Source organism: Chironomus tepperi, unplaced genomic scaffold (assembly GCF_022539635.2).
Source record: "Chironomus tepperi strain 1889 unplaced genomic scaffold, CSIRO-AGI_Ctep_v1 contig_445, whole genome shotgun sequence".
Lineage (NCBI taxonomy): Eukaryota > Metazoa > Arthropoda > Insecta > Diptera > Chironomidae > Chironomus > Chironomus tepperi.
Window position 1 is genome coordinate 6,044,615 of NW_027226567.1, and position 107,037 is coordinate 6,151,651.

Genomic DNA, 107,037 nt, shown 5'->3' on the forward strand with positions numbered 1-107,037 from the left:
GAAGCTGGTGAACTTTAAAATGTGACATCCGTTTTGTTTTTATATAGAGTCGGAAGAGATCGGTTGTGTTGACCACTTCCTTGGGATGTTAATTCATTTATTCCTATATGTGCTTAATTCTAGGCACTACCCTGATAATCTAGTATATTATCATGTCTGGATATGAAATATGTTTAGAATATTCCAAATGAACTTCTCATTACAGCTAAAGACTATAAATAGATATGGCCAGACTTGGGGTCTACATACATATTCACAAAAGCTTTCAGCTCACCTCATTTTATTTCCTCAAAATGTCATAAAAACTCTCTCTGACTCGTCTTGACTTTCTTTTGCCTTTTTTATTTTATTTCGTCCCACACTTTCACATCTCATTCCATAGCGACCAATGCTCATAAACTATCCGCATCATCTTCCTCTTTTTTTTGCACCCCTCAACTTCCGTCATTAAAACATAAAGACACACAAAAAAAATTAAAAAGTTCTCATGATGTTATCAACAATTTTCTGGAAAATAAAATTTTAAAATGTAATAAAATCATGTAAAAGATTACATTTTCGAATGGGGGATAGTAATTGGGGGTCAGGATGCAGGTATGTAACTTGTATGCTGTGCAAAAATTTAAAGGAAGGAATGAGGAAAGTCATTTATGCTTCAAAAAATCATAGCAAATTGTAGGATTTGTTCTAAAGACATAAGGGGGAGGGGTGTGACCTCATGAGCATCGTCTTCGTTTCTTGCTGGATCAGATGTGATGTCTCATCTGGTCAGGGGCAAGGCTAGAGGTTTTTCAATTTTTTAAGATAGAATTTTGAACTTTTTCTTACAAAAAAATAGGCAAAATTCAAAATTTGATTGTTAAGGAAGGTTTGACCCCAAAAAACCCTCTTTCTAGCATCAACCTTATGTCCTACACAATCTTACATTGAAAAAAAGACCAAAAGCTCCAAATACAATTTTTAACACTAATGCCCAGATAGGAATAAATCAACTGCAAACATCACTTACGTACAAACCCATACAAAACTATCATAAAAAGAAGTTTCAGTTTAAACTGATATCATAATTTATCGTTTCTACAACTTGACTGAGGGGAGGGATGGAAATGAAAGAGAGACAAAAACTTTCTGTGGGTATTTTTCATGAAATGACGATGAAAAGTTTAAAATACATTATTTTAAAATTGAAAGGATATAAAAGAGCGGACGAGAAAGGAAGGAAAAAGTTTTGTAACAAGTTAATAGAAAGCTATTGAGGGGAGAAATTATAGTTGGTGCTTGAAAAATGCATTCAAAAAACATTCAGCGAATTAACTTTGAAACAATAAAGTTTGTTATTGGCTTAATTATCGTTACATTGAAGTGTGTATTGGAAGGATGTTGTTGTGAAACATTGGAAAATTCTAATGTTGAGGAGGGTGGATTGTTGGTTTTGTTGGGTGATGTTGCATGTTTTCTAAGGATTATGAGTGCAACATTAAACATTGTTTTTTTGTAGAAATTTGAATGATGTGGATGAATTCAACATTTGAAATGATTTCATATTCCAACGGTTTTTAAGGAAAGAAATTTTAAATTTCATTCAAATATTGACTTGCGAATTTTAACATTTTAACGAACATGACTGCTGTGTAGATATGTTTTCAAAGGGCAAAATGCTCAATAAATTAACCCTTAAATTGTATCAGAAGTATTATAAATTTTAAATGATGCAATATTGTTGTCGATATTACCAATCACTAAAATTTGAATTGTGATTTGCAACACCAACAGAAGTTCTGTCGACCCATCTAAACTGTTATGAATAATTAGATAAGCAACAGAATTAGAGTATATTGAAGACTCGATTTTTACATAATTTTTGAGACGCTGACAAAGACGGGAAAGCCTCAGTCTCCGTATAAAGAAACCTTAAACAAGATGACAGCAATATGGAATTATTAGAAGTTTGAAACAGTGACTCATTTGGTATTGGTAAATGGAGAAGAGCAGTGAGCAGTAGAGCCAGTTTTAAACGTCAATTCAGTGTGGCCATGGATTACAGATGATCTGAATGGCCAGAGTAGTAAAGCAGTTAACTATCAAAAAATGCTTTAAATTGACAAAAATACATAAAACTATAAAATAACTAAGTTAACATTGAATTTTCATTTTAATCCAATTTTTTGGATAGTTAAATTATTATCTTACTTAATTTAGTCTTCAATTCAACATTATTTGTGGATTTTACATTTTTCAAACACTACATAATTTAAAAACATCAAAGTGTGAGTTTATTTCCCAACTTTGCATTAAAAATATTCACAAATTTAAACAAAACTTTTTTCATATTTTTTTCAGAATTTACCAAATAAATTCAAATTTTTCAAGAATAAATTCAATGCTGTGATCAAGGATTCAAATGTTTCACAAAACAATGAAATCACCCCTCAACATTTAGTACCACACATATTTTCAAATTTCCCACCGCTTCTGAAAATGTTTGTTATCCTTGCTACTCAACATTCTACTCACTAGCCTACTCACCACTCGCTACTCAAACTCAAAAACTTCCCCATATTCGCATCTAGATGCCACAGTCCACAGTGAGTATTTTTAAAATTCTTCTTCTTGTTATTTTTCTGTTCTATTTTGCGTAAATTCCCAAGACATCCACAAAAGCCTATTTGAAATATTGATAGCAATTAAAGAATTTCCATAATGAGACAATTTTCCTCATAATCATAAATTATTGTCTCGTAGAACCAAAAAAAAAGGAAAAGAAGTCACAACAAAAATGGACGGGTTTTCTAAATTTATTCCCATAAAATAAGGCATTAAAATGATTTAAAAGCTCTTGAAAGTTTTTTAATTGCAAAATAATTTCATGTTTCTGTGATTTAATTCCATTCTATTCATAGTGCATGAAAGGCATTGTATCCAAAACTTTCTCATTCAACAGTCATGTCATAAAATAACAAGCCATTCCATGACCCAACTCAACGATTCTCTATTAAGTGTTTCCGTTATAATTACATTCATCAAATAGATGACGATGGGTAGCATGTCTTTTCATCATCGCTTCTTCCGTCTTATTCTATGTCCTTCAATATTTTTTTTGTTGGCCCTGAAAATTCTGTGTTATCTTTTACGGACTCTTGAACATTCTTATTTAATGCTCAAGACTCTGAAAATTTACAATCTCCGTTCAATGTGAATGTTTGATGGATGCGTGAATAGAGGATTAAAGCAAGTTGACGGAGAGAACTTTTTGTGTATGGGTCAGTGACGACGCAGTTTATTTGACTTTTGGGTGGCTGTTTTCAATGTGTTGAGCTGGATTAAATTGCTAGATAATAATGAGATTTTAAAATGTGCTTTTTTTTGAGAAGTCGTTGAATTGTTAAGGATGCCTGATAAAGAATGAATCTTTTTTTTATTCAACAGCTTGAAAAGAAAATCTGCTTTTGATGCACAAAATTGTGAATCTCATCATTAGCTTACTGACCATTTAACAATAAATTCTCAATTTTTAGGTGATATTGAGTTGGAAAGTCGTTTTTAAGTTAACTGATTTAGCCAATGGTGGCGGAGAGAAAATTTTAGGGCCTTATACTTAGAACTAAGGGCCTTATACTTAGAACAAACGTAGAACTCAAGTACTAAATTTATAGAACAAGATATTTGAATTTTTAAAAACCGTTTTTAAATGAAATGAAAATATTAAATTATTGCTGTTTTTTCAATTGTAATAATTGCAATCGAAATGGACACTGTTTATTTAGTCGTCACTGTCGTCAAATTCATAAAATAAATGAATTTGCATCACAAAATAACTGAATTTATTTATCTTCAAAATAACGGTCAAAAATATTTTAAAATCAAAAATTTTTGAAGTAAATTTGTAACAAGTTTCTTTTCAAAAAAATATTTGTTGTAACGTTGACTTTTCTATCCGCCACCATTGGTGATTTAGCTACGATCAGTTAATTTGACTGACTGACTGATTAGTCTCGAAGCTCGGTTCATGTGTTGGGAGTCTTAAAGACTTGGTCCATACCGAGTTTCTGAGATACTCAATTCAAATTAAGTATCTGATCTGAGGTACTCAGTTTAACCTGAGTATCTAAGCTACTCAGCTTGGAGTATCTGAGGTACTCGGTTCATGTTAAGTACTCTGAGGTCCCCTGTTCATATTCAGGACTCTGAGGTACTCAGTTCATATTGAATTTCCGAGGTACTCACCTCATTACTAAGTATCTGAGCATTACTGTCAACACAAATCAATCAATATATCGATTCCAAAAAACACAAATCCAAAATCGAAGTAAATCCAAAAAACCTGAATCTGATAAATCCACAACGAAAAACTTGAAAACAAAGCAAATAAAAGCCAGACTAAATCAATAGACTGTTAAACAGATAAGCATGCTTACGGATATATACTGACAAATTAGTAAATAAATTATCAAAAAAAGCAGAATAGGAAATGGATAGAAAGCATGAATTAAACAACAGACAGTTCCTAAAGTAAACGAAAGGAAGGAATTAGACAATCGAGTGTAATAAAAGTTTAAAGACTTTATTTTGAAATAAAATGCACCAAAAAAAGGTAGCAAATGTATTTATAAGATTATACAGTACACAAGATTACATTCAAATGTGTGCCCATCGGTACTTTCGGTAAAGTCCTTTACCCGAGCAGTAGAACGTATTTTCAAAGGAGTCGCTAAGTCGCCGTGTTAGCGGCAAAACTGAAGATGCCCTGACAGCACCTTAATGGCTGATTTCGACCCATATTAAGTAGCTGTTCACTTATTACAAAACCGTAGATCTCCCTCTCCCTCAAAAACGTCCTTAGTAAGTGTAGAGTACACCAAGCAATTCCAATTTACCTCATCGTGCCGCTCGGGTTACACAACGATATCCAAAAAAGAGCCTTATAGACAAAAATATTTCAATCTATTGATTTTTGATTTCTTCTGCAGCAATAACCAAAAAAAAAAAAGCCAAACCTCATCCTTATCATTATAATCATTCCGTAGCTTCCCTTCATCCAAATCCTTTATTTTTTCGGTACGCTCATGTAAGGATGTGCTGATGTGTATGAATAAGAAGAATAAAAGTAAAAAAATCATTGAAGGTGGATATTTAAATGGTATTTTAGGGTTTGCTTGATTCATGGATTGGTGTTAGGATGAGAAGAGATGTAATTAGGATTAAGTGACTGTTTGGAACTGGCGGGAGAGTTCCTGGGGATAATTTGTTATGATTTATATTGAATTTTTATAAAGCACATTAGGTCATTTTTGAAAAAATGGAACTGGAGAGTACAGGTTGGGACTAGACTGTTTTAGACATCATTAGACTGCTATATAACTGGATTCGTTGGAAGTTTGGCACTTAATCAGCATGGTGCTGTCCTTAAGCATTTGCATTTAACGCAATTCATCAGATAAGATAGATTCGTGGTCAGAGACGCATCAAAGGGACGGGGAGAGAATTAGGATTGATTTGAGGGCCCTGTTAGTAGGCCATGGTCAGTCTTACTTCCCAGCATATCTCCTTGAGACCAATCTCTATGCTTAATATGCTATTTTATAATTTCCCAACATTAAAAATTCCTATTTTAATCGAATTTTAATTATTCAAACACAAACTCAACAAAACATTGATATTGTAAATAAAACAAGCATTAATCAAGTCTTACAATCCCGATACTCGAGTAATTCCTTATCATTCTTAAACATTTCATTCATCCACATCCAATTCGATAAGATAATTCAATTTTATTTGATGAAAATCAATTTCACACAAAATAAATCAATAAACTACCCAAATCTACTATAGAACAACATCTTCCTTATAAAAATCAGCTAAAATGTACGAAAAAAGACATACTTCTATGCTTCACTTGATAAATGTTTAACAAAAATTCAATTTTGCTGCACGAGCAATCTCTTTTCTTTTTGCCTTCTTTTTTCCCAATATTTCTTTCTTTTTTAACAAATAAGCCAAACTTATTTTAGTGACTCGAAGATACCATTAGATTGGTATAAGGGATGTGTAAGGCACAAGGCAGCAAAAAAAAATATATATATATATAGAGATGATCAAAAAGGCAGAAGAAATGATACGTGATTACCATAAAAGTTTTGATGAAAAATTTATACATGCAATGATTCAGAATAACTTTAGATAACCGAATGTGTATTGAGAGCTGATATAAGACGAAGAGAGGATTTTTCTGTTCTTGGTGGTTGTTTAAATTATGAAGGACCACGCACATAGACACACGTAGATGAGGTGGAGCTCTTAGAGGAAAATTGGATGAATTTTTTGATCTTTTGGGGAAGTTTTGTGATGTTTTTGGATTAAAATGTTCAATGGAGTGATCAATTTGGTGTTTGAGACTCTTGCGTACTCATGCCACTAACTCAAGCCATTTAAAGTAGAAAGAAGAGTCCATAAGACATGCCGTAACCAGGAAGGGGGGTTAGGGTTCAAAATACCCTTTCTTAGACATGATTCTTCAATTTGTTAAGGTTCTTAGTGACAAAATTCGCCCAAAATGTTAGAATCCTATATAGTCAGGTACGCCACTGCCATTAGACATTAAATGTACCAAACGCAGCCTTGTGACGCATGAGAAATCCCAAAATGCCTCAAAAATTGCCAAACATCTTCATACCCCAATATTAAATCATATCAAACACCCAGAGTAAATAATCCAACAATAAACACCCAGCACATCATCATCTCAAGGGACACAACATCACATACAGGAAGTTTTCATGCTCACCTTCACACATGTGATAAATGAAATCTATACCTGTCCATAAATCTAATTAACAATTTTTTTATTAAAGGAGTACCGCGTGACATGCATCATTTATGACATAAAGTATAAAAATCTGTGGAGAGAGCCATTATCACGTACATTTATGAACAGTTGAAAGATGTCGGATAGAAATAAATAGCCAAAGACGATTTCTATTGCTTCCTATAATATTCTTTTTTATGTGTGTTGAAGCAATTTTTGTTGGAAAAATCAGCTAGTGATTGGGATATATTATTAGATTTGATTTTTCAATGGAATTTTGTGATGGTCAATTGAGACTTATATCAGGGTTATGATGAAAATTCGGAGAATCGATAGAGAGAGGCTGCAGAGTCAGTAGACATGTAAGTGCTGTGTCTATCGAATTTTTCATTAAAAAAAGCTTAAAATTAGTGAAATATTAACAGAAATCCAACAAAAATGCGAGAAAATCTGAATATTAAGGAGAAAATTCAATTTGGAGGGAAAAACACCGGGCATAAAAATTTACAAATTTTATAGCAAAATATCCAATGTGAAAAAATGAAAATTTTCTCAATTACAGAAAAAAATGTTAATTTCCTATAAAATCCTCTCAATTATAGGAATAATTTGTGCTATAAATAGATTTATATGTGAAAAATTATAGCATTGTGTAGATTTTATAGCAAAATATTTCATCGTCCCATAAAAATCACCAATATTCTCAATATTTAAGAATATTCTCTCCAAAATTCTCAATTTTTACACAAAATTCTCTTTTTTGAAAACATTTCTATTCTCTTTATAGCAACCCCATCCCAATTTTATAGCAACCACCCTCTCTCATGCTCTAAAAATTGAGAAAATTTCCACGTGCTTCGCATAAACAATCCCTAAACACAGAGAGCATCAGAGAGTAAGAACAGTCTCACCAACACCATCAAACATCAAATTTTTGTATTACAAGAAAAATAAACTTTTTTTTATATTCCTTTCCTGTCAACGTGCTAAGCTCACAGCAGTAACTTCAGTCTACGGATAGATACACTTTCGAACAGATGAGCGTGAAAATACGTGTTGGGAAATAACAATTGGAAGAAATTATCATCATTATAACAAAACTGTTAACATTGATTTTTTTTTGTGTGTAATTGGAAGTGAAAAGGAACAAACAGCGAGGGTACAATAGCGAAAAGGAAATAAGTCCGCAGTTGTGAACTCATAAAAAACTTGAACATTTTCTTGTTTTTCCTAAAAAAAACTAAAATTGAATTACAAGGAAAATATTATTTTTACAGCATAATTACAGTTAAAAATATGAGCGAAATTCGTATATACCTAAATGATAATTGCAAAGGTTTCCAACAATGTAATGACCGTAAAATAAATTTTTGTACAATAATCAAATTATAGTCATGCGGATGGGGATGTAAAGTGGAAAAATAACATTTACTAACTTTGTGTGTAAATATTTAAAATTATATAAAAAAACTAGAGTGATTTGAGCGTTAAATGTTGAGATTTTTGTGATGGTGAAGTTTCTTGTGCATTAATGAGTGAAAAATATTTTTTACTTGAATAATTTTGAATTAAAAACTTATTTTTATGTCAAAGTTTTAAAATTGTGCAAAGGTTTGGAAAGTTTGAGAATTTTGATGGATTTATGATAGAAGAATGGGTTGCTCACTAATGATGTGCAAATAAAATAAGGACTGTTTTCCTCTTTTAGTGTAGCAAAGTACTGCGACGTACAGTTGAATATATTTTATTGTCCAACATGATTTTTAAAACCCTAAGTCAGTAGTAGGCATCCTTTTTATGAGTGTGCAAAAATAAATTAGAATTAGACATCAACTGGACATAAAGTTGCTATGAACAGGTTATAACGTATTTTTGTCCACTTAGGTTTATATTTCGCAACACACCTTGGTCGTAAGCCTCGACTGAAACACAGTATATGGTTCATGACATTTCCAAAATTTTTGACGGCACACAGCCTATGTACCTGTCCATGATTGTTTTTAGCTCTAACACACAATATCTCTTGTAAAGTTCTAGAATCCGCGTTATTTCAGCAACAATTTCGAAATTGTCACTTAAGTTTTATTAAACCAGTGCCTTAGGAGATGATGGTAATAAGTTTTAGATTTAATCCGATCAATTTTTTTCGAATTTTTTTAATTTTTAAAATTTCCACCATTGAGCCACGGTACACTTCTGTTGTATAAAAAATTCCACGACTCACCTGACCCTGTTCTACGGCACACAAATGTGTCGCGACACACAGTTGTGACAACACTGTTCTAAGTAATTAGTGTCAATTTCTTCATAACCAATCTTGTCATCAAACTATTTCTACGCCATTAGAATCAGCAGAATCAAAGAACCTTCTAAGTTCCAAATTGAATCATAATTTTGATGCAAAAAACATCATTAGTGAGCACCTCTTATTTTCATGAGAAATTTATAAATTTACCTTTAAAAAAAATTAAATCAAATATTTTTATATTCAAATTCTAGAATAACACTTCATTCATTTTAAACCCCCCCAAAAATTTCACACAAAATTCCATTCAAACCCCAAAATATAAAAAAGAATTTCAACGCATTTCCATTCAATTTACTTCCTGTTTACCACAAATACGGCATAGTGAAGCATTACCACTAGATACATACATAAAAATTCTACAAATCCTCAAAATAAAAAAATCCTCTAAACCTCTCAAAACACTTCCGAATATTTCAACAAGCATTTCTGCAAAAAAAAATCCTTAACGTATACAGGAAAATAATCCTCAAGTGTAGCATAAATTCATATTCAGCATCAACATCAATCCTATTGTATATAAATAACGATAAGAGAAACTTGTGTGAAAAGACTAATGAAGTGAATTATATTAATGTAATTACATCTGTACAATCAGAACAAAAATAGATTTAAAGGCATTGGACATAGTGTTAAGGACTACAACGTGAGATTGTGCTGAGTAAAGTAAAAACTAATTTTGAGGGTAAAAGCATAAAATTTGATTAGTTATAATAAACATTATTCGGACTAAGTGAGTGTAGAGGAACAAGAAGAAGGAAAAAGGCCAAAAATTATTAAATTGGATAGAACTTGAGTACGCAAAAAAAAGGAAAGGAATGCACGAGTAGACTTCATTGTACATCCAATTTACACCCAAAGAATATCCAACACAATATTTGGATTATTGCATAATTTTTGGTCATTAGTCATTACGTAAATTCTCATAATAAGGAGGAGTGAGAGATCATAATAATAAAAAAAAGGGTAAGTAAGCCTTCCATATTCATATCCAATTTTAATATTCATTTATCTGTTCGTTAAGCCCACTCATTCCAATCCAATTCCCATCACATTCCACCTCCTTTTTTATATCCTCTTATGTGCTCTCTGATAAGGCTCATTTAATATTTTGAATATTATATTGAAATTTCATGGATCGCGACGCATTTTAATGTTTCTGCTGTAAAACCTAACAGGCAAAGAGCATGATTTTGTGATAAAGAAATATCACTACGGTACCCACAGTGGTTTTTTTCTGTTAGGGAAATTGTGTTGATTTTCTAAAGGTTAGTGTGAATGACTGATGGACTGGAGTTGTATCTTGAAAAGCACAAATTGGTTAGTCGATCGAAAATCCAGTCAAGACTAGTGAAACTCTGGATTTGGTGCTGGACTAGGTTTAAATTCGATACCATGACAGTCACATTACCCTGATAGATTTTGGATTGATTAACCAATTCGTCTTTTTCGGGTAGCTTTTATTTCCATTATCTTAACCATAGCTGACAATGAGTATGCCATCTTGAATGAACGTACTCTTGAGTATACTCAATCACCATAATTAAACATTTTCAATTTTTGAGAAATTGTCCTTAGAGAATGGATCAATTTATCTAAAAAAAAACCTGCTAAATTCATGAGTAAGTTAATGAGTTCAATAAAAGTGATTATGGAACAGAAATGATCAGAAAGATCAGCAAATGAAGTATTTCTTAATTAAATATTGCATAGTCAAAAATTCATAAGGCATACTGCTTTTTAAGTCTTGCACATCCAAACAAATTTTGTTAATCATTCAAATTCAATGTTAGACCAGTGGTGGATAACCTGTGTGTCACGGTCGCTATTTATTGTGATAAACCGTATAGCGTGTGTGGATTTGGTAGAGACTTGACCCTAAGGTTAGCAGCGGAAATAAAAGGTTGTCTACTACTGTATTAAAGAAATGTTGAGGATTTGTGTCTATGCCCAACAGTAGCCAGCAATAGTACTAAATTGTGCTCTTTTCAGATCAAAACAACTTGCAAAATTCTTATTGCATGAGTTCCTTAATTAGTCTTTCTAAAATTAACTCTACCTATTCCAACCATGCCATAGCGACCAAAAAATTTGAAACTCAATAAGTCATACTTTCATACAACCTAAAATGCCCCAGATTAATGTCTACAGTCTTCAATCATAAATACATCTGTTAGCAGCTCAATCATCGAGATCATAACTCAAACAGTCCAATATCTACATCTCATCCAACATCATACTTATACTTGAAAATGCTCTCAAAGCCCTTAACCCAAAACAATAATCATCCATGCCATATATTTGTTTCATGTCCCTATGGTAGATTTGCAAATGTAATGAAAAAGAAAAACTCAATATAAATTTTTTTTTTTTTTTTGAAGAATTTTTCCGAGAAATTTATCATAACAGAAGCAAGATACAGATATACATTGAGGGAAATAAATTTGGAATTACTGCCGGGTATTTGAAATGAAAAGCTCTTTAAAAAGTTGTTGAGCTTAAATTGAATTATGGAAATTCATGGATGAAATTGATATGGTATTTAGTATGGAAAAAAAAAATTATTATTAAACGTTTTGTATTGAAAAATTTGATTGATTTTGAATAATTTTCTTCGTATTAGATATTTCTTGATGAATTTTTAAGGAGCTTGTGGATTTACATTTAAATTAAATCTAATAGCAATTTTTTTGGAATAAAATGTGCAGACATGATGTGGGTTAATTTCATTGAAAAGTATGATTTCAGCCTACATATTCCGAGTAGTATAGGCTTCAACAAAGCTAGAAGTCGACTTCAATTTTATATGAAGACCAACCGATTCAACTCAAGTCGAATTTTCCAAACAAAATCCGAGTCAACTTCTAACTCTGATCTGGAAGTAGTCCACCGTTCTTCTAGTCTGACTTTGCAGATGGGAAGAGATCACGTGATGAATTTGGTATTGGAAATTGGTAAATGGTAGCCAGCGATATAGCCAATTTCAGGCTCCATCTGAGGGAGACCATGAATCGCAATTGATCTGTACAGCCAGCGATGTATACATTTCTAGTATTTCCCATCAGCTTGTCAAGTTTTAGATAAAGATACGGTTCATTATTCTGAGACTGTTCTATTTGAGTTTGATTTAATACAAGCAAGATATTGAGGTTCCCAAAGTCTGACTCTGAAGTTGACCAAATGTCAAATGAATGTCTTCTCCAAGTCCGACTTAATACCGCTGAATATGCTTTCTCGATATCGGGATCGGGATCGGAATTTCCCGGGAAATTTATTGGGACCGAGATTTCGAGAAAGCATACCGCTGAATACACCGCTAACTGCTTAACTATGTGCTGAGATACGTACTATAATTGAAGGATTCAAAGCGAAACCTTATTACCTTGTCTGAAGAGTGACTGTCTTATAATTGAACTAAGGATGATATGGCTTACAACACATCGGTTCCAAAACCAAATTATACACAATAATTCATCACTAAGAGTATGCAGCTTGATAAGGTACAACAGATCATCGATCTCAGTGCCGCTGCAATAAGCAAATCCTACATTGTATTATATTTCATGTTGCTTGATTCTAAATTTACTGTTCCATTGATTTTCTCATAAACTACATTCCAACATATGTCCATCGGTTCCAGATTAAACTTTCCTGTCAAAGATTAAATATACTTTTTCTGACAATTTTTTCATGACTCTAAAACCTCAATTGTGGCATCCAGATGACAAATATAAAGTTTCAAACAACTTCACTTGATGTCATCAAAACCTAATATTTTTATAGCCAATTTTCATTCACACTTAACAGCTATTCAACAGAGATTAAAAAACTTTATCATAATATGTGCCAATTTATGATTCAAATTTGATTTAGAAACTTTAGTCTATAACAATATGACGAGAGTTTAATCGCATGCACGATAAAAGTGTTGTAACTTAATAGTTGTCAATCTTTTATGAGCAACAAGAGGTGAGTAAACTTGAAAGATTTATGTACATGCGTCATGAAGACAAAACCACGATATAATAATTCAGTTTGAATCCTCGCATGTAAAGTTTTAAATTTTATAGCTGTATAAAGGTATTAAAATCTGAGATAATTCAATTAATTTAGTTGAGAGGAACACATTTTAATTGGATATGATGACGACTTTTATTAATGCTTTTAAAGCTTTTTCTTGGAAATCATTTGAAAAATCTGTTTTGTTTTCATTATTATTTAAGATTTGAAGCATAGGATTTTAAAGATATGATAACAGGATATACTACTTTACTGTTACTAACCTGGTTTCTAGTATGGGCATAATTGTATTTAAGGTTAATCATATTAAGAGGAATAGAGGGAATTTATAACAATATTAAAGGCTTATGTCGTATTTGTCTCAAGATTTGTCGGAACCGAGACTTTAGGAAGCTCTAAGGAATGATAGTTAAGTTTCCACAATGCACAGTTTTGAAACAGATGTTAAAACTCCGTTGTAGCTATTTGGAACAAATTTTGCAAGAGTTAGTTAGAAAAACATGCCGGAAATCGACCTTCACTGCACAAAACTGTAGTTGCATTTCTCAAGGTCGAATCCCAGCTTTTAAGAATCGATGGCAAGCTGGAGTTCAAAATTGAATCTGTTTAAAATTTATTGAATTCTAGCAAGGGGTCGCTTACTTATTACGTTACGCAAAAAAATGAATTTCTAGACAACCTCCCCCCCCCCCTGTCCCTTGCATGGATATTTTGTAACAAGAAGGGAGGGAGGGTCTAGAATCAATAATTCAGTCAATCGATCTAAAATTCGGCAATTAGCCAGCGTGACTCTAGCATGGGACCGAATTTAAACCGAACCCTGCACCAAGTCAGAGTCTCACCGACCTGAGATGAGACCGAATTTGTGATGACCTATTAAATTTGAGTATACAAAAGGGCTTAGTCGTTCGAAAATTCAGTGTCAGAAATGTGATGTAATTCGCTTTTTTCTCTTTTCCTGGATATTTATGGTAATATTTAAATAGCTTATCCTGTATGGTTTTTGAAAACGAACATTTTGACGTATAATATGTTTAATAAAACATTATAATTAAGCCAAAATTTCAAAAACAAACTCGATTTCTGACACTGAAAATATGTTACTTAATCCGAATTTTTCGACAAAAATGCTTCTAATTTTATGAATAATGAGTTCTAAGGAACAAAAATTAGTCGTACTATTTCATTTTTTAGTGCTCTACGTTGTGAAATATCAAAAGTTAGCCTAAAACCTGTCTAAAGTAGTTAAATTAATGTTTTTTTGTAGGGTTCGCCCAGATGCGCAGGCCTGCAGCAGGCCTGCAGTTTCTATTGTTCTAGATGCGCATCCAGATGCGCATCCAATTGCATCCAACTGCATCCACCTGAACTTTTTGTATGGAAATTTTTTTCATAAAAAATGATGAAAAATTGCATTTTTGAGAGTTTTTCACCGTCGTAATTGGAAAACTAAATCAAAAATAACATTTTCTATAATATTTTAACTTTATTTTTAAAAAATTAAAAAAATGTAATTTTCCAGTGTTTTTCCAAGTTTTTCATCATTATATATGAAAATTAAGGGAAAACTAGCATTTTCCAAGATGTTTCATCATTATAAAATGTGAATTTATGTGAAAAATTGTCATTTTCAGAGTTTTTAAAGTATTTGGTTAAATTTTCAGATGCATTTGGATGCGCATCCAGATGCGCAGGCCTGCTGCAGGCCTGCAGTTTTCTGCATCTCTGCATCTATCTGCATCTAATTTTGGCGAACCCTATTTTTTTGTAAAAACGTTAAGAAAAATTTGAATTTTTCCATACAAATTTTTCGGAGTTTACAACAACAAAAATATTCACAAAAATTCGAAAAAAATTAAAATTAATAGCTTAATTTGTTAATTAACGAACTGGTATAGAACTAGAGGCTGTATTTATGTTGCCTTTTTGTGTTTTGATACTCAGATTATTTTACAGAAGTCGTTTTTTAAACTTTTGAGTGATTTTAGAAAATGGAACTGTTTTTTCGTCTAAGCCCAAAATATTAAGTCGTCCGATTCTCAAGCAGCCATCCAGAAAAAGTTAATTTTTCAAGGAAAATTGCACTAAAAATATAACATGTACCTTAATTTTCTGCCAGTTCCTACAACATGTTATCACATGTATACAATCTCTTCCTCAACAAAACTGATTAAAATCAAAACTCCAAGGCCTTTTCTAAAAATAAATGTTCATTTCCCTTTAAAATTATGATTTATCTAAATGAGTATTTCATTTATGACATGATTTATTTACGTCTTCCTGCACTCCATAAATGGATATAGGATATGATGTGTTAAGAATAATATGAGATTTTTTGTCAAGCCGATTAAAATGTCGTGTGACATTTTGAGATAAATTTTTAGTGCTGTTATTAAACTTTTATGATTTTATTTTCTCAGTCAGTTTGTTTGTTTGTGGCTGTATATTGATGTGGGAGTTACGCGTATGTTTTAATCCGATTTTATCATGATGGAATGGGAAATTTACAGACATATTTTGAGTTTATTACAAATATTTCATTCAAAACTTGCCAAAAGGTATCCAGATTTTCAGTCCTTAAATTAAGTCAGTTCCGAGAAATTCTGCACATAAAATACCAAAAAAAATATTTCGGTCACATCTGAATGTGCCACAGTTTAAATATTATTTGGGTTAAAATAACAAATTTTTGCCGTGTACTAGAATAATAAAATATCAGAATCAGAATCCCACACAAGACACAAAAATGCTTTTTCTCCCCGCTGGAAATATCTCTCCCAACATTTCATTCACAGCAAAAACTGCATATCAGAAAAGGAACAGAAATGAAAGAAACACAACATATAACAACAGAAAATATAATCTAAAGTGGAAAAATAAATTTTAACGAGCGAACACATTTGTATATTTTCACAGTTTTCTGTTGCTGCAAATGTTGTTATATGCCACCCCATACCCCATCCTAGTTGAGCACCTCCATATAAAAATAAACAAAAACACTCAAGTCTCTCTCCCATGTACGTAAAAAATAATAATACAACAACAAAAATCTGCCACAAAATTTTCACATTGCATAATAATTAAAATAGAAAAGCGTAAATGCTCTGCGAAATTTCACTTGCTTTGCCAGTTGCAATATGCTTAATTTTTATTCTCAACTCTTTTTTATGTGCTTTCAACTTCATAAGTACCTACAACATTTTTTTTTGTAGTGTTGAGAGACAGAATATGAGGCACTAAAAGAGGAGATAATTATTTTTTAATAATTAATGTCATTTATATGCTTTATAGCATATGTACCTACCATTTATAACATACTCAAACATTCCTCTTGTCGCATACATGAAATTTTATGTCTATGTACGTGTAAAGGTATGTGTTGGTTCCATTTGATGTTTCTTTTTTTGCATGGGGTAATTTATGTAAGCTCAAAATTATTGTTGTAACCTTTAAGTCATACAATCTTCTCACATACCAAGCATATGTTCATGTAGACACATATTTTTAACTCATATAAGCAGAGTTGGGAAGTGTCGAATATCTTGTTAAACTTTAGTGTAATTGGATGTTGTCTAGGGTGAATGATTAGTTATTTCAATATTGGCTTTTTTGTAAACAGGAAGCTGTGAATAATTAAATTTTATGTCTTACACTGAATTTTGGCAGCTTTAAAATCATCTTTCTTCCTTCCTTGGAGTAGACTAACGTCGGTCTTTTGCTTTATTTTATTTGCTTTGTGGCAGTTTCTAATGCTTTTTAAACGCTTTTTATTTGATATCTGTTCCTTACCTGAGTTACGAATTCCCCTTTGCCTATAGAGCTTTATTGATCATCAGCCTACCTTTCTCAGTCTCTTGAACCTAACTCTTCTCCTAATCTCTTGGATCAAGCTTAGTCTCTCGACATAGCTCTACTGATTTTTAGTATCCCTAAAAAGTATTGACCTTGAAACCAGAACTCGAAGTCGACAAAGATTTTATATGCAAATCTCTTAATGCCAAAGAGAAGATTGTGTGGTCGAGTGGTTAAGCAGAAGACCGAGTATCTGTAATTCTCTCTTTTGTGATGATGTGGATTCGATTTCTACCAGAGACTGGTCTCTCAGTCATTATATAGAATTTTGTCAATTTAAAACTGATTCACATAACGCTTGTGTATTGACCCTAATACTACAACCTAAGCACCATGACAACAACCCTGTTTCCAGCTTCAACATTTAAAATTCTGTAATAATTTCATCCAAAAACGACTGAATTTGCCGTTAGTTTCAGAAAATAATCTAATAATATCCTTCAAAGAACTTTAAATTTTATCCATTAAAATGAACATTGAATACAGTAGCATCAAAACTATCATTTATGTGCTCTATATTCATGCACAGCACAAATATCTATATATATGCCTTAAAATTTTCATGAGAGACACAATGAATGTAGATGAGGGTTTAGTTTACAATTTTCTTTATCTGATTGGTGATATTTACTATTTGTGTGACATTAACTGGATATCAGCACTTTGTGGTATCCATCCCCGAAACTTTAACGATCTGTTAATTAGTGTCGACTAAAATTTATGCTTTAATACCTTTTTTTTAATGTGTGCGGTTAGAAGATTTATTTTTGTTATTTTTTTTGTTGATGGCAATATGAAGAATGATGATAATTTTTTGGAGCTGCTTTATGAAGAGTTTTGGGTACCATTTTTGAATTTTTGTTGTTGCCATTTGTTTCATGATGTGAATAATATTTGATGATGTTTATTCCGAAAATATTGAAATTTTGGTATTTTTAGGGTTATCAAGTGACTTCCACATGACATTTATTTGTGTGGGATTTGAGGGTTTATTGCTATTATTAATAACAAAACTCTCTTTAATGTTGATAAATTTAATCAATTATTGAGGCCGCCAAGCTATTTATATGCATGATTTAAAACCAACAAACAGTTTACCCAGTTTAATTATTCCTAAAATAGCATCAATAGCATGAAAATGCTAATTAAAAATCCTGACCATCTAGACAAAAATGCGCACGTATAGTGCCTAATTAAATCCTCATTTGTAATTCAAAACTGTCTGTTATGTGATAATCTTATGCTTCATATGCTTTCTAATTTCCTCTTAACAAACTATCCGCCTACGGGTGTTTTGGATGTGAATGGCAGCAACAGCAGTATTTAATGTTTTTAAGAAGCAGTGTTGGATTTTTTGGGAGTTGTGTATAGATGTGGACAGATTCTAGGATTGTGTATAAATGTGGAATTATTGTGTAAAGGTTGTGGATTTGTAAGGTATTCTTGGAATTCCAATAATGCTTTATTATCGATAGTTTGATTGTTTCTAAGATTGTTGGCTATTTAAGGTGCAGGAGCGATGCCAGCTAAAAAAGGGGGATTGTCTGTATGCAAAAATTTGATCAATTTGATCTCAAAGATCCAAAAATTTGCGTCATATTACGTCTCAGGACTAATTATAGTCCAATGAGTGAGGAGCTCACCACAATCCTGCCTACAAACTTAGCCCTACAGTTTGTAGTGGGATCCATACCACTTCTTTAACGACATTACTGCCTGCAGCTTTCTGACATTGCTGCCTAGATCTGAAAGATGCAAAGCTTCACGCTATATGCGTATCTGGGTTTCGAGCGTTTCCAAAGTATATGATTCGAAAAACGACATTTGAAAATTTTCCATGCCAAGTCTCGAACCCATGATCACTGGATATATGCAATGATTATGGCTTAAAGACCGAACCACGACGCTATAGAGTCACTTCGATTCACATTCAACTAGTTGAATAGCATAGTCAAAATAGAGGGTTGAATTTGGATCCAGACATTCATGGATGCGTCTTTGCAAGAAGCTAAGATTGCTAGATTGCTGAAAGCTAAGATTCTTTAGTTCAACTCTGCAATCCACTGGTCAAACTTCACATAAATTCTTAAAAAACTCAACAAAGCTTCATCCATCTTACCCTAAACACATCCCCTCAAGGACAAATCCTCAAAAATCTTTAAGAGATTTCAATTAAATGATCATCATATAAATTTAACTGTAGTATGTCCTCTGGGCGACTCTTATTATTGTTAGCACGAAGTAATTTTGCTATGTGATAACAGAAAATAAAATATAAAGCATGAAATAAAAATCGAAAGCAAACAACAAACGGCAGTAACAGCTATCATGTATGTAGAAAATTGAAAATAAAATACACACAATTTTTATATGTATATCTACAAAGATTTCTATCATGCACCATTGGATGTTTATTTTTCGTCTTTTTTATGTATATCTATATATATTAATGTTTATGGAATTTCTTCCGTTTACGCTGTATATCCTCCATCGCATACGTTTTGACCTCTTTTTTCCGCTTTCCATATCACAATTTTTTTGCCTTGTGTTTGATAAACATTTCGATACAAACAGCAGTAGCTGATATGCTGATATATTAATGTCTATGGAAGAATATACGCCATTTAAAAAATAAACAATTTACATAAAATCTGCGATAAAGGAACTGTGTATATAATTTAATTCATTTACTTTTGTGTCTGTCAGTTTATATGGAAATGATAAGAAATCCCTGATGGAAGATTTCCTTATAACGCGCTACGATGATGCTCAATGTATTATTTTATGCTTCTCAGGGTCGTAGCTAGTTAGTTTATAGCTTCTTATCAGATCTAGTCAGCATTAGATTCTAATCAGCGTTTATCCTTCGATTTCTGAGAATTATTGAGTGCAATTGTTGAGTATCGAGCAGGGAATCGAGTCATAAATTGGCACAGTTCGAGAGTACAGCCTCTGTGGCCGAGTGGATTGGCAACATACCTATCCTGATGAGTTTGGTACCCACCAGATGTTGTTTTCTGAATCATTTCATAGATTGTGACCTCCAAGGCATTACAACCCCTCTGACTACATACCTGTATATCTCATAGTTCTCTTTTGGATTCCGAACGACATAACATTGACGCTAAGTCATCGTGTAGACCGCAAAACATCAATCGATGTAAAAGCGTCCTTACAGCATCATGCAGTACAGTTAGGTTCGGTTAGGTTCGTTTTGATAGCAAAAAATGAGATTTGAGTAGCTCGGGGTTTTTCTTCATGTCATTTCTTGAAGCACATAGCTGTAACATTTCTCTTAAACAAGCATTCTGTAGATGAACATTGAGGGACAGACGTGAAGGTAACAACAGCATGAAGATGCTCTGAGGAATATCTTAGGATATAAAAATATAGAAAAAAGAATATTGCTGCTCAAAAATGTTGGGTTTTTCACAGTGTGTAGGCAGCACTTTTGTTGTGGCTATTTCGGACTTTTGAATTAAAGCAATTAAGAGCTTGTCATCATCAGGAAATTAATGAAAAATGTCAAAATATGCAAAAAAAACCATAGAAAATATGAACGCAAAATAAACAAGTGTAAATGTTCTTGAGTAGGAATCGAACCTACATTTTCTTAAATCTATGCCTCAATTTCTGCATGAACAGCTATCAACTACAATATCAACTGCTGGCAATATTCCATTTTGAATCACAAATAAGCTTCACCTGTTCCAAGCCATTTGATTTTCATTTTCACATCCTTTAATTACCTCATTCATGTCACAACCATACGCTGTGATTTTCACAGCATATTGTTGCTGCCTTTTTACAACGAGAATGAAATCTAGTAAAACACAACAATTGTATCACATTTCACATATTTATTCAACGATCTCATTCCTTAAATGACTTTTATTATTAATAGACAGGCAGCATTTTCAGTCATAATTTCTGTCAAAATGAAATAAAAAGGGAAATTTTGGATAAAATTTCATAATTTTTATGATTTTTTCAAAAGTTAATGAGAAATTTTTTCAAGATGAAATAATAAGAAGGAGGATATGGATGGATGGGAATTAATTTGGAGGACTTTTAGGGATATGTGATTTAAGGCGCATTTTTTGGATTGAACATCAAGGAGCCAAAGAGCTTTTGAGGCTCCGGTAATTCTCTTTTTTAACACCAAATGGAAGCTGCTCCCGTTTGGCGTCCAAAAATACTACGTGGGCCCATTGCCGTGCGTAGGGAATGTCTTAAGTTAGCTCTATTTTTCCAAACCTTCTGCCAGTTCGGGCAGATATTAGGGACTCTAGCGTCCTTCTCAATACATCCAATATAGGAATTCTTCGGTCTTCCTTGCGATCTATTGCTGCCAAAAAAAGGTGGCTTTCATTTATTGTCAATAAATCAGGTTCAGAGGAGCCATTAAAACCCCGTGGTGGGCTGAGCATTCTTCATTTGTATCACTCAGGTATATTGACCATCCATAACAACAAACTCACGAGCGTAAAAGCTACAAAAGTTAAAAAGTAAATCAAACATTTGAGTCATTAAATATGCATAAAAATCCGATCACGTCACAGTAACAAAAGCCATTGTTGCTCAACAATACATTGTCGTTCAAAAATGCATCACAATCTGCATCACAAAAGCCACTATAAATTCCATAAAACCAACAATTAAACATCAATGAAACAACATTGTATGATAAAGCCCATCCAAACAATCCAAATTGAATGCCACGCTCCATAAAAAATTGGCTAAAAAATCCTTTTTAATAAGACATGCCAGAATTTTTTTTTTGTGTACACATACATCCTCAATTCAAATTTCTAAGCCAATCTTGACTACGAAAATAAATTACAAAGAAAAATATTTTTCCTCATTTTTACGACAAAATTGTTATGGAACAGCAACAAGAAGAAAGCTTAAAAAATTTATTTACTAGGTTTCTGTAAACATCCCTTTTATGTTTGTTTCTTGTAATGTTGAAGCATTGGAAGGAAAAATATTTTTATGAATTTACTGCCTTTTTTGAAATACTTGAAGAACAAGGCCTCATTTTATTCAATGAACAAGAGCTTTTTTGGCTTTAAATACTTGAAAATGCTTGAATTCGGGCGTGGAGACTTAGTAACAATATTTGATATCAGGAATGGTATCTGAAGGGTGTGACTCCTTTCAGGTCCGTTCTGATAATATTCCAATCGAAAGATAGTCACAAGCCATCGATCAAAACTTCCTGACCCGTTCCTTTAATATCCAACGCTGCGCAGAAGCCTAATCATGACTTGAACTCGTACATTAAGCAATCCAAGTGTTTAGGTACTTCAGAAAAAAGGACAAATTTGGATAAAGCTGAATTTGAATCCACGACTTTCGGGTTATTATACCAAAGCAATGTTTCAACCACGGTAACTAGTTTTGTATCAACCTAGGTTCAAATTGGGAGCATGGTTTTAGTAAGTAAATAAGTAACCACGGCAACGAGATGACAGTTAGATTAAAAACAATTGAAAGCCACTTATCGGAAAAAAATCAAAATTAGCCAAGAAGCTAACCCGAGTGGCATAAATGAAGAAGGTTTCTTCATGTAACTTTAAATATTCCACCAAATCTCTTTTATTTACACCAAATGGAAGTTGATAATATTTTTCAGCCATATAGAGTCTTCCCAGAGCCTTCTTCATTTGGATTGCTTGGAAAAAGATGACTAAAATTCAAACTTCCTATTTACCAACATCAAGTTATTCAAAAAATCAAAATCTCCATTAAAACTGTGCATTAAATTAAAAATTTTATACCCTTTGATTTTGCTTAGTGCATCAAAAAGTTAAAATATGCAACAGAAGTTTCGAATCAAAGCTTCCTAAAATAACATTCACAAACCTCCTTTGAAGAACAGCTCTCGCATAAATTGGTAGAAAAAAAAAATTATTCAGTCTACATACATATCAATACGTCTGATAAACTTCATAACACATGAACAGAGTTTTTCAATTCACAAAAAATGAAAAAGTTTTTCTTGAAAATCATTCAAGAATTTTTCATTGCAAATCAATTTGGAAAATGAATTCTTTTCTGTGCATTCTTGTGTATCTAGCAGTGATGCATGAATATTAAGCATATAAAAACATTTCTTTTTTTTTGTGTGTAAGATGTGTGATAAATTTATTGATTTTCAATATTTCCAAGTCATATTAATATTGTCCATCTACTGACATTTATATCATAAATAAATTTTTCCTACATCAACGTTTTTTTGGGCTCTATGAAGGAATTTGTGCTTTATTTTTTTGGGGGAATCGATCGATTATTGTGATTTCCGGCAGATAGAAAAGTATTCATAGAATTATTTCATATTAAAATTTCATAAAATACTCAGTTTTTAACGGACAATATTATTAAAACCTGATCGACACAGTATGGCTACCGTATGGCTTCCAAGTTACTACCATATGACTACCAAGGGGATACCAAGGGAGGCGCCTAATGGTATCCAATTTGCTGTCATATGATCGCCAAGTGACTGTTATATGATTTCCCAGTGATTGCCATACAGTTTCCAAGTGACAATTTTCATGTTAACTGCTTAAAAATTGCCAATTGGACGACATCTGGCTGCCATGAAATCACATCTTGATCGGAAAACGCTCCCAAATAATTCCAAAAGTTTAATGCCTTTGTACTTGACTCTAAGCTTCAGAAAGAACTAGAAACAAAAGGTTTCCAAGGTAACACTCCATATTGATATGTAAAAATCAATTTCATATGGTGTTATACTTCAATTTTTTTTCAATTGCTATTCATGATTATTGTGCTGTTAAATGTCCTTTTTGTGTGGCGGCTTTTATTCGTTATTTAGAGTCAATCAAGTTGACATGGATTGCTGTATGAATTGTATATTGTGATAGGCTTGACATACATATTAACAGGAGTCAATCAAATGAAAGTCAGTTTGATTATTGTTCTTATTTACTTACTACCTTGGCTGGAGCGCATGTAGGCCAATTGCCATGGAGAGCATGTCTTAACTCAAGCGGCACAAGTGAAGAAAGCTTCGCTTAAGAGATTTTAAAGCTACACCACGGAGAGTGGAAGTCAAATCCGTTTAACGTCCATGTGGTTCCAAAAAAAAGCAAGTTCCATTTGGTGCTACTGAAGAGAATAAGCGGAGATTAAAAGCTCTGTGTCGAAGCCTTCTTCATTTGTGTTACTCGGGAAAGTTGACTTTAACCTTCAAGCACTTCTTTCAGTTCAGAATGTTAAGAACTTTAACGTCCTTTTCTACTCAACCAATTCAGGAATTCTCAGGACGTCCTTGAGATCACTTACCATACACATAATATGATTCCGATACCCAATACATACCGTTAATTGTTCTTACCTTACTTATTGTACCATTAGGACACTTTCACGTGATTTTGGCATTTTGCCGTCAGCCACACGAGCTGAATACTTAAATTATATTTCAAAATGTATGTAAGCTTGAGTGAGGCACACTTTTCCTTATTGCCGCCAGTTTAAAATACTTAGAACTCATTCATCTTCTTCTAAACATTGAATTTTTGAACTTTAAAGCCATCTCCATGATTTCATGTCGTCCACAAAAATCTGAACAAAATTTATGCAGCTAATCTCTAAAATAAGTCAATTTCCCACCAAAAAAACAAAGGTTTATCCACCCCAAAAAATCCGTTAATCCAATAAAATGCTCGATCCCCAACAAAAAGGAATTTGTGAATGTAAATATAAAATAAATATAAAAAACGCTACACGCAAAGTAGCATGAAGAATAACAAAATAATTTATACAATGCATTATTTATAAAAAATTGTGGAATCCCCTGCTTTGTCTTATACACTCGATGGTGCTGAAAAGTTTGTGAAGGGCAATGGATATAAAAAAAATGTAGAATGAAAATGGAATTTGCATGTGCCATCAACAATATTTTATTTCCTCACATTACCAAATGAAGCTTTGACAACGACTGCTGTTGCCCCAACACTTTGTTATAGTCAAAGATTTATTACTTCTGATTCTTTTTTTTTTTTTTTTGTTTGAAATATTTTTGTAAATCAAAAAAGCAGTAAAAAAGCCGAAAAATGAATTGAGGAAGGTCAAGGAAATGACGTGAAGCATTGCTAAAAAAAAGTGAGCGGAAATCTCTCCATGCTCATTTTTTTACGGTACGAGAAGTTTCTTTTTTTGTAAAATTTTCCGAGAATGTGCTTTAGGAAAATCAGAAATGTTTACATGTGGGCTGGGAAGTGAAGGATCATGCAGAAGTTCTAGGGATGAACACAAGATGAACACTTAATGTGACATGAGAACGTGGATGCGATATCTGTCAGAAAAACAGGAGACCAATTGCATTCGGTACGACCTGTCAGCAGAATTGGATCCAGGGGTTGATTTTGAAGCCAAATCAAGCCAAAACTCCTTTTTTGCACAAAATTCTTCAATTTTTTAAGAATTTTCTAGACAAAAATTTCCAACATCTCTCAAAATTGTGCTCCTGCTTGTCATAAATTAACTAGATGCTTCATTGTGTCAGACAAGTCGAAAATGCAGCATATAATTAAGGTCGTGCCGATTTTATGATAGTTTCACACTGATTCCGGTACAATAACGACCTGAAACCAGCCTTGTGTCAGATTTTTCTCTTTTGTGTTTCTTATATTTCGATTATATCGAATATTACCGAAAGGCAGAAGACGTATATATGGTTGAAAACCCGACCCCAGGGTAACTTGGGTCTGGTTTGAGTCCTAAATATGGCATAACTTGAGTATAGAATCAAGTCGTCTTTACGCTGAATTTTTGACCATTTCTATGCTCTGTGACTTCCGGGAGCCAGCAATTTGCTCATAATTAGTACAATACTTAGCACTCTGTCTATAGTTCGGCTACCATCCTCAAGATTCCGGTTCCTGAATTTTTGAGCCGAAAGACTGCATTTTTGGACTGAATTTTATAGTTTGTTCAAGGGTGCAGGCCTACATTTTTTGCTTAATATTGATCCATTTAAACCTTCAAAACATTTCAAGGTTTCATGTCATTTCCCTTCAATTCCACCTCAAGTCTCCATCCCTTGCCATATAACCACAAAAAAGAGTTCAACCACACACCACAACAAAAGTCAATATATTTATGATGATAACTTTTTCTTCCTCCCTCTTTTTTGAAACTGATTGATTTTGCCATTGGTGATGCCAAGTATGACATTCCTTTTTTTTTGTGTGAGGAGTTGGGTGAAAACTTTCACGACATTATTGATATAAATATTCGCACATTAAAAGCACACATAAATAATAAATTTCATCCTCCGTCTCAATATCCGATGAAAAAAAGAAGAAGAATCACGACCAAAATATAAAATATCGTAGAATAAGAAAAATTGTTCCCAGAGCCGAAAGCTATCGTAAATATATTATGATAATGATAAATTGATTGTATGCCTTCATATACAGTTTTGTGTATAATGGCATTTTTAGAATTTTTTTAAGGAAGCTTCAAGCTTTCTGGACTTGATTTTGGACTTCTAATGTTGAGTCTTGGCTGTCCATTTAAGGAATTAGTTAAAGGATTGACAAATTGACCTCAAATCAACTTGATTCATTTTTAGTTCTTAAAGCTCATCCAGAGTTTGAAATCGCTAGCTTCTGTCTTCGATTTCCCATCGACGGATTATGTCCTGAGTCACAAATGGTCATGTACTGAGTGACAAAGTCCACTGAAAAGTTTCGGTCGTCAACTACACAGGGTGCCTTAGAGCAACGCTAATTTGAAACATAGCTATGCATAGGTCGGTTTTGGAAGTTGTCATTATAATGTAAATGCATTATCCGCATGCTAATCCTGAAGTACCCACTAAAATTTAAGCTATCGTTATATGGCGTTGATGTGGAATGAAATATGGAGTACGGAGAGGGTTCCCCGAATCCTACGTTTTGACGGGAAGTCAGGTTCTCGATGTTGAAAGCTTTTCCAATCGAGTCTTATTTAGGCGAATCGACCAGTGTGAAAGTAAAGCTTCTATAGTCTAATGTTTAAGTCTTCACTTTTGTGAGTATGTGGGTTCGAATCCCAATAGATTCTGATCTCGATCTCAATATTTAGAGTGTTGTCCAAGACAAGAATTGCCAAAATGCTCATGACTTTGCCTCTATCTTGTGTAAATCTTGAATGTGCCTAAAAGTCAGTAAAATATCCTGACAAGCCTCAGAAATCTGCTTTTGATTAGCAAGTCTTTATTTCAAATCAAAGTTCAGCTCAAACCAAACCAAAGCCTAACCCATTAAAAATGCGCAATCTACATCCCTCAACTCCACCAGAACATTCTTCATCTATTTTTTCTTCGTGATTGCTGAAAATGTTGCTCTATTTATTCAGCTAATATAAACAAATAGGGATGACATTTCAAGATAAATGAAGCGCGCCTTTTTCTGTTCTTCTTTCACTTTGCATTGGCTTCGGTTACAGTTGTATGCTAAGTCATGAATATCAATGAAGTTTGTGTGTGTGTGTGTGAATTGTTTGAAATGGGAATGTTTGGTAGGAAGTAGAAAATTCTTTAGAAACATGATTTAAGGCACGACTAGAAAAGTTGAAAAAATTGAAAAATATCAGTTTTATTTCGACACATGTGACGTGCTATGGAGACAGTTTTGCGACACAAAATAAAGTGCAAAATTCTACAAAACATCCAAAAATGAACAAAACATGTCGATAGAGATTTAAAGCTCACTTTAAATTAATCAACGGACATTGTATCCTAGCGATTTATTTAATTCAACAATAAAAGTATGACAAACGAGGAGCATAAAAATTTATACAATATTAAATAACAAATTGCGCTCCAAAAAATATTGAAATTCTTTTTTTTATAGTGTTTGTACAGCATAGAACTATGAGAAATGATAAGCAAATTATTTGATGTAGACGAGAATATTATTTCATTTTTTTGGAATGTCATCATTTTCCATTTTCATAATAGAAAAACTTGTATGCAGCACGCTGATGTTTTGCCAGCACAACAAAATAGACAGCATGTAGAGTTTAGTAAAAATGCAGTGTTTGGTCTCATGGGGAGATGATGTGTGAACGCGCATTTAATTGACTGTGCTGGGAGTTATTAGGTGATGTTTTAAGTCAAGGATGTGGATAGAATTTTGATAATTATTTTCTTGTCGTTTTCTTAGTTAAGTAGTGAGACTCATTGAGTCTTTGTAGACAGCGCATTGAGAACTAAGGCTATTCTTTGAAAGCTTTTAAAATTTTGATGTCATTTAAATTAGGATCAGAGCTCGAAGCCGACTAAAATTTTATATGGAGTCGAGACGATTCAGGTTTCAGGTTTCTCCTAGACTAGAGTCGTCTGTGAGTGATAATCGAAGTAGTTTTCTAGGGGAATGGTTTAGTACTTTGGTACCTAATTATTAATACCGACTCTGTAATTATTGGTTCGAAACTCGGCATGAGAAATGTTTCACTTGTTGTTTGACAGTAATGTTGTCAAAGGAATGCTTTTGGCCGTTCTATATGTAAACTGTAGGTCTTCTGAGTGCAAAAGTCTGGCTCATATTAGCTAGTAACATTTATTAGCCTCGAATCATCCTAGCATAACTCTGGATCTCAATGTAGATGCTCATTGCAAAGTATTTCTCAAACGTTTTCGAGCGCGAGACATTAAGTCACATATCTACCATCGCCATACTATACACGACACACTCGATGGTTTTGGCTATACTCTAGTGCAGTGTTGTCCAAACTGAGTGAAACGCCACTTGAAAATGCCAAGAATCTGTGTACCATGGTTCATACAACTTGAAAATGCCATGAACCTCATGTTGTGTGCAGTTTCTGTCGTGACTTACCACCAAGGTGTGCTGTGACACAAAAACGTTTGGACAACACAGCACTAGTGTATCTCGGATCACTAGTTTGACAAGCACTGGCATAGAGCATGATATTTGAACTTTAAGGTACCAAACCAAACTAGTGGTTTTGACTCCTTCAAGGTCCACTCCAAAAATATTTAAATACCTTTAGTAAAACATTTCCCAACAAAATGCAGTATTACCTTCAAAAACTTAATTAATTATGACCAAAATAAAACAAATGTGAACAAAACTCATCCTCAAACTCGAATCTCATTAAAAAAAATTGCGCCCAACATTCACAAAAATTTACGCTACAGACATGAGATGAACAGATATGATGATCACATAATATAATAAAAAAAATGAGCAAAACTTTCATAATATCATAATGGATTTTGAAAATTGAAAATTTTAAAAATTAATTCAACATATCACATGCTGTATTCATCCACATATAAAGTTCCTATATTGTACACAAGATATATAAAAAAAATTATCATTGAAATTCATTTTGGCTGGGGATGAGCATGAGTGTTAAGTTTGTATAAAAAATTCCCGCCCCTCGTTTAAAATCGATAGAGAAACTTTTTCACCATTATGAATCCTGATAATATCCAAGCTGCTCATGTTCATATTACCAGAAAGCGATATTTTCATTAAAATTCAATGTAAAATCCAATAAAACTTTTCATTACTTGTAATCCTCTCGCTTTTCATGTGAATTTAATCATCAAGTGATGAAAACTTTGTAATTGGAGTTGTAAATTTTAACGGACTTTAATAGCCTTACTGTAGCTCAGTAGTGGGCAAACGTTTATTTTTTAAGGCACACCTTGGTGGTAAGCATTGACCAAAATTGGACACGACATACTGCTCATGACTTTTTCAATCATTTTTCGCACACTAGATACTAGGCAGATGCACACTAGATACTAGGCAGCTGCACACTAGATACTAGGCACCAGGCATAAGGTGGCACAAGAGGCACTAGACTCTAGGCAGGTGCACATTAGATACTAGGTGGCACACTAGACACTAGGTACTAGTGTGACATACTAGGTGTCTCAGCACACAGGTTGTCCACCCACAAGTGGGTTCGCCCGACCTCGTGTTCAAGGTTGAGCCTACAGACTGCTTACGTTTTAAGTTGAATCCAAACCACTCCTTTGATGACATTACTGATTGAAGCCTACAACGAGAGGATGTTAGCCGCGTTTCCAGTACGTTTGACTCAATTTAGAACTTGTATACTTACTTCTTTGACTGATTCTTCCAGTTCGGGGTATTAAGAACATTAGCGTCCTTTTTTATATATCCAATTCAGGAATTCTTTGGTCTTCTTTGAGATCTCTTACCAAATCCAAATAAAGACAAAGTGAAAAACATCCCACGCCGAGTTTCGAACCCATAAGCGCTGAGTCGGTGTACAATTATTAAGTCCCGTAGTATGAAGTCACTACGCCACTACGACTCCTTTTTCTCGGAATTCTGACTGAATATTGATTAAATATCAATTTCATGACATTAACTTCTTCCATATTTCCATACTTCCATCTTATTTTCCATACCAACTTTAACTTTTATCGCATTTGTCAACGATTTTTCAACAATAATCACCAAACTTCCATCTCTAAACTCCCATCACAACAGTGAATATAAACAGACTTAAACATTAAAGAAATATTATCGTTTCCAATCAGGAACAAAAAGAAAATCATCTCCTGAAAGCTTAATTTTATTTTCATCAAGTTTACTGATAAAACTACAGTTTTGTTTTAGTTGAGCAATTTAATTTTATAGTCTTAAAGGAACAAGCAAATAGAAAAGAAAAAAAATTCAATTGCGAAAATCAAATAAATAAATACAAATTTACTCAAAAGAAATATTGGAATTGGCGCTGCCTGAAAGCAAAAGCAAACTGAAAAGGAAAAGTAGGGAAGTCTTGTGCTTTTTGTGGTAAGGATGTTGAGAGCTTTTGTTATAGATTGAAGGATTTTTTGGATGATTTATATTTGAATTTTGAATTCGCTGGACGTGTAGATCAATTGTGATCCATGATCACCGCTAAAAATCCTTACTTAACACCAAATCCAGCAGATAATGAAAGTCGTCTTATTTAAGAATCATTTGGACGTCTCCTAAAACTTGCTCTATCGCTGGCTTCTGCCTATCAATTAACGATACCGAATGCCATACTATCTCTATCAAAAGCTCCTCTCCGTGAATTCTTAGGATTATACCTTAATTTATACCAGGATGATTATTTGAAGAAGTAAATCGAGGCCATGGATCACAATATATAGGTACACTTAAGTCAGGATCAAGACTCATCTCACTTATTGTATATATTGTGTCTCAATTATTCATCGTGGCCACTAGAGTTCCGCTAAGACGAGTTTGTCTTGATGGTAACATGATGACTGGTTTCGAATCATTTTCAGGGCTTCAAGGCAACTAAGTAAACCTTATGAAAAGTTCAAACCAGACAATGGACCCTAAACAATCAAAAATTATTGATATAATCATCAGCATTTGTCATTCTGTCGGTCACTCCGGTCTAAGCCCCACTTGGTGGGTTTTATAAAATTCAAACCCTTCTTGCTTGACGGGATTGTACCCTAGTATGTACATAAAAGTCACCTGACTACCAACATGACATTTTTTGGCTCAATTATGTGCAAAACTTCATCTTTTTGAACAAGAAAAACAACTTATTCTTCAATATTCCTAAACATTCTCATAACTATACACAAACACCGACTTCAGCCAGACCGACAATCATACACAAACAAATCGATCACATTCACCCACAATTCCGCAATACATGAACATGAATAAAAGCAGAAGAAAAATTTTTATAAACAAAAGCATCGAAAATAAATTCTCAAGAAGCTGAAAAGATACAGATTCAAATGGATTAAGAAAAGGAGCATAAGAATCTATGTGTATTATACATACATATGCAGAATAGATGAAAACAATTGAAATATAATGCGATGTCGAAGATTGAATGGAAAGCAAAAAAAAAAAGGGAAGAGAAAAATTTATTAAAGCTATTCAATATTTGTTTATGCAATGTTCTCGTAACATCCAATCTTGTTGTGTTTCTGAATATTGGATACGGTACTCGATGCTCGCATTTTTGTTACTTTATTTGTCCTGAAACATTATCCATTAAAATTCCATTCCATTCTAAGAGATGAACGGAAAGCTTTATTAAATCTTTTTATATTTTTTAGAAAGTTTGTGCTTTGGGGGTTGTTTATAAGTGATGTATAGCTTGTAGGGTGGGGAACTGAATAAGATTCGTGACTCGAATGGCTCAGGCAGCTCCTCGGACCTTTCAAGGCTCCGCCAAAGCTCCTTTGCTTACTTACTTCGCTGGCCGTACAGATCAAGTGTGATCCATGGCCTCCCTCAGTCGGTTCCTGAAGCTGGCTCTATCGCTAGCTACCGCTTGCCAGCGGTATTCAGGTACAATTACCAATTCGAAATGTGACACTATCTGTATCGACAGCTTCTTGCCAAAGCTCCTTTCTTAACACTAAATCTTGCAGGAAACAGATGTCGGCTTTTTTAAGAGAGAGCCATATGGATGCCACACGGAAGCGGACGTTGTGCTGCTGCGGAAAGTAACGAAAAAATTCTTCAAAATCCTGTTAGAGTCTTGAAAAATTAGTGTCGGTCCAAAATTGCATACCAGCAACCTTGGACGAGCAATAAGAGACAGCCGAAAATGGCAGGCATGAGCATCTAAAATGCAGGAACTGCTAACCGAACCCATGAAAAACCCAAACATCCGACTTGTTTCCTTCAAAAATCCAATTAGAATATCTGCAAATGGTTGGCAAATGAATCAATGACTTGACGTCACTTATGAACAATCCCCATCTGATATTTCACAGAGATTAGGAAAATTTAAAAACTAGAGCATACAAAAATGGATAGAATAATGATCAGATATTATTGTTGGATATTCTCAAAGTTCTTCAAATTGTCAGTTCTTTATGTCAATTATCTCATAACAACAGCATTCACATCAATCCAGATGTACTGGAGTGGAAGACAAAAGTTTTTAAAAATGGAACGACAAAAAAGTCTTCTTTATCTCGTGCTTAGCTTCCTTAAGACTTGAAACTTTTCATCCCCAAGTTTTCTTATGGACGGGGCTTATCAGACTGTCTATCTCGCTTTTATGTTTGGTACAGGACTTTATTTTTTGAATATCATATTGGAATGGACTTGTAATTTTTTTGAATGTCCATTTGAGGATGAAATTGTATTGTCAGTAAGTAAAATTATGGAAATTACTTTGGAAAAAAATTCATGAGTATTGGTTTTAGAGCTTATTAAGATGCAAATGATTAGGGGCAAGAAAATTGGATGATTTGAGGGTGGCATTATGAGAGGTCATTTACTTATGATGTTGAGGATTTGTGATGGAATTGGGTTTAGTGGAGGTGGATGTCACTTCATTTGGTGATTGTGAAGGAGGGAATGAATATGATTATGGGGAATCTTACTTGTGAAGTTAGTTGTGGGATGATGACAATTTGGTCTCAATTTCTGTTGGAATCGGGTTTTTGTAATGAACAGTCAACGGTAGATCATTGGAAGTACAGCAGTAAGGGGTTACAGAAGATGTATAATTTATGTATGACACTTTGCCATGCAGTTGAATAACCCTCGATAGCTCAATGGTAGCAGCATTCGGCTGATCTGAGGTCCTACGTTGATATCGTTGAACGTGGGTTCGAGTCTCACTTGGATCCATTATTCAAAATTGTGCTTTTTCTGTAAAATCAACACTTTCATGTGTCTAAGCCAGAATTGAGAGGACTTTTGGAGTTCTGGACTCCACTCTTCTTGGAGGCACTTCCACATTAGAGTCTTACCAACTCTGGTCCAAACTGTAATTTGTAAAATCCGCAATTTATACAAACCTAGTTTAAATAGCTAAGATCAATTGAAAATCACTCGAATCTAACAATTGTTCCTTCACTTTAGACTAAGATGTCGATAGAAAACGATATCATATGCCAAAGAGCACTTGAAAATCCATAAATCCTTAACTCTCATCAATTTCTATACTTAAACTTCAGTTGCCATGCATGAACGATACTTACACATATTTACAGATTAAAATATACATATTGACAACATCTGACCACCACTTACTGATTGACATGCTTCATTAACATCATTTTCAATTGAATTAGCATCTTATCAATTACATATACATTGGGTTTACTTGGCAACAAACTAATTACCTGGTTGAATGATTTTATTTCAATAATACATTTTTATTCCCACAAACCCATAATTTGAAACAAAAACCGCATTGTTTAATTACTCATTACATACATTGTAGATCAAAAAGAGTTTCCATTTCCTTTATACTCATTATTTGAGACTCAGTCACTCAATTACACAACATGAGCATTTTCATTCAACATTAAATCATTTAATCGACTTTGTTCTCGGAAACTTTTGTAATGAAAATTTAAGAACATAAGGGGTTTCTGTTGTTTTTGTAGCTTATTAATACTTGGGTGGCCAGAGGATTTTCGCCAATTATTGGGACACTTTTGGAAATAATCGGGACACTTCTAAGTATGGTCCTATTACGGTTCTTTTGGACTATTTTGAGTCTTAATATTCAAAAAACTAGTTTAATTAGGTTCCTTACTATTTACTGGAACCATGCTCCGACTTGGAGCCTAGGTTATTACAAAAGGCCTTCCATCTGACTCTGTTACTGGCCACATCAAAAAGCTTGTACAGATTCTCTGTTTTGACATCCAATTGACATTCCCGCATTACTGTTGTACGTCAAGTTGCTTTTGGAGCACCAGGGCGTCTCTTTCCTTGTGTAATTAGGTAAGAAACTTTCAAAAAAGTGCAGGAAATGATTGAAATTCCGAAAAAAATATTTTCAGTCCTAGGCTTGAACCTTGTCAAAACGAAAATGTTCAAAATTTGTCGAAAATTCCAAAATTTGTGTGGACTTGTTGAAAAATCGGGAAATTTTAAGGCTTTGTCGGGACACAGCAACAAGGCTGAAAAGTACAGCAGCGTTTCGGCAAAAATACAACTGCGTACGGGCAAAAATACAGCAGCGTCCCGGCAAAAATACAGCAGTTGGCCGCCCTAATTTTAATACATATACAATTGTAGATGTTAAGCAATTGGGTCAACAAAAAAAGGCGTATATAAGATTCTCAAGAGATACCAAACTAAGCATTATTTGTACAAAAATGCGACACATGTGAATGTGAATGTGGTCGGAATTCATTACAAGACTAGTTAATTTAAAACTTGAGAAAGTACTTTTACTAATATTGGCACAATTGTGGCTTGTAATTTAATTATTTTTTTGGAGAGGATATACTCGGAGAACTCTTAATGAAAAAAAGGGGTGCTAGAATTAAGAATGGAGAACTCAACAGCTGGCACTTACTTGAAGATTATTTTTTGTTGTATGTTGAAGTGGATGGAGAAGGCTTAAGGAACTCTTAAGATAATTTAAGACGCACGAATAACTTTTTTTGTGTAAGGTCTTTTTGTAAATTGAAGTGGGAAAACTTTTGTGGAATTCTGAGAATAAAATAAGAAGTTTTTCAGATGGTAAAAATATAGAAAGCAGTGAAGTAAATGTTGGAATAGAAACTTGAACAATAACGGTTAATTTTGACAAAAGAAACACAGCAAGTCTTGGAGTAAATACACGTTCGAGGATAAAAACGGAAGCTAACGTATTATTCGCAATGTATTTAAAGAATATAAGGCACTTACAGCATTAACAGAAGTCTACAATCCGTAATGTATTTAAAAAGTTTTAAGGTCATTCATTTTACTATGCGTTTTAATTCATAAGTCGATATGAGAATTGTATGATTATAAAGTGATAAAGTGTGATAAAGTTCTAAGCATGAGAAACAAACGACAAGCTCTATGTTACACATATGAAAGTCTACATCTTAAAAGTTGACATTTAAAAGTCAGCACTTTTTAAAGTTGTTTCTCACCGTTATTAGCATAAAAAACTTCACTCTATATTTAGCCAGCCTATAAAAATTCACATTTCAGATCATCAGAAATACTAATATGTAGATCTGATGTAAACTACAGTCAGTCATGTTGCCTAGGTAGTGGATCTAATTCCAATTTTTATGGGAGTCAAGGTTGGTATGACCGAAGAATATAGAGATACCTTGACTGAAGTGAAGTAAAGGTGGCTTTTCGGACTTTTGATTCGGACTACCAAAGTCATTCCAACTCTGCAAACATGGGGACTGGCTAGCCATCACTCGATTAACTGTTATAACCTCTAAAACAGTTAAAGTTTATTTTTGGAAAGATACATCAATCACTTTATTTACTAGCGCTGCTTTTGACTACATACATTTAGCACTCTCATATAAAATCATTACACATGCTTAACTATCAGCATAAAATAATGATGATTGCGATTTCATGCATACAAAAAGTAAAATTTGCTTTGATCTGTCTGTATTGACAGGTCGTATACCTTCTTCATTATATCTCAATTCATTCACGGCTTAGAAATTCAATAAACTCAATGACACGTGTAGAGCATCATTTCAAACAAACACAAACGTATCCATGCACAGCACCAAAGTTCATCTGAAAACGCTGAATATTTTTCCATTTCATTTGTATCCAAAAATGAATCGTTTAAATGAGAAAAATAAAGTCATTGACTTTAAAAAGTGATACAATTACATCCGCACGTATTACTTTATGTTCCTTTCTAACGCGCTGTTATTTATTTTTCAACATTCACAAAGTTTCTAGTACTTATGAACAATGCCGAAAGAATTATTAAAAGGAATATGTAGGAAGCCTCTTTTATGATGACAACAACAACAAGAAAACATAACTCTTGATAATGTCGATGCTTGTTCTTTCTAAAAAAAAAAGCTCTTCTGCTGTAAAAAATAAGGAACAATGAAAAAAATGCCGTAGGCTGAATACCTCATGCATAAAATAAATTGAAAAAAAACAAATTAAAGTACAGCATTAAATTTTATACTTTTTTTTTGCTGGAAATCGATGTAATTTACTTCACGTCGGTTTCATCACTTGGTCCATTTGATGGATATTGATTAATTTCCTATAGTTTGATTTGTGGGGTGCTGATGTAGGCAATTATTTGAATTTCAATTTCACAAATGTGTGAATGTCCATTTGGAGTCAAATTATGTGGGCTTAAATGATTTATTCTATGGATATGGATTTAAGCTTTGGAAGTAAGTGATATTCCAAGATGGACAAACCATATTTCGTCTAGATCAGTATACAGTCATACAACATCACCGAATTGCCTCTATGGTTGAGTAGGACTGAATGATCTGATCCACAAGACTCTGCATAGTCCATACTGCATAACCTCACTAAAAAAGCCATCCATCAACTCATAAAAACGACGAAAAATTCAGAATCATCATCTAACTACCAAAAAAAAAGGATATTTCATTTTGGAAGATATAACCTCATCTTAAACTCGTCCTTTTGTCATAAATTCAAAGCGTGCATTTAATTTTTTTCATTCTCTTCCGTTTCTTACGTAATCTAAGGGAAAGAAGGAAGTTTATTAACTGCAAAATATTATGTTGGATTCGCATTCTCTAGCATCTTTTTCTTCCCATTCATGAGCATCCGAGAAAAGAGAGGGAGAGTGAGTCTAAAACTAGTATAGATGTGGTCACACGTGACCGATGGAAGCGCATTTTTCCCGCAAAGAGTCAAAAGCTTAAACTGGAGGAGTTAATAAGCGATATATGGACAGACAGACGGTCCGATAGACGGACGGACTGATAGACGGACGGTCAGACAGACGGACGGACGGACAGATAGACAGACGGATATATAGACAAACGGACAGATAGGCAGAAGAACAGTTAGACAGATGGGCAGTTACATAGACAGGTGGACAGACAGACGGACAGATAGACGGACAGATAGACAGACAGACAAATGGTCAGACAGACGGACAGACAGACGGACAGACTGACGGACAGACTGACGGACGGACGGACAGACAACAAGCGAACAATAGCATATTTTACTTTCAGGAATGGAATGGGAAAAAAGGCAGAAAAAAGGAAGAATAAGAAAATGTGAGGAGGGATAATGGCCATTTTTAAGCAGCGGGTGAATGATGCATGTGAGGGTACTGTATCTGTAAATAAACGGACTCTCTAATTCCCATCATAAATTACTTAATAAGAAATGGAATGGGAACAATTGTGAAAAAAAAAATAAAACAAGAAATGAAGCCGATGGGAGGATCATTGTGCCTCAATGCACGGCGATAAAGTGTAGGGATGGAAACTGTTTTTTTGGACATTTAGTAACAAATCGAGCCCAATAAAGAGTCACAAATTGAAGGTATTGTGTCGAAAAGAATTTAACAAAAATTGAGCATGCGGAATTAAATTGTTCAGCAAAAATCCGTGCCATAAATTATTCGACACATAATTCATCAAGTTCCCATCCCGGCATATAATAAAACATGGAAGTGGGATAGAACGGAAAATTTGTTATATATGATTTTTTATATATATATTTTTTTTCTTTCTTGCTCTCATAAATAACATCCGAACTGAGATTACAATTCTAAAGCCATAAAAATATAATTTTTTCTTCTTTTTTTTCCTTCTGATTCTGATTCTATTACATATTATATTCAGCGAGCATACAGTAAATGGGAAACAATCTAAAAAGGCATGAAACGAGAAACGACAGAAAAAAAAGCTCTTTTCATTTTTTTGTAGCGCCAACTCACATATAATTGCTTACAAAGAGCTTTCTCTTAGGAGCGATTTTCTTTATTCATTTATGGCTGCTGTGTGTGAGCTAGTCCTTGCTGTTAATTTTGTTAGAAAATCTAGAAATAATGACAATTTAACGTGTGAGAGACTCGTCAAACCACCGAACTCAAACCTGGAATCCAGGGTCTGGACCTACTAGTATAATACGGGATTCGAACCACTCCAATACCATCATTAATAATGCCTGAAATCTACTGTTGATCTGACAGGAAAGCATAATTCCGAATAATGGATCTCGAGTGAGATTCGAACCTACTCCTACGGTTTCCGGTCACATGCTCCTATCACTTAAATATCAAGGGCTATTCGGCTATATGGCAATATGCCATATATAAATTACACATTTTCTGTATCCCTCTGACTGCTGCACTCCCAAAGACATAGCGTAGAAAGGTCATTATTGGAATCCAACGTAGTTCCAACATTTACGATTCCGGCCAATAAAATAAATTGGACAAAATTGGGTGAAACTGGATAAAATCGGGCCCATTTGTGTTGTACACTAATGACACGGTATTTTTAATTGCACAATTGCGCGAACTTGGGTATGTTGCACCCAAGTGGGCCCAATTGGACGAATGTAACACACATAATCGGGCCCACTTGTGCGGAATTGTGTCGGGTGAGTGACTCGCACCCTCAAAATACAACATATGAAAATTTCTCATGCCGAGTTTCGAACCCATGACCATTGGCTCGATGTCCAATAATTAAGCTCCAAAGAACTAATTAACGACGCCATCAAGCCACTTCAAGTAACTCCTTAAATATTTGAAAATAGAGAAATTCAGCAAGCATTTCTACAAATCCACCTAAATTCCATCCAATGGACGAAACTTGACATAGCTTCTGTTGCTTTCAAAATGATGGTCGTTTGTTTGCTGTACAGCTTTATAAGCATCACAAGAAAAAATATTCAAAAAGAAAAGAAAAAGCTCAGCATTTAGTCAAGTTGTATGGATGTGCGTTAAGCATAAAGTAATCTGTTTCCCCTCTTCTCTCTCATGCTTGCATCACTTCTTGCTAAAGCTTTCGTTTCATTCACAAAAGGAAAAAGAACAAAATGAAAAAGACGAAGAAGATAATTTCATGGATTTTTATGTGCTTAAAGTAGATTATAGAATTGGCTTTTGTGTGCTGTGCTGAGTGAAAGAAAAATATGCTAGAATAAGTATAAGGAGAGAGAGAAAAAGTCACACAGGACGTGGCATAAACACTTACTAACTTTTGGTATTATATTTTATTTTTTTGAAAAATGTAAAGGCGATTATGTCCTCAATTTTCATGTTTGTCTTGTAGTTTTGTGAAAGAAGTAAAAGGGTTTGATGACTTTGAGTCAAAAGCTTGTTGAAACTTTTAATGCGGGATTTGCAATGTTGGATGGATGACAGTTTTAAAATGTTTTTAGATCCATTAAAAATGATAGAATTCTATTAATAGGTTTTGTCTGAAAAAGCTTAACTTGTTCGTCTATTTTTAAGGAATTGGAACATTATGTAGTGTTAGTGGAGTCGTTTCAGTTGATATAGTGAAAATAATGAAGGTAATCAGGCTTTGCTGGATAGAACATACTTCCTTACTTACTTCGATGGCCATACAGATCAACAGTGATCCATGACGTTCCTAATATCAAACGCAATACTGTCTCTATCGACAGCCTCCTTCTGAGAGGGGAGGAAGGACATGTTTTTAGGAGACCTGTGGAAGCCCCATTAAATAAGGTCTTTAAGACAAATTTTGTTGATTGCAAAAGAACGCGAGGAAGGCTTAAGAACTCATTGGAGAGAAGCTTTAGATAGAGATCCCTAACATACAAAAAGCATGCTTTCATAGTTTGGAATGGTATTTCGGTCCCATGTGAGCATGATCTTTGCCAGCCAGGGGATAGCATGGCATTTGGCATCGGTCTTCAAAAGGTGGAGAACGCGTAATATATGCGGCTGCAGTCACACCTAGCTTAACTCCATCATGCACCAACCTCACCTTCTCGCGGTGGAGATCGTTAATTCAAGCCACATAGAGGGGCTGAGTCAAACGAGGCTCTGGTTAATACGGGGTGCGTTGGCCTAGCAAACTGCCATCCTTAAGAACATGCTAAGAAACCGAAAGGAAGAACCGAGCTGGATCAAATAACGACGACTTGGTAAGGGAAACTGGCAAGTGGAAGCCAGCTTCAGACGGGAGGTCATGGATCACAATTGATGTGTTCGACCAGCAAAATTAGTAAGCAAGTAGGGCGCATTCGTAAGTTACGTACATAACTCAAACGTGAAGGGAGGAACTTGATATTTTGCATAAAAAATTTTGACTTTTCACCAAAAAATCAATTAATATGAATTGTAAATGGACACTTCATGACATCACTCAATATACAGCATTTTCCAATGAATTTGTACAGCACTTACCCCAAATTTTTCCATAGCTGATATTCACATCCACCACTCTTATGTAATCATCTCATTACAACTCAAAAAAACATTTAAAACACTTTAAGTTCCAACCAAAACACATACATGCTCACATAAATAAAAAAAATAATGTAGGCTGAAGTTGATTAAATATTTTTTGATTAATGTTGTGCCACAGCACAAAAAGTGCTACAATTAATCATGCAAAAGTGTAGTCAATATTCTGTAAAAGTGGAATGAACAAAAAAAAAAACATCGAAATTGAATTTAATGCCATTATGTGAAAAAGAAAATGATTTTTTTTTTTAAATGAAGCCTTTTAGTGCTGTTGGAAGAGGATTGAAGTTGATATGATGGATTTTAAGTCATTCATGAACACACTCACATGATTGAAATTAATTTACTTTAATTTATTTTCATGTTTTTCCATTTATTTTCTGAGTGTTTAAATAAATTGAGAATGTAGGGATGTAGGTGGGTGAGTCTACATCAGAGTTGGAAAACAGGTACCTGTGACAGGCAAAAACCGTACAAATTCTTGATAATTTGTATGGTTTTGGAGGAAAAATCATATAAATTATCAATAATTTGTAAGGTTTTTGCCTGTCACAGGCACCTGTTTTGCAACTCTGGTCTAAATTCCTCTCATAGCTCCTGACTACATCACCAGCACTGCGAGGATGTTCAAAAAGAGATATGAAGTCTTTAGAAACTTTTATTATTCAACATCATTCATTCAAGTTTGAATTATTGAGCAATTTTTGAAAAATTAATGTACTTAAAGATGCATGAAGGCTGAACAAACAATTTTCATGCTGTACATCATGTCTTGTCTATTTTGAATAATTTTCATACGAGAAATGTTAATCAAAATATTTCAGACTATTCTATTGATCTTGTGCAAATAATTGGGATGCATTGTTGTGTAATATTGATCTCTTTATTAGTTAGTTCTATTGACTTAGTATTAATTGTTAAATATCTTAGACAACAATCTTTTGAAATTTGACACAACAACTTTGGGATATTAGACATTAATTAATTTCTTTAGACATACAATGCATGCCATTGATGTTTATTTAAGGTTCATATGATAGGATGGAATAAAGACTAGATAAGGGATTAATGATTTTCTTATGCTTAATGCTTAGGGCTGGAGTTAAACAATAGATTTCGAATAGTTAATTAAACACTCAAGTACTGGAAAATCGATCGTATGTCTAGCAGTGCTTGGATTTCACTAAGTCTTGGTTTTGATGAATTATTGAGACTGAGACAAAGACCGAGACTAAGATTGAAACCAAAAGGGGATTCTTCGACCAAGACTTCTTAGTCCCAATCTCTGGAACTCTTAATCAGTGCTCAAATTGACACATGGCAAAAAATGTAAGCCTTATTTAAAGCTATTTTTCTTTCAAATCTACTTCCACGATAAATTTGACTTTAAATTGAATTCGCGTCGGGTGATGAAGGCTTTTGACTATTTACCATGTTTTTCGGAAAAGGATTTACCTTGAAATTCGCAATTTGATTCAGCGATCACAGATGGTGCCTGAAATTTGATCTACATTAGAAAATAAATCCGTTAAAGACCTATCAAGACTTTATCTCATTTAAAAGTAACTTGTGAATACTGGAGCCAAATATTAAGTGCAAAACTGTATCTATGAACGTCGTATCTTTATCAACAGACACTTCGTGCTCTTTTTTTAACAAGTCTAACACAAGATCCGAATTTTCAAATTCTTGTCCGCAATATTACTATATTTTCTGATTTTTTTTTTGTCTTCATGGCTAGACTTAGAACAATCAATCTACTTAGTTTGACTGATCTAAATTTCTACTTAGTTTGAAATTAAAGATCAAAATTTCTTCCACGTTTTTCCCACTTCTAATGGACTTTTTACAGACATTTTTGATTGATACGCTTGTGAAAAGCATAAAAAATGGCACAAAAAAGATCAACGTCCAGAAATCTCACTCAGACATCATTTTTAAGGAAGGGAACAAAAAAACTTTTACAAGACATACCAAAGAAGAACAGAACTTACCTTTTTAAATAAAAAATTCATCCCACTGGTGTACCTGTCTGATAAACATCAAGATAAATTGCATCATAAATATAAAAAATTGACTGTCAACCTTTATACTAAGTATAAAATTTTTGTTTTGGATGTGCTGTAAAAGAAAATGAAGTAATTTAAATTTTTTATGAATTTTTTTTGAGCCTTTTTTTTTGTCTCCTCTAAAATAAAGCCGTGATAAAAAGATTGATTTACTTATTAACAAGATGTTACGCAAATGTGCTCGAAACATCGAGCGCCTGATGAAATTGATACGTTTTTAGAAATGTCATTAAAATTACATTTCTCAGGATTTTCACGTTTTCTTACCTAAAATAAATCAAATAACAAGAATTGAGGGAACGTGAATGTTAAGAGCATGATTGAGCTTGAGTTTAAATTTTGTCATGACGAGTGAAAATGGGGTTTTAAGACGAGGTCTCGTACAGCACATCATATGTGCTAGGGCGTCGCTACGTTGCCCTGATAGTACCATAACAGCCGATATCGACACCACAACAGCAAGAAAATGCGACTCGCCGAATTGTGCAAAAAAGCGGCAATTGTCTAGTTGGTTAGGAAGTTGGACAGTCAATTCAAAGGTATGCTTACTTGAAATCCCGATCCCGATAAATTTTCGGGATCATGATCGGGATTGAAATTTTCGAGATTTCAAGGGATTTTAAGGGAGAAAGCATACTCAAAGGTCTCAGGTTCAATCCCAGGAACGGTAAAGTTAAATTCAGGTACTTTTTCAATGTTCTAGTCACTCCAACTAGGTTTGTGTTGTCAAAAAAAGCATTATACAGCTCGGAGTGCTCATAAGTCACATCGAAAATTGAGAATGGAAACCTGAGTGACAGAAAAGGTCACAAATTTTGAACATGACAAACAGAAAGACAGAAAGACAGAAGGATAGGCAGTGCAAGTCAAATAAAAGCGTATAATAAAAATAAAGGAGGTTCCTCCACAGAGCTTCGATTAGGCTCGTAGGCGGCCACATGGAATTTTCTTCCATTTAGTGCTAGTAAAGTACTTAGTCTTGAATAGAGACTCTTGATAGAGACAGTGAAGTATTTGGTATTGGTGATTGTCAAAGGGCAGCCAACGATAGAGGTAGTTAAGACGTGAACTCAGAGTGGACTATGGATCACAGGTGTTCCTTTACGGCAAGGAAATTGAATAAGGAAAATAGATTTGTGTCTCTCAGAAAGACATGTAGATGTGCGACAAAACGCCCTGCAGAGATTAACAGACTAGATTTCAAGATATGAGGTGACATCACTTACAAACCGACCCATCCTTAAAATCAATAAAATTAATTACCATCTATTAATCGATACAAATTTCAAAACAGAAACATTTAATCATTCAAAAAAATATACATTCAATTCTATTACTGGCACAGATGACAGTCATTAAAAGCATTCAATCAATTTCGGACATAATTCATTATTTGACGATAAGCATCCGCATAAAAGAGTATGATTAATGCTCATCACAAAAACCCATAAACGATAAAATAATCTTCCCATTACCAAAATTTGTTTCCGGTTTTTATCTTCACAGCCATAGCCACTCACGACATTATGTTCTGGACATTTTTGTGAATTGTCCAAAGAAAAGAGAGACAAAAAATGGAAATGTTTACATCAACAGCTTCCGATTTGCTGTCAGTTTTTCTTTTAGTAAATTTCGCGCTCGTGGACACAAAAAATATAAATCCGAGGGAAGCCAACACTTGCCACATTTGTCTTCTAATTCATTTTTAATACACAATTTCCTTTTGAGCTTCATGCTTATCAGACAGCCTGCTTATTTTTTGAAGCTTTAACATACATTTCCCTCAGCCATTGTCGTTTAGATATTTATTTTCCCATCAATAGTATACTAGTCACATACAGATAGAGTAATAAAATAACATCAAATGGAAATAATGACATGAAAAGTGCTTCTTGTCGCAGAAGCTAGAAGATATATTGTCGTGTGTTGGGACTTTTTTTTTTTTTTTGTATAGTTTTCATGCTGAGTGTGCTTTTGTTGAGATGAGTTTTGGAAAAAAAACTTTCAAGGATTTTTTGTTTGAGATGTCCTTTGGGAGAGGAAGTTTATCGGATCTGATGAATGGAATTGTTTGTTGATCAGGAAGTGTGATCAAAAAATGGATTTTTTAAGGAGAAAATTGAGATGAGTTGTGGGAAAAATCTGAAAATTTTGGAATTTAACCCTGAACTTAACTTAGTTGGCACTATTTGAAATGCAATCCAAATTCGGTAAAGCTTTCCCGAATAGCTCAAGTTGGTCAATGAATCCCGAAATTCGGCACCTGGCCGGTGTGACTCTGGCCTAGTTCTGGACTCGGTTTAAATACCAGCGTCACACGAGTCAGACTCAGACATGGTCCTGGACATGGTTTAAATACCAGAATCACACGAGTCAGACTCAGATCTGGTTCTGAACTCGGTATAAATGCGGGGTCACACGAGCCTGACTCAGACCTGGTCCTGGACACGGTTTAAATGCAAGAGTCACACGAGCCTGACACAGACCTGGTCCTGGACTCGGTTTAAATACCAAAGTCATACGAATTTGATTCTGACTTGGACCAATACTCGGTTTAAATCCCAGAGACACACGATAGTGACTCTGAGCTAGTCCAAGACTTTGCTTAAATGCCAGAGTCATAGGAGCTTGATTCTGACCTGGTCGAGGACTCTGACCTGGTCCCGGAATCGTTTTGAATGCCAAGTTCATAAGAGTCACCTCGTACTGTACGTCGCGACTTCGTCCTGACCTTCAGCACCATGACAACGTATTTATACCAATTTCTACAGCAAAAAATGTGGTTGGCCACATTGCGGCACTCAGAACTCTTGACTACAATTGATTCATTTACTCTTTCCAATCTCCAATTCCACCCCCCAATTCCTAGTAACTCCATAATGAAATCAAAATCGCAATGAAAAGTTTTGTCATTTCTCATCTTCTTTTCCCAATCCCCTTTTCTATTGTCGACATTGTCATCATCATCAACTATTTATTTCGACATCCATATGTATGTATGTCTAAGCCATATTATGATAGAAGCTAGATTTCATAGCTGTTTGTGATTTTTTTTTTCTGTTTCTCCATCATTGTTTCTGTCTTTATTCTCACGATACCCATAATGATTGTTATTCTTCTTAGTAACATCCGCTCATGAGAGAGTGAGTCAGTCAAAGTATAAATTTAAGTTACGACAAGAATCACAATACATCAAGCTTTACTGACATTCAACATAATATAAAAATCTCTCTGTTGCCACAGTCCTGCTTATAATACACTAGAATGAATCCCATGGAATAAAGTGTAAGAAGGAGAAGAACAGCAGTTAAAGCACAGAAATCATTTGGCAATTACGTACGACGAATGTTATCGTTGAGTCGACAAACACACATTTATTCATATAAAATATATATGCTGGATATCTTGATGTTTTTAGGACTTTTTGTGTGTGTTTGCAGCCATTCCTTCTTCAGTTTCCGTTGTGTACCTTTTTTTTGGACCAGCATAAACAGATTAGCGTCTAACTTTAAATTGAAAATATTCTCGAAGCTGCATCAAATATTTTCATTGGAAGTAGCAGCCTTAGGCCAATTTTAAACATGTCAGAATTATGATTGATGCTGCTCGGAGGAGACAGTTCTCTCAAAATTTCAACATTATGAACCTAACTGTCAAAAAAAAATCATATCCATCCTACCTGCACAGCTATATTTAAAATAATATGTTTCCAACGCTTAACTGCCTCCATTTTTTACACGGTTTAAGCTCACAATGGAACAATAAAAATAATAACAATAATAAGTTATTGTTATAACAACTTATTGTTATAAAGGAAGTAACACAAAAGTAGAAGAAAATAACATAGAGAAAGAAATTGTTAAAAATCCATTAAGGCATGTGATTAGAGTGTACATACAATATTATTCACAATTATATTTGCGAAGGTTGTTTTAGAAATGACGTCAATCAGGAGGGATGCTTTTAAAGCATCTTATGTTCTTACAACAGACACAATGCTGTTCTGTAAAAAGTATTATTTGCTTTACTTTACTTTACTTCCTCTGCTGAGAAGAAGCTTTGTCGCGTGGAGAAAACGTGTTAAGCCGACTTTATATTTCGTACCTTCTAGCTATTTAGGACATTAAGGACTCAAGCTTCTTTTTTTAAACACCTGCACATTCACATGCTTAAGAGTGATGGAAATTGTTATTCCAGGACGGCGTGATTCTGGGATGTTTTTGGAATTCGCCAAATTAGAGCTATAACAATTGGCTATGTAATTGGATAGCAATAGCCTGTTTCAGTCGCCGACTGAGAGAGGCCATGGACCACACTTGATCTGTACAGCCAGAAAAGTAAGTAAGTAAGAGCTATGACAGTATGCACAAATCGAAGGGGCATATTCGAAGGAAGAAGGGGAATGGTGATTGGAGGTCAAAGAGTTTTTCGTGAAAAAATCCTAAAACTAGCTGAACTAAACTACGTCATCCTTCTTAATAATATTCTGGCATCTTACTAATGACGTGCATCACTTAAATTGGACAGCAACACTGATCTAGTCAAAATTTGACATTATAAATGATGAATACGAATACAATTAGAGTTTGAGAGCGCAGACAAGAACTTTGGGCCTTTAAAATCATCAAATATAAGAACTCCTGGATACTTACTTGCTTACTTGCTTCGCTGGCCGTACATACCAAGTGTGATCCAAAACCTCCCTCAGCCGGCTCCTGGATAATCATAGCACAATTAATGAACATCTCATTAAACATCATTTATAAACAGCCCCTAATTGCAAATAAGTTATATTGTAAAATTTTCAAGAGCTAACTAGGATCTTGAGATATAATGGGAAACATTTAGTCTTACATGAAGCTTCTAAAGACGGTTTTATTGTTTCTCAAGCAGCAATTAAAAGTTTTATGACTTTAATCGTTCGTGCAAATTTCAAAAAATACTTATGGGAAAAAACAGGATGAGATGCACTTGATTTAAACGGTAATGTGATGTTGAAGATGATGTAAATTTAGTAAATTAAGGATTTTTGGTAGGATAATAGTGATTAATTGATTAGTGAGTTGGCTGGGATGAATTTTGGGATATTAGAACGCCTTGGGAATGTCGAAAGTCAGCAATAGCTTTTAAATCAGTGGTTGTCAACATTTTATTCTACTCGGCATCCTTTGTTGGTAAACGTTGACTGAAACCGCACACAGTACACGATCCATGGCATTTCCAAGCACTTTTGACGGGTCACTAATGTATCATGGCACATAGATTGCCCAGAACTGTTTTAGATCCTGCACTTCAGGATATCAAAGAGTTTGAAGAGTTTGGATTTCGTCCATAATTCCTTCTCAGACCCAGCATCAAAAACAAAACAGATCAGTATTATAAAGCTTAAGACAGCTGCATTTGAGACACCGACAGTTCAATACCCTCCGCGCGAAAAAAAAATCTTTAAGCTGAACAAAAAACTCTTTGAATAAATTTGAATTTTTTTTGTAAGGATTTACGGATTTTGCATCTCAAAAAGCAACTCAAAGCTGTCAAAACAAATTTCTTCTACTTATTCCTTTTAATTTGTATAAAAAGTGTTGAAGATGATGCTTGCAATTAACCCACATCCCTACAGCTTCTGCTTAATTCTTATTGTCTTATTAAAGTAATGGCAATTGTTTACAAAATTTTTCATTTTAAGGTAATTTCCACTGAGTGAGCTTTCAAATAAATTAAGTTAATATAATTGAAGATATTAAGAAATTTAAAGCGGATTCTTCCATTTTGGATGTGCTTGAAATGATGGAAAATTTTAATGAGAATGAAAAAAAAGTTTTTGGTGCCAAATAAAGTCATTGTCACATCATAAAGTTCACAATTCATAATCAAAAACTGATCCTGCGGCATCTACACGTGCTGTTGACAACAATAAACTTTAAATTACAGGCACAATACATTGATTCATGATGTAATGAGCGAAAGCCTAAATGAAATTTTTAGAGAGATGTCACTGAATAATTATTTATCCTAATTGCTTTTTAATTACCGTGTTATTGATTTATGAATTATTTTAATGTGTTGAATCCTACGTTGGGGGGATTTCAATAAGCATGGAATTTATTTTTAATCACGTAATGGATACATTATTAAGGGATGGACGCTATTTGAGCAATTTAGTGTTCATCTGTAGAATAATCGGTAAGGCCGCATTGATCATCAGCATGCTCTTATAGGACTCCAATGTGGAGCCCAAAAGAGACTTTTTGCACATTTGGAGTCCGGACTACAAAGTCCTGCCAAGTCTGCTCTTACTCATCTACTTTGCTGGACGTTTCAGATCAATTGCGATTGATGATCTCCCTTAGATGATTCCTATAGCTTGCTCTTTCGGTGCCTTATGTATGCTAATAACCGATAGCAAAGTTAAAATGCATATCTCTATCGACAGCTTCTCTCCATGAGTTCTTGGGTTTTCCTCGAAGGCCTACATCCGCAAGCTATCATCCCAACTAATCTTACCACACTTCATGTTTATGAAACGTTATTCATTCCAACGTTGCAGGGGGGCTTATTCAATTCATTTCGTATTAATCTCATACATTAAGCAATACTTACTTACTTACTGGAACCATGCTCCGATGTGAAGCCTAGGTTTCTACAAAAGGCCTTCCATCTGACTCTGTTGTTGGCTACATTAAGCAGTAAAGGTATCTAAAACTCCTAATAGGACTCAAATTTAGATCTGGTAGGATTCGAACACACAATATTCGGCCAAATTTGAGCGAAATGCCACAAAGACACTATAATCGTGTTGGTTTGACTACTTAGCATAGTTGCATCTCTAAAAAATGCAAATTTGGAAAAATGTTATATTGAAGATCAGGTCAGTAACTTGAAGTTACCATGAAAAATCGGAACAAGAGCTACAAATTGAATAGTATATTGAAAGAATGAACTAGAAAAGTGTTGCCTCATGAGGATCCTGAATTAATTCGCAACCTAAACTCAAAAATTTAGAGTATTCAGCTATGAGGCTGATTATTTAACCATCTACCATTCCCTATATTGCCAAAAATTCATCTCTAATTTTGATTGTTGATGATATTTCCATTATAGACATCACAGTCTAGATGGACTATCTAGAAGGACATAAATTTAAAATTAAATAGCGCCCATGCCTGCTTAATGTTTCAATCTATATTTATATATATATTTTTTTGACGAATGAATAAATTAATGTCCGCAATTAATTTCTTTCATCGGACTATAAATATCCTCTAATTTAAATGCAAATTATGATAATTGTGATAGATTATGGACATTTATAATCTGAATTGTGGATGAGTGGATGAAAAATTAAGACCTAAAAGAGAATTTTGGATAATTATTTTAATAATTGGAGTCATCAAGCTTGAATAGACTGTCCATGTGCTTTATGATTAAAATTCAAGTCTTTAAGTTATGAAATGTGATCCTTGCAGCATTAAAGTTTGAATGCTTAAGTTAATTGAAGCCTCAATAAAATGCTGGCAATAAGAACCAAAACCCAAAGTCAGCATCCAACCTCTTGAAATAATTTAGTCACTAACCTTCATTTTCTTAAATATTTCTGTTCCATTTAATATGCCAAAGGTCAGGAGCCAAAAATATCATCACATAATTCCATCCACATCATATTACATCTTCAGGCATGCAGAAAATTTAATATCAATTTCGTCAAGCATTTTGAGCTATTAGATATCTCATCAACAAATCTCAATTTCAAAACTAACCTTTATCATATTGAAAATGTCAAATACACACCCGTACTTTCGTCTCTATAGAGTCTATAGAGTCTATCAATTTAGATGATGAAAATTTAATGAAAATCTCATCCAAAATCTTACAAATACATATTTGTCTTGTGGATTTTTTAATTGTTATTACCATCTGACGAGGAAGTTTCTGTAAGTCATTGCTATATACTTTTCAAATTTTCCAATAAACTTCGTCTGTCGTTGGAGAGACATCTTAATTTACTTCCTTCTTTACACAAGAATTCAAGATTGTATTGATCGTAGTTGATGGTTTAGTCGGTGATGAAATGAGAATTTTGGGGAACAGCAGTATGCTTGTAGAGTGCTGTGAGAAGCTGCGTGACGAAAGCAATGATGAGTATATTTTGTTAGGTTTTGGAACCTCAACTGGAGCGGCTTAATGTTGCAAACCACATTTTTCGGCGTAAAAATGGTTTAAATGCAGACTGGGATTTGGGAGTCATGGAGCATCAGAGCAACCTTGTGTCTTACCGCTATTCCAATGAAGTATCGGTGCACTACAAAACACAGCCATCACGGTGTCGTCATGTTGCCGTCATGGCAATCTCGTGTCTTATCACTGTTACAACGACGTATCGGTGCCCTATCAAACATAGTGTGTCATTCGTGGATTTGGATACGTAGAACACCGTAAAGCCATCCAATTAATGTTACTTACTTACTTCCTTAGCTAGGGCGCACGGGGACCCATTGCCGCGTTTAAAGAACGTCTATAGACAGCTCTATCTTTCGATAACTTCTGCCAATTTGGGTTATTGAGAACTCTAGTGTCCTTATCAACACAACTAATCCAGGACATTTTCGGTCTATTAACGTTAATACGTGAAGTTGCCCTGGAAACACCATGAATGTGGATTTTGACCTAGTTTAGCAGTCTGCAGCATAATGCCGATCGAGTAATGCTGTGAAAATTTCTGCAAACTTGAATCTTGCCTCTAAATTTCATAAACAAATAAAACAAGAACTCAATTCTGTTATTTCATCGTCCTCCTTCAAATAGCTCCCAATCCATCCATTCTGGACACAAAAAAACATGCAGCAAATTCAGTTGCCATGCTTTTACACGTTATGTCTCACAACAAAAAAATATATATTTTCTTCTACCGAAAAATTTTCATTCACTTTTGAACATTTTGTGAGATTAAGTTGCAAGTACAGATTCTCGCAATTGTAAAATGAAATGAAAATAAATTGAAAAACTTTTTTTTTCTACACAACAGAATCGAGCAGAAGCAATAGCAGCAATTGCAACGAAAAAGACGACGGAATAAAATGAGATGACTGAAACTTAACTTAATGAATCTGACGATTTCATTTTTTTTTTTATATTCCATCTCTTTTCAAATTGAAAATTGACTGACTCAATTCACTGTACACGAAAGTGCTTATCGCATCCAATGAGTAAAACTATGCACCTTTCAAGTGGAATGAAGTGAAAAAAGTTGTTAAAATGTCAAATCTTTTGCTATTTCTTTACTTTCCTTACCGCACGACTAATGATTTCATTCTTTTCTTCTCCGTCGTCATTCACCGCACAAGTCTTGGATTCCTCATAAGTAAGTGAATAAGTTGAATGATGAAAAAGACTAGAAAGTGAGAAGCATGATTGTAAGTATAGGGCGGGTATGACTTCTGTGTAAATCATTATGGCGCATTGAGGCGGGTAAATGTGTTCAATTGTTGGTATGAGACGCAAGTGTGTAGTTCGGGGAAGTGGATTTAATGTTTTTGGTCCGATTTTTACTTACTTACTTACTTCCTTGACCATACAAATAAAGTGTAATCCATGACCTCCCACAGTCGGCGCCTGTAACTGACTCTATCGCTGTCTATCGCTTCCTAATTACCAATTCCGATTCTTAATCATATGTTTATCAGAACTGCCGTCTTCGTCATGATCTCGTACAAATTGGCTTATTTACGTATCCAATAGAAAATAGGATTTGAACCTGTGATCTACGGTTTACTAAACCATATCTGAGCCAAGCTACTTGTCGATTCCTCCACCAATACTCTTCACAGCACATCTTTCAATCAACAGACCCTCTTTCACATCCTTAACACACCACTGACTTTCAATCTCAAAATTTTTTGGCAATAGCATGCGATCAGCACTTCTACTTACAACCAATTTAGGCTCTTGTTGTATAAATGCCAGCAATTTCATAACATTCAACATTCGTCCTGAGGTTAAGAATACAAGATTGAGGTTAGACGGAATAAAGTAATAGATTTTCATCACTGACACAATTTCCATTACAGTAAACAATTATTGTAGACCGACAAAGCACAAGAACTAACACAAAATATATCCCACAAGAAACCCAAAGATAGAGTGTGTTCAACCCTCTCAATAAGAATGAAAAGGGATCTGAACAAAAAAGGATATGAATGTTTGAATGACTGAAGCATTGTGAAAGCCCCAACATGAATTCGTATGGAAAGAAAAAAGGCAAAAGCACATACACAAAAAAGAAAGTTTTCATTCATCAACCGACAGGAAAAAAAAAGCTTTTCAAAAGTCGTAAAAAAACTTTCGTTCCTTATCAGCAGTTTTCTGCTTTTTTTTTTAAAGGAACAGTAAGTTTCCATTGCTTATTCAAAATGAAAAAAATTTCGTGACACCTCAACTTATTCTGTGTAAAATTCATTCCCAATGAATGAATTGATCCTGCATACTGAAAAAAAAACTTTTATAAGCCGAATGAAATTGTTTGGGTATGAAAAAAAAAGTGAGAGCCAGATTGAAAGGATTGAAGGAAATTAAATTTGTAGATTCAGCTTCAAGGCTAAAAAACTTGTCTACTTCTGCACATTTCCATTATCTTCAATTTTAAAATTCGATATGAAAAAAGCAAAAACTTTTTTTTTCCTATCCGGATGTGCCAGAATAAAACATTTTCAACTATGTAATCATTAAACATTTAAAAAGGAGGAAGGCAAAAAAATGTTTTGCTTTAAGTAAGGCACAACACAGTCGACATATAAAGAGTGAAAGACACGACTGAAAAGATTAAGAAATCACTTGAAAATGTGTTTTGCTTCTTCTAACGTACTTGGTTTTAAAAATGGAAAGACAGCTTGATGATACAGTTTAAGGGGAATGTGCTTTTAAGCAGGCAGAATGGATGTGGCTGACAGGTCGACAACCCAACCAGGTGTAATAAGTATAGGATCAGAGCATAAAAATCGTTAAAATCTGATTGTCACAAATATTTGGGGTTTCGGGATGTCCAAGTTTGACTCGGAAGCGGACAAATTGTCAAGTGCATACCGTTTCGTGGTATTCCTTGTAACTGCTAAATGCACCGCAATCAACCAAACCCTGTTCTTAAAAGGATACAATAATTCCTTACATTAACCTCAAAAGACAAGCTTCCTTTATTACGGTCTGACGAATTAAGAGTAAGTTCTAGGATTTGATCTGTAAAAGTGTAAATTAGGACCTTTAATTAGTTATTTCTGTTGACCATTCGAAACCTGGTCACAAGCGTCGAGTAGCAAACAAAGCTAACATTCTAGAGTAAGAAGTACAATTCCCAAGAAGACAGACCGAGTGAGACTCGAACCAACGTCTTCTCGGTTACATGTTAAGTGCTTTAACCTATTGAGCTACCGAAGGGTTGTTAGGGAGAATGGCACAAAGAACACTTAAACCTTCTTCTATGTTCAGAGCTCATTGCACAGCAATTATCGCTAAATTGTACTAAAGAATCTGCCCCAGTTCCCTTGAGTGTTCCATAATAAGTGGGCTTTCTAAGTTGTAGATAAATTTGAATCTTGAAAGTCCTTTTACTGATACAATTTTTAGTGTTTGTCTAAAAGTTGCAGGCCTGCTGACAGAAACGCATGCCAGCACTCTTGCATAAACCATAAGGTACAGGTGAAAATTGTAGACCAACACATCTAAAATTCAAGACTGTAGTTTTTTGGCTAACCCTGTAAATATATCCAAATATAATGTTAATCACATGTTAATTTAATAATAAAACCCTAAATCAAGTTTTGTAAGGAAACTATACAAATTATCAATAATTTGTACGGTTTTTGCCTGTCGTATACACCTGTTTTGCAACTCTGCCCTAAATTCTCTTCCAAAAATGCGCTTATGGCTCACAATCAATAACATTTAGAATCTAATTTTTTCCAAAATAAAATTTCCGTTCTCGAAAGTTTTTTTGAAGTTGAAAAAACTTTTTTTTCCCTCTCATTTCAGTTATTCAGGCACGACGAGAGATGCAAAAAGTCATTAATTATTACCCCATTCTTACTCTTACTTATGATAAATCCTTTTGTTCCGACAACTACTACTGTTCCCACTTATTATTTTTTTTATTTATCTACATTGTTCTACTCAATGTTTAAACTTTTTCAATAACAGATGAAGACATCCAGTGGGAATTCTATTTCTTTTTTTTTGATGTGTGTTTGATGTTAGAGATTGAGATAATTTTTTGAGGAATTGCCATAATCAGAGAAATGAAAATATGTTGTTATACACAAATAAATTAGGACTCGGGAGGATTTCGTGCTTTTTGTATTTTTGTGAATTAATGAGTGCATTTGAGATTATAATTTATATGTTCTGTGTACTGATGTGAGTTGGAATGGATGAACTGAATATTTGATAATGTATATGAGCAATAAATTTTTGAGGGATGATTCATAATTTCAAGTCAGAAGATTGCAATTTAAATTTTTATAGTCCAGTGTTGTTCATACTTCTTTGTGGTTTGGCACATCTTGGTGTTAAGTCACGACAAAATCACACACGTGATGCAGCTCCTCTAATAGACAAAGAGACCGCTTTTAAATACCTTGGTGGTCTTGCTGTCCCATCAAGCTCTTTGCTTGTCAGGGTACATGTTGTTTTTGTTGTTCGCTGACCAAACAGATTAGCTGCAAGATCAGCTGTCATCCATCTTTGTTAGTCCAGTCCTGTTTTCCTAAAGTTGCTTTTTTTGTGCAAATTGATATCAGAAATGGTCGACTTTAAGTCATTTCAAGCCTGATTGTGGGGCTGCCGCCCTTTAAACATGGTGCTTTATATAGGCTTACCTTTAATGTACTTATCCTGTCACATATGTATTTCGGTCGCCAGCGGTGTATTTAGCGATATCAGGGAATACCACGAAAAGGTTTACACTTGACATTTAGTCAGATTTGGAGTCGGACTTCGGCTTTCCAAATTCCTCAAGCTGTGATCCATGGCTTTTCTCAGTTGACGTCTAAAACTGGCTCTATAGTTGAATGGCCTTTGCCTACTGCCAATACTAAGTGCTTCACTATCTCAATCAACAGTCTCTTTCCAAGAATTCCAGCCATGCGGTTCATGCCCGAATGGACAAATAAATATTAGAACTAATCCTTAACTGGACATTAATTTGCCATGAACTAGTTACAACGTTTTTTCGTCCAATCAGGATGACATTTCCAAAAATACACACTAGCGTGCCGCAACACAAAATTTGAACAACACTGGCTTAATCAAACATTATTGACATTGAATCAAATTCTCATTTTCCTGAGGACATCCCACCTTACCTTTTACAATTGAATTATTTAAATTTCTAATTTAGAAAATTGTAAAACTTTCTCGAAATGATGTCAATATTGACTGAGCATTTAACATTCTATGAACGAAACTTAATTATACAGTTTCAAATATTTACTTTAAGAGTTTGAACATTTTGAGGTTAAATAGGAACGTGCTAATAAACAAAAAATTTAATTGCAAAATACTCAAGTTTCAATTCTCAATAGACAAATAATCATTGAGTGGGCTTTTGATGTAAACATCACGAACTCTTCACAGCACTCAAGTGTTCTTCGTGTTTAAAATATTCATTCTACTCAAATTACCAAGGACGTCTCACGTCAAGTACCAAATTAACCTATCAATTAATTAAATTAATTAAGATATCACTTGACAGTGAAATACCCTCAAGACAATATGATGGTACATCCCCTCTGGTGATATGTTAAAGCTCTTACACATCATTGTATCATGCACTTACCGTTATTCCCTGTATATTGTTCTAAATCTGTCCTGCCTTGAAGTTGCTACATACATTTTATCCATCCTCTCTTCTCAACAATGAACAATTTTTTTCTAAGTGTATAGGAAAAAGTTTATAAAACTCGTATCGCATGCTGCATCCTTTTTTGAGTTTTAAGATGTTTCAAAGTTGTTTCTCCTCTTGTCATGAGCTTTCTGGCTCAATTTAAGAGAAAAAGTTGTGAATGTTTTATATCAACGAAAGACTTTATGGTTCAAGAGTCATAGCTTAAGATAAATACCAGCTCATGTTTTGGGACTTGACGATGATCTTCATGATTAGAATGAAAATTTTCATGTTCTTGCTTACACCTAAGGCTATACAGATCCAGGTTCCTCTTAATTGGCATCAAAAACTGATGACTGTCCTTATGCCTGCATAAAATGCGCTTTAAAGCCTGAAAAGCTGAAATTTTTCTAAAAAAAAGCAATTTTATGGATGATTTTTTTTTCCTTTCATTTTGCCTACCTTATCATGCAGTTTGCGATTAACTAGTTGTTGTTCTTGCTGCAGCCCTTTACTTCCTATCATGCGAATTTTCAATTTATTCAACGTTCCTATATATTTATTTTTCATGCATATAATTAAATATCAGAGTTCTATTTATGCTTCAATCAATAAATTATCTAACAATGCACAATGAATAAGCATTAAGCTTACTATTTATGTATTCTGAAGAATACATGAAAAGGAGAAAAAAAAATTGAAAATTATTCATTGAATTGAAAATCTTAATGAAAACTCCTAAGTACCTACTGCATTTTCGTTTCATTTCCGTAAGACCTGTTTATATGTGTATCATTATGCTCATTGAAGAGAAATTGCAGTGGAAAAAAGTCGAGCTTATCGTTTTCAATAAGGAGTTGTGTGGATGTTTTGTAACATAGAATCAAAATGTGTTGATATCGTTTTATACTCTAGAACAGACAAGGAGTGTACTTATGAATATGCTCACAATATTAAGCATCTTCAACTATACTGAATGAGTATACTCATATCCATGCTCATTTAAGTGAGTATACTCATTGTCTATTAGGGACTGTTCAAATTAAAAGTCCACACTATTCTCTTACCTTCATTTTGGACATTCCGTAACCTGAAATAATCCTGTTTTTGCTAGATAGCAATTTAATGCACAGGATGTTAACTTATGACATCCCACATTATATGAACTAGCATCTGAATTTGCATAACGTTGTATTTTTTCAATATTAAACGGCAACTAACCTCTATATAACTTTAAGGTATCATCTATTACTGTAGAAACAGGGATTGTTAAAGCGAGAGCCGACTAAATGCAAGCTTCAGACATTTCAGACACAGCATATAACGATTTTTACAGAAATGTCTGATCCTAGACCAAGCATCTAGTGTTACCTCCTCAAGTTATCAGACCACTATGATTTTCGACATCCCGAGCGACACATAATGATGACAATGTTGTGCAACAATTCTTCAAGACATAATGATATTGTCATGTCATCCTCAAGACGTCTCGTTCGGAATAGGATTCACCCCTGAAGCTAGTAATGGCTTGATTACATTTCCGAATTAAACTTATGGACAGAAAGCATCAATTACAAATTTTTGCATGTTTTCCTATTTCACATTCTTAATTGGCTGTTCTGTTATAAATTGCTGACTGCAAGACATCAAAAACTTACTGACATAAAGTCCATGTACTTTCAATATATATTTAATTAAAATACAAGAACAAGAAGTTGAGTTTGTTAGAGAAATTTAGTAGTTAGTAGTATTAACAATGCCTTTTGCTGTATCGAAAAGCAACTTCCTTAAAAGCAACATCAATTTGATAAAGATCTTAGTACCATCTAGCTGCTAGTTGCAAGTTGTTCGGATCTCACTATAAACTGTAGATCTAAACTAGGGTTTCTGATGCCGTTAACGAAAACGGAAAACGGGCCGTTATTTCGAGAAAATAAAAACGGAAAACGGCCGTTTTTTGCTAGCCGTTTTTCCGTTTTTTAATATGACTTTTTCTCTGAATTTTTGGAAAATTTTCAAAAATTTTATTAATTTTTAGACTCAAAAAAATTTTTAAATAATATTTTAAACTAAGAAAATTAGTATTCGTCAATTTTTTTGGCCTGCGGTATACTTTTAGAAGTAAATTTTTCATGTACATATCTTGGCAAATCAAAAAGGACTTCAATTTGAATGCAACCTATTGATTCCCTTCCATTTAAAAAACGGACCCGTTAACGGCCGTTTTTCAAAAAAAAACGGAAACGGCCGTTTTTTAAAAATGCCGTTTTTCAGAAACCCTAATCTAAAGTATATATATACCATCTAGCTAGCGTTTTGAACATCTAGTCGTGCACCCTCAGACCTTTTTTTTAGGAGCATACTCTGAATATGCTCATTGATGTGAGCATGCTCTTTCTATGTTAGGGGCAGCACCAGAAACTCTGTGAATATAATTATTATTGACATCATTGCCAAACGCCCCTAAAAGAAAAAAGTTTTGTGAACAAAAAAGAAAGAAGAAAAAAATGAAAATGCTTTCTCGTAGGTAGGAATCAGGCAGGATGGAGATAAAAAAAATATTCTTATGAAAAACATGAAAAGTGCATAACAGCAGTAGTTCTGATTTTTGTAATTTTATTTATTAGCGCGTTTCATGCTTTAGGGGATGGTCGTCTCTGCATTTAAAATTTCAATTAGCTTAATTGCTTTTTGGGATGGAACTTTGCCTTGCTTTAATTATGAATAAACCTCAAAAAAAAATCATTACAGCGTTTCATTTAAATTTAGATCCAGTCGAGACATTAAATTTTATTTATGAATTTTCATTCATTTTTTTCTTACGTCAATCAATTTGAAAAAGTATTTACCGTCGAGAATATTCTCGTGAAAGCAATCTCACAAAATGAGATGATAAGAATAAGAAGACTTTGTTTCTTTTGATTGAATGTCGCGCAAATCTGTGGGCTTTATTTATTAAAAAATTTGTTTGTAATGTTTTCGAATCGGATATGAATTTTCGTTTACGCACGCAAATACTTTATCAATTGAAATTTATCCCGAGCGGCACAATCCGAGGAACCACAATAATTACTTCCGATTAATTCCTTACCTCGCTGGTCATACAGATCAATTGCGATCGATGACCATTCATAGATATCGCATGAAGCTGGCTTTATTACTAGCTTCCATCATAATTAGTCATGATTGCAATTTCACGTCTTTCTATTTATTTGGTGACTTGGTGAAGCCTTATCGATCACGTTGTGCTGTTAGGGCTAATATCAATTGATGGATCTGTCGGTGGATCTGATACTTATAATTGGTTTCCATTACTCTTAATCATTACTCTTAATGCATGTAAAGCAATACCAGTATCAGCATTAAAATCCTATAGACGTATGTTTGACCTATTCAACATATAATTTTCTAGTCATCCGACACAAAACCCACAAATTCAATCAATTTATTCAAACACCTAAATCAACAAAATTGATTATACCAAAATCTCTCCGATCAACACTCATGAATGAAATGTCATCTATACGATGACTATAATTACAGTTTAGTTTAAAGCTGGAAGTCTACTCTGGGTTTTTTTGGAAAAGTTTACTTGAGTTGACTCGATTCAATATAAAATCAGAAGTTCTAGACAAAAAGTTCTAGTATAATTAACTAAGTGGTGTCCGTTTAGTTGTGAGTTAGTCACTCTAGCGACTACAGATCCAAGCGTGCTCTTAAAAACAGAGTAAGGTGAGAGCAAGCTAGATAAGCAATCTCTAGAAAGCATGCGAGCAAGTCTATTAGTCTGCAAATTAAACTGCCAAGTCTAACTATACTGTCCACTTACCCTAAAAGGCAAAGGGATCGCTTTAAGGTACGGTAGTGGTCTTTTTGTACCTTGAAATGATGCTTTTTGCCTATTTGAGCTCGGTGCTTATTAAACAACATGACAACACGTGCCACTCGGTTTACAGTGACGTAAATGTTTAAATTTAATTTAAAATACAATTTAGACAATCTCCCAAATGATATTTTACATCCAATTGTTATTCTTTCTCAACTTAATTCATTATTTAAGGTCGTGCAACAAACAACATTCTCAAAATCAATTCCCATCTCAATTAAATCATTGATTATTTACAAGAATAATTGGTTGAGTTTTACTGCGGTGATAATACAAATTCGATTGTCATCCTTTACCACTTTCTCTCACATCCTGCAATGTTCAGGTATAGCAACAAAAAAAAAGAAAAAAAAATGAAATTGGTAAACAAACTCGAGTCGCAATACATAACCTAATAATAAGAATTACTCGACTAAAATTCTCGACAGGAGTGGCAAGATAAAAGGAACAAAAAAAATATGTGGAATTGGATGAGCAGCTTCTATAGTCATGAAAAAAAAAGTGGTCACGTCTCAACTAACAATCAAAAGCCATCTGGGAGATTTTTATTCTCGACATTTTTGCTGCTCTGTGCTGTTATTGTACATTGTAGTGAATTTCAAAAGCTCCATTCCAGCATGGTTGGATTAAGCTTTTGCATGGGATCTTGACCATAATGCTTAGCATTATGTGATAATACATGACAATGTAGTTGAAATTGTAGCTGGATTGCAGCATATGCTTTGAGGATTAAAACAAAAATGTGCAAATTGATCACTTTTAAAGCCAAAGCCTGTACATCAAATTTAAAGTTTCGAAAATCCATCAATCCATTCCATCCACATCCTATCTGTTGTGTACATCCATTCCGACCGGTATGAAAGATAAACGGCAAGCAATAAAGCATAAGGACATGACATATATTTAACGAAAAACAGTCCATCAGTCGATGTTCCGTGAAAAGTTTTTTTTTTTTTTTTGATCAGTTCAGCATAAAAAAGTCGCTTATTACATCGAAATGGTTGACTGGATTATTGACCATGTATGTCATAGTAAATATATGTTGGGATGTTGATTTACTGTATAGACAAAAATCACAGTAGAGCTTTTCAAATTCAATTAAGACTTTTTTTTTTTGATGCCGGAAAGTGATATGATGTTGGATAGCATGACAAATGGGACTGTCTTTGATGTAAAAAGGGTTTTTTGTGACATTGTATTAAGTGCTTTAATTGTAATTTTGGATAGATTTAATCATGAATATTCTGAGGGATTTTGTTGTTTTGAATGAGTAAAGGTAGTAAAGGTTCTCTAACTTCTAAGGGAGGTCATGGATCACAATTTATCTGTACGGCCAGCGAAGTAAGTAAGAATTAGAGTTCGCTCAAGAACCGCAGTTCTGCATTTACTGCTGTTGGAATTGAATACCAGTAATGACCTTTCAACGGTAAATCACTGAGAGTGCAGTAGTAAGAGGAATACTAAGAATATATAATTTATGAATGGCACATTGCCATAAAGTCGAAAAGCCCACGATAACACAGTGGAAGGAACATGCGACAGGAAATCGTAGTACTTGAGTTCGAGTCCCACTCCGAAATGCAGTATTCGGAATTATACTGTTTCTGTTAGTTTAACAACAGCATTTTAGATGCGCAGACTTTTGTCTAGGTAGCATTTAGAACTAGAACTGCAGACATGCAGCTTTTGGTATGGATTTTGGAAAAATATTTGAGATCCTTAACCCGTTATTTACGGAGTTTTTTTAGGACTTGAGAATGCATCTAGGTGATAAATAATAGATAAAAAATAAGTTTTACGAAGAGTTTGAAGCTATTTAATGCCTGAATTTAGTTAAATTAACAAAAATTTAGTGTAACATATATGTTACGCTAGTATTTTACAAACATTTTTTTTTCATCACTGAAAATTTTTATTCATTAATTTTTCCTTTTCCTTGCTCTTTTGACTAACAAACAGAGCTCGAATGTTAATCTAGTGCCATATTTGATCATTTGAGTCCTATTTATTTATTCAATTATGCACAGAATTGTTAAAAACTCTAAAAAATTTACTCTCACATTACACGTCATAATTTCTTAACTATTTATTTTTGAGCTTTCATACTATGCATAAGGAGTTCATTTCACCTTAATTAATCACCTGAAGCACCAAAAGAAGGATGTCATTCCTTTAAACAGAAAAAAAAATTCATATGTAAAAAAATCCACTAAAATAAGCTAGTCTTTAAAAATTATAGTCCAGAAATATCTAATTCATTATAATTAACTAATGCACAAAACAACAACACTCAAATAATAGTTAAATCACATTAAATAATTAAATAATTATTTTCTCACTCAATTCCTAAAACACTTGTAAAATACTGGCGTAACATATATGTTACAGGCAAAATGTCGCTAAAATACTAGCGTAACATATATGTAACATTTATTATCAGCGAATAGTTAATGTGTTTAATTAAGCTATTCTTGTGTTTTTAAGCTATATTTGATAATATTCGACGTTATACTTTAATATTCTTTTGATTTCTGGTTAAAAATATGGATTAAAGGCCGAAAATTTTAAGCTTGAAAATCATACATTTTGCAACACAAAAGTTAAACTTAATTAACTTTGCTAATTTGCATATTGTAGTAATTCAAATTAGTAAATATGCAAGTTTATGCATTATTACATGATAGTTATTAATCTGGTTGTAAGTTTAATCAATATTAAAAGAGAATTTAACGTAAAAGTTAGCGTTACATATGTGTTACGCTAGTAATTAACGGATTAAACAAAGCTTTTACCCGGAGTGGACAAAAGTACTTTAAAACTAGTTATAATGTCTAGCAATTATGAAGAACTGTAAATCAGGATTGGCTTATCTTGATGAAAACCGCCTCAGTTTGGCAGCTCACATGAAAGAGCTTACCCAAAGCCTTAAAAACTTCATGGCAAATCCACTTCATTTATGTCGCTGAGTACTATTGAATTTCCTTGCGTCATCAAAACCCTTTTAACTCAAGTATCAATTTTCAAACTTAATAAATTGCACATTTCTGATCTGTTGTCATTCCCCAAGTGCACTAAATGGACATGAAAAAATATTATTCTATTAAACTACTTAAAATTGTTATACTTCTTTACGATTATTATGTGATATCGAGAAATATTCTTTAAGAAATTGTTCAAGATTCAAGCGCATTTTTCTTAATAACATAAATACAATAAGTATGAGAATAAATGAGACTGTCTATTGCAGTGGTGGGGAATCTGTGTGACGCGGGACAGATTAGTGGGAAGCTTCGACCGAAGATGAACAGGACACTCTTGCTGTACTTTCTTCGCTGGTCGTACCGTTCAAGTGTGATTCATGGATTCCCTCAGTTGGCACCTGAAGCTGGCTTTATCGCTGGCTACCGCTTGCCAATTATCAATTCCAAGTGTGATAATATCTCTATCGAGAGCACGACAGCACATGAAGCTCAGTTGGCACCTGAAGCTGGCTTTATCGCTGGCTATCGCTTGCCAATTATCAATACCAAGTGTAATACTATCTCAATCGACAGCACATGGCATACGGTTCATGGAATTTGATTGAACAAAAATTGACAGCAAAATAGAGTGCCGCATCACACAGGTTGCCCACCACTGGTCTATCGATTCTTTACTGTAAATAGAAAAATATCATTTCTGTCTCAACAAAATAGAATAGAATTGTACAAGAAAGCACATAGAGCTAAAAAGATCAAGGATAAATAAAATGCAGTAAAAAGAATATCATCACTGAGCCATCCTAAATGATTATGCTCTACTTTTCTCATTTCTTGCCTTTTTTCTTTTTTTTGGTTTCCTTTTCCACATTCAACTTACATTTGTTTTCCTCTTAGCCTCTTATCTCACATATTTTCTTCTTTTTTCTTTTCTCATTCTAGCAAATTTTTCCGTACATCAAGCAGAAGCCTGGAATAATTTTGCTTCATCGACCACCTAGTATCCATCTATTCATTCAATTCCATTCAATCTCTGACCTCGAACCAAAAAAAAAAAAAAGAAAAAAATGAGCTTTCATTCGTTCAATGGATTACGGATGTGGAAATCAGCTATTTTGTTATTTGTTTTTGTTGGTTTAGGTAAGTAAGACATGATGAGATGAGATCTATCTTATGTTTATCTATATTTATGGTGGTATGGTCCAGCCTCTCGCATAACACACACACAATGTATGAAGATGATATATGTTATGTGAGAGGAAATGAGAATGAGGAGGATATAATAAAGGATATGATGATCATGATGATGAGATTTATAGAAATAGAATCATTTTAAATTTTTTTGTTATTTTCAATCAAAATTTATTTATAAATTTCATCTTATTCAATCATGTTTGTTTTGCATACGGCTGTTATTGATGGACTTGATTTAATTTTGTAGGGGAAAAATAGTCCCTTTGATGCCTCGAGATATTTAAATATTGAAAAAAATATTAATTGAAAATATATGTTTAAGGGGTCGTTAGCTAGTGACGGTTGTTGATTCAAATCTATCGATTCCAAAACAGGACAATATTTTAGGTACAACCGTAAACTGCATGCTAACGCATCTGAAACGCAGAAAATGCAGGCCTGGGCTTCTTGAACTTACTCAAATTTTGTGTATTCCCTGCTTACTTCTTACCGTACTTTAGACTGAGTAAACGGTCGGAAATAACATAACGCTTAAGATCACCACCCTTGACATCCCTCCTGTTTTACAATTTTGTTACTTACTTACTAACTTCCTTGGTTGAGGCGCATGTAGGCCCGTTGCCGCACAGAGAGATTCTAAAGCTAGCTCTATCCTTCGAGAACTTCTGTTACTGAGTATAAATTTTAGTTGATAATTTTGTTACAAAGCGGTAAGTGGGAGGAGGGGAGTCTTAAAGCGTTACGTAATTTTCCAAACGTTCCTTAAAAGAGCAAGCTTAGAAGTCGCTTGAAATTAGCTATTTAATTGTCTGATTACTACAAGATTACTAGAACAGGTCCAGGCAACACATATAGAGCTTTTAAGGGTCTGCTACAGAGCTTTCACCATATGGAAGCCACTTCCGCTTACCGTCCGACTGCCATATGTCTGCCATATGACTGCCGAAAATAGGCAACTTCTTTCTTGTGTTAATAAAATAGGTTTAGCAAAGCCTTAAACACTCCGAGGAGGACCTTTCTTCATTTGTGTCACTCGGGCAGAGGATATTGAACATTATCAACAAACAGCCCCTTCCCCAAATTTTTTTTTTTTAAAAACTAATTACTGCATTTAATTATAAATATATTTAACAATAGAAATGATTTTTTGTAATTTTTTCAATTTTAACTTATGCTCCAAGCTTCAATCATTATAATTGATTTTCATTCTTTATTGAAGTTTTTTTTAATCATTTTGATGTCAACAACATTATTTTTTGACATAATGAAAAGGTAAAAAAACTACAAATTACTCTTCATGTGTGCAGTAATTCAGCTTTTGATAAATTTAAGTAATCTTGTTTATTCCACATTTAGTGGCGCATGCAGAACAAAAATTTCAATTGTAAATATTTTGCCTCATTTCGTCAGAGAGAGGATAAAAACCTTCAATTATCTACAACATGCCAATCCTACTCTCTTTACACAAAACCAAAATTGGACATCATAAATGAATAACTCTATGCTGAATATCCTACATGTTTAAGTTAAATACATCAAATTTCAATCCAACCCTCACGGCAAGAATTCTTCTATATTTATTCTAAAAATGTTTATCTAATAAATATGCATCTATATCTGAATTTTCAATTCATGAACCTGATCCCTCACATCACTCAAGTCATTATAGAAATAACAACGTATGGATTAAAAAAGTATGTGGAAATTGGGAATTATATTGTGAATCTATATACTATTTGACACATTGAGCATTGAGGAAATTGATATGCATTCCCGAAATCCCGGTCTCGGATGACTTTTGGGACTTGGAACGGGACTTATCCAGAATCAAGATGGGACTGAGATGAAACTGAATCGGGACTTCTCCAAGACCGAATCGGAACTTATCCGAGATTTTCTGTTCCTGGTTCGAATATCCAGAAAGCAAAGCAATAGGAAAAGGTAGAGTCGTTTGATAATGACGTTTAGCACTTTAAAGTCTTGGCTAATCTTCACTGTTGAGCAGTGGTGAACAAACTTTTATCCTTAGCGGCACATTAAGAGGGAAGTCATGGCCGATACTGGATACTGCATGCGGTTTTTGGCATTTCCAAAGATATTTTAAAGCACATTAGTATTCCGAGGCACACAGTTTGCCCACCACTGCTGGAGACAAACATTTACAGACATCAAGCTTCAAGCGCTTACTTACTTAATTACTTCCTTGGCTGTTCAGATCAATATCCCAGATTCAGATCAAAAATTCAGATTCAGATCAATAATAAACAATATCCTCTTTTGGATGACGCCTGAAACTAGCTCTATTGCTAACTTACCTGCTAATTACCATACCTTCGGTTTTCATACGAAAAAGTCAATTCCAATCGACTTCCAGCTCTATACAAATTACAAATACCAAGAATGAAACTGTGTTGATCAACAGTATCCTTTCAAGAGCTTCATGATCGCCCACATAAGCTTTTACTACCTACAAATTCAGGCTTACCAAAGCCAATACTCAATAATCCACAAAAACAAATTCTGAGAATGAGACTTGCTTGACTTGACTCCATGGCTCCATTGGGAGGTCTTCTTCTTCCTTTTTGTTGTTCGATGTTACGTCACTGTCTACATTTTTTGCTGAATTTGTAAAATAAAAAAACGGAAAGTAAGGAATTCGTAGGAAAATGTTTGGCTTTACATATTGTGCAATGGAAGTTGAGAAATTGAAATTTGATACTTTTATGGCATAGTAACTAGCTTATGGTAGTTCCTGACCAATAATTATAAAATCCCAAAAATCAACCCAAAATGCTCAACATCCTCACATCCTTTCCTAGAAAACCGCTTTAATAGACAATTTCTGACAAGAATCTGAATGAATTTGTGGCTTTCATTTCTTGTTTCACGTTTCATCTTCCCTTAATGCCTTTCTCGGTTGAAATGAAAGCTCAAAGGGAGCACACACGAAAAGAAAAAAAAAAGTGAAATAAGGATGGATAGGTTAGAGTGATGGGAAAAAACTATCATATATCATAGGATTTTTTTTCTTGCTTCCTCTGTCTTATGTCTTATTTGCTGACATGCCAATGGGTACAGTTAATGGCAGAGCATGATGTGAGCTTTGGGTGCTGGAAATATGGTAATATAAATATGTTTTTGGATGTCTTAAAAGGAATTGCCAGAGATGTATGAAGGATTTTTTATGGAAGGAAGCTAATGACAGAAACAGTGTTGCATTTGGTATAGGAAATTGGAATGAGGAAGTCAGTATCAGGCGGCATCTGAGGAAGGCAATGGATCACAAGTGATCTGAATGGCTAGCGAATTAAGTAAGTAAGTATTAAGGATATAAATGAGATTTTTGATGAAACACTAAAATGCTGTGCCACCCATGTTGCTCATCACTGACTTAGTGTCATACTAATGTGCCGCGTCACACAGGATGCCAAACACTGACTTAGTGTCACACTAATGTGCCGTTTCACACAGGTTGTCTACCACTGACCTAATGCCACACTAATGAGCATTATCACGCTAATATGCCGTGACATACTTATGTATCGTGACACACAAATTTCCAATCACTGACTTAGTGTCACACTAATGTACCTTAACACACAGGTTGGCCATTAAAGTGCCGTGTTACTCACGTTGTCCACAACTGAACTAGTGCGACACTAATGGACCGTGTCACACAGGTTATCCACCTCAGTATTCTAGTTCCTCAATATTCTCCATTTTCAAACAATGACTTAATCACATCCCTATAAAATATTTTATCAAATTATTCAATCCTTTACTCAGAAATCTATAAATTCAATATTCTAAAATCACCTAAGAATCATGCAATAAAGGAACAAAAATCGTTTATTGTCATCTATTTTCTGCAAGCCTATCCAAAACATATCTCTTATCAAATTTATTTCCCATTGTCTCATCATAAATCGTTCTTATCTTTTTTCATTTTTGAGACCATTAATATAATTTTTTAGGAAAGGCTTTAGATCAGCAAAAGCTTTTAAATTTATAACTTATAAAATATTCCTTTATTTTCTATCCTTTTTTTGTCTTGCCACAACAAAAAACAGAAAATTTTCCATTCACAATCCACATCAAAGTGCCCAAGCTAAAAAAGAGAGTTTTACACATGATGAATATGAATCCATTTTATATATTTTTTATTGTTTTTGTGCCTTCATATCATCCGTAATAATACTTCATACCTCAAACCGTATATATGCTCTCATTCCTATGAGTTTACTCTTTTCATTCTGTTGCTAATGCTAGTGTGCTGCTGTTGCCAATACTTCACATTCATACCTGAATAATAATAATATAAAGTCTGAAATGAATGAATGGAAATCAGGAATTGAATAGTAAAATATTTTCTCTCATTTCTGCTTTTTCTCCGTTTCGACTGACGTGAAACAAAAGAAAAAATATTTTTTATGACTTTCTAGGAAATTTTCATCAGATTTTACGAGGACTTTTTTTCATTTTGTTTGAAAATATTTTTAATATGAAAGCGCTAAGTGGAAATGCTTTATTCACTTGAGATGTGATGACCGAATTTCAACGAATTCTCAAATTCAAGATCCAGAAGTAAATTGAAATGTTGTCAAGTTTGAGACTAATACAAGGTCATGACTTTAAGTCATCCTTACCCAAACAGCACAACGCATTTGCTAGGGAACCACTAAGTCGTCATATTAAGAGTATGATCCAAAGTTGCCTTGAAGTTGTGGCTAAACTGACAAGTTTTAGTTGCCCACCCCTTGTGAGACTGTAAACAGCACACTTTTTAATATGTCCATCAAGTCCCACAAGTATAAATCCTTTCAATAGACCTACAGTTTATAGTGGAATCAGAACTACTCTTTTGATGACGCTAGAATCAGCTTATTGTCTCTAGCCTACAAAAAGAGGCTGTGAGCCGCGTTTCCACTACATATGATTCGAAAAAGGACAATAGTCAAGTTTTTTTCTACTGAGTCACGAACCCATGACCGCTGGATCGTGTTGCAATAATAATGTATCGAAGTACTAAACCATTCCGCCACCGAGCCACTTCGACTCACTGATTTCAGGAACTCGAACAATTTTCCAAGACTTTTAAACCCAATTTGAAGAAATGAATTAAAACGACAGCTTACTTCTTGGTCGACGCCATTTTCTGTCGATTAAGTCGACGAAGTTTTCAATTTGTTCCCACCAGGTCGATCTCGATGCATTTATGATCACCATGCTTACTAATATCACATTGCATGAATAAACTTTTCTGCCAAAAACGACCAAATTTGCGAATTGGCTGTAACTTTTCTCTAAAGATTCTGGAAAATTCAGTAGAAAGTCCTAAAATTATGACGGTCATACGAGCATTTACAGTCTTTATTTATACTCCTGTGTCTGAATCTTGGTTGCAACATATCAATTTGTAGCGATTGTGCCGAAATTTTTAGATCCTTTAACATCAATAATAAGGTCACTAATTAACAAAAATTCATTCCAAATTCCTACAAAATCATTTCAAGGACATCCACACAACACCAAACCAAACACGTACGAATCTATGTGTATGTAGTTTTTCATTTTATTCCATAATATTTTTTTTTTCTCACTTGAAAGCTATTTCTCGTAAAGCATCTTCAATTTTTATGTTAAATACTTGAAGTGAAAACTCGTTGAGTATGGCAGAAATGTAATTGAAGTTAATAAGCACTGTAAGGAACACCTTTGAAAAAAAAGTATCTTTTTTAAAAATGAAGCTTGCATTCATTTGTGCATGTATATAAAAATTCCAGCTGTAATTTAATGAAACAGAGCAGAATGCTTCCTGCTTTGATGTAAAAATTTTCCAGGAACTTTATGCAGCTGTAAAATAACGTCAAACTAAAGTTCATTCAATTAATATAAACAATGTAGTTCTGTTGGCATCAACGGAAGACACGAATGCTTTTTTTGTATAATTTTCATGTTAATCTATGCCACAAAAGGAATCGATTGTTAGCAATGCAGTTTTATATTTAATTCATTTATTTCCATAGAACATAGAACAAAAGGAAGAAACATTCAAGCATAATCATATATATACAGTCAGTACATATGTTATGCATGCATGCGGAGAAGAAGAACGAAGGAATGAGCGTATATACATAAAAAATTCTCACAATAAATTCTCAATTTTATATCTTTAAACGATTCGAAAGTAAGTGATTTATATTTTAGTGCATCATTTACCGCAAAAGATCAATTTAGGAATTTCATGTTTGGGAAATTACTTTTTTACACATAGTACACATAAAATGTGAGAGATATAAAGGACGGGGGAGGAGATTGAAAGTTATTTTTATGAAGGTTTTCTGGATGGAGAAATTTTTATGGAATTTTTTACTTTTTTTTGTAAAATTCCACAAAGTTGTTCATTTCAAATTGCTGCTATATGCACTGATGGAATGAAGGTGAATGTAGCTGGACTTTAGATATTGGTATGGTCAAAAAAATTTTGCTTCTAATTAAGCATAATTAGGTCAAAATTAATGTCTAGGTAAAGGCAAATGCTGCTATGATACAGCAAGTCACCTTTGCAACAGCATCATTCTGACAATTCTGGCTTTGACTTCAAACCAAAGCCTGAAGTCGACTACAATTTCATATGGAGTCGAGGCAACTTGAGTAGATTTTTCAATATAAAATCCAAAACGACTTCAAGCTCTGCTTGAAACTCAATAAATGAAGCATCACTAACATCGATAGCTCATGCAACACTTCTTGGATACCAAATCAATTGGTTTGAAAAGGTTTAGTTTTAGCTGTAGATCCATCCAACGAAAGATTCCAAACATCTAGCATGTCATATGAATGATATTTGTCCAAAGTGGAAGTAAAGTCTCTGTGTCCGATTGACTAGATGACAGACCTGAACTATGTATGTTAATACTCTCAATTTAGAGGATTCTAAGTTCAATTCCCACTGGATTATTTCTCATTCATCAAATCTGGTGTTGTTGATATAATAGAGACAGTATAACACTTGGTATTGACAATAATTAAAGGACAGCCAATAATATAGCCAGTTTCAGAAGCCAACTGAGAGAGACCGTGGATCACAACTGATCTGTATGGCCAGAGAAGTAAGATTCAAAGCAGATCTGTACGGCCAGAGAAGTAAAAATCAAAGCTGATCTGTATGGCTTATGATCGAATTCAGTAAGATCTAGTCTAGAATCCAGTAGAGTCTTCAGAAGTCTTGATTTGGAGAAAATTTTCGAAACTGAGAACAGGATCGAGATTTTAAGGCAGCATGAGGTTGCCCAGCAAACCTGTATGTCACGCTTGTAGCCATGGTTGCCCACTATCACTCTAAGGAAATTAATCGAAGTCTCGGTTTCGATTAAGACTAAGAAGCCCAAGACCAAGAAAACCAAAAAGTCGTAATCTCGATATCCAACACATATCCCAAATCCAATCCACAACTGTACGTTATTCCAACTCATCCGCCACAATGTGAAAATAAAATGAAAAGGGTAAAATGAGAAAAGTTTTTTTTCGTTTTCTTTATTATTGCTCATCTAAGAATATTTTCTATGCTCATTTCCATTCATTTATGCTGAATGATTATTCTCATCAGATAGAACACATTCTTTTTCATGGCATTTTGATTGTTGGATATAAATAACATGAAAATTATGCATGCGTTATTTGCTAAAAATAAGACGTAAGATAGAAATTTACTTCTTTTTGCGAGAGGAAGTAAGAAGAAGCTTTAATTAATTAGTCGTGTTACATTACCTCAGCAATCATGATGCCATAGAAAATGAGTCTTATTCACCCCGTTAAATTATGTATTTTGCTCTAGGTGCCTTGAGATTGCTCATAAATTTGGATTGTATGGCTTCTGTAGCTTTCAATTCTTTTTTTACTAGGAACGTTCATAATTGAAGTGGAAAAATGGTGTATTTGGTGCCTTTAATGGTTGCCAACTTTATTGTTGTTGCTTGTTTTTGTACACAAAACAAAATAAGTTCAAGGCCTAAAAATATTTTAATAAAATTTCTGAAGAACTTGGGAATGATAATGAAGTACACGTGCTTAGTGATGTGCCACGGCCATGCAGAAAACATAAAATATTTTTTTGGTGGAATTTTAAGCGCTAATTTATCCAAAAATCACGTTTATGAATCCTTAAGGAATAATTCTCTTTTGGGGTCATCCATAAATTAGGTGAAATTGATAAAATAAAGTCAAATCTGAATATCATTGAATACAAAAATTGTGTTTGAGAATCAAAGTGCTACCCTTAATGTTATTGAGGCTTATGGACAGCAGCAGAGAATGGGGTGTGACTTGGGGTCAAGCACCTTAACTCTATGGATATAATTCTTCAATTTCCTTGGATTTTTCAAGACAAAAATACCAAATCAACTCCACCAGTGTTGCACAACCTTTTATTTTTCGCGGCACACATTGGTGACAAGTCTGAACCGCAACTGCACACCATACACGGTTCAAGGCATTTCTCTGGCATGAAAAAAATACCAAATCAACCCTACCAGTGTTGTACAACCTTTTATTTTTCACGGTACACATTGGTGATAAGTCTGGACCTGCACACGACACACAGTTCAAGGCATTTCCCAAAATTTTATATGGAACACTAGAGTGCCGCAGCACACAGGTTGCCCTCCACTGCCCTTAGCATTACTAAACTGAAGCTTTGTCTCTCTTTCATGCTGAGACACACCTCAAAATCCTCCTTTCCCATCCACACCATTCACGAACAGCTTGTTATCACGTAGATCATTCCAGAAGATTCCACATCAACCCACCCTAAAGCAACCCAACTCGATCAATTATTCTATTTACTTTCGTGATAATCTTCAGGTGGGAATAACACGTAAAAAGGCAGAAGTTCTGGTTTCTGCGGCACACAACTGTGAAAACTTTTGTTTTATTTTTCACTCGCTTTTAAATCAGATGAATTACTTCTTACACCATTATATCCAATGGTAACATAAGAAAAACATCTCATAGGATCCACAGCTCAAATAGATCTTAATAAAAGTAGCACAAGACGCTCGAGTAACTTTAAGGGTCAAAACAAAAAAGTTTTGTTCTTAACAATGTTAATTCCATTCATTTCCACTATTTTCATCTTCAATGATAATTGCTGTGTACGTGGTGGAAAAAAAGTCAGGAATTAACATTAATAATAATTCTACTGAAAATAATTCAACTAGGAAAGAAAAAACTTTCAGATGAGAAACTTTTATTGAATAATTCAGAAATTTTGTTAAATAAGAGGACAAAATACCTATTTTATATCAGACTGAGTTAAAGACAGCATCGCTTTTAATCGCTGAAGGGGTGTTATTACTGGCAGGGAGGGGGTTTGCCAGGTGTGTTTCCAGACAGGGAGGAGTTTATCCAGGAATATATCTCTTGAGGGGCTTATCCAGGAGTATAATTCGAGAGAGGGTCATAAAGGGGTGCATCCAGGGGGAAAGTTTTCCAGGGAGAGGATAGAGGCTTATTCATTGAGGAAGTTATCCAGGAACGTATCTACTGAAAAGGGTTATCAAAGGGCGTATTCTGGAGGAGGTGAGAGTATCCATGGGTGTATCCAGGGAGGGATTTGGGTGCCAGCGTTCAAATTCCTGTCTGTCTTAAACAAAATTTTTCAATTTTTTATGGTTTTTGAGACAAAATCCCAACACGCGCATATCATAACACGCAGGATCAGGAATTAGGGAGTCGAAGATCAGCGAAAGGGTTAGGGGTCAGAGACTGGTTGGGAGTTAAACTCCCATTTTTTAGACAAAATTCTTCAATTTTTTATGGTTATTGAGACAAAGTCCTACACGCGCGTATCCAGGGAGAGGAGAGAGGGAGAAGATAGGTCAATGAATCAAGGTTTCAAGGATCAGCGAGGATGTCAGAGGTCAGAGAGAGGGTTAGTAGTCAATCTTCCACTTTTTAGATAAAATTCTTCAAATATTTAATGTTTTCTATTGACAAAAATGGCAAATTTCCTCCATAGTCCCTTCCCTCTCTACCCTAAATCCTCTCCCTAACATTCGTTCCCAAATTCACCCCAGCCACGCAATCCCCTTCCTCATTTTATCAAAAAGTTTTTGACAACCCCACTAAATCGTACTTTATTACCTCCGGGTAAAAATATTTTTCCCAAAAAAATCATTTATTATTAAAATTTTCCAAATCTACTTCCGATCTGCTGCAAATAATTCTCAGAAAAACAAAAAACTTTTCGATTTCAAAATATTTCATTTATTTTTTTTTTTTTGTTCCTCATCATTCAAACTTTATCAATTTTATCTACCCCTCTTAAATGGCTTAGAGCAAGTGTTGTTCTAATAAAACTGTTCAAAGAACACCAAAATATCAGCGAGAAGGTGAATGAGGATAGACGGTAAATGAATATCTATATACGGATAGAAATCAATCGAAATTGAGCGAATTGTTCAATTTATTTTCTTTCAATCCAATTTGCTAAAGAATTGAAATGAAATGAAAATAATGGAGAGTAGCTTGTATGGATTGATGGGGTTTTGGTTTTCAAATTATAAACAATAGTAAGGCAGAGAGATGGACTGGCTGGACTTGCTGATTTCACTTTGATCGACCAAAAAACTCTTGGAAGGAAGCTGTCGTAAGAGACAGTATTGTACTTGGTATGGTAACGGGCAGACGGAAGCCAGTGATAGAGTCAGCTTTAGACGCGATCCGAGAGAGACTTACTTATTTATTTACTGGAACCATGCTTCGTCTTGGAGCCTGGGTTTTTATTTCCATCTGACTCTGTTACTGCCTGAGATCCGAGAGAGACGGTGGATTATATTTGATCTGTCCGGCAAGCGAACAACAACAACAGCTGACTGGTTAGCTAAGGCACTAGATCGAACTAGACATCATGAAGCATTAGCTCCATACCATCGAATTAATTACCCCTCAAGACACTTTATATCCATATTCATCTTACTTACTTACTTACTCACTGGAACTTGGAGCATAGGTTGCTAGAAATTGCTTTTCATCTGACTCAATTGCTGGCCGAATCACAAAGCTTGTACATATTCTCAGTTTTGACATCTAACTGGCAATCCTTCATTACCGTTCTACGGCATGTTGCTATTTCATATTTACATTCATCCATTAACAACTAAATCTCTAACTTGTCTCTAGCCACATTCCCAAGTAATTTACTAAATCTCCTGAACAATCATAGGTCAACTTCCTCTGCCTCCCAGTAAGTGATTTCTCATTTCACTTATTTAGTTACAAGGTCCAGGTCAAGAAGAACATTTGACCTTCGTCCAATTTATCAACATTTAAGGAGAGTGCTTGACTCATAAAGTCTGAATATCCAGTCCGACTAAATCCATCAATCCAGATGAACGAGCTGAGAAAAGAATAAAAGTTTATCATTTTCATTTCATCAACGAGAGAGAGATCGAGTTCAGGCTTAACATACATAGGAGGGATAAGGAAAGTAGAAGAAAAATAACATCATGATTAAGAAGAAGAAGGCATAAAGAGTATTATGTGTTTTTAAGATATTTTTATGAGGCTGTTGTGTATTTTCATCGTTAGTCTAAATGCCTTCGGGAGTGCTTTTCCTTCTTTCTTTCGTTGTTCTATACAATTAATTATAGCTTCAAATTAATTGTTCGCCTTCAACTTTTTCCTTTTCCTTTCTCTCTCTGCCTTGTTTTCACCTCACATTTCTCTTGTTTCTTGTTTGTTTCCCAGCAACAATAACTACTTCATTTACTCAACTTACCAGCCTTCTGGCTACTATATACCATAACGTTCTAGTCCATATATTTTCGTTTTCTCTTCCCATTTCTCCATCGCCAACCTTCTTATTATTCTGTTTCTGATTGTACACATTTGCTTTTGTCTTTTATCGATGCATTGTTATCAGGAAGTGAGTTGCCGATTGTTTCTTCATTTTGGGTTCTCCTCTTGCTAACTGAATTGTTGAGTGGCATTTTTACTTCTTGGTTTATCAATAAAAAGGCAGGCAGCACACTCAAGTCTAATTGGCAACACGTTTTTCCTTTTAATGGATTATGATTGAAGGTCATAATTTATAACGCAGCTATCAACGTTAGGGAGGATTTATGGCTTATTTTTTGAGACAAGCGATCGGCAATTGAATTTTAATGAGGCGTATATATTTAGGAATAAATGTCGAGAATGACTTAATTTAGATCAATTTATCAGAAGATTCGTTGAGTTCTTTGGAACGAGGAAAATTGAGAATTTTAGGGAATTTTGTAGAATTGGGAATTGAACTGATGTCTTAGACAGAAAATAAGTCATGATCCTGTAGTGAATTTAGTAATTTTGAGCACATTTTGAACAGATTTATCTGGTATAAGATTGCAAATTTGACATAATTTTTGGTATTAATCCGAATGACACTAGAGTCCATTTGGAAACTACTCGGAGTTCATAATCTATTAGGCCTTCGTATGAACATTATTTGGATTCATTCCTACTTTGTGTTGCTGGTTTGAGCCGATTTCAAACCAGATTAATGACTAGTGTTGCTAATGGACTTACAAGCTTTGTGATGTGGCCAGTAACAGAGTCAGATGGAAGGCCTTTTGTAATAACCTAGGCTCCAAGTCAGAGAATGATTCCAGTAAGTAAGTAAGGTGTTAATGGACTACTGTATTCGTATCCATCAAGCTCTTTTGTACTTTGTGAAAGTTCAATAGTTGATTTGCTACGTTCATAAGGTGCCCAGGGTGCGTCAGTGTAAGCAAGAATCAAAGTTATGAAGCCTCAACTGCTCTTTTTTGCTTTTTTTACAACTCTGTACGGTTGCATGGCCAATGGTAAGGATGCCCCAGTGTTAACCGAGTTGGTGTAACTAGAAACATTGAAAAAACACTCAAATTTGACAAGATTTTCCCTGGGATCGAACCCGGGTCGTTAGGATCGGTATGATGATGCTCTAACCACTTGACTATTGTCGCTATACAGCTATAAAGCACTCGACTAGAGTTTTCCTGGGATAGAACCCGGGTCGCTTAAGTTGGTAGGCCGACACTCAAATTACTACGTCACTTTTGCTTTTTTGCTAGCTCCTCAATTATGCAGGATAAGATTGAAATTGTAAATTAGCATCTGTTATGCACTAGAATTACTTTATTTTGTGTGATGTCATCCAGATATGTCCTAGTCATTAAGATTACGATCAAATTCAATGAAGATTGCAAAATGTTTATTTAAACTGTTGCCATCAACTGGCACGCTTGCGAATTACTATTCTAAATAGCTTGCATTCTTATAATCCCGCAAAAAAGGCGCCTTCATCTCCATTCAAACAAAACTAGCATGAAATATGAACCGACAGAGAATTGTACGCAATTTAACGTTAAGAAAAACTTTTTCTATTTTATAAATACACGAGAAGAAGGCAAGCAACAAAAAAAAAAACAGTACAAAACTATTCTCATGCAGAGAGAAGCCAAAAGCACAAGAGAGACTTAATAGTATTATGAAAAAAAAAACTTTCATTCTTCCTTACTCACTTTGATTCCTTTTTTTCTGTTTTAATTAAAAATCATAATTTTCTGCACGATAACTCGACGTGGTGCGAACATAACGAGCATAATGGGTTGCTCACTCTCAGCTTTTATGTGCATTTATTTTCTGTTATTTCTTATAGCTTGATATAGATTGTTAAAAATAATAAAAAATTGCTGTTATTTCAAATAAAACTAAATATGTTCAAGTGGAAACGAGAAGTATAAAAAAGTTCAGCTATGCCAACGAAAAAAAAAAGGCAATGAATTTCATGATTATTTACTGCTCTAATAAAATTAAGTAATCTCGAATAGCGGATGAACATTACTCTTACCACACATGACTGATGTGAAAGTCAAGATTAAGTTAGTAAATTAAAAGTTTTTGCCGCCAATTTACGGGGTGGTGGAGCTGTCTTGAAAACTTTATCGTGCTTGAAAAGTTTTAGGTAGTAGAGTTGTGGCTGTAGTGGCTTTCAGAAAGGGAATTTCAATAGTTCAGAGTTGATGTTAATACCAGGAAGGCACATGGATAATGAAGAGTGATAAACCCAACTTTAGCCTGAAGGCAGATTCGGAGAAATTCGGTTGCAGACCACAGTTGAGCCTTTTCTACGTCGTGTACTTTTTAAGATAGTCACTAGACAAGCTCGATGTCGAATCGAATATCCCATGAAGTCGAATCAACTTAAATCCACTTTTCCATACAAAACCTGAGTCGACTTCAAGCTCTGGTCACAAACAAAAGTCATTCAAAGCAGTGGTTAAACATCTACAGCTTATAGTGAGATTCCCAACCACCCATTTGATATCTCTGCATGTGATTTCAAAAAGGACATACATAATTTCCCATGCTGACTTTCGGAGACAAGATCTCTGAGCCCCCTAAATGATAAGAAGACTTCTTTTAGGTACTTACTTAATAACTTCGCTGGCCATAAAGATCAACTGTGATCCGTGCCCTCTCTTAGATTGCGTCTGGAGCTGGCTCTACCGCTGGCAACCGCTTGCCAATTAGCGATGTGCATCACTATCTCTATCGCCATCCTCTTTCCATGAGTTTTCGGGGTGCTCTTGTGATCGCTTGCCTTCTTCAAAATCAAATTTGAAGTCTTTACTAATTCGAGCTTCACGCTTTTAGGGACTGTAGTGGTATTTATGTGTCATGAGAGCATACTAGTTACCTGTTAGGGGTCGGCATGTCATAATTGTGTGGATGTGACCCAAATAATCAAGCCACTACGCCACCAAGTCATTCCAACTCACACAACCCCAATTTCACTACGATAAAATTCATACATCCCTGATAAAGCCAAAAAAAATGTCCGAATAATCATGTATAAGTATACCCTCGACAGCAATAAAGTCTTTTGCAGACACCTATCTATCCTATCATACATAACAAACATACAGATAAGCGATAAGCAACTTTGGTCTATAAAAAATCAACACAAAAAAGCTTAATTCCTCTCAATAAGTTATATTCCCTAGACATGCAGCTCAAAAATTATCTACCAAAAACAATTTTAGTTTTTTTTTTTATTCTCATGCCATCACTTATGTTTAATTACTTTCATTTAACTATGCTTGAATATTTAAGCAGCCAGTAGCATCAGCCAGCATGGCTGTGTGTACTTTTTTGTCTATTGTTAATGAAGAGAAATATTTCATATGTGTTTGCATAGGGCGACGAGGAAGAAGATCCTTTAAAAAAATATAAAGAAGCTCATTAAAAAGCTTCAACTACTTAAGAACAGTCACTGACAATTACAGTTAAATTGTAGCAGCAATTAATTAAGAGTCATTTATCATCAGTGCCATAAAAAATATTTTAATAAGTCCAAAAAAAAAAAAAAAAAACTGGAATTTTATAGTCTCAATCCATTTTAATAAGCTGTTCTGTATCATTCATAAAAATAAAAAATATATTGTGACTTTCCCTTTTTTTTGACGACTGTCGCTGCTCGCTGCTTTTGTTATAATGTAAGTCAAGTTGATCTGTAGACAATAAGTGCCCATTTTTATGACTGCAAAAGTTCCTCATTTTACCTCATTTCATATTTTTTATGACTTAAATAAAATGTTTTTTGAATCACATAAACCGTCCGTTGTGCGGATGGAGGATATTGAATGGCACGAGTGGGGACTAAAGAGTTGATGGATCACTTAAAGAGGGTCCATTCTCATTTGAATAAAAGAAATGCTTTGGACATTTATGCGCCAGAAGAACATCCAAAATCCGTAAACTTAAAGTAAATTCTGAAGTGGATGACTGTGCGACAGAATGAAAATGATCAAGTAAGGAAGTCACTTATTGAGTTTGTCGTATAAGGCGCATTTTTTGAATGACTTGTCATCTTGATCAATTTGTTATAAGTTGTATCTAATTCAGTGGTGGTCAACCTTTGGTTTTTTGCAGCACAACTTGTTAGTAAGCCTCGATCAAAACTGCCTGGACAAACTAGCATGCAGCAGCATACAGATTACCCAAAACTCTTCAAAATCATCTCAGTCTGACTAATTTCCACCAAACTCCTCCCATCCCCAAAATTACTCATTGAAGCATCAAGCCAGTTAGTCAAATCTTTACACAACGTCACATTAGTCACGCAATAATGCGCTAAACAACTTATTTTATTCTATCCAGCACGTTTTACGAATGATTTAATTTTATAATCCACTCCAGCGAAATTTTGTGTGTTTTTTTTTGCAGTTCCTCGTATTTCGTTTTGTATCTCTTATTGGATTCTTTGTGTGACAAGTTAGACTTAAAAAAATAAATGTCTTCTTTGTTTTCCTTTTTTTTGCCTGCTTCATTCAAGTCATTCAAAGCCTAAAAGTTTTTCCTTTTTCTTCTTCGTCTCTCACTGGTGCCTTCTTCTATTTCACTTCACTTCCCCTTTTAGTTGTTTCTCGTTTCCTTTTTTTCTCTTCTTATTATTTTCTTTTTTTGTTCCTTTAAAGCAGTGGTGCGCAACCTTTTTTGTTCCATGGCACGCCTTAGTGGCCAGCCTCGACCGAAGCCGCACACTGCATACAGCTCATGACATTTTTAACCATTTCTGACGACATACCAATGTGCCGCATCACACAGGTTGTCCACTCCTGCTTTAAAACATTGTCATGATGATTCCTTTTCAATGACTCTAAATGGATGGAAAATAAAATGAGATAAAAGGATGTGAAATGAAATATTTTTTTCTTCCTTTAAATTTTTTCTGTGAAAGCAGCAGAATTAAGAAAGTTTGCTTTATTGTGGTTTGATGATTAAGACGCAGCAACTGGGGAAGATAAATATATCAGTTAATATCAGTGATGATCAAAGTGATGAGAAATGTCAATATGAGTTTAATGAAATTTCACGTAGGTGAGCCAAAAAAAGAAATTGGAAGGAGTTGAGTGACTGTTGTTGGAGGCAATTTTAGCTCCAATTGTAGGTGTATTTTTACTGTGTCCTTTGTTTATTAGGTTTCGTTTTTAAATATTAACATCTGAAGTACTCGAACCGTCCCACATATTAAAGTCCTTTTCTGAGTTCAATTTATAAATCGTGTAGATGTATGTCATGTAATTGGAGAAATCATTCAAGTCCAAAACCTTCTGTTTTTGTTGCAGCAGTAACAAGGATAGAGAAATATATGTAATTTAATAGGGTATATCGTTATACAGTCGAATAACCTCCGTTAGCTCAGAGATAAGAGCATGCGACCGAAAATCGTAGGACGTGGGTTCGAGTCCCATTTGGGATCCGTTATTCAGAATAATATTTCTTGTGAAAAATCAACATTCCTGCGTTGCAAAAATCAAGAAATCGTGTCAATTAATTGGATTAAAAGCGTCAAAGTTTCTTGCTCGAGATCGAGATCAGGAAAGAATTGAGAGTCCTTAGTTTGAATGCTACATAGATTAAGTTTTAACCATCAAATGTCAAATTCGTTCATCCTGAATCGTTACTCGATTTCACATTATGTGCTGTTTCCAAAATTTCTGAGTAAGCTTAGGGTAAGCCTCTTTTGGTTGTTACTTGTTCCAACTCACAAATCATTCATCGAACAGCACAACTAATTCGCTAAAGCATTGTTAGGTAACCGTGTACTAACTGTAAGATCCAAAGTTGCTCTGACGGCACCAGGACGACTAATTTGGACTCATTTTTCAGGCGAAAAATGCAAATTCCCCGCATTGTACCATTTGGAAATGTCTATAAAATTCAAATGTGTCTAACCCCATCCTCAAATGTCATAATACCACAAAAATAACCAAACTCTCTCATATTCTTAGAAGGAATTGCACCTAAAGGCAATTCTCGTTCACAATAATTTAAAAATACTTGAATGAAAAATTGTCAACTTCAATTGACATTTTACAGCAATTTATAATATTAAATTGAAAGCATGCGTCCGTTAAATACACAATAAGAGTACAGCAATCCCCATAGCAAAATGTCTCCTTAAAAAGATCCAATAAAATGCTAATTTTTGAAATTAAAAGAAGAAAATTTATTATTTCATAGGATGATGTACAAAATGCCGACAGCAATTCATAATGCTCAAAAGAAAAGAAAGTCACAAAAAGCAGAACAAATGCTTTTATCGTCGATAAATTTAATTGTCGTTTCTTTTCTTTCCACGGTTTTATTTACAAAATAAAAAGGCAAGGAATGAAAGAAAAATAATTATGAAGCCACACACAATGTATTAAGTACAACAACAAAAATACAGCACAAAATAAAAATAATGACTTGATATCAACAATAATTTATTGAATGACGACAATTCGTCAGCATTAAAGAAGTATTAGAGCGACAATTAGATATGGGGGTAAAGGGAAGGCAATCGTTAAAAAGGAAAGGACAAACTAACTGTAATTAACAACACCTTTTGTCAGATTTATTCAGGCTGGATGGATGGAGATGGGATTGTGGTTTTGTGAACTTTAACTTTTTATCTTCTTATTTAAGTCAGGGATGGATTTATCACTTTTTGGGAGTTGGATTATTCCAGAGTTCGAAGTTTACCTTTAGTTGAGTCGATTCCTGAGCAGATTTGAATAAACTTTTCACAAAATTTTCCTTAAAAAATCCGAATCGACTTCAAGCTTTTTCAGAGCTTTGGATTTCCTAAAATAGCCCAGGTTCCTAAAATAGACCAGGTTTCTAAAAATAGACCAGGCTCCTAAATAGGGTCAATATGCTTCCTATGTATGAATCAAAGTCAGTAAACATAGTCAGTTCACCTAAGACCGATTTGTCCGGTACTGGTACGGTATGGTTCCATAATAGTACACCACTCGGTACAGGAATGGTACAGGTATTTAACAGGTATGTAACAGTTATGGTACAGGTATGGAACAGGTATGGACAATGGAGTTTTATAACTGATAATGGCTTTAGAAACAAAAATGCCTTGATAGCTCACTTAGCAAGGTGCAGGTCACGAAAATTTACGGTGAATTTGAGCTCGAAGGTTCGAATCCCAACATCAGTTTAGTGATTTTTCGGAAGTTAAGCTATTTTGGTTTTTTAAGTGTGTTGCAGTTTAATAAGGGAACTGAGAATTAAGCAACAAACAACTAAACTCAAAATCAGTGACAGCCCCGTTGTGTGCCTCGACACACTATTGTAGTGGTAGGCAATCTGTGTGACGCGGCACTAGCGAGACGTAAAAAATCTCAGGTGTGCTTAATTTTTCAACCAAAATGGCCCACCGTGTAAAAATGTTAGAATAGCACTGCCATAGATCCAAGCTCTACCTACTTAACTAGCTTTCCTATAAACCTACATGTGCATCACAACTATATCCATAAAATATTCAATTTATACCAAATAATCTCATTCTTAACTCTTTTCATAGCTCCAACTCCGATTTCTTTCCATTCCACCACTATCCCAATTTATGTACGCCTTTCCAACAAAACTGTCGCTCCCCCCGCCAAACTTCATTCCTCCCGACAACTTCCTTGAGACTCAATGTCTGAAAGGTCGATTACGATGTAAAGAAAAGAGAACTTTTCTTTCAAAGATTTATTACATCACTTAATGGATATATATCGAATGAACTACGGCAGTGGTAGTAAAATAAAAAAAGAATTTATTTCTTCATGCTGAACTGCCAAGTTGAGTGGAAAGACAATGGAAAGTTTAATCGTACAAGATGTTGGTCGATTTTGTCGGATGTATAATAAAAATGGGATAAAAAAAAGTATGAAAATGAGCTAATAATCCTAATAATTAATGTTGATGATTTCAATACGTAATGATTCTTAAATGTTTTGGTCATAACTCTTTTTATGAGCTTCATGCCTATGCCATTACTTAATCGGTTTTTGTCCCTTCCTTTGATGGACATGATAATGATTATGTAAGCATTTTGTCTGATGATGGTGCCTGATGATATGATTTAATGGCCTTAATGAGAGGGACATTCATCAATGTTCAAGGTCTGATGATGTTCTGTGAACTATTTTGTCTTGTTTTAATGGAAGTGACGAGTCAACCCTCGCCAGTTTCTAAATCAGTGGTGGACAACCTTTTATTTGTCATGGGACACATTATTGGAAAAAGCCTCGATCGAAATCGTACAATGCATATGGTTTATGGAATTTCGAACAGTGGACCGTGACACACAGGTTGTCCACCACTGATCTAAAGTACAAGACTTAATATAATCCTATAAGGAAATTCCCAATTGGTTGAAAGGAGAAATTCTCACATCGCAGCTCACAATAGTGGACCGCGGCCCACAGGTTGTCCACAACTGGCCTGTACACAAGACATAAAATAATCCTTTAAGGAAATTCCCAATTGGTTGAAAACGAAAATTTCGCAGCTGACATTGCCGTCATTTAGAGGGTAAAACTAAAGCCTCTCTGCCTCGACAATTTTCCATTCAATTAAGCTCAAATTTGATGGAAATATACAGTTTTAGTGTTCCTTTAAGGGAAAAAAAAATCCAGCTGCGATGTTGTCTCTTTAACGACCTTGAATTTTAGCATTTTGTGATTTCGTACGAGAGAAATTTGATCTGACAGTTTATGGCAATGAAGTGAACTTGATTCCTCTTTTTTTGAACTGAGGATGGTAAAAATTTTTAGATGTTTTTGGCACCGCATGCAAGTTTGGTGAATTATGATTCTGTGGATAATGAATGGACATATTTGCATAATTGGAATGAGATTGCTGATGTGCAATTTTCAATTCAATAAGCAGGCATGATGCTGATTCCAAAAATATCATTTTCAGGTCCATTTTATCTCCATATCCATCGATTCGACATTTTACCAAATTGGTTCCAATCGATTCCTCCATTTAAAAAGACAATGTAAAAATCCCCATATGTATGAAGATTGAAACTGATAAGCCGTGACACAGAAACTGCCGTTCTGGTTATCCGCCGTCAAATGACTTTCATACTCGCACGCCTTTCCTATAAAGGATACACAAACAATAATAAAGTAAAAAATAATAAAAGAAAATAGAAAATTTGGAAAAAAAAAAAGTTTTTCATTCATCTTCCATCTGCTCACTTTCAACTTCGGTCATGGACAAACACAATTTTCTCATTTTTATGTTTTCATTGTGCGTCGTCTATTGTTGTAAAAAAAAAAGAGCTTTTGCTACATGAAAATTGGTTCAAAAGTCTATGTTTTGATGTTATGCCATGGATGTGAGACGCATTTGAGCTTTCAACTTTTTGTGGATCTTTGTTGTTTTACTTATTGTTGAGGTTATAGTGAGTAAAGTTAGTTATCGTTTGGGCATAGACTTGTCATCATTAAGTTCTAACGTATTTTTGTCCACTTGAGGATGATAATGAGTAGTTCCAATTAATTCAAAGTGAGTGGTACGACATTAATATAGCAGTTTGTCATGCACTGTTTCTGATTATGATGGATAGGATTGAAGGATTTGACATCTGAAAAGGACACATCATAGGAAGCTCTGGTAAACTTAAGGTAGATTTAGGTTCTTTAGGTGGCCTAAAGTGGTATAATGTGGCTTAATGTGGCTCAATGTGGCTTAAAGGGACTTAAGGTGACAAAATAGTGATGAGGTCTGATCTTTATCTGCTCCTTAGACACTGTCCTTTAGTGATGATAGACAATCAAAAGTATTAAGCTGGCTGTCTGTACATTCGGACGACTCTTCAACCCGAAGTTGAAATTTGTATTAAAAATTCCAGTTTCATGTCGATAACTTGATGAATACGCTCTAAAGCAGCTTCATAAAATTGACATACGAATCAAAACAACCTAAAACAAGAGCGTAATCAGGATAGGTTTTGGAGTAGCACCCCTCTTTTGGGCAAAAACCCGACAAGCTCGGTTACCCAGAACTAGAGTTGTCAATTATTTGGGTTTTTACTATTTGTACAAATACCAAATACCCAAATATCGAGACCCCCAAATATTGTACAAATACCAAATATTTTCGAAAGTATGGATATGATACTAAAAACATATGAATTTTCAAAAATTTGCCGGTATATTCACACTTAGTGTATAATTAGTAGGGTTTCTGGAAGCGGTTTTCCAAAAACCGCAAAACCGCACTTTTTGACCTTAAAATGCGGTTTTTAAAAAACCGCGGTTTTGAATGAAAAAACCGCAGTTTTAGAGCTTTGTATGGAAAAAATTCATTTAAATCCACAAAATGCAAATTTTTGAAGAAAATTTTCAAAAATAAATTTGAAATTTCTATTAACTTAAAAATTGGACTAAAATCTTACAATTTGGTAAGAACAACTTTAATTTTAAAAGTTTTTGCTACAAATAATTTTTTTCAATATTCTATCAACCAATTTGGAACTGAATCTGAATAAAATGGAGGAAAATAGAAAGATTTAATACTTTAATGCATAAAACACCGAATTTAAATTTTTTCAAAAAATTTTATACTTTTGTTTGCAAATTGAAAACCGCAAAAAACCGCAAAACCGCGGTTTTTGAAATTTTGGAAAACCGCAAAACCGCGGTTTTGAAAAAACGCGGTTTTTCAGAAACCCTAATTATTAATTAGTAATAACAATCAACTTAAAAGTGATGAAATTAATAGTTTTATAAAGAATCATAATGAAAAATAACTAAAATATTAACTTATTTTCAGTCATATGATTAGGAAATTTCGACTTAAAACTTTCTATGCAGAGAAGGTTCGTTCAACACTTGTTAACATAGCTTGAATGGATTTCAACGAAATATACCGCACATCTAACTTGTCAGTCCTGTTTTTAGTGTTTTTGAATGATTTAATGTCTTGATCTAAGTCTATTCATGAATACAGCCATTCTAATCATAAGGACATGAAATGCGATTTTCTATCTTTTCGTCCTGACTTTCAAAACCACAATATGAGTTAAATTTATGTATTTATTAGATATTTAATCAAAACAATGCTCAAAAATTCTAAAAAAATTTATATTTGAAGATTTTTTTGAAAAATTTCATACTTGCTTTACATTTAACTCTTATATTAGTATATACAAATTATTTGGTTTGAAATTACAAATTATTTGGTGACCCAAATAGTTTCAAAATGGACCAAATACCCAAATATTGGTATTTGTAATTGACAACCCTACCCAGAACTCAAAGACTCGGATTTTGTATGGAAAAGTCGACTCAAGTCGACTCGATTTCATATAAAATTCTAGTCTACTTCGTGCTCTGTCATAGACCCAATCTCCATAAAAACCTAGAACACCTAACCCAAAATGTCTACCTTACAAGCCTCAACCCATTAAAAATTAAGTCCCTCAAAAAATCGTTCAACAAAACATTTTTCATCATTTTTCGTGAGCTCTCATTTAACAGCACAAAAATTTTATGAGTGACTTTATTATAGCCATTGCAAAAGTAAAAGAGTATAAAAATGAAGCTCAACGATTAGTCCATTTAAAGTGACAGCAATTTATGATCTTTAAAAAAAAAGAAAATATGTCAAAAGTAAAGAAGATCCAACAAAGTACAAAGTTTTCATTAAAAAGTGTTGGACATGAAAAAAAAAGGACAGGAAATGTGTTTTTTTAATTCTTTCTTTCTTTTTTTGGAAGGTACCAAAAAGTGTTTTTCTTTTTCACGCTTTACTAATTTTTGCTTCTCTTCTCTCTTTTCCTTCCTTAGTTCCGTTCTTAATGATTGAAAAAAAAAAGAATTTTCTTTTGGTAATGAATAGGAGCAATAATGAATCACAAAAAGTTTCGGTGTGTTATTGAGAAAGGTTTTTTTTCTCTTGTGCTTTTTGGGGGGACCGTTCTTCAATGATGTAACGCGAGGAATTGACTTTTTACCCCATCCTCACCCCAGTGTCCTCTTTTGTTTATAACAAAATCTCAATGGAAATGAACAATGGAAATTCATTGTTTGAGGCATTTTCCTCTAGCTGAACCCCCCTACCTCTCCACCCAGGGGCGCAGCCAGTTTTACTAGGGGTGCTGACCGTTTTTTGGAAAAAAATTTTAAAAAAGATAATAAAATTTGAAAATTAAAAAAACGTTACAAAATAAACGGTTAATTAATTCTGAAAGGGTGATTGGTGCCCCCAATGCCACCCTGGCTACGTCCTACTGGACTCCTACCGCTCCACTCCCTATCCCTCCTAATCAGAGTTGCAAAACAGGTGCCTGTGTCAAACAAAAACCGTACAAATTCTTGAAAATTTACAAGGTTTTTTATACAAAACCATACAAATGATCAAGAATTTGTACGAATTTTAGGGGAATTACAGGCACCTGTTTCTACTCCCCATCCCCCTAATCACGTTACCTAACATCTAAAAATCCCCCCTAAACACAAAACTTTTTTATCTGTGATGAAAGATGAAATAAAAACGAAAATTTTTATGTTCGATGTTCTCAACAGACTCAAATACTTTGGTTATCAGGGGGTGGAATTTTATTATTGATTGTTTTTTTTTCTTGTGTTGCAAAAATCCTTGAAAAGTTTTTGAAGTTATTCCTTTATTGTATTATTATTCTATTTTTTGAGGATGGATGGGGTCTGAATTTTAGTGGTTTTATGTGAATTTTTTAATGATTATTATTATTTGTGAGTTTTATGAGAAGTTGTTTAGACTTTGGTAATTTTTTGATATTGCTGTAGGATGTCTAGGTAGGTAAAGGCAGTATTGATTGACATGTGATGGAAATTGAATCAGAGATGACAGATAGATGCTTTATGAAATATGGTACATTTTTGTACCTTTAAATCAGTTGATTGTTGAACAGCTTTAAAAAGGCAATGTTAGGTGATAACTCAAAATTGAACTCATATTTTTGTGGTGTCTCAACCAGTAGTGGGAGCCACTTATCTTTCGCGAAACATCTTGGCGAAGCCTATAATGAAATCGCATACTTATATGTCACGACACAGAGACTGCCCAACACTTATCTGAGGAAATTGGAATCTGGTGTAACGAGCCATATTTATGCAAATCTGTCAATGCGAAAGTGAGGTCACTGTGACCGACTGGTTAGGCAGCAGAACGGATATCTGTACCATTCTCTTGTGAGAACGTGGGTTCAATTCCCATCAGTGATCGAATTTTGAATCATTATTACAGAGCAATGGTGAATCCCACACCTTGGTGATTAACCTCGACTGAAACCGAACACGTCATAAAGTTCATGACATTTCCAATAATTTTTGGAGGCACACTAGTGTACTTCGGCATACAGATTGTCCACCAATGATATAGAGTGTTATCGATATGACAAGGATTATTAACACATGACATTACAATTTGCTTAAAAAGATTAGATTTGAGTATTCAATTTGTTTATCTTAATACTTGATCCATTTGAAAGTAATTCAAACATTTAACAAACCATTCAGTATCTCATTCAAATTTGTAACTATTATGTATGTTTCCTGAACAGAAAGGGAGCACGATCATGAGTATCCTCGATAATTTAAGTATCCTTAATGATACCCGAGCAGCACAGTGTTACAAACTGCATTTTTTGTCGTAGATGCATCTTCCTACCTTATTTTCAATAAGATGTTGCAGAGATGCCTTAGTGAACATCGAATGCTGTTCAGGATATTCATTAATCAGTACTCATGAGCATGCTCAATTAGATGGTCATTATCTCTTATGGTTAGTCTTGGGTTAGTCGTAGCAGAGCTTTGCCACGCTCCTCTGCAGAGTGTTGTTAAAATTGTTCCTTCTACCATGTTTACGATTATGTCGGACCCAAGATAATCTTAAATATTCATCTCAAATTTCATGAAATTACCTCTGCAGTCTGCAACATCAATTCCAATTAATCAACAGCCACCTTAGTTCCAACTCTCAAAAAAACTTTTCTATTTGCTCTCGTTTGCAACAATTTAATGGATATAAAAAAACTTCATTACCAACAGATATATTGGTAAAGCTTTAATTTAATTTTCTACTTTGAAAAGCTTGAAATAATATCTATTGATTGCCAAATAATTGAGTATGAAATCATGTTTGGAAGTGGGATTTAGAGCGAGAAATTAGAAACAAGAAGAAGCACGAGAAGCTTGGCTTGATGATTCACAATTTTGAGGTTATGTTAAATTTTAAGCCACAAAAAAAAGTCTTTAAAAAAAGTTGTTGGCTGCAGCATAAAATATTTAAGCAAAATTTTCCACGAACAACCAAGCCTAAAAATAAAAAACGGAAGCAGAAGCTCATGTGCACACATAAAGCAACTCAGAAAATCAATTCATTTGCTTACCATTCATTTATTTGCTTTCATCCGTTGTGCAAATATTTGGGCTCCTTTATTCATTCAAAAAAGTATCATACAGTGTGGTACCTTTAATTCAATTCAGCTTTATTCATGGATATGTTTGCCGTGTGTGCTGTATAAAAAATACAATGAAGCATTTTTATAAAAAAAAAATTCTCAAGTTTGGGATGTGATATTTAATAGTTTTATGATTTCAATGCTTTTTGTGCTTTGTCTGGGTGAGCATGACTTGAAGTTTTTACTTTTTCTGGGAATAAGTTTGTATTTTAGAATAAAAATTCTATAGGCTTTAGGCAAATTATGAATAGAATTCTATAGGCTGGAGGCAGAATATAGAAAATGAATTGAAATCGGCAATAAAACTCAATAAATTATGGCAAAAAATGCTTATTTTTGGAGTTCTGATGAAATATTATTCTGAATTTTTAAAGACATTAGAATGTTTTGAATTTGTATTCTATCGTCGACAGCAGTGGTGGGTAATATGTGTGCTGCGACACATTAATATACAAAAAAGTGCAGTTGCTCAATAAAGATTGCCTACCAATGGTCCACAATATTTTTCCGGAAGTCACACAGTGTAGAAATGGCTAAAAAACCAGGACCAAGCTAGTATGACTGTTTCTCTGGGTATATCAATGCCACAATTTGTGTGTCGCGGATATACAAACCGAGTTGATGTAAAAAAGCTCCCAAATTCAACTATACTTTTCGGACCCTTACTTACTTACTTCGCTGGCCGTACAGATCAACTGTGATCCATGGTCTTCCTCAGATGTCGCCTAAAGCTGGTTCTATCGCCGGCTTCCGCCTGCCAATTGCCAATACCAAATGCAATGCTGTTTCTATCGACAGCTTCCAATTAGAAGTTCTTCGGGAACGAATCCGCGACCTTTGAATCCCGACTTCCTACTCAACTAGACCATTGGCGCTTTATCGCTGCCGTCTAAACTTAATTCCTGATTTTTCGGGTATAAAATATTTCTTCAATCTCAATTCCATCTCGATCTCAAGAATCTGCTGAAGTCGAAACATCTGGAACCCATAATGTATTGTTCGGCAATAGTAATGAAGAAAGGCTTCAGAGCTGCGTTATGGAAGAATACGAAGCGAAGTCTCGATGGCCCTCCAATCATGATTACTGTCCACTGTTTCCCCGAGCGACACAAATTAAGAAAGCCAAGTCACGGAAAGTTTGAGGCTTCGCTTAACTTCTATTAAAAACACCTAATCAAAGCTGTTTATTTTTGGCAATCATATGGACAGCAGCAGCTTTCATTTTGTAATAATAAGAAGTGTTTACTTGAGACTTAAAAGCTCTATGGCGGAGCCTTCTTTTTTGTGTCGCTTGAGTTCTCAGCTTCAGTTGGCTGTTTGATGATGCGTTTATAACTCAAAATCCTAATTTTTTGTTCCAAAAGCCACCAAGAAACCACAGAATCAGAATCTCAGCCAATATCTTCTTTGATTAAATAAAGTCATATGCACATACCACATATCTCAGTTTGAGGTTAAATCTTATCTTTTTATTAAATTTTCTCTCAATATGCTATAATTTTTTGCAAAACAAAACCCCAAGTTGCTTACATGTTTGCATCCTACAACAAAAAAGGATGCTTTATGGTGTAAATTTTACCTAGAAACAACCTTAACATTTTTTGCTGACATTTTTGCCTGTAATACTAGTCTTTGGTAGACTTTGCAACTGTTTATTGAATTCAAAAATTGCAACTTTGTTCCAAAACCTCATCAAAGGTATCTATGACAATTGTAAAGAAAAAATCTCAAAAACAATTTCCTCAAAGGTAGCAAACATCAATGGAAATAGAAGGGAATAAAAATTCTATAATGCATGGTTTTGATGCAGAGAAGAGAAGCTCGAAAATAGACATAGAAGGTATAAATATAGAATTGGAATTAAGAGAGGCTTCTGGAGGAGAAGCATACTGGATTAAAGGCCGAGAGACATAGATGAAGAAGGCTTCGCAAAGGAACATTTAGGGCTTTCTAAAGGAGTCCTAATGGCAGTCATATGGATGTCACATGGAGGAGGCTTCCATTAGGTGTTACTAAAAGAGCTTTAGCTGAGCCTTTTCCATTACCAAACACATACGAGTGACATTACCCGAGTGACACAAATAAAAAAGGCTCTGTCAAGGAGCTTTTAAGACTCCGCTAACCCTAGCAAGCAAGGAGATTGCTCTCAATAGTAGAGCAAGCTGAAAGTAAAGCTCAAGCGCAGCTCATTTGGTACATTAAAGTACAGCAAGCTCTCGATTGCAAGATATTTGCCTGTTAGGGTCAGGCTCCTTAAAAGAGGCTAAAAGGCAATCATGGAGACTGCTTCCTTTTGGAGTTCATAAACAAGTTTTGGAGCCTATTTACTTCATTTGTGTCACTTTGGACGGAGGTGTAATGGCTCCATTAGATCTCTTTAAAGGAGGCCAAATGGCAGCCATGTGAATACCTCATGGACGTGGATTCCATTTGGTGGCAATAAACGAGCTTAAAAAGAGCCTGCTTCACTTGTGTTGCTATGGACGGATCATTTATTGCTCTACTAAGATTCTTTAAAGAAGGCTAAATGGCAGCCATGTGAATGCGACATTGAGGCGACATAGAACTGAGCCTTATGAGCTCCCTGGCAGTTACGTGACGAAGCCCACTCTATTTTGTGTCTCTCAGAGGAAATAGATATATCATGATACCTAGAATGTCTGCTAACCTTCCAGAACACAATAATTTTTTAATTGAATTAAATCTGATCCTTTTTTCCCCATTTCACAGTCGGAAGTCCTTCACTTAATCGACAATTAAAATTCCCATTACCAAAGCAACAAATTAAATCATCGTTATATCCATCAAATATCGAGTTTGCAAGTCTAGAAATCTTACAAAAACGTAAAGAATAAAAAATCTAATCTGAAATGTTTTTTTCATACCATTCAGAGGAAATGATCCTTGAGAAGAATGAAAAGCATCAACATAGAGACAGAAAGGCGTGAGTTAAAGAAAGAAAAGAAACGGAAATAATACAAGTAGCACTGGATGGATAAATAAATGTATTCATAATGCCTGCCATTTCCTTAATGTTGTTTTCTCATAATATTAAAGCTTAAATTCAGCTATGGTACCTATACAATAATTTTGTATTCATATTTAAGCGTTATTAGACGAAAAAATTATTTCCTTTCCATTTCATATTCCGTTCCTTATGCTATTTGGTGCTATATACACCAATGAATTCTGTGGCATCAAAATTGGGGAATTGAATAATTTACTCGCATAGAAGACACAGTGTGTATAACGCACAAGTGACTGAGATGTAAATTTATTTAAAGAGAATGGCATGAAACATAAAATGAAATTTCAGAGATGAACCACCATAACAGCACAGCGGAATGTGCGGTACGATCAACAATAACAATAATAAATATGGTTCTACACTCATTACGCTTACTCTACGAGTGACATACTCGCAATCTAATGTTGAAACATAAAAAAATAGCGACGATGATGATATATGGGGAATGGAAATGTGTGGACAGGGGGATGTGTGGGGATGCAGTGGAAGATTTTGAGCTTTTAAAATGAGTTTAATTTTCCTTTAGCTGAAATCATTTGAAGCATTTAAAAGCATTGTTCCGTACTTTGTGCTGTCTCTGAAGAGAATCGAGCTCACGACTTTACAAGAGAGAATTCAACAAAATCCTGACTTGTTGCCTGACTCACAGACAGAATCTAAATATAATAGAATAGAATAAAAAAGAATACAGGATTTGCTTGCAGTCAAGGCAGCGCTGCGGTGGACTATCTGTTGTACTATCTTAAAGTCTCATCAGAACCCCTACGTCAGAACCCCTACGTCAGAAACCCCTTATCAGAACCCCTACGTTGAAGAAACCAACAATGTCCAAATAGCGATGTTTGCTTCTGTCCTCAACAACCGCATAATCCTTATCAAAGTGCTTAACCCGTTGCATACGTAACGACCTGCATCTACAAAGACTTTTTCCCTAACAGACCATGAGCATTCTTTCAAAAGTTTACCAAACTTTAATATGCTAGTTAAGCATGCTCGCAAACATGCTCCCTTAGAAAGCAAAGAGCGTGCTCTTAAGAGTAGGTCAAGTTGAGAGCAACGCTCACGAACATGCTCATCCAGTACATTTCAGATGAGTAAGCTCTCGAGAGTATGCGATATGCCAGTTAGCACTCTGCACTTGAAAGTATGCATTTTACCTGCTGGAGGGAATGACAGTTACTAAAATGCACTATAAAATTGAAGAATTATCAATATCATATCCAGATCTTTGTAGATTAAGCTACTTTGCCTTATTCTCGCACAAAAAAGTTGAATTCCACAAGTCTCGATACCTGATGTGGACTATCGAGATCAGTATTATCAGGACTAAGTAAATCGCTTAATTCTGCAGATAACCTGCTGCTCTGCTACAACAAAGCCTCCACATCTTCATATAATCCTCAAATACAATACTTTACAATAAGCCTCAAGCACCAAAATTCCAAAAACTCCCCAACAATTTATAAGCCAATCGAGGAAATTTCAAGCAAAATTTATTTCCATCATAAACAACATCCCCCTTTTCATGTATGTGCGGCTCTTAAAAAAAAACGTACAATGAATGAGGGAAAAGGCGTCAGAAGCATTTGCCAACCATGACGTTAATCAAATAAATTTCGTGTCTTCTCCTTTTTCATCCTCGCTCAACGCAAGCTAACTAAATAAAAATGTGTGTACATCACATCATCCTCTATGAAAGGAGCTTGAATGCCTTTAGAGTTTTTTTTTTCTGTCAGCCTGAGATGTTTAAATTTACATTCATTTAAACGAAGCGAATGCTTTACTTCCTTAGTGCCTAGACGTGGAAAAACAAAGTATACATTCACTTCCATTCACATCCAAGTCACGAGGATGAAATAAATGAAATTTTTTTTTTGTTTTAACGTTACTCAAAATCCGGATAGCACGTTGTATAGTTTTTGGCATTTGGTTTGTTCATTTATCTGTGGTTACATCCATTTGTTTGTGGTCTTTATGCACTAATAAATTTGTGGAATTATAGAGATTTTTGGACTTTCGTAAATGCTAAATTTATAATTACTGCATATATTTTTATTGAGAATTTTAGATTTAATACGGATTTATGTTGGTTGGATGTTATGTCCGCATAGATCTTGTTGTGGCTAATCTCATAAATATTTATCAGTGCTATTGTAAATTGAAGGCTTTTTGCTGGTCTGTTGTAGCTACAATGGCGCCTGTAGTCTATATCCCTTCTCAAATTGGAATATAGAATTAAACATCCCGATGTAGTCTCGATATTGAGAATTTGTCTAATTCGAGGACTGAGGAAACCCGAACTAAATGTGTTTGAGTAGGATTTGAGATATTCATTGATTGTTACCCAGAAAAGGATGAGTCAGTTAATCAATCCTAATTTTGGCAACAATCCAAGTTTGACTCTGACATGATGCCAAACTCAAATCGAATCCGATACAAACTCAGAGTCACCCCGGCCTAGAACCGGTTTAAAATCGATTAATCGATTTCTGCCATTTGAGTATGATCTAGATCCGGGTCTTCATCTAATCAATGTCGAGGTTAAGACATCAGGAACCAAAAGCTAACCGAACAGCAGACCGTGTTAACTAGAACACTAGTCCGTCGCCTTATTAATGGTAGGATGTGTCTAAATGATACCAAAAAATACAGTACTACCCGAATCCGACTAGACGAATCCATTATATCCCATTAGATCCCGAATCCACTAGTTTGTGCTTTTTGGACTATTTGTAATGTTTGTATGATTTTAAAGATTATGACGGATCCCCTTACTTAATTACTTACTTACCTACTGCAACCATGTCCCTATGTGGAGCCTGCAAATTCTCTGTCCGCACGTTGAGCTGACATTCTTTCATTACTGCTCTGCGCCAAGTAGCTTTTGGAGCTCCTGGTCGCCTTTTCCCTTGTGGATTCCATCCAAGGGCTGTGTAACAAACTTGTGTTTCTGTCCCAGCAATGACAATTTTCTTCCGAAGCGTATGCCCTATCCATGACGGATTCACGTGGACGGCCAAAGAACTCTTGGAAGGAGGCTGTTGATAGACACAGTTTTGTACTTTGTATTGGTAATTGGCAGACGGAATCCAGCAATAGAGCCAATTTTAAATGAAATCTGGGAGATGCATTGGATCAAAATTCATCTGTACGGTCAGCGAATTAAGATAGAATGTAAGACGGATTTGACAAGAATCGAACTTTCGCCTTCAATGAACCTCACTTGAAGCATTCAGACAGAATTCAATTACACTCGTCTACCGAGATTCCTGCTTCAACTCCATCTATTAGCCTTACACAAATATCCAGATAAACAAATAGCTTCATACCTCTATACTTAGACCTTTTTATTCAAATATCCAAAAAAAAATACTTCAAAGTCAAATCTACAGTCGGCATTCTCACTTCAGCTTATATCCAAAAGTTCCGCAAAAAAAAAAATCTCAACCTTCAACAATATTTATTTACCTTTTTCAACTTTTACCCCAACCTTCCCCTATCATGATTGACAATTTACAACTCTAGTTCTACTATATATTATTCCAATTTTCTTGGAAGCGATGAAAAGCTTACTACGGTGTATTCAAAGAAAATGAGATTTATGGTGCGAAAAAGGGCACATGAGGACTAACTCAAATCTTACTCAGTAGAGTCTTTTTTTTTCAATATATTCCTACATACATACACATCGACCACCCACTGTGGCTGACTACATTTCCTTAACGTCTAGAATCTGTTTACAAACATAAATTCTTACGGTGATGTGAGTAAGGAAAGACATTAGCATATTATGGAATGAGATGCATTTTTATTGCCTAAAACTTATTGAAATATGAGGCTTTTAATATTGTTTGCTGACGATGTGGCACAGCAGGAGGCATATAACTTAAATTATTGTATACCATAATGATAAGAAGCTGCTTTTAGTACCTAAAAAGGTCACAACACCTACTAAACAAACTGCAACATCTTTCAAGTCCATAAAGACAAAATGAACATTCAATTAGCCATTCCGATCATCATTTCAACACCTTATAACGTAAAATTGTAACAAGAAAAGAAAATGATAAGGCATAGAAAGGTTTTGTTGTTGTTCTTCTGGTATTTCCCAAGAGGAAATTTTTTAAAGACATGATGGCATTTTGTATAATCTATTTTAAATGAAGATTGTGCGATGAAAAAAAATGAGGGTGAAAAAGAGCAGGTTGAATACTACTCATTGAGAAATGCTGTCATCCCCTTAGGCATGCTGTAGATACACAAACAATAAAGTACGTTTTTACCTTTTCTTCTTTCACATCGTCCCTGTTATCTGACAAGAATTCCATATTCACACCGTTGTGTTAATGATTTTTTTTTTTTTTTGATCCTCTTTGATGAGATGCTTAAGATATGCTTGATCTTGAGATGTGAGGGTTTATGCATTTAAATTGGATTTGATGGTTGTTGATGATGGGAACTTAAAGGAAATGGATGAATTAAGATAATTTAAAGAATATTATGGGAATTTTAAAGAAGCTTATGAAAGCTTATTAGCTTAATACTTGGAAGCAGGAATATTTTAATGCATGATTCTTGAAATAGCACTCAAGGTTATGGTAGTTGAGTTCGACGTACTATGAGGTACAGTTTAAAACTTCAGGTCTGTGCATCTATAAAGCAAGAATTGTAGACCTGCGGTTCTTGGTCGAACCCCATTCTTAAGATGACAATCAAGCTTGGGAAATCTGAATATAGAATGGGATCTTGATTCTTGTATGAAATACTCGATTTGTGCTCGATGCAAGCTTTATCCCCTAACATACAAAGTGCATGCTCACATAATGGCCATACTCAAAACATGCTTTTCTCATACAAATGAACATGCTCACAAAAGTTAGTAAACTCAGAGTATGCTATTTTCCTGTTAGGGATCACTTCTGTTTTGTCACTGTTTGTAAAGAGGAATCTGCTTGTATCTTTTCTGCTTAAGCTTAGAAAAATTCTCGCTGACCGAGTCGGCTTAACAAGAACCACTAATAAGCCACTCTCTGTTTAGTCAAGTCTTATGTTCGATTCCTACCCACCCGGTAAATACTGTCTATTCTGAATAGACTGATATTTCTGATTCGAAAAGAGTTGGAAGCTGTTATTAGTTTTTTATGGAATCGAGTAGACTCGAGACGATATTTCGATACAGAACTCAAATCGACTGCTTGCTCTGGATTTGACTAGCTGTATGCAGAGTTATGCTTTCCCGAAATCCCGGTCTCTGTCCCGGTATCGAGAAAGCATATGCAGAGTTGGGTGAACTATGAAAAGTCCGGACTTTCCTAGTGCAGAATGGTGCACTTGTACAAAATGGAATCATGCCAATTCTGAACGGCAAAAGCTGTCGTGATATGATTTACCATCTCTAACTGTATATCTAGTTCTAAACACACCTGCTCACTCTGGTTTAAATATGAGAAGTATTCTTACAACTGTTTCAATATCACAATCCTCAATTTATCACATAAACGCCATCCATCCAACAGCATGCATGCTTGTTGATCTAAAGACATCAATAATGCACTCAAACTGAACACAATCATTGAACACTTGAAGCTACTTACGGTGTTAATATAATAAAAAGGATCTCACCTGCTCTTAAATAACTAGCTTATTGTATATCCATTTCTCCTTCACATTCAGGTTTTCCTTGTAATGATAAGACGATCCGATAATCCTCGTTTTCATCTTTCAATTTTCATTTGTAAAAATTCCATCTGTATCATCGCAATTTTATCTACGTTCCATTTCCATTTCCCATCCAACTCTCGATTTTCAGCATCGACTATCCACACTCTTATTGCCATCCACAATAATAATTTAATTTTATAGTCAATGCTTATGGCATTACAGTTGTTATCACCTTATATTACTTTTTTTTTCACACTGTCTTTAACATCCTGTACATAGGTTTCACATCAAAATTTGATCTGTATCATGATGAGCTGTTGGGATACGATGACGATGTAAATAATGTTAATAATCTATATGATATTGATGAGACAACGAGCATTGACAGTTTGCAACATGAAAAGCATCAACAGCAGCAGCAGGAACAGCATCAACAAATTATTGGACCAGACTTTGATTATGTGAATTTTCGTAATGTGTCGACCCTTGTCGATAATACCGCATATTTAAAGTGCTATGTCAAAAATATTGGCAATAAAACCGTATCATGGGTGCGACATCGCGGCATAAATTTGCTGACAGTTGGAACGACATCGTATACATCAGATAGTCGCTTTCAAAGTATTCATGATGCTGACAGTGAGGAATGGATATTGAAGGTATTTAGAGAATGTTTTTTTGAATTGTTATATAATTTTGGGTCAGTTGTGTGTTCATCAGGAACAGACTAGGAGCATGCTGATGAGTATGCTCGCAAAATTGACCATACTCAATTATGTTGGCTGAGTATGCTCATTGTCTGTTAGGGCATGTCTCACAACAGTTAAGATTTAAAGCTATACCAAACCAAACGAGCACTTCCTCAAGTATAATGATATCTAATTGGATTTTAATTAAATCAATGTCAATTTTAATGTGTTCCTCTATGTGGTTTTCAGATACGATATTCACAAGTTCGAGATAGCGGATTTTACGAATGCCAAATGTCCACAACACCCCCACGTGGCTATGCCATTTATTTGAATGTAGTAGGTACGCATGAGTGTCAATCGCTTATTTTAAGAACATTTAATGACAATAATTTTGCATTTTTTTGTGCTGCCTCTCTTGTTTCATCTGAAACTATAGAACCACTCACATCAATCATTGGAGGACCTGATGTATACATCAATTCTGGGTCAACAATCAATTTGACATGCATCGTTAAAAATTCACCAGAATCACCATTTGCTATGTTTTGGACGCATAATAACATTGTAAGCTGATTGATGAAATTTATCTATAAATTTAATTAGTCAAATTAAAAAATATGTAGCATTTCATCTGCGGATTTCAATAATTAATGACAAATAAGTAGCTTTTGGTATAATTTAATTAATTGACGATGTAGTTTTATGCTGCTTTAATTAGGCATCAAATTGTATTTAATTTGTGATATTTTACAATCAATGATTTAAGGCTATTTGAACATTGCAACACAATTAGGCGGAGATAAACCTGATTATATCTGGAAATTCTGAGAATTCCATTGTTGATTTGGGATAATAAGTTTGTTATTGTATGACATAATTAGGGGTTGTTCATTTATTACATAACTAGAGCATCGGGAGCACCCGTGGATACCATCTTAAGAATTTTCAACTTCACACGGCTTCATAAAATGGATTTACATGGCTTCTCATTACATTCCCCCGGATACCCCTCAATTTTCGGCTTCACATGGCTTTCGTTCTTGCATCAGCAAAGGAATTGGGTGTTTATAATATTGATGCTTTTAGTCGTAATCTCCTGACAAGGATCAGACACTCCAGTGGTACAGTACTGTACTTACTGTACTTTCCATACAAGTACAGTAAGTATTGTAAGTATTGTACTGTACTTACTGTACTTTCACATAAATTCAACAAGTACAGTAAGTACAGTACTGTACTTTTGGAGTGTCTGACCCTTGTCCCCTGATGGAGGTCGGGGATGAAAATTGAAATTTTGTAAAGATGTGGACGAGGTGGGGTCAAAATGCCGAATTTTCGCGTTACGTAACTTTATCAAAAAACAACATTTTTATACACAAATCCTGCCTATTTTGCACCAACACATGCTGCATTCATTCAAGTGTACTGCATAACATTACGGCAGACTGTAAAAATTAAGCTTTTTGGAAAATTCATTGAAATTTTTTTGCATTTTATTCTAATGGAAATGTGTTTGTAGAATGCATATTTTTAAGGGCTTTTAATAAGCTAAGATCAAAGTAAATAATTTGTATTTTTTGGAAATTTGAAACTACAACTATATTGGACAACATTTGTGATCTAAAAATATTTTTTAATTCTTAATAGCCTTAAAGTAAAATTTGGAATATTTATTTATATATTCAATTGACAAAATGAATCAGGAATAGTTAGAATGGAATGGGATAAAAAAAAGTAGTTCTGTTTGACCATGAAGATATCAATGGGGTTGAGGAGTTGGGTTTTTGTAAAATCATCTTCTTTTTTACGTCAAACGAACCCCAATTCCTGTATTTTATAAGAGCTTTAATAGTTTTACGATCAAAATACCACAAATCCCAATTGGCTGACCCAAAATCTAATTCTTGATCCAAATCCCAATTACTGGCAAAAATTCCAATTCCTGACAAAAATCCCACTTTCTAATCTAAAGACCACTTTTTCAATCACTAACCCAAAACCCTGACCTTATTTCCGAGCCATTATAATTTTTAGTAAGGTTAATTTTAAAGCAAAATTTGGCTTTCACTGGAAGCATCCCATCCAATCCTAAGAAACATTTCGGTATCATTCAATTTATATCTTGATTAAGAAGGGCCTAATTTTTTAAGAAATTGGAATACGTTTCAGAAATAAAGTTTAACACCCCTAAATCTTATACTCATCCCTTTAGATCAAATTCATCAATTTTCTAAGGCTTTTCCAGAGCTTGAAGTCAATTCGAATCAGTATTCGAATTTTATACGTCAAGTAGACTTGAGTCCATTTTTCATGCAAAATGCCCAAAGACTTCGAGTTGTGTCACTCTTCTACCACCTTCCGTCTGTATCGCATTCTGTCTGCACCCCCTTATGTTTGACTATAACCGACGATCTATTATAAAATCGAAGCAGAATTTAATTTTTTAAAAAATTATATTTAAATTGATGTAATTTTTCATCAATTTTCATTATTTTATTCTCCAACATCCGCCAATGATAAGAATTTGCAATAAAAAAATTATTTCAATTATTTTTGCCTCATCGTTGTGTTGCCAAGCAGAAGCATGTTTCCATTGTACACAAAAATTATGTCTTTAGTACGATTAAATTAATGAAAAATATTTTTGCTCCCTTTCAACATCCAAAAAATATAAAATAAAATAACGGAACGCCCATTACCATTCATTTTTCAATTATGTGAAATTTACACAAATTGGGGAATATTTGGCTGCTGATGAGCAAGCTTCCATTCGAGCATAAAAAAATATGATAATTTTTTAAAAAGGAGCAAAGATGAAATCGCTATTAAGGAACAGAAAAACCTTCAATATTCATTTATGTTCACAATATCTCATCCATGTTACTTCTCATTCCACAAATATTACACAGGAAATCAACTTTGATTCAGAACGCGGTGGAGTGAGTGTCATTACAGAAAAAGCTGATGTTACAACATCATATCTCTTGATACAAAAGGCAAGAGCATCAGATTCAGGTCAATATACATGCTCACCAAGTAATGCAAACAGCAAGAGTGTAAATGTACACGTATTAGCGGGTAAGTGTTGGTTCATTGTTCCTCATATACGCAGTCATTGTGTTTAATGAGTTTGAATTAAATTTCACACTTTTTAGCGCAAATGATTAAGGTTTGAGGGGTAGTAAATATGCTGAGATTAATGGCATTGTGGATGCTGCAGGTAGAATTTCTGATATTGGCTGTGATTAAGCTGATGTGTTTGATTTCCGTTTTTGCAGATTGCATATTGAAGCTTAATCAATTTTTGCAACAGATTTAAAAAGGTTTACAGACGATTAATTTGAATCTGTGAAATCAGAGGAACTGTGAAAAAGTGATATCTGGTTGAAAATTCATTTTGTTCCTTTTGACTTCATTTTGGACGAATCTACTCGAATAGCACAAGGCGGTCAATCGATTCAAAATCTGACACTAGACTAAAGTAACTCTGATGTGATGCCGGATTTGAATTGAATCCGATGTTGAACCAAGTTAAAGTCAGACAAAGCTGAGCCCTAACTTTGCATGCTTTCATAGTTCAAAAAGACCACTACTGTACCTATAACCAGTCTCTTTGCTTGTTAAGGGTTGCCGGATTAACCAATTTGCGCTATTCGGGTTAGCTTCCGGTTAATTTAAATCATGTTCAATTTCCTGACATGAAAATAGGCCTTAGACAGGCATCATGTTTATGCTTTCTCGCTATCGGGATCCGACCGAAAAATCCCGGGATTCTGAAAATTTCAATCTTGATCCCGATCCCGAAAATTTATCGGGACCGGGATTTCAAGAAAGCATAATCATGGTGTGGTAAGGTCACCTTTGCGTCTTGACATCAACTAGGTTACGTAGCCAAGCTCTAGCAACTATAATCTCTAAAACACAATGAGTATGCTCACTTAATTGAGTATGATCTTTGCTTATTCACAAATGTGTTATTCCGCATAGAATTTATGATTCATTAAGATACTCAATAGTGTCAAAAACTAGCCGTACAGATCCAAAGCATCCATATTTTCTAAGGTTTCCCGAAGTCTCGGGCTCGACAAATTCCCAAGACCGAGACCAAAATCGAGACCGAAACCAGAGTTGGCAGGACTTTGGAATCCGGAGTCCAAAAGTCCAAAAATTCTTATGTAGTCCGGAAAGTAAAAAAATGTTTTTGAAGTCCGGACTCCAGTGGACGCGCCTCCAAATTGGAGTCATGCAAACTCTGACCGAAACTATCATGAAAGTCTCAGTCTCAGCATAAGGAACCCTTAATATAGACTAAATTGAGTCTTATAATGGACATAACATCATCTGTAGCAACCTTCAAAGCAAAATCTCAGTTATTTCCCTCAAGCATCCTAAAAGTGCGCTAATCATCAACCGCATACACATGAAAAAACATCTCTATCTACATGCTCATGAAATATGAACACGAACATTATATATTCTAGATTTATTCCGCACAGCTTCATAATTACAAAGCATTAATCCTCATCCTATCATCCGTATTTTTATTTATACTTTCAGGTAGTAATCCTGAGGCAATGCATGGATCGGTGAAAAATCTACATCTGAATGTATTTATTATAGCTATAAATTTATCGATTTTCCTATATTCCAAATTTATTCATAATATTTATTCAATATCATAGTTATTCTAATTTTAAGAATGAATAATATGTTAGGCAGCAAAAATTGTATGTTTAAAGACTGGAAATAAAATAAAATAGAGACAAAAAAACAAAATTATGAGTTTTACATCCCTTTTGGGGCTGTGCCTTATTTTTGTTCGGTATCTACGGATGTATAAATATTTTTTTTTTCGGCATTTTCAGTCAAACATTCCATGGGAAATAGAGAAATGATGCTCAAGGTTGAAAGGAAGCAGGCAATTTTAGAAAAATATATATAAAAATTAATTTTGATCTTCTGTGAAGAGCTGCTGTAATGGAATAGCAAACAAAACTAAGAGAGCTTCTTGGAAATTGATGTGCTATATTTGAAAAAAAGGCTGAATGTTTTTTAATGAGTTATAACACTTACATCTAAATGATAATTAGTTTTAATTAGTGCTACAAATAGTCATTAATCTTGTTGTGAAAATTGATAAGCTAACAAGTTTGTAAGTAACTATTTTGATATAATACATCAATTCAATGTCTTCAAGTTAAAGGGAAAGGAGAATCTTTCTTGAAAAGGAGGTAAATCAAGGATAGACTGACAATCAGAATAGAAAAACGTTGAAAAAGCTACGAGAATATACTCTAATTGTTCAGGGCAATAAGAATCAAATTTAATAGTAAGATAAATTAGATAGTAATGATTCCTCAAAATCATCGAAATAGCTTAAGTAAGTTAATTAATCCAAAATTTGATACCAAGCAAACATGACTCTGCCATGGACTTAGATTCTTACCGAATCCGGTACCAAGTCAGAGTCACGAAGGCCTGGGGTTGAAGTTGTGATTGATAAACCAATTTCTGCTATTACCGTTTTTTTGTCCACTTGAAATTGATTTAGAAAAATTAACATTATGTCATCAATATGTTATATGAAGTCAAGAACAAGATAGGTTATTACTACGGAAATCAACTACAGAAGTATAAAACTAGCCAGTAGGACTATTATAACTAGCCAGTAGGACATAATCACGGTAAGAGTAAGGCAAAATATAGTATCCCTAGGCAGGTCGGCGTGACACCATTGCTAATTCGATGAGAATATTGTTTTTTCAAAGCCACACCAGACTTGGAACAATATTAGGTATTTGTCTTTTCTTCCTCGTTTGCTTTTCGAGGAACAAGCTTAAAGCCAAGAAGTAGCTAATTAGCGAAAAATACCTAATGTCTCGGCGTCATTGTAGTAATCCTTTCAATGTGTGTTAATATTAATAATTTTAGTAAAATTCGAAATTCGGAAATTTCAATCAAAAAATACAAAAATCGAACCCATGTCAAATAATTTCCAATCGAAGCAAATTCAATGTCAATAAACTCAACAAGAAAGCTTACAAAGCTTTAAAATATTGCTGTAAAACTCTTTAACGTTATTTTAAATTTTAAAAAATTTAATAAAAATTTTAAGTTCTTGTAATTTCATTAAAAATACAAATTTCCAGCAAGTCATTCGAAAATTTCCCATTAAAATCCAACAAC

The 107,037-nt window shown here is 34.3% G+C and overlaps 1 protein-coding gene across 1 annotated transcript; it reads left to right on the top strand.

Moving 5' to 3' along the window:
- The first annotated feature begins 7,824 nt into the window (after positions 1–7,824).
- LOC139098236 (zwei Ig domain protein zig-8-like) lies at positions 7,825–105,596 on the top strand. Its single transcript, XM_070650366.1, has 8 exons — positions 7,825–8,413; positions 9,302–10,073; positions 64,908–65,105; positions 100,439–100,818; positions 101,098–101,191; positions 101,288–101,415; positions 103,761–103,929; positions 105,409–105,596. Exons 3-8 carry the CDS (start codon positions 65,033–65,035, stop codon positions 105,531–105,533), a joined length of 969 nt encoding a protein of 322 aa, XP_070506467.1. The 5' UTR covers positions 7,825–8,413; positions 9,302–10,073; positions 64,908–65,032; the 3' UTR covers positions 105,534–105,596.
- The last annotated feature ends 1,441 nt before the right edge of the window (positions 105,597–107,037 follow it).

Excerpts from the sequence above, each read along its gene's own strand:
- LOC139098236 (XM_070650366.1), top strand. The coding sequence starts at position 65,033 with ATGAGCTTTCATTCGTTCAATGGATTACGGATGTGGAAATCAGCTATT. Across the intron at positions 101,416-103,760 it reads TTTGGACGCATAATAACATT|GAAATCAACTTTGATTCAGA; the intron begins GTAAGCTGATTG and ends AATATTACACAG. Across the intron at positions 103,930-105,408 it reads AAATGTACACGTATTAGCGG|GTAGTAATCCTGAGGCAATG; the intron begins GTAAGTGTTGGT and ends TTATACTTTCAG.